The sequence below is a fragment of the Episyrphus balteatus genome, chromosome 2, assembly GCF_945859705.1.
Source record: "Episyrphus balteatus chromosome 2, idEpiBalt1.1, whole genome shotgun sequence".
Lineage (NCBI taxonomy): Eukaryota > Metazoa > Arthropoda > Insecta > Diptera > Syrphidae > Episyrphus > Episyrphus balteatus.
Window position 1 is genome coordinate 75617534 of NC_079135.1, and position 144179 is coordinate 75761712.

The following is a 144179-nucleotide window of genomic DNA, read 5'->3' on the forward strand; positions in this document are numbered from 1 at the left end:
TTACATGAAGCCTCAAGAGGCGCGACTCTTTTTAAACATAATGAGTGCAAAAGAGAAAAAAGATGAATGAAAAAATTATCCGACCGGAGAGTCGTGGGTCGTGAGTACGAGACTCTTTTTTGACGTTTCTTTTTCCACTTTTTCTTTTTTCAACATTCCCTCACATTTCTTTTTGCTTCTTGGTGCGATACAACAACAACAAATTTTAATTCAAAAGATAAATGTCAAATTTGAGTCCTTGACTCATGAGGCATCGTGTAATAGTACGCGCCTCACAGAATGATAACACACCCGACAAACAATTTTGGTTCTATAAAGCCTTACAGATGCAATTGTTGCTTCTTTAAAGCATTATAGAAGCAAAATTGTTAGTAGGGCAGCCACACAAAAAAATATAAAAGTTCTGACCTGGGATTTTTCATATAGTTTTTGGGTCGCTGAAACCGTATCTGAAGTCCGTTTTTCTCCATCACGTCAGGTTTTCGAGATAACCTCATAAAATGTCACGAAAACAAAAAAATTTGTTCTCTGATCTGGATGTGCGAATATGTTAATCATATAGTTTTTGGATCACTGAATCCAGATTCGAAGTCAATTTCGCCCTATCATGTCAGGTTTCTGGGATATACTCAAAAAAATGACAAAACCAAAAAAACAAAAGTTTTTATCTGGGGTTGCGACTAAATTTTTCATATAGTTTTTGGGTCGCTGAAACCGAATCCGAAATCTATTTTGGCGTATCACGTCAGGTTATTGAAATATCCTCAAAAAATGTCTAAACTCAAAAAAAAGTTCTTATCTGACATTTTTTGAGGATATCTCAAAAACCTGATTTGATACGGAAAAATAGAGTATGAATTCGATTTAAGCAACCCAAAAACTATATGAAAAACCTAGACGCAACCCCAGATAAGAAATTTAGTTTTTTTTGGTTTTGACATTTTTTTGAGGATATCTCAGAAACCTGACGTGATAGGGCAAAATTGACTTTTAATCTGGATTCAGCGATCCAAAAACTATATGATTAACATATTCGCACATCCAGATCAGAGAAAAAATTTTTTTGTTTTCGTAACATTTTTTGAGGTTATCTCGAAAACCTGACGTGATGGGGCAAAACGGATTCGGTTTCAGCGACTCAAAAACTATATGAAAAACTTAGTCGCAACCCCAGGCCAGAACTTTTATTTTTTTTTGTGTGGCTGTGTATCAAAAGATAATTCGAAAAAAGAGTCAAGCCTCTTGAGCAAACAAATTTTAATTCAAAAGATAAATGTCAAATTTGAGTCCTTGACTCATGAGGCATCGTGTAATAGTACGCGCCTCACAGAATGATAACACACCCGACAAACAATTCGAAAAAAGAGTCAAGCCTCTTGAGGCTTCATGTAATAGCTGACTTTGACAGTTCCTTTACCATATTACCAAGTTTTCACTTTTAGACGTTTACATTTTTTAATAAAAGTCACTAATATTTTATCGCCGCATGGCAAAGCGTTTTTCTTATGAGGTTTAGGAAAAACTAACAAAAACGTCTTTTTTCTTCCTTATACCTTCCAGCAGAAAGCTTATGTTTTGGTTTAAAAAACAATTTTTGTAGTTTTTCCCAAAAAAAAAATAGCGCTAGAAAGAAATAAAAAGTTTTTACTTTTGTAAATTTCCCACTTTTTCACTTTTTAGGCCATTGTGGTTATACCTTTAACAAATTGTTTTTATACAAAAAATATAGCTTCCGCATTTTTGTTTTAATTTTCTAGCCCGAAAAACCATACAAAAATGCGTTTGAAAATTTTCACTTTTGTACTTTTTCACTTTTTGAGCCAATATAGTTAAAAGCCACTTTATGCAAAAAGTCAATAAGTCAACATTTTCAAACTCATTTTGTGATAGTTTTTTCGAACAAAAAATTAAAAATAATGATGCAGAAAGCTTATTTTTTGGTTTGAAAACAATTTTTGTAGTTTTTTTCAAAAACAAATGGAGCTTGAAAGAAATAAATTTTTTTAACTTTTGTAAATTTCCCACTTTTTCACTTTTTAAAAGTATAAAGGCTTGGCCACACCGAAGGGTACGCGGTAGCGGTACGGGTAGCGGCAACGATATTTGTATTAAAAAAATTCCACACCCGAACGTTGATGTGTCAGTTTGGAATTTTTTCCATACAAGTACCCGTACCGTTACCCGTACCTCTACCGCGTACCCTCCGGTGTGGCCAAGCCTTAACTACAACGGCAACTTTTTGCGAAAAGTCAAAAAGTGATAGATTTCAAACTCATTTTATGACAGTTTTTACGACGACAAAATAAAAAATAATGATGCAAAAAGCTTATTTTTTGGTTTCCAAAAAAATTTTTGGTAGTTTTTTCCGAAAATTTTTACAAAAACAAATATTGCTAGAAAGAAATAAAAAAAATTTAATTTTGTAAATTTCCCACTTTTAAGGTCATTGTAGTTATGGCTTTAACATGAAAAAAACGTTGTTGTGCGACGTTGTTGTGAACGCACCTTTAATAAATGTGAACCTATCTTTAATCATTAATAAGTATCTGAACGCATTCATGAAAATTTTAATGGAAACCTTACCACAAATATCATTCCAAACTGGAAGTGCGATAAATAACGCCCTCTCCCTTCCGGAAATTTAAACTTTTACAAGCTAAGCTAAGACGAGAACCTACAAAGTATACAATGATGTGAATATGTGAATGACAAATTTGAGTGAAGTTGGTGGAAGTTGAATATTGAATGATGGAATTAAATGAATGGAACATGAAACAGGTTGAATTGAATCCCAAAATGCAAGGTGCAAACACAATGCATTAAGGCGATTACACTTTGCATTTTCTTTTTCGATACTTTTTTTACGTAGTTGAGTGCAGTTAAAACGTAGTTCAACAATATCTAAAGCAGGTTCAAAAAATATCAAAAAGTAGGTATATTATACCTGTGTATTTTGTCTTCAAAAAGTGTAGTTAATCGCAACAACAAATACTATACAAAATAATGAAACTATTTTGGTATACCTAATTGTGTTTAAAGTTGTTGCAAATAAAAAAAAAATAAAGAAATTGGCGCTCGAATTTCGAGGGCGGGGTCGGCTAGTTTTATTTAAATGACAACCTATAACAAATTTTACATCATCAATTTTCTTTCATCTTTTAAATGACGCTTCAATCATATTTCTATGATGCCTACAAAAAAAGTAAGAATACTTTAAAGTCAACCATGTGGAAATTTCAAACTGAGATTACGGTACTTCCTACACTGGTGACTGGTCATCGGCAACAGATCTCCACAGGTGTTTTAATAAACTTTTCAAGTTTTTCAATTTAAGATTGTGTAACTTGCAGAACACGTACCGTTAAGTGTGATATCGTCGGTCTCATGAGAAAACCTAGTAACTCCCAAAATCAAAATTTTACAGGAGAGACGAAAGAGTAAACAAACAACAGAGTAGTTTGGAAGAAACGCGCTGTGCAAAATTTGAATTTAAGTCTATTTAGAGTTTTCGGAATGACCCCAAATTTTTTGGGTTGCTCCGCTGACATATTTTCTAAAGAATGGCATTCAAAAGTCATTTTTGAAAAAAAGTGGAGTTACGAGGTTTTCTTATGAGACCGACGATATATCAAATGAAAGGTAAATTATCAGCATTCGTATTAACGCTAAATTTTTATTTGCTATAGATCAAAAGATATAAAGTGCTTAAAAAAATATTATATTTTCACCGTTATCTTAGGATTTTGAATATGAAGTTGATTAAAATTTTGTCCAATTATAGTTTATTGTATTACCTATCTACAGTATAAATTTCATTTATTTATCTATTAAAACAAAAAAGTTGTAATCAATTGATTTTTCGTGTCGCTTTTTCGTTTCATCTTGTTTTAAATCACTACGATACTAAAGAAGTTTTCATTTCAAAAAAGGTTTATTTTTTTTTCTTTAATTACGAGATTTGTTTGGAAAAAATCTCTATGTCGAATGTATAACTCACCATTTTATTAAAATTAAAACTGCAGTTAAAAATTAATAATAGAATAGCTATTTCACAATTAAAATCAATTGAAATCAATTCAAGTGACAAAAACATTTAAGCACCATCAACAGATTACACCTACTACGTTTGAATTTTTAAGATTTCCTCTTATCAGCTATGTACTGAAAATTTTCGGTTCCCCATCTTCACTTTCCTATATAGCCAGACAAGATGCCATTTCAAACCAAAGAATAAGCTGCAAAAACTTTTTTTATTTTTCTTGTTACTTTACATTGTTTGCATTTTCTTGACTTTTTGAAAAAGATTTACATAAGATTGCATTGGAAAATTTTATACATTTTTCAACCAGCAGAAGTAAGTTTGCATCATGTGGAAAAACTATGTTGTGTGCAGACTGCTCAAAGAACTCAGAGAGACTTTTCGCCAAGGAAAGTCTTAACCAATGCAGCTTATGCATTCTTTTTGGTTTGATCGTAGGAGATTTTTTTAGATTTCGTCAATTTTTTTTTTCTTATTTTATTTCGATCCAAAGAATGACGAACTAAAATCAAGGATTTAATTTCGATGACATTGGCATCCAAAGTGAAGAACACTTTGCATTTTTTTTCTTAGTCAATATTTCCATATATAAAAGAAGAGAAGAGGCACTTTGCACTTTGTTAATATGTGTGGCTTTTGTTTCTTGACTTCTTTAGACTTTTAAAGCACCAAAAGCTGCTATGCCTGAATATATACATAAGTCGGTAAAATGGCTCTTGGCAACATTTCGACTGAAAAATAAAAGGCACAGAATAAAAAAACAAGTCCTTCGGCTAATGCAATGGCTTAGGGTAAAGTTTTCTATGTATCCTTTTTTTTGTCGCTTCAAATCACAAGGTAGTTTTTTTTTTGTTGTTGCCTTTTTTGCTTTTTTGTGATGTAGGTCCTTTTGGGTATGGTATGATTGAGTGGCTGCATGCAGTTTCCAGTGTTGAAAAAAAGACACAAAAGTGCTATATGTGCGTTGCCTCTCGTTCTTGTCGCTTTAATAGTGAATTTGCCATCATCCGGTGTGGCGACAAATATAAATCCCGAAACAGAGTGTAGGTTACTGCATAATGGATACACACTGACTACAACTGTGGCCCGCTCTACGGGAGCCACCTACACGTTGTACCCATACTACACGATTGCTTAAAAGTGGATGATTTATTCACAGGGGCGTTGTTTGTGCCATCGTGGTAATTTGTTTAAAATACTCCTCGTAAAGCTGGTATACTATATGAATTGGGGACTTAAAAATGAGCAAAGCTTTTTCATACGATATATTCTGCAAGTCCAGTTTAAGTTTAAGCATTGCATGTGAAATGGAGGTTTATTTTTATTTTTTTCATTTTTTTTTACTTTTTTTTTTTGTAGTCCCATTAACAAAATGAATCTGTATGGAGGAGATAAAAAATATATGCTCTTTCATATCCATAATACTTAAAAAGTATTTTTTCATGCAATTTGGTTTATATTTGTGTTAATAAAACCAACCATAAGCGAATGAAAATATTTCTTTTCAGCAAAATTAAGAATAAGCTGATGTTTTATTGGAAAACTTTTATACTAGGTGAGGAACATGAGGTCATTTCGATTGCAAGATTAGAGTGATCGCACTTTTGTTTAGAGCAGGATGGAAAATTTAGGGAGGATTTAGGAAAATTGACAGGTCTTAAATGTTCTCTAAGGATTAAATTATAAAAATTATATGTTGGTTATTTAATAATACTCTCTAGGACTTATCAAATATTCTTTTTTGTCTCATGATTTTCAGTTTCTGAACCAAAAAAAAGTCCAAATTTTGGCGCAATTTCACCATCGTAACTTAAGGTAATTACAATGTTGTTTGTAGTTAACTGAATAGAATTCCATTAGTTGACTTTAGTTTTATCGGAAAATATGGTTCTAGTATGTTAATATTTCACATAGTAAATTTTTTACAACCAATTGTGTAACTTCAAAGCCAGTAATCAACATAATTGTTTCAATACCAAAAAAAAGTTACGTATACGCCACAGTGACTTTTTAATTTTCAAGTATAAACAAAATGAACAAGGAACGAAAGTAAAATGTTGTAGCTTATATTTTATTTTTAATAGGTTGAATGAAAAAAATGAATACATACATATGTAAGGGTGGGTCAAAAATATCGAAATTCTTTTTTTCGATTTTGTACTCCAAAAAAACGATTGCTAGACACCTCTAAAATATACACACCAAATATGAGCTCTTTATATTAATAGGAAGGTCCTCCGCTTCGCAATTTTCCATTTTTACATCAAGCTTCTACTAAAAAAAAATCATTTTTTTATTAATTGACTTTTTAGCAAATTTCTTTACATATTTTTGTAGAAAATTGAACACTCTACAAAAAAGGCCTTATACACTTTTTTCAATTATCTAACCGTTTAGTAGATATATTTGAGATCCAAAAAAATCGAGAAAATCTTTAAAAATTCGTTTTTTGTTCTTAATTTTTTAACAAATTGAAAAATTCTAATAATCAAACGCGCATAACATATTCTTGTAGAAAACAGATTGCTTCACAAAAAGGGTCTTATTAACTTTTTTCTTTAATCTAACTATTCTAAAGATATTCGAGGTTAAAGTTAAAAAAAATTATAAAAACAATTTTTAGTTTTAAAAATTTTCCAATTCACTGAAACTGCATTATTTTCAAATTATCAAGATGTATTCTAGTAGGGAAAAGAGCTCATATTTGGTGTGTATATTCTAGAGGTGTCTAGCAATCGATTTTTTGGAGTACAAAATCGAAAAAACGAATTTTGAATTTTTTTACCCACCCTAAATGAATGCAATTTCAAGGGGACAAAATATTTAAGGTAACATGTAATTCAAAAAATAAAGCTGATGATTCTTTTCTGAATTCAGATCCAGCACACCGAAAATTTTTAGAAAATATATTTTTGTTTTGGCAACAAAAATAAATTTTTCTTTGGAAATCAGCGTTATCTAAAATTCTGAATATCGTAGTCTTGTAACTTGGTAGAACGGCAACGCTGGTAGTTTTTACAGGGAAAACATTTGAAAATTCTAGATTTTCCACTCAGAGGGAAAAAACATATGGAGAGCTAAGAGCTGAAGTAAACCAAGTCACAAAAATTGAATTCGGAGATATAACGAGTTAGAGTAAATACGTTACCACTGGATCTCATGAGGAAAATTTTCCTTGAACAAAAGACAATTTGAAGCGAAACACTTTTTGATCAAAATTATGACAGATCTAAATAGATTAAAAATCTTGCTCAAATTTTGCTACTAGATTTGAATTTTTGTTTTTTTTTTTACTTGGTCCGTTACAGCTTTGAGACCTCCATATTATATGTGTAAAATATTATGTGTAACACTCTTGGGTAACTAACTTGCTTCTCCATTCTTGATTTTAGGAATATCTCAAAACAGAACGACAGAAATTTAAAAAAAAACCATACATACGAGTATATTTCATTATCATTCATTAATTGTAATCAAATGTCTAATGTTATCTCTTAGCTCGATTTGTGCACCAATCTTAAACTTGGCCTATCGCTAGATAAATTAAATTACAATCTTTTTGAATAAAAACTTTCATAAAAACAAACAAGGAAATACCCGATCTCATTACCATAACTATTTTCATAGAAAACAGATTGTAACAAACAATTAACGTTTATATTCTTTGAAAGTCTATACTCAAGATGGCATAATTTCCAAAATGGACTTATCCGCTTTTCCAAGAATAGGTACCTATATACATTTTTGAAACAAACTAAACTAAACAAATTGCATTTTCCCGCAATCTAATTAAATTCATCTTCGATTTAATTCTATAAAGACAACAATCAGCTGTGGCAAGAGTTTCCAGTTAATAGAAAAATCTAATTAAAAACATCAAATCTTGAGAAATTCAATGGCATTTTCCATGACATCGTCATCGTGTTGTCTTCGTCTCAGCCATAACCTTATACCGAATTGAATCACCCCTCCATACTACTCTTCTCCACCCTTTATACGAAATATATAGACAAAACTGTCCTCTTTATTTTGATAATAAAATTGTTAGGTAACCTGGGTTGGCACTGAAAAAAAAAGGACCAACATTGAGGCTTTATACACAGTAACAAGGAATCATCGCTAACAATGTGAATACTTATCAAATTTTGAAAGTCTATTTCATTTGTTGGGAATCCTGTTTTGCATACGAAATTGACGGCAAATAGATATACCTATGTAGGTAGTCAATACGTAGAGCGAAGCGTGGAGCGTAGGTATAGAACGAGCAGAGGATACTGCGCTGCTTATCTTCAATGTGAATCACGTACACCTCTAGGATGACTGTTTAGCACACTAATAAAATGAACTGCTATAGATAGCATCGCATCGCATCGGCAGAACTTTGCATTCATAAATTCGGTGTAGGTACGAAGCTTCTTCAAAATTTGGGGATATATTTTTTTTTATATAGTCATGAACTTTTCATTGTTAATTTAGCTTGAATGTACGCGATGTTGTGAATTTCATTGTTTTTGTGTGTATTTTTTTTTGTAGGTATGTAATTTCTTTTTTTTTTGTGGGTAATTTTGAGAGTTCCTCAATTGTTTGTTTTTTCCTAAGGTCATGACTTGGACAAACTGAATTTTTAAGAATAAATTAATAATTAGTCCCCGAGAAATGTGTCCCTTCAAGGAATTTCAAAATAAAAGCATTTGAAAAAAATTGTAATCAAATAGCTATAATCAAAAACGTTGATAAAAAAATTGAAGTATAAAGGAAATCCTTCCTGTTTTCAAAAATTTTTTCTACCCTATTCTTGAAAGATGCAGTCCGAAAGCTGTGTTTACGTCAATACGGATCGACTTTTAGATGCACAAACCTTTTCATCGAATTTTGTATCGAATTTTGCGACAATGCGAACCACGCGACACAACCCGACACAACGCGACACAACGCAATACAACGCGACACAACGCGACACAATGCGACACAACGCGACACAACGCGACACAACGCGACACAACGCGACACAACGCGACACAACGCGACACAACGCAATACAACGCGACACAACGCGACACAATGCGACACAACGCGACACAACGCGACACAATGCGACACAACGCGACACAACGCGACACAACGCGACACAACGCGACACAACGCAATACAACGCGACACAACGCGACACAATGCGACACAACGCGACACAACGCGACACAACGCGACACAACAGGACACAACAGGACACAACGCGACACAACGCGACACAACGCGACACAACCCGACACAACGCGACACAATGCGACACAACGCGACACAACGCGACACAACAGGACACAACAGGACACAACGCGACACAACGCGACACAACGCGACACAACGCGACACAATGCGACACAACGCGACACAACGCGACACAACAGGACACAACAGGACACAACAGGACACAACACGACACAACGCAATACAACGCGACACAACGCGACACAATGCGACACAACGCGACACAATGCGACACAACGCGACACAACGCGACACAACAGGACACAACAGGACACAACGCGACACAACGCGACACAACGCGACACAACGCGACACAACCCGACACAACGCGACACAATGCGACACAACGCGACACAACGCGACACAACAGGACACTACAGGACACAACGCGACACAACGCGACACAACGCGACACAACGCGACACAATGCGACACAACGCGACACAACGCGACACAACAGGACACAACAGGACACAACAGGACACAACAGGACACAACAGGACACAACAGGACACAACGCGACACAACGCGACACAACGCGACACAATGCGACACAACGCGACACAACGCGACACAACAGGACACAACAGGACACAACAGGACACAACGCGACACAACGCGACACAACGCGACACAACCCGACACAACGCGACACAATGCGAAACAACGCGACAAAAGGCGACACAACGCGACACAACGCGACACAACCCGACACAACGCGACACAATGCGAAACAACGCGACACAACGCGACACAACGCGACACAACGCGACACAACGCGACACAACGCGACACAATGCGACACAACGCGACACAACGCGACACAACGCGACACAACGCGACACAACCCGACACAACGCGACACAATGCGAAACAACGCGACAAAAGGCGACACAACGCGACACAACGCGACACAACGCGACACAACCCGACACAACGCGACACAATGCGAAACAACGCGACACAACGCGACACAACGCGACACAATGCGACACAATGCGACACAACGCGACACAACAGGACACAACAGGACACAACGCGACACAACGCGACACAACGCGACACAACGCGACACAACGAGACACAATGCGACACAATGCGACACAACGCGACACAACGCGACACAACGCGACACAACGCGACACAACGTGACACAACGCGACACAACCCGACACAACGCGACACAATGCGAAACAACGCGACAAAAGGCGACACAACGCGACACAATGCGACACAACGCGACACAACACGACACAATGCGACACAACGCGACACAACGCGACACAACGCGACACAACGCGACAAAAGGCGACACAAGGCGACACAACGCGACACAACGCGACACAACGCGACACAATGCGACACAACGCGACACAACGCGACACAACGCGACACAACGTGACACAACGCGACACAACCCGACACAACGCGACACAATGCGACACAATGCGACACAACGCGACACAACGCGACACAACCCGACACAACGCGACACAATGCGAAACAACGCGACAAAAGGCGACACAACGCGACACAATGCGACACAACGCGACACAACGCGACACAACGCGACACAACGCGACACAACGCGACACAACGCGACACAACGCGACACAATGCGACACAACGCGACACAACGCGACAAAAGGCGACACAACGCGACACAACGCGACACAACGCGACACAACGCGACACAACGCGACACAACGCGACACAACGCGACACAATGCGACACAACGCGACACAACGCGACAAAAGGCGACACAACGCGACACAAATCGACACAACGCGACACAACCCGACACAACGCGACACAACCCGACACAACGCGACACAATGCGAAACAACGCGACAAAAGGCGACACAACGCGACACAATGCGACACAACCCGACACAACGCGACACAATGCGACACAACGCGACACAACGCGACACAACAGGACACAACAGGACACAACGCGACACAACGCGACACAACGCGACACAACGCGACACAACGAGACACAATGCGACACAATGCGACACAACGCGACACAACGCGACACAATGCGAAACAACGCGACACAACGCGACACAACGCGACACAACGCGATACAATGCGACACAACGCGACACAACGCGACACAACAGGACACAACAGGACACAACGCGACACAACGCGACACAACGCGACACAACGCGACACAACGCGACACAACGAGACACAGTGCGACACAATGCGACACAACGCGACACAATGCGAAACAACGCGACAAAAGGCGACACAACGCGACACAATGCGACACAAGGCGACACAACGCGACACAATGCGACACAACGCGACACAACGTGACACAACGCGACACAACGCGACACAACCCGACACTTGCTTGATAAAAACAAATTCCTTATCAGTTAACAGAATGATAAAGTGTTTTATTTGTTCGGTGATTTAAACGTTTTTGGAACGCTTCAAAATGGGTGAATGTAATCCAGTTACGACTCCAGTGAGTCGGGAGGAAGAAAATTCATCAAAATTTAAAGAAGTTGAGGAGCAAGTTCCTTATAGAGAAGCTGTTGGGAGCTTGATGTATTTGGCAACAGCATCAAGACCTGACATTGCCTTTGCGGTAAGTTCTGCTGCAAGAAGAATGGAAAATCCTACCAAAGATGACTGGAATAGCGTTAAACGTATTTTTCGTTATCTCCGTGGTACAAGCAAGTCATTCATAAGATACCAAAGCAAAAACAAACAAAAGCTAGAAATATTTAGTGATGCTGATTTTGCGGGTGATCTTAAAACCAGAAGATCAACTAGTGGTGTAATTGCAATGTTTGCTGGTGGGCCTGTTTCATGGACAAGTCAACTTCAACGTACAGTAGCCTTATCAACAACTGAAGCTGAGATTATGGCTGCAAGTGAAGGCGCTAAAGAAGCTATGTGGCTTAAACATCTTTTGCAAGAACTTCTTGGGCAAAAAGAACCGGCACCAACATTGTATATTGATAATGCAAGTGCTGTTAAATTGGGAAAGAACCCAGAATTTCATAAAAGATCAAAGCATATTGAAGTTCGCCATTTTTATGTTCGAGAGCGTTTTCTTGAAGGTGAAATACAATTGGAACATATTCCAGGATCTGATCAACTAGCAGATTTGCTTACAAAACCTCTTGAGCGTGTTCGACTTCAGATGCTGCGGAAGAAAATAGGTATTGACCAATTACAATAGTTTTTATATTTTTTGTTTGGTGTTTTTGGAGGAAGTGTTAGAACGTTTAAATCACCGAACAAATAAAACACTTTATCAATCTGTTAACTGATAAGGAATTTGTTTTTATCAAGCAAAATTTTATAAAATGTATTTATTATTATCAAATGAAAAACTAAACATAAAGGAACGTTTGTTAAATAAATTTTTAAATTATTTGATTAAAACGGTCTTTTATTTAAAGGACATTTGAACAAGGTAATCTTAACAGACACAACGCGACACAATGCGAAACAACGCGACACAACGCGACACAACGCGACACAATGCGACACAACGCAACACAACAGGACACAACAGGACACAACGCGACACAACGCGACACAACGCGACACAACGCGACACAACGAGACACAATGCGACACAACGCGACACAATGCGAAACAACGCGACAAAAGGCGACACAACGCGACACAATGCGACACAACGCGACACAACGCGACACAATGCGACACAACGCGACACAACGCGACACAACGCGACACAACGCGACACAACGCGACACAACGCGACACAACGCGACACAACCCGACACAACGCGACACAATGCGAAACAACGCGACAAAAGGCGACACAACGCGACACAACGCGACACAATGCGAAACAACGCGACAAAAGGCGACACAACGCGACACAATGCGACACAACGCGACACAACGCGACACAACGCGACACAACGCGACACAACGCGACACAACGCGACACAACGCGACACAACGCGACACAACGCGACACAATGCGACACAACGCGACACAACGCGACAAAAGGCGACACAACGCGACACAACGCGACACAACGCGACACAACCCGACACAACGCGACACAATGCGAAACAACGTGACAAAAGGCGACACAACGCGACACAATGCGACACAACACGACACAATGCGACACAACGTGACACAACGCGACACAACAGGACACAACAGGACACAACGCGACACAACGCGACACAACGCGACACAACGAGACACAATGCGACACAATGCGACACAACGCGACACAATGCGAAACAACGCGACAAAAGGCGACACAACGCGACACAACACGACACAACGCGACACAACGCGACACAACCCGACACAACGCGACACAATGCGAAACAATGCGACACAACGCGACACAATGCGAAACAACGCGACAAAAGGCGACACAACGCGACACAACGCGACACAACGAGACACAATGCGACACAATGCGACACAACGCGACACAACGAGACACAATGCGAAACAACGCGACAAAAGGCGACACAACGCGACACAACGCGACACAATGCGAAACAACGCGACAAAAGGCGACACAACGCGACACAACGCGACACGACACGACACAACGCTACACAATGCGACACAACGGGACACAACGCGACACAACGCGACACAACGCGACACAACGCGACACAATGCGACACAACGCGACAAAAGGCGACACAACGCGACACAACCCGACACAACGCGACACAATGCGAAACAACGTGACAAAAGGCGACACAACGCGACACAATGCGACACAACGCGACTCAACGCGACACAATGCGACACAACGCGACACAACGCGACACAACAGGACACAACAGGGCACAACGCGACACAACGCGACACAACGCGACACAACGCGACACAACGAGACACAATGCGACACAATGCGACACAACGCGACACAACGCGACACAATGCGAAACAACGCGACAAAAGGCGACACAACGCGACACAACGCGACACAATGCGAAACAACGCGACAAAAGGCGACACAACGCGACACAATGCGACACAACGCGACACAACGCGACACAATGCGACACAACGCGACAAAAGGCGACACAACGCGACACAATGCGAAACAACGCGACAAAAGGCGACACAACGCGACACAATGCGACACAACGCGACACAACGCGACACAATGCGACACAATGCGACACAACGCGACACAACGCCACACAACGCGACACAACGCGACACAACCCGACACAACGCGACACAATGCGAAACAACGCGACAAAAGGCGACAAAAGGCGACACAACGCGACACAATGCGACACAACGCGACACAACGCGACACAACGGGACACAACGCGACACAACGCGACACAACGAGACACAACGCGACACAATGCGAAACAACGCGACAAAAGGCGACACAACGCGACACAACGCGACACGACACGACACAACGCTACACAACGCGACACAACGGGACACAACGCGACACAACCCGACACCACGCGACACAACCCGTCACAACGCGACACAACGCGACACAATGCGACACGACGCGACACAACGCGACTAAAAAAAAAACTAAAAAATGTCAAACCAATAGTTATATTTATGTTAGCAATGTTTCATGTAGAAGATTATAATAAAAACAAAACAAAACAAACAAAAAACAATTCTAGAAAAAAATGTTTCGCTGTTACCAACTTTTATTATTTCGCTTTGGATGTATGAAGATATAATATTCTCCTACCCACAAATTAGATTTGTGTTCTTACGGGTGTCACCATATTCATTGAACCATTAAAAATGAAATTATCTTCCACAAAATGTTTCATATTATATACCTTTCCAATACAGGGTGTCCCACAGTCACCGCCCCAAATGAAAACCATGGATTCCTGAGGTCATTTTAAGTCGAAAAACTTAAGAGCTAATTTTCTCGTTTTCGTCCCGTTTTCGAGTTACCACGGTTTTTATGATTTTTGCTCTCTTGTCCTTTAACTGGCCTTATCTTTGCCAAACTACGTTTTATGTGAAAGATTTTGTTTACAACCAATCAAGAAATTATTACAGTTTTAGTTTGTCTCAAAACTTTTTTTTCTGCGGACAACCGTTTCTACACAATTTTGCATTAAACACAATTTTCTTCGTTTTTTAAGTTGTTTTTTACACTTTCATATCATTTAAGTCAAAAAAACACGTTAATGAGTATTAATTTTTTGTGCTTTTTATTAAAGCCCAGTTTATTTTCATACAGAATATAAGTTTTATTTCATAAAAAAAGGCTACTGAAAGTAATTAAAAAAAATAAACAAACTGAGTGAATTAAAAAAAAAATAATTTTTAAGTACAAAATTAATTAAAACTTTTTCTGAGCTTTATCTATTTGTTCTTTTCCACCACAATAGCTCAGAAAAAGTTTTTAATTCAATTCAATTAGTTTTTAATTTAAAAATTATTTTTTTTTTAATTCACTCAGTTTGTTTATTTTTTTTTAACTACTTTCAGTAGCTTTTTTATGAAATAAAACTTATTTTTTTTATGAAAATAAACAGGGCTTTAATAAAACGCACAAAAAGTTAATAATCATTAACGTGTTTTTTTTGACTTAAATGATATGAAAGTGTAAAAAACAACTTAAAAAACGAAGAAAATTGTGTTTAATGCAAAATTGTGGAGAAACGGTTGCCCGCAGAAAAGAAAGTTTTGAGACAAACTAAAACTGTAATAAATTCTTGATTGGTTGTAAAAAAAATCTTTCGAATAAAACGTAGTTTGGCAAAGATAAAGCCAGATAAGGGAAAAGAGAACAAAAATCATAAAAACCGTGGTAACTCGAAAACGGGACGAAAACGAGAAAATTACCTCTTAAGTTTTTCGACTTAAAATGACCTCAGAAATCCATGGTTTTCATTTGGGGCGGTGACTGTGGGACACCCTGTATATGTAGATATTATTATCTTTTCTTTTCTCAGAAAATCAAGAAATTTATAAGAAGAAGGAGTCATTCTGCTTATAATAGCAACTGTCAAATCAATTACTCACACTTTCACTTCAGCCAAATTAATTCTTGGAGACAAAGGCCTTTTTAATACTTCAAGCCCTTCGAAATCAATTGAAAACTTAACACATATTGTCCTTTCGAAATAAGAAAAACCTGCATCCTTCATAAACAAAACCAAAAAACCCTTTCCCATATATTATAGCAATTCAATATGTATGTAAAAATATATATCTATAGAATACACCTATTAACCTGTCATTTGCACTCAGATACAATGTATATATAGAAAATATTACAAAATATGCACTATATTGAATCTCCGTCGCATATGGAAGTGAGTCTTATTAAACTTTAAAATCAATAAATAAATAACTCCTTCTACTTTGTTTCTTCATTTTTTTTCTTTTTTTGTTGTTGTGAAAAGTTGAGCATCAATTGACATGAAATTCTAACCTTTTACTTGGATAACCCCCTACCCTCCGCAGCATCCTGGTGGGGTTTTTATTGAATGAAAACTATACCATCAGAAACCCCCAACCTCATCACTATCACCATCGCCAACCTCAATATAGTGAAATCTTGTGGCAGGATATAAAAAACAAACCGTTTTCCATTTCAGCCATTATTAACTCTTGGCACATTTTTTTGCTTGGCGTTGTTTTTGTTGTTCTTTCCTTTCTGTTTTCATAGCATAAAACTGCCATTTTTTTTTTCTCCATATAGTTATGTATCCGGATCCGTTCGGTTGTTGTTATTGTTTGTAGTCAATCTTGATCCTTGTGAAGTCGTTGTTGACTGATTTTTTTTTTTTTTTTTTTTAGTTTTTTTTTATTCTGATTTTGCGGGTATTGAGCTCTGAAGATTTCATTTTGGATCCGAGGGCAAATAGCTTAGACAAATAATACATATTTTTCTGGCACACTAGCACAGCACAAGCAAGCGGATAAAATGACACTGGCACACATTATTGTCAATCTCAAGTGCTGGACAGATATAATATGTTCAAAATCTCTAGGAAACAATTTCAAAAATTATTATTTTCAAAATTAATAGATATCTGGTATTCTGGATTCAGGGTATCAGCTGAGCTAATCAATGGAATTGTGTCTTTTATTGAATAACAAAGAATTCTGTGATTGAAGCCTTTAAGATTAAATGCATAAAAAGTACGGGATTATACAAGTTAAGCTTGTTCACTGTTTGTAGGATATAATGTCATTGGACGCACTATTACGATACGTACGTTACGTAGTAAACATTCATACCCTCAGGTGGCGGAAATAAAAAATTCGTTACACCATGAGCATATGGGATGCTTGATGCTTATATATTGGACCAAATGTTATAGGCTATATAGCAATCCTTTATATTCGTGCTGCTACTTGTATATACGTAAAGGACGAATTATACGAAATTGGTTGGCCGAATCTCCCTCGACATTTTTTTTTTTTTTGTGCACGAGTCGGGTTTGAGAAAAAAAAAGGACGATTGCAATATTTAGGTCAAATTTTTTCAGGTCACGTTCGCTTTTCATCACAAAACAATTTCATTCGGATAAATATACGAATCGAAATAAGGGGCCAAAAGGATACGACTATGAGAGTAGGTATGTGGGTTTGGCAGGGAGGAGGTTGAGAATGAGGATTGGATGACGAAGAAGATGACGATGACGACGAGTGTATTCCAGGGTGTATGGTTGGGTTTGAATTAATTTATCCACTGCCTTATTGTCCCAATGGGAGTTAACACTGGGATAGAATAATTTGGATATTAGGTATACCTAAATAACTAATAGCCACTTAAGGATACATCGAAATATGTTCTATTAAGTGTATGGGACGGACATGACCACATTGTAGTTATACTCTAAGGAGAGTTAATATGTATAAAAAATTATTTGGTCTGAAAAAGTCTGGACTACTGTTTAATAGAAAAACAGTTACTTCTTTTCTAAAAAATATTAAAAAAGCTTATCAGATGTTACGTTTTCAAAAGTAAACTAATAACAATAACCATAAAAATGAATTTCTTAAATGGAGGAAATTTCATTAAACACACTTTTTTTAAAATCGAATTTGAGAGATTAATGAGAATAACATTTTTTTGTAAGTAGAAAATAAAACAGGTGATTTGGCAGCGTATATTTGCTTAAGTTGCTTAGAATTATAGATTTTAGCTTTGTGGTAATACACTAGCCCAAATAATAAGGGAAAAAAAAATTGTGATTTTTTTAGTGATTTTCGACAGGATGTATCTCACTTAAAAATTATCGCATTGACAAATCAAAAAGCATGTGAAAGCTACATTCGTCTATTTTTAGGATTTTATGACTAAATATTTTATTTCTAACAGAAAAATAAGTTAATCGTTGGAACTGTTCAAAAACCAAAATTTTAAATTTTTTTTGTTTTTACTTTTCTCATAAAAAAGTGGGAAAATTTTTTGTGATAAAATGATAATAATTTTTAGAAAGGCTATTTATTTGGCTTCAAGATTATTTTTGTTTCAAAATTCTACGATTTGTTATCAGACTACAATATCAGTCCTCGAACCAAAAACCATACTTTTGACTTTGACTATCAATATCTCAACAACGGATCTCTCCACAGAAAATTTAAGGATACATTTGAAAATTTCATTTAATTCTCTACAAATAAATTAAATTTGCTTTGTTAAAAAAAATGTTTGTGTACATTTGATATCAATTTAGAAAATCTATCATAATAGGCCTTTTTTCATAACTATGGGTGATAAGATTAAACTGAGGCTAAATTATTGAAGCTTAATAGTAATAGACCTTAAATTAATTTGCAAAGTTTCAGACTTATTCATCAAACAGTTTTTCTGTTGTGAGAGTTTGAACTTTTGAGATAATTTAAAACACCACATTTTTGCAGCTAAAAATGACTTACTTCTAATGACTTTTTTATGAGCAAAATCAAATTCTTTGGAGTTTATTTGACAAAATAAAGAAAATTAAAAGATTTCAAAAAAACAAAAATAAAAAAAAAAACAAAAAATATTTTTTGAACCACAGAGTACAATTTTGTATCTACTAAAAGGGTAAAGTCTATACCAATCTTTAGCTGACAAATAGACGAGCAAGTACTCGGCAACCCTACACAAATGTTAAGAAAAACAATTTTTTTTACAAAAATGTATGGAATAGTTAAATTAAAAAGATAACATATGATGTCTAATGTCACACATTTTGACTGTTAAATAATATTTTTAGTATGTATTTCTTAGCATTTGCATAGGGTTGCCGAGTACTTGCTCGTCTTTTTGTCAGCTAAATATTGGTGTAGAGTTTACCCTTTTAGTGGATACAAAATTGTACTCTGTGGTTCAAAAAATATTTTTTTTTTTTTTTTAACGTTAATATGGTTGCCATATTTGTAGGCCAACATTTCTTATATTATTTTATTAATTTTTTCACTATTTAAGTTTTCGTTTGGCATTTCAAAAATGGTCTTATTTGATCATACAACAAAGATATGCAATATACCATTATTTCATTTAAAATAGGGTTGCCACATAGAAGTTCCCATTTTAAAAGCGGTAACCCTATTTTTTTCATTTTCTTTATCAACTTATCTCTCATTTGACACCAATTTTACACTCTATCCGTATGAGCTAAGTAATTCGGCGGTCGCCTCTCCGTCTATTACCTATTTTTACTGTGTTTTACATATATGGCTATAACTTTTTTCCCACAGCGAATTGAGTCTTGGCGCCATATAAACAATTGATCTACGCAAAAATACCTTTCCAATGAGATATGACTCATCATTATTGGTCTCAGGGCCAGCTCCCATACAAAAATTACCATTGTCCTTTATCAGAAATATTTGTATCAAAAGAAGACATTTTGCTCTATACATATAGCTACCTACAGTCCATTTGATAAAACATTTTTTTGTTATACCTACAAGGAATCAAAAATCTTTTGGTTCCTGAGTCATTTAAAAAAGAATCATTTAAGAAAAAATCTTATGTAGGTACCTATTTTTCATTTCCCGAAATTTCTTAAAAATATCAAAAAATTGATTTTGCCATTTAGAGAAAATGTTAATCAACACCAACAACGGTTCAAAACACGATATCCCGCGATAGGAATGATATAAAATCATAACCTTAAATGTTTTTGAGATCAAAACAAAGTATGCCAAGAATTTAAAGAATTTATTTTTTTTTGAAAATCGTTAGAGCGATTCATGTCATTTAAAAGAAAATATTAAGTGACTAATTAAAATTTTTTTTTTTTAAATGACTTTTCAAAAAATTAAATTAAATTTTTTTTTAAATCCAAAAATATTTTTTTTTGAAAATTGAAATGACGCAACAACAAGTTTTTTCGTTGAAATCAGTTAATTCTTTAAGAGCTAAATTGTCGCATAACATGTACCTACTCTTTTTTATCAAAATCGTTTGAGCCGTTTTTGAGAAAACGGCTTTTCCCATTTTGACCGTTAATTTTGGTCCAAAAAATCTAATCTCATTTTTTCCTCTTAAGTACCAAGTTTAAAGTAAAATAAAATAAATAATGCTGATATTCTTTCCAAAAAAAAAAATTATTACTACGATTTTATATACATAGATTTTACCCATTCGATGCACTCAAAAACTGATCTTTTGAGGGTTTACTCATTGCGGGCAAAAGAATCGAAGTCAAAAATTCAAAAAAATGTATTTTTGATCTGTTTACGTTGAAAAATAAAAAAAAAAAAAATAAACGTGTTACAGAAAAGATTAATAAATCGCAAATAAAAAACTAAAATTTCAAAAATCCAAAAAAAAAATGCACACCTATAATAACTATTTATAAGTAGGTATAATACTCATTTTTGTCCAAAAAATCCAGACTGAGTATTAAGATTAAAAATTTATCTCTTTCACAAAACATTGAAATCCTTTCAAAAACTATAACACAAAAAAAAGGCGCAACTAAACCGGATAGAGATTTTACCAACCAACCTTTCACTAATTACACATCCTGCAGGACTGCGCCATTATAACATCCATTCAACCCCAGTTGTTGTTTTATTTGGATAAAAGGTGCAACACAAAATATATCCTCTGCGTACAGTTTCCTATACTCTACTCATATACAATCCTCTTCCACTCCCACTCTTCACCACCAATTGAACTCATACACTATACCAAACTGTACAAATTTTACAACGGAAAACTTAATACCACGAAATTTTCTGTGAGACAATGCAATGGCAATCATATTCAGGTTGGCAAATTCCCAAGACCAAAACAATCACCTGCCCCCGTTTAAGCACACCAAAGAGTATTCTCTGTCCGAGGATAAAATCCATGTGTAACTTTTTGCAGCTAAAAGCCATCCTTGCCACACATGCCACATATGCGATGCCCACATAGAGAGTGTAATAGTTGTATGGAGTAGAACGCACGTTCATTGTCCTCTGTATGTCCTGTCCATGGCTCTCGAAATATATGCAAACAAAACAGCAAAGGCATACCTATACCTATCCTATTGAATTGGCGCCCAACGAAAGCCTATTGAAATCCAATCGCACTTAAATTCAAAGCATTGTGACTTGGAGACTAAAGGACTAATTGGGGTATCCCATTGAAGCTTTTGTGTGGTGAGTTCCAATATTTCCACTAAAAACTACAAACATGCGCTGTACCATCATGACTGAGTGATTTCCTTGAGTGCAGATTTCTTTTAAAATCCACAAAATGATGCCAGACAGGGATGCTTTGGGAGAGCTTTTACAACGCAAACCTCCCCAATCGTGATGAATAATCCTCTGCTTAAAGTTGAATTAGTCAAAAATCGTAGGTGCTACACGCCGGATATTCGGGGATTCATCTAATCGTGACATATGCTCTGTTATAAGGTTAACCGGTTTGACGCGATCACGTTCTCCTCTATAACGTCTTAGCTTACACATGAATACAGTGCGTGTGGGATTATGGGAATAATAAAATAATTACTCTGTGTGACATCAAAAAAAAAAAAAAATTGTTATAATTAATTTTACTTGTGGATTACCCGTTGTATGTAAGTCGCCAAAATAAAGGCATAAATTGTCTTATACAAAAGTGTTTGAAAAAAAAAAATTGGAAAAAAAATGTGCATTCATCTTTGAACTTCAAAGTTCGTTTGGTGTTAATAAAAAAGATAAACCAAAATCAAAACTAAAATCTAAGCTGCTGGATAGTGGACTTCATTGAAAAGGTTATTTCATAGATATACGTTAAGGTTATCTCTTTTGAATAAATTTGCCGTAAAGTTTTTAAGCAACTCTACGCGCGATTTTGTCCTTTCTTTATTTTTTTTTTCTGCTGGATATTAATGAGGACAAGGAAATGAAGAGAAAGACTTGGGAAAACGAGTAGAAAACAAAAAAATAGTTGTTTCTCTGAAACTTTGCCAAAAAGTTTTTTTTTAGTTTTTTTCTTTTTTTATTGTTTTATCTTTTCTTTCCAGTAAGTTCAGTGTTTGTAGTTTGTTTATATGCTGGCTCTTTTTATTTTTGTGCAGGATAAAAGGGTTATGGTTGTGTAGTATTCTAAAGCGATGGAAAGAACTTTTTTTTTTTTGAGAGAGTTTATTTTTTTTGCGGTGCATCAAAAGATAATTCGAATAGAAAAGTATTTACTGGTTTATGTGAAAACGACGACGATCAACTTTCTCATTATGTTCATTTTTAGTGAAAGTTAATTATTTTGGAAAAGTTATTTTCGAGGGCAATGTGGGTTTTTGTGTTGAAGAAGTGTTTTTAAAGAATGGTAAAAATGAAAAAGGAACGTTTTTTTGGAATATAAGACTGGTGTTAAATTACTAATTAAATTTGTAGTAGTAGTTTCTAGCAGTTGTATAATTAGATATTTTTAAATGGTAGGTATAAGAGTGTTAGTTTTATATCAAATTGATAATTTCTGTTTTCCCGTTTATAGTTAGATATTTGAAACATAAAATAGCTTAAACCTCTGAATCTTTTATCTTGAGCGGTCTGAATCATGATATTGTTTTTGCATTTCTGGATCGCAGTTAATGTTATTTACTTTGTGCCATAGCCTTTTTTCGTGATTTTCAGAAAGCTTAAAGAATTTTTTTTTTTCTTGAATCGGATTAGAGGCATTTTTTTCAAAACAAACATATTTCAAAAATAAAAAGAAATGTATGGTATGTCGTTCTGCAGAAATTAATAAAAACAACATTTTAAGAAAGAAAGAAACAAAAAAGAACAAAATTTAAACCTTTTCTTAAAAAAATTCAAATTTTTTTCTTAATAATCTTTCTTAAGCAGCTTTGACCAATAAAGGAATCACATATATACGTACGTGGAAGTCATGAATTTTATTTTGATGAATATGACCGACAGTTAAAATGGCACCATCAAAATTTTTTTGCTAATGCGGTTTAAGAAGTTGATTGAACCAATTTCAAAAAAAAAAAACGTTTTTGGCGATTTTTGTTTTTTTTTTTTTTGATTAGTATAGTCTTACAAAACGCCGATACACAAAAATATAGAGGAAAAAATTGAGGACTTAAAATATATTTTGCTAGAAAAATACCTATTCATATACCAACTAGAGCTTAACGTTTTTTTTTTTTCTATAAAAATTTGTTTGTACTAAAATTTGCTTTTTTTTGTATCTTCTTCTTCTCCATTATCAATGACTGTCATGATTTCGGGTGGGTTAAAGATCTCCAAGTTTACTATACTTCAAATTAAGGCCTTTATGGGCCTGACTCTGCTTTGCGATTGTGCTGGAACATGGTACACTATTTCCCTTTGAACAGGGTACTCAAGGATTCTTCTACCACTCGGTCAAAGAAGTTGACAGAGTTTTCTCGCAACTTTATTCACCCTAACCTTTAATGTGTCATCATTACAAGATTCTTCAGTATTGATCATAGATCCTAGATATTTTAACTTTTCGCAATTTCCCAATTGCACTGTTCTATTCCAATTAATATCCAGAATAAGTCTGTTTTAGGTCAGTAAATGAACAACATAGGTATTCTGTCATTTTCGCAGTGCGTGGTAAATGATTTACCGATACTTCAATTTCTCTTTGTTAGGATGTTTTAAGAATAACTTATTTACCCTGGAACAGAGACGTACGTTGAGTTGCCGGGGCCCCGGGGAGAGTATACATTTTGGGGCTCCTTTGATAATTGGGGGCCCCTTTGATATAGAAAATAGAAACATATAAAAAAGTACGTATACGCCCTAATTTTTGTTTGGGCAATTGATGTATCATTTGTTGATTGCTAAGATTATTCGAGTAGAATTTTTTGGGGCCCTAATATAAAATTTAATTTTTCTTTCAAAAAACCGATTTATTTTTTTTTGGGGCCCTTGAGGTAATATTTTGTTTGTGAGATGAGATGGGCTGTCATCCATTTCATTATGCATTAAACTGAAGAATATAATTTTTCTCTCTTGTTTCCGAAGTGATTTATGTCAAATATCTTATCTTTGTTTCGTTACTTTTATAAAAAGTTGCCTTTTATGCATTGTCTCCAGTTAGGGCCCTGGCGTGTTGGGGGCCCCGGGGCACAGCCCCGCTTACCCCAATGGTGTGTACGCCCCGGCGTGTGGAATCTTTAAAAAAGAAAACAAGTACTGTCACCACCTATTACAAAATGTTGTCGTTAGGTATCCACAAGTAGCTGTTGTTGAGCATTGTTGATAAATTTTTATGAACGAATTTTATCATTATTCTTCCTTATTTGAGCGGAAATAATGTAAGAAAGCTGCGAAAATATTGTAAGTAAGTAAGGTCAGGTTGTAGTAGTTGTCAGGCAACGTACCTGACACACTTAGACTCTTAAGGATCCATTGTGATACCATAAAACAGTAGCTATAGTGCATGGCGCAATTCTTGAAAAGCTTGGCTTGCAGCCCGACCAGATTTTTCTTCCAGTTCGCGAATCTTTGAAATTTATACGAGAATCTCACATTATTTTTGTAAATACAAACAAAAAATAGTGATATGTTTCATAAGTCAATATCTAGGAGTATAGCAATCTGACACTTTTGCAAGGGGACACATAAGGATATACTGAACATATAATAGCTTTTTGTCACTTTCCTAGCATTACATGTCATGTCACTTTCAAGAAATATAACAATATCCTTGAAATACCTAAATGTGAAGTAATGCTATAAACAGTGAAGTACCTATGGAACTGCAACCCCCCTGCTTGGACCTTTATTATAAGATTTTGGGTGGGTTCAAGAGTGAGTGCAAATTAAAAAAAAAAAACTTTGCATGTACCTACTCAACCATGCACCCACTCCAAATACTATATTGAGTCCAAGTATATCCCTATACTAAGCTCATTGTTTCTATAGCATAAAGACTCAAGGGTATATGGCGGAATAATGACCCTTTTTAAATGAAGTACATACATATTGGGTAAGAACCCCCTTGTCATATTTTTACTTTCTATAAAGGTACTTTTATCAAGTTATGAATTCGTGAAAAAAAAAGTTTAGATAACAAGCATCCATCATATAACGATGACATAAAATGCAGAAAAAGTGAGTCTTGAAAGTCCGTCTGTCCGTCTGTCTGTCTATCAAGGTGTCTGTCGGTCTGTATAAGGAGCTACAGCCTAAATGGATAGGCCGATCTACTTCAAACTTGTTATGTAGTAGTTTTTGGATCCTGTATAGAGGGATTTTTGGAATTAATGGACCAAAAATAACGGAAACAGTCATATATGTAGCAACTTTGGAAAAGCTTAATTTTCTCAAAAACGGCACCTACGATTTTTATTAAAAAAGTTTTTTTTTTCAAAAATCCTTATTAACGGTACCTCCCATAAAACGGTTTTTTAAATTTCAAATATCAATTTTAAAGAATTTTTTTATGCAAAAACATTTTTATTGTCTAAATAACACTGGTTAACAAAATTAAACTTGTTTTTGGTGCCGGCACAAAAATATACTTTTCTGAAGGTTTTCGGTATGCTGAACTCGAATCCAAAGTTAAAAAAAAATTAATCAGCTCCCGTTTTTGAAATATTACCGTTCGAAAATGCAGTACTTCGGACCTTATTCTTTTATATAAGGAAAATTGTTTGCGCATATTTAGTAACGGTTTTTACACCTTTTCAAATCTGTTTAAATCTTTCCGATATCTTTTTTACTGCCCAAGATATCCTCAGTTGTTTGATATCATATAATTAAACGGCGAGCATAGTTTTTGTGGTACAAATTACCGGGCCCCCAAAAACCGAAGGGGCATAAATTATACACGGAACGAAAGAGAATGACGCGTAGATGTGCAGAATCACATTTTTTTTTACTTTTTATTAACCGAAATAACGAAATTAAACAAATTAAAATTCGATACAAAATAAAAAAAAACAAAACAAAAACAACTGGAATTCTATTGGAAAATTTCCAATCGACTGGAATGAAATGTCATTCATGACTGAATGAATGAATGAATGAATGAAAGCATTCAGCGAAAATCAAAAAACATTAAGGTGGGTTCACATTGGTGCGTTGTTTTAAGATCGCACGTAACCTATGGTTAACTTTCATTGTTTTAGTTATCTAAGTTTAGAAAGTAAGATGTTCGTTTTATTACCATGAATTTTTTTGTTAAAATCGAATTCTATTAAAATCAAGTCTATTACTTTTGTAAACACTTTTGATACCAATGAAATCTATTTTCGTCCTTTTCTCTCTTGAAAGAACATAAGAATTTGTCAGCAATTACATGAAGCCTCAAGAGGCGCGACTCTTTTTAAACATAATGAGTGCAAAAGAGAAAAAAGATGAAAGAAAAAATTATCCGACCGGAGAGTCGTGGGTCGTGAGCCCGATACTCTTTTTTGACGTTTCTTTTTCCACTTTTTCTTTTTTCAACATTTCCTCACATTTCTTTTTGCTTCTTGGTGCAATACAACAACAACAAATTTTAATTCAAAAGATAAATGTCAAATTTGAGTCCTTGACTCAAGAGGCATCGTGTAATAGTACGCGCCTCACAGAATGATTACATACCCGACAAACAATTTTGGTTCTATAAAGCTTTACAGATGCAATTGTTGCTTCTTTAAAGCATTATAGAAGCAAAATTGTTAGTAGGGCAGCCACACAAAAAAATATAAAAGTTCTGACCTGGGATTGCGACTAAATTTTTCATATAGTTTTTGGGTCGCTGAAACCGAATCCGAATTCCGTTTTGCTCCATCACGTCAGGTTTTCGAGATAACCTCATAAAACGTCACGAAAACAAAAAATTTGTTTCTCTGATCTGGATGTGCGAATATGTTAATCATATAGTTTTTGGATCACTGAATCCAGATTCGAAGTCAATTTCGCCCTATCACGTCAGGTTTCTGGGATATCCTCAAAAAAATGTCAAAACCAAAAAAACAAAAGTTTTTACCTGGGGTTGCGACTAAAGTTTTCATATAGTTTTTGGGTCGCTGAAACCGAATCCGAAGTCTATTTTGGCGTATCACGTCAGGTTTTTGAAATATCCTCAAAAAATGTCTAAACTCAAAAAAAAGTTCTTATCTGACATTTTTTGAGGATATCTCAAAAACCTGACATGATACGGAAAAATAGAGTTCGAATTCGGTTTAAGCAACCCAAAAACTATATGAAAAACTTGGACGCAACCCCAAATAAGAAATTTAGTTTTTTTGGTTTTGACATTTTTTGAGGATATCTCAGAAACCTGACGTGATAGGGCAAAATTGACTTCGAATCTGGATTCAGTGATCCAAAAACTATATGATTTACATATTCGCATATCCAGATCAGAGAAAAAAATTTTTTGTTTTCATGACATTTTTTTAGGTTATCTCGAAAACCTGACGTGATGGGGCAAAACGGACTCCAGATTCGGTTCCAGCGACCCAAAAACTGTATGAAAAACTTAGTCGCAACCCCAGGTCACAACTTTTTTTTTTTTTGTGGGTGTGTTATCAAAAGAAATTTCGAAAAAAGAGTCAAGCCTCTTGAGGCTTCATGTAATAACTGACTTTGACAGTTCCTTTACCATTTTACCAAGTTTTCACTTTAAGACGTTTACATTTTTGCATAAAAGGCACTAATATTATATCGCCGCATGGCAAAGCGTTTTTCTTATAAGGTTCAGGGAAAACTAACAAAAACGTCTTTTTTGTTCCTGATCTACAATAACCTAAAAAGTGAAAAAAAAAGCAAATTTACAAAATTAAATTTTTTTTATTTCTTTCTAGCGCTATTTGTATATACAAAAAAATATAGTTTCGTTTGAAAATTTTCACTTTTGTACTTTTTCACTTTTTGAGCCAATGTAGTTAAAAGCCACTTAATGCAAAAAGTCAATAAGTCAACATTTTCAAACTCATTTTGTGATAGTTTTTTCGACCAAAAAATTAAAAATAATGATGCAGAAAGCTTATTTTTTGGTTTGAAAAACAATTTTTGTAGTTTTTTTCAAAAACAAATGGAGCTTGAAAAGAAATAAATTTCTTTTACTTTTGTAAATTTCCCACTTTTTCACAGTTTTTACGACGACAAAATAAAAAATAATGATTATTTTATTTTTTGGTTTCAAAAAAAATGTTTGGTAGTTTTTTCCAAAAATTAAAAAAAAAAAAAACAAATATTGCTAGAAAGAAATAAAAAAAAAAAAATTAATTTTGTAAATTTCCCACATTTTCACTTTTTTGGTCATTGTAGTTATGGCTTTAACATAAAAAAAACGTTGTTGTGCGACGCAGTTGTCGTGGTAATGCCTTAAGAATTGATTTGTTTGATTAAAAAATGTCGCTTCTCACCACATAGTACCACGGATACTACTGTATATTATGAAGATCTACAACTGAACGCACCTTTAATAAATGTGAACATATCTTTAATCATTATTAAGTGTCTGAACGCATTCATTAAAATTTTCCTGGAAGATTTGACATTTCTCAAACGTCAAGCTGAAAGATTTCTTCATATTGTTAATTTGAGAACACCAACTTCAAATAAAGAGTAAATTCTACTTGAATATCGTTTTTTTATTGCAGAAAAATATAAAATAAATAAAAAAAAACAATTTGCGATCAAAATATATTTTTTCCTGGCATAGTTATTGTGAAAAAGTCAAATTACTGTGACTTTTCTTCCCGTGATTGTCTTCAGGATATTTTGTCTCTGTAAAACGACAGCATACGGCCAAAATAATTAACTTTCTACTTCATCTTCACTCAGATCTTAATAATATCTGCAATTTCCTATTGATTTTGATTTAATTGAATTTATATTACCGAAGAAAATAAAAAAAATTATTGATCAAAGGAATCTCTGGTTTTATTTTGCAGAAGTTGTTTTGATTTCAGATTGACGTACGTGTAAAAATTGTTGTCAAAGGACACACACACAATCGCAAAAAGAACTCGGTCTGTTTTCATGTTCCTACAAGCTAAATTAAAAAAAAAAATAAAGTGTGAATGACAAATTTGAGTGAAGTTGGTGGAGGTTGAATGATTGACGGATGGAATTTGAACGAATGGAACATGAAACAGGTTGAATTGAATTGAAATGCAAGGTGCAAACACAATGCCCTTAAGGAGATTACACTTTGCATTTTCTTTTTCGATACTTTTTTTAACGTAGTTGAGCGTAGTTAAAACGTAGTTCAACAATATCTAAATCAGGTTTAAAATATATCAAAAAGTAGGTATATTATATATTCCTGTGTAAAAAGTGTAGTTAATCGTAAGAAAACAACAACAAATACTATAAAAAAATAAGAAACTATTTTGGTATTATTGTGTTCAAAATTGTTGCAAATAAAAAAAAATAAAGAAATTGGCACTCGAATTTCGAGGGCTGGGTCGGCTAGTTTTTATAAATTTTATAACGTCATAATCTCCTTTATGATATATGAAGCCAAACCCACTTACTTCATTTTAAGATATCTCGGGCAATACAAAAGATATTGAAAAGATTTAAACAGGTATCGAAAGAAGGAAAACAGTTCTTTCTTATCTATAGAAACCGTTACTAGATACGAAGAACTAAAAAAACGTTTTTTTGCATTTTATAACGGTAATATCTCAAAAAAAACGGGAGCTGATAAGTTGTTTCTGACTTCGGATTTGAGTTCAGCACACCGAAAACCTTCAGAAAAGTATATTTTTGTTTCGGCAACAAAACCCTTGTAAACCAGTGTAATTAATCAAAAGCAAATAGCCCAGTAATTTTAGGCATTTTTTTTTACCCCAATCTGCGAAAAAATTCCTACTGGGCTCGTTTTTGGTATAGACCTTCGTTACGGAGTTGTTATGAAGATGTGAAAAATCGACATTGATATCGCGTCCGCGTTAGAAGTTATAGAGGTCAAAAGGTCACGAAAATCAGTTTTTCGCATATATCTCGTGACCTGTTGCTCGGAGGTCAATAGGGGTCTATAGAAAATCTGTTCGTCATAGAATTATCTACAAATATTGCCTTATGCATTTTTCTGTAAATCGTGACCTTTTGACCTCTATAACTTCTAACGCGGACGCGATATCAATGTCGATTTTTCACATCTTCATAACAACTCCGTAACGAAGGTCTATACCAAAATCGAGTATTAATTTTTCCGCAGATAAAACCTAAAATTACTGGACTAAAAATGTAAAAAAAAAAATAATTTTTGGATTTAAAAAAAAATTGTATTAATTTTTTTTTTTTTTTGAAAAATAAAATTTTTGAAAACGTGACATTGAATTTTTTTTTGAAATTTTGCTTTTACGTGTTGATTTAAGTTTCTACAAAATGACAAAGGTAACCAATTTATTTTAAGATTTTTTTTGTCAAAGAATTCTTTTAAAAAAATACTTTTTTAAAAAACAGCTCATCTTTATAACATTAATTAAACTGCATACTTTTTTGGAGATCAATTTCATTTAAAGAGTTTTTTTTTAATTGAAGAACGAATTTTTTTATGCATTTACCTACCAAATTTGTACACAATAAGTTTTTAGTTCTAAGAACAAGTTTGTCGTATTGTATCTTTTCATCTAAAGATTGTCACAAAAATTTAAGTATTTTTCATATCTTCTCAAATCGCATGTTTTTTTCACCGCTTCCAAAAAGGACATTTAAATTTAGCATTATATTTGTAACATTACATTTTGTTCAAACACTAACAAGCAAAAGTATGGATATGGAATCACCCATACTCAAAAAAGTTTTTAATTTTCATTCAAAACGGCTTATCTCTTTTTTTTATTTGTTCTTCATTGTAAAATTTTCGTTCAAATCAAAGTTAATATCCTTAACAAATTCCACATTAAGCTATTTCTTGTTGAAAACGAAATCAAAAAATACCTAACATGAACGAATGCTTTGCTAGCTGTCTGTAATAGTGCGTGTGCATGACCATATACCATCATATTTAACTTAACATAATTATCTTATTGAATTTTTCAAAACTGAATTTCCAAAAAAGTATTTCCTAAAATATTTTACTAAAAACAATTGAAAAACCATTTTTTTTTTTTTAATTTGAAAAAAAAACTGCTTTCAACAATAACTGAAACCTATGATTGCGCCAAGGATATCTGGAAGCAACCCTTTCATGTTTTGTTTACTTTGACAATACATATGTACATTCAAAATTATCATATCGTAACCTTAAGACTTGCTGAAGGATGGTAGGATGTTCTACTAAATGTTAAGGAATGTTGAATTCAATTCAATTTTCTAAAATGAAAATAATTTCTGGAAGCAGAAAACTATATCCAGGCTAACCTTAATAATTTTTTTTCTTAATTTTTGGCTTTAAGTGTAAGTGTAAGCAAGGCATTTATGAAACAAACCCAAGGATATCCTATTTACATTTCCCAGAATTCATATTACATATTTGAAAATACATATACCTACCTAATACGTAAAATTTCTCCAGAAGAAAAGCAGCAAACAAAAATATTTAACTTTTATTTCTTAAGAACCCATACAGACCAAGTAGTGTACAGTACAGTACATTGTACAACTACTGCTGTGGTTTGTGACCACAAATTAAGTGAATGGAATACATTGCTATATTCAACTTAATATTTTCTTAGGATTTCATTTCTAGATGAGAAGATTTTGTTTAAATATAAAGTCCAACCAATTAATGAACAAATAAAACTTAATTAAAGAAAATTCTAATAATAATAATAATTGTAGTAGAGAAATTTCATTGGAAGTGTTTGAATACTTAATTAACAGCTTCAATATGAATATTTTAATAAATTGGTCAGTATGGTCAATTTTTTTTTTAAACCATGGCAACTGGAAGATTGCATCAAACGCAGTGATTGCACAATATACCCATGTGGTGTTTATTTTTAGCTCCTTATTCAAATAAAATCGAGGGTTTATTCCATTGTACAAGGAAAAAGTAAAAACAAAAAATGAAAAAAACAAAAAACGAAAAACCAATAATGAGATGGGTATTTCTCAGTATTTTTACTCTATATGGGAAACGTTTTATTTTTGTGTGAAAAATATGAGGTTTTAATAATTTAAATTTAAAAAAAGTGGTTTTCATACAAAATCCCTCTTTAGATGAGTTTAATGATTTAAAAAAAATTAACCGTAAGAAATACTGTATTTTTTCATATTTCATGTAAAGAATTAAGACCTTCTCTAAAATACTGAATTGATAGCGAATTGGTTAGTGTTTTGGTTAAAATCAAGGATTCATGCATTGCAGAAAGGTATATAGCTAAGCTTTTAATATGACTGATGGTCGACAAAAAGACTCAGAGAAGATATCAACTTAATGTAAAGGTAGTAACAAAAGCTGATATTTTGTAGTTTTCGGGGATGAATATGTTATGATACGGGGGGGTATTTCAATTAAAGTAAAACGATTTGGTTTGGTGGTGTCGTAAGGAAGTTTTACTTCGCATCTATACATCTCCGATGTGTTGGTGGATCCTGCGGTTTCTTATGCTTTTGCATTGGATAAGAATTGGAGGAGCTTAATCGAAGGATTAAAGCCAAAAATTGATGGAGAATGCAAGAAATGTAGGTGTCGCAATTTTATCGGTCATTCTGTCTGTGTTTGTGCCACTGAAAGAAATAAAATGCACGTATGGGTCGTACGAACTTAATCTTAGAAATTTGGAAAAAAATAAAATTCGTTAAAAAAAAAAAATTAAATAAAATCTGAGTTTAAATTGCCCTCCAAAACAAGTATGCAGTTTTAATTGATATATTAAAATGCATTTTTAGAAAAAAAATTTTCAAAATCGTTAGAGCCGTTTTTTTTTAAACTAATTTGTAATAAATAATTTTTTGGAAAAAATTTTTAAAATAAAATTGGTATGCCACTTTGTGGAAATCACTAATCAACATCTAAAAACAAAATTTCAAAAAAATTCAATGTCCGGTTTTCGAAAATTTGATAAAAAAAAAATTCAAATTTTTTTTAAAAATCCAAAAATTTTTTTTTTGGAAATTTTTCTTTTGGCTTATATTAAAATTATATAAATTCTTTTTCACAAAAAGTTTCGTTGAAATCGAATAAGCACTTTCATAAATAATCGGATTAAAAAAAAAAAACGGTTCTATGGCAGGTATCGTGAATAATGATTTTCAAAAAAATTTTTTTTATTAGAAGATAGACCTTTTCTTAAAACTTCCATTTGAATTTTTTAAACAAAATCGTTGGAGCCGGTTTTGAGCAATTTTAATTTTACTAAAATCGGTATATGGGAAGTACCGTTATTTTTGATCAAAAAAAAAATAATTCCAAAAAATCCTCTGGAGAGTCGCTAAATAATGCTACATACCAAGTTTGACATCAATCGGTCCATCCATTTAGGCTGTAGCTTCGTTTACATACAGACAGACAGACAGACAGACTGACAGACAGACAGACGGACTTCCGGGACCCACTTTTTTGGCATTGTCTACCATCGTAATGTCATGGAAAAATGTTATCTCAACTTTTTTTTTTTTGTACGAATGCATAACTTGATATATAGTACCTATATCGCAAGTAAAAATGACGTAGAAACGACATCAGTCTGATATTAAAAGCATACTTACTCTAAAATACAATATTTGTATTTATATGTTTGAATTAAAATTGATTCTCAGTCCAACGAGGTACTTTATATGAAAATTGGTAGAGAATCGAGACCGAAACAAACATAGTTTCTGAAATTTTAGACTCTAGAGCATATGAAGTCTAAAATTTTTACCAAAACTATAACTTACGTTATATAAATTATAAATATCGTTGAAAAGGCTTAAATGTTAGCGTTAGAATATTTAAAATGACAATGCTAGAGTTTTTGTAATATGTAGCTGAAGGTTAAGAAAGGGTCATAAAAAGGTGACGTATACGCCCCAGTGTCCCCATTTAAGATGATTTTGAAATTAACATCGAAATTAGTGCATCTTCTGTTGCAAAGTCGTAATTTCTGTGTGTCTGTTAAAAAATCTGTGTAGAACTGAATTTATCGCAGGAAACTAAAAATTACATACAAATATAACTAGGTATACTATTTAAAATTTACTACAACAAAAAATGAAAAAATAGACGCATTTTGAAGAATTCACTTTAAATCGCTAATTGACTCCAAAAAGTTTGGATTTGGAAATGTCATTCTTTCATCAAAAAATTTGTTAGCAAAAGTACCTACCATTTGCATTGAGCTCGAAGAAGTCAATTTTCCCATATTTATGGGAAGATAATACACTATTTATCTGATAAAACTTGACTCAACCTATACGCTCTAGCTTTTTGGTACGTTCCTCCCGTATATCCCTCATCTCATTGGTTGCCAACCTAAAAACCATGTTTTATAGCTTTGGTGTTCATAACTCTGGTATATAACTAACTTCGGTCTTTCATAACTTCGGTTTTTCGTAACTTCGGTTTTGCGTAACTTTGACGCGCATAACTCTGGTATTCATTACTTCCTCGGTTTCCCGTCTGTCCATGGTCATTTCTGGTTAAAATTAGTAATAATGGAGCCATTGAAAAACAAAACGGTCCCAACTTCTTTTCCAAGATGGCGGCTGCTCCCGTCATCCTATCCATAAAAAAAAATCCCGCAAAAAATGCAATTTCATGACCATATTTTGACTAATTTGCTTGGGCTATTAATGTTTATTTATATGTTGTTTTTCCTGTTTACAAGATACTGAATTTCTTCTTTTCCAGATACGTTTTGTTTTTTTTTTTTAAGCAGAATTAATTAAAATTTATTGGAAGTCTTTCATTTCTCCTAAAACAAAGAACAAAAACAAATTGACAAAAGACAATGAAAAAAAAATGTATTAAAAGAAAATAAATATTTCCTCCGAATATTTCCTTTCCAAAGAAAAATGTGCTTTGTTTTTTTTTTTCTTTGTGCTATAAATAATCCCCAAAATGTGTATTTTGTTTGTTTTTTTTTTTATTTTTTTCAAAATTCCAAACTTCGAATGTTGATTTCCAATCCAAGTTCCATGAAAAACGAATCCGTCACTGACACAACTACACTTGCAGATCGTTTTTCTCAATCTCTCTCAAATATGTCAACATGAGATTCTGCCTTCGGTTTGGGTATCAGCTGTGTATGAAGTCCTGCTGCAACCCTAGAGCACAGAGGAGCATGCAAAATAGCATTAATTGAGTTAAAGGACATGAAATGTGAAACGATATTAGAGCTGTCGGCTGTCGCACTGCATCAAGCAAGTACTTGGTGCAGTGAAATTCAGAAGAAGTATAGTTTTTTTTTTTTTTTTGCATGTTATTTTGGATAATTTCCAATTTCAGGATTTATGGTATTATAGATGTCGAAGAGAGTAGAGAAGAGATTCATTTTTTTTTCTTGTAGAATTTGATTAATTGTATCGTTATTATAGACTCAAGGAAATATCCAGATGATTGAACTGTAAAATTAATCTACAAATCTATTCAAAACTGAATTAGTTTATATATCTATTGATGATGGTGATTGATCCATATAATAGATATTGAATAGTGTTGGAATATTATAGGAAGTTGAGTATTGTAGCAAACTTTCATAGAAATAATTTTGTTAACCACAGGAAATAATTAGTAATATAGAATATTTTTCACACAAAAGACTTGAATTAAGCATTTGTAATATAAAAATAAAATCAGTCATAAGTTACCTTTAGTGCAGAAAATGCCTAAAGTATTCAGATAAGTGTCAAAGCATCATCTCTTATATTAAGAATGTTAGTGTCAATTTATCCCACTCACATTGATTGGAAAACTGACATTATTTATCCCCCTAAAACAATATGAAGCTAAATACTACTACATATTTCTTCGCCATATGTTCGACTTAGTGGCATTTATGTCACAATTGAAGTTCGTGTAAACTGCCATTATTCTTTCGGTAGAGAGTTAGGTGAATATCATAACCCTGTTTTTTTTTGACACTCGTGAAATACATCTTTTGGCCTCCATTTTGGATTTTAGTTTTTATTAAATATCTCGACTTTTGTTCATCCTAGGTAAAAGTTGGTTATAAAAAACCGTAGTCAATTAAATTTCGTTTCTTTTATGTTAAGTACACTTTTTTGATGTTCTGAATATTAAAAAAGTTACAAGCCAAAAAAGTAAAGAAAAATACGAAAAAAAAGAAAGGTTTTAAGTTGTGAGCACTTATTATTATCAAAATTATGAAAAAAAAAACTTTCTTTAACATCTTACTCAGGCCTGAGGTGGAGCGCCTCTCCCTAACTACGTGTTAATGAGGTTAAATGTCGAATTAGTATTTCTTTTTTTTTCGTTTATATAGGAATATAAAGGATTCATCGTATCGCAAAAACGTATAGGTACGCACTATGACTTAAAAAAGTTAGTTTTGAAATTCAAAACCGGTTGGAAACAGCATTGATGAGGTCTTAAAGGATGGTCCTTCAAAAAGTAAAAAATGGGATCGGGTCAAAATTCTGGATTCAAAATTCTGTTTTTTTTTTACGAAAATTCTGTTTTTCAAAATTCTGCTTTTTTTCTATTATGTCTTTCAAAATTCTGCTTTTTAAAATTCTGCTTTTCAAAATTCTGCCAGCGTATTTTTGAACAAAAAAATTCTGCTAACTCTATTTTTTTTTTATAGCATATGCGCTTACATCTCATTAATAGTTATTCAACTTTACTACTTTCGTTACTCTTTTTGTGTAACTGTCCCAAACATTTGTTATAATGCATAGACTGACTTTCTTATAATTTACATCTACAAACCGTTGAAAACAATTGGAAACTAAAAAGAATGATACAAAATATTCCTTTCTTAATCAATTTTTCGACGGTCACTTTTATTTGATAACTTAATAAATTTCTAATTATTATTTTTCGAAATTATTTAACAATAAAAATCTTTTCTTAATATTTTTGAATTTATTGATTTATCAAACAAACAATGATCATAAAAAAACTGACAGTGAGTAAGTAATCAAATATGCAGCTAGGAGATAGTTAAAAGCTCGTGCTTTTTAACATTTTCCAAACCATTTTTTAATTTTTTTGCAAAATTTTGTAAAACAGAATTATTAAAAGCAGAATTTTTAAAAGCAGAATTTTGAAAAACTGAATTTTGAAAAGCAGAATTTTGAAAGCAGAATTTTGTAAAGCAGAATTTTGAAAGCAGAATTTTAAAAAAAGGATGACCCCGGCAGAATTTTGACCCCAACCCTAAAAAAATTCTTTAAATTGCTTTGAAAAATCTTGAATTATAAAATTTTAATCTCGCTTACAAATAAAAATATTAAACCGTTAGCCATACTTACGTATGTTTAATTTTTGTGAAGTGAAGCTGATTGTTAATCATTCTAACAAGAATTGGGAACGGACCTTTAAATAAATAGGACAACGAAGGAAATTGATCTATGCACCTTTCCAGGACATCCACTTATTCTATTTCTATAATAAAAAACTGAATTATTTTATGTGCCTCAATAAACTTTAGTACTGCAATATAGAGTCCATATAAATTTCTCTATTGATCTCGAAAAATGACTTCTCAAATAACATTTCAAAATTTTAAGTCTCAATAATCCATCATCGTTCAAGGCTTCACTATAAATAACCCCTTACCCCATATACAAATAATACAAACTTCAGATAATCGTTTCAACAATAAAGATTTTTATCTTATATTTCATAACATTTCTATATGCACACATCACAAACACACACACACACACAATCATATAACGAATCTCTTTAATATTCCTAACACAAAATTCATATAAAAAAATTGTATATTTCTCGATGAATTCCTAAATATATAAAACTACAAAATCCTCGAGAATTTTTACAACTCCAAGGTATACCAAAAACTATAACTCACAGGCCAGCTATAGAGGCTTGGCTTTGGTATTATTTTTCACACAAGTTTGTATTCATATGTGAATGTAATGTTGGTTATAGGTGTATAGGTAGGTTTTCAAAAATTCAGAGTTCTTAGCTGATAATAAAATATGAATCGGAATACATTTCCGGTCCTGACAGTTCCGATTCTTGAAAATAAAAACACAAAGAATAGAATTTTTTTGTGTATAGTTGTAGTAGGTTACCATTTACCATCATCAGAGAAAAAGAGAGAATTTTTATTTTGTTTGGGTTCTCCTTGGTGCGATATAAGGAAATGATGTGAAATAAAATTCAATGTGCCATTAGGCTTAGGTACTTTCATTTGGACGGCTACGACTCTTCTATGTATAGATTCTTTTTGCTTACTATAATACTCCTCTTATATATGAATGTTCTCTCTTCCCATAGAAATGTCCTTCCATAGTATCTATAGATTTGTATGTGAAGTGTGCGCTCATGGGTAACAATATAAATTTCGTTTACTCCATTTTATGCACAAAAGGATAAGAGAAGTGAAGGCAGATTTAGATGAAGTGAAGATTGAAACACATAAACTTACTTTGAAATCCTTTTCAAGAGATGGATTGATAGCTCTTTTTCTATAAATCCATACAAGACCGACTTAAACTGCAATATACATTTATATGTGCGAAGAAGGTTATAATGATATAGGAACAGAAGAGAATCCTACAAAATGTGGTGTATAGAAATATCATGATCATTTTTATTTTGTTTTTATCTTAGTCATTCTAACTGTTATTGATATTGAAGATATGAAACAAAATTGATGCAATCAAGGCAAATATTGTGTAAATCTTTGAAAGAGATATTGAAATAGGTTATGAGGTTTTTTATTTTTTTAGCAAGCATTTTTTGTTCGATAAAATGGGTCAAATGTAATTAATGTAGAACTATACTCATATTAGTTATCTTACGTTCATTTTATATTGTGATAAACCTTATTTAGGACTAAGGGTTAATAGGTAATGCGGTGATAAACATATTGTTCTCATAGAAATACAAGTATTATGTTATAGGTATAAATAGATGAGGATATGTCAAAAAATTATTTTTTTTTCCATATTTTACTTCTAAGCTAATATCTTTGCTCCAGTTTGTCGTAGACCACAAAATAAACATACATTCTCTTCCTTATAATATTTTCTATCGTTGTATGTAATTTCTTTGTATTAAAGTGAGTTACTACAAAATGGCAGCCAGTTAAAGTCAAAAATTCTAGTTGTTAAAAAACACATTTTCGTTTTTATTTCGAAAAAAGCTTATACGAGTATTATGGTTAACATTTTTCTAACATATTTTGTAGCCCTCTTTATTACCTGCATTTTACCAAAGATCAGCAAATATTACCGAGCAATTGATAAATGAACGCAAGTAAAACCGGTGCGAAAACACCCAAAAATATCGTTTTTTTGATAATAACTCGGGTTCGGGATGTCCTACGGCAAAAAATAAAGCAATTAATTGTTCGTTACAACATTTTCTATCGATTTTGTGCACATTCTTTTTGTTTAAACAAATAAAAAAATAAATAATATTAAGTCGAAATTGTTTTTTTTTTTATTTAGCAAATTCTTGCCTTATTATTTTGCAAACGATGCAAGTATTGGCTAACAAAATAAAATACTATTGTAGTCCTTTAAATTATCTACAATTTAAAAAGTACATAGCAATATAAACTTTTTTTAATTCTCATTTTAAATCAGTCTATAATTTCTAGCTTTTAGTCGCGTCTGAACAGTTATGAAATCGTTTAAAGATAAAAAAAGTTCAATTATTATTTTTTAGCGATAGAAATTATGTATTCATCAGCTTTTTAAGTTTTTTTTCTAAACAAAAAAAAAGATACGTATACACCACAGTGACCAAGTTATAGTTAAACGGGCCTAAAAAAAAGATAATAGAAGGCATGTAAAATTTGTATATCATGATTATTCCTTACAGTTTAATCGCGTAAATACTACAGTAAATACTACAGTTAAAAAAATTTTTTAGAAAAAAGTAGTGTTTGTGATTTTCAGTTTTCTTAAAATGTTTGAAACATCTATCTGATTTGTAATTTTTGACCATACATTGATAAGAGCATTGAATTTTAAAAACAAAAAAAAACGTCTTTAGGAGTTTTGTTTTCCCGTTTTTACTTCCGATATAGTTACTATAGAGCAACACTATCAGACATTACATTTCGATGAAAGAGAATGCAAAAAACTGCTAAATCTATCTATGTGTCTGTCAGTTTGTCAGGTTCTATCTTGACTCTTGAGTTACGATCTAAACCACTAAAGGGAATTCAAACTTCCTAGTTAAAGTTTTAGTGATTTCTAAGGCGGGAAACTTAAATTTTGTTTAAGGACCAGAATTAACGTTATTTGCCATATGACCGAAATAAAAAAATTGTCTTTTTCAAAAAACGGCTCTAAAAATTTTGATTAAAAAGATATATTATTATAAATTTATTTTTGAGCCATTTATTAATGGTAGATACCATAAAACCATTTTCTTGATGTTAGAATTTCTGCTAAACGACGCAACCTATTTCAATGAAATTTTTGTACAAAAATGTAACTTTAATGTTAAAATTTGGTTCGGGTCACAATTATGTAGGTACATGTGCCAGAATTTTGAAATACCTACAGAATTTCAGATTTAGAGAATTTTTAATGAAATACAAAATTATGTTCATACAGAATTGTTGACCATTTTTATTCTTACAGAAATTTGGAATACAGAATTACAGGCCGTTATAGCTTATTATAGGTCATATTAATAAAATATATTTAAAAAATTATCTTTGAATTTTTCAAAAATATTTTATGGTTTTAAAAATTGGCCATTAAATTTTTTTGTGTTGGTTTATATTGTATTTAAATTTAAGATTCATATCAAATTTTGAAAATTTGTATGTACATATTTATTTTTAAACGGTTATAACGATTTTTAATTTTTACTTGCTCTGTAGGGCAAGTATTGGTTTCGTGTCGAAAAAAAAAATTGAGGTTTTAATCAAAACCAACATTACGATGATGGAGAATCTCGTTTAGAACGTATACCACCCATACAAAAAAATACGATATTGCGAATTTCTCGAAAACGGCTCTAACGATTTTGATTAAACTTTGTATACGTAATATTTAAAGTGGCAATAAAACTGCATTTTTATTTTTTTTCAAAAAAGTCAAATAACAAAAAAATTTTTTTTCCTTTAACAAAATTTTGCCCAAATGTCGGCTCTTCCCCAAATATCAATATTGTTTTATTTTAGTGCCAGCTTTTAAAATCTAGAAGTAGACTAACATAAAATTGCTTTGAACTGCAAGAGCAAGTACGTGCGACCCCAGTCGTGCATTTTATTTTTTATAAGAATTATTTTGTTATACACGTTTGTAGGCCAATAGGAGTAATTTAAAACGATTTTTATATTATTATTTAAGTTTTAATTAAATTGAATTACAAGGAGTTATCGGAAGTGTTGCTTCGATATTTGTTGTTTTGACAATTCAGGTTGTTTCATATTAATTGCGTTCAAGAGTTGATGAAATGAAAAAAGCAGTGGAAAAAAAAATCATTCAAAATTTCCACTTTTATTTTTATTTTCAACAATTACTGCATTTTAAGACTAACAACTTTTCTTAGTCTAAGAAAATTCTTGAGTGTGCATTTGGTTTTACTTATAAAATAACACAAATTCATAAAAAAAAGTGTCAATTCTTTCCCAGGGGCAGTAATTCAAGACTATGTTGATTAATTAACTTCATATTTCTTACAATCAGAAAGTATGAACTTCATTACTTTAACTCGCCCCCTCTAAACAGGACTGTAAAACAAAATTCTATGCTATTAAGCTTTTAGGTCAAAGGTCTTCTTCAATTGTCTTTTAAAATCTTGATAACAATTCTAAGAACACAGGCGCAATCCTGAATAAGGATTAACAAAAAAAGTACAAAAAAAACTTTGAAATTGTAAAAATTAATTTAATTAAACCTCAAATTTCTTTGGTCAACACCCAATGCTTACCTAAAACATTATAACCCATTCCGGGAATAGCTGAAGATTAACATTTTATTTTTCTTTTTTCTTATCTAACAACGATGTGAGTTTGAGTTTTTACCTGATGCATGAAAGGAGAAAATTTGTATTTAGTTAAAAAAATTGTATTAAAAATTCTTTTTATTACGAATGTTTTTGTTTTGTTTTTATCTTCTTCTCGTTATTCTCTTCTTCGTTAGCTGACCAATTTCGTAGAAGAAAAACAACACAAGTATTGCACCGTGTCAAAAATTTTGCCTTAGAGTCCTTAGATCAAACATTTTTTTTTTTTTGTTTTAGGTATTAATGTGGGTATGTCCGAATTGAAATGAATTAAAAATCCAAGAGAGCCAAGAAAAAATTAAAAAAAAAAAAATAATAATAAAAAAAAAACTTCAAATAAACGAAAGCATTTGGATTATGGTCTCTCGCTGGACTTTGTTGAAACCCCCCAAAGTTGTGAGTTTTTTTTTTGTATGCTCATTTTTAATTAAAATAAGAAAAAAGGCTAAGACTTGGCCATTGCCAACGACTTGGAGTTCAAAAGATAAGAAATATTTTTGCGCGAGCAAGGCGCGCTGATAACATTATTAATTTAAGAAAATTAAATTCCTTTGACTTTGTGTTTGTGCTCCAGTAAGCGGCAAAGAGTATGAAATAAAATTAAAAAAAAAAAATCTTCTTTCTTTTCAGATCGAGAAAGGAAAGAAGGAAGGAAGGAAGTAAAGCATTGTGGTAAGACAGCAGCGGCAGGACAGGAAACTTGAGTAAGGTCAATACAAAAAACGTTTACGCTCAATAAAACTCCAGGATACTCAATAAATATTACAAAAGTTTTCAATACACATAGAGAAGAAACGAACGACTGCTGGCTGATGTGCTTGGCTTGGGGAGAGAGTTCAACTAGACGGCAATAACGGACAAAGAAAAGTCACAGAGTTATTCATTTTGAAAAAAGTTGTGCCGGGTGCTGGCTGGTAGTAAGAGAAAGCCCAAGCATACAAGACAGGAACAGAAGAATACAAAAAGGACTACGGTTGACACAATCGACATCTTGCAAGCCTCCCCCCGGTATTCTCGACATAATAATACGATTATTGTTAATGCTGCCCACCGCTAACCCAACGAGAACGACTGCTGCTGCTGCTGATCCTGGCATTGATGCTGATGCTGATGCTACGCCTGGCTTAATGTTTGCACAATGTTTTGAAAGGCGACAACCTCTTCCGTATATTGTTGGTGTTACGACAAAAGGCTAAAAGTTAATTGCCTTATAGTGACGGGCTAAGGGGGACTATAGTAGTATACCTAAACGTGAAAAAGGAGGACAATAAAGGACCAAAAGGACAACGACAAACTTCAAGTGGGTGGCTTTGGCTCAGCTCTGGGTTGTTGTTGGTTGGGGAGAAAGACGAAACAACTAATTTCTGTGTTTTGTTCTTGTGTGTTTATCTCCTTCTAAACAGCAGTTTTTGCAACTCAAGTTGCGGTGAGGTGTGGTGCGGTGCGGTACGGTTCGGTATATAACGGTACGGTGTGATGGTGTCCTTGAGCAAATTGGTTGTCTTTCGGTTATGTTTGTTGTTGTTGCCTCAGTGAGAATTGTTGTCGTGCGAGATATTATATTTAATGCAACCGAAGGCAAAGGAGACGAACAAGGACTTTTGACGTCGTTGTCGTCGTCGCCGTCATCTTCGTCGTGTAGAGGAAATGTTAATATCCCTTAATAGGGAGATTATTGGGGATAATGTTTCCGTATAATTGCTGGGGATATTCGCGTAATTGAAAATTAATATTTGAAAATTTGTGAGCACTTTGGGGCGTGTGGGCGCAACAAAGAGGTGTAACTCATTCCTCTTTTACTTTCATAGATAAATATATATACTAACTCATATCTTCACATACATATACGTGTTTACCTAGTTATAAGAGATATTTGTAACTCAAAGTGAAATGTGGCAAAGTGCTTATTATAAAATGCGTATATGTGAGAGTGTTGAAGAGAAATTATAGAGAGTTGTGTGTTTTGTTCCAAAAAGGCAGCCGTCGTTGGGCTTATAGAAGACGCGAGTTAATTAAATCACTAGGTTAACTCGCTCTGATAATTAAAAGGGGAGACAAAATTTCCTTCCAACACCATATCGAATACCTCCTACCTCTCCTGCGTGCCATATAATAAAGTTGGAAAATCAGAAAATTGAAACTGAAATTCCAATCAAGAACACAAGAACGATTTGAAATTAGATTTTGATGGTGACAGATCCACAATCCACCTAACGGATGTTTTCTTGACAGGTGAGTTTAATGGAAATTGTTTATCTTAAATATTCATAAATTTAAGTAAGATTATAGCAAAAGGATTAAAAATATAATCTATGCTTGGATAAACTTTATCCCATATTGTTAAGATTTATGAGTAAAATGTGTTGAAGCAATTTAATATGGTTTTGATAATTTTTTTATAAGACTGAAGAGTTTAAGACAGGATGTATAGCTTAAGATCTCGAACGTATTAGAAAAAGAGTTAAAAAGTCTGTCAATTTGTTGTATTTCAACATTATTTAGTAAATTTTGGCTTTGTTAAATGATAGTATCCATAAATTTGACTTGCAATAAAGTATTTTTTTTTTATTTCACTATTTTGCTATTTTAGTTCTGATTTAGCTAGAGCTATTTATAAATGAAAATCAAAAGTTTTTGACCACGAGTGTGATTTTATTTCTTAAAGATAATATTTTTTTACAATTTTAGCTTAAAACTGTCTTGTACACTTCTAAACTTAATTTACAAACATTTTTTTTGTTTTCTTTATAAGTATAAATTTATAAAACACTATAGTTATTGCAAAGTTATCAAAGAAAATCGGGCCCAAAGTCAAACATTATCATGGGTAGGAAAAAAAGAATGCCTTTTAAAAATTAATATCTGATCAATAAAAAAAGATAGTAACATTTTTTAAATGCAGTTACAAAGAAGAGAATTTCTTCTAAAAATCATTAATGAAGTTTCTATCATAAGTATTAACGGAGAAATTAACATTAACATTAGTAAGGGCATACCAAAAAGTGAGCGTTTTCTTAAATCATCGCTAAAAATTTATTTTTATTTTTTTTTCCGATTTTTGCAAGTTAACCCCTTGCCTAAAATAAATACATTTTCAAAAATTTACTCCAAATTCATCGAGTGAGACATCAAAAGAAATGTCTTTTTAAAGCCTATTCATAACTGCAAACCAAAAGTTTCTGCAAGGTCTGGTTGCTGAAATATTTGCCATCGAAATATTTTTTTTTTTCTTCTGGAGCTGATATTTTCGGATCAAAGTCTCGAAATTAGTTTTGGTTTGCAGTTACGAGTTCACAATGAACAGGCCTATCTTTTAAGGTTAAAAAAATAAAAATTTCTTTTTTTCGGATTTTCTTGTAAAAAATCAAGGTTAACCCCTTGCCTAAAAAAATACATTTTCAAAAATTTCCTCCAAATCCATGGAGTGAGACATCAAAAGAAAGGTCTCTTTAAAGTCTATTCATAACTGCAAACCAAAAGTTTCTTCAAGGTCTAGTTGCTGAAGTATTTGCCATCGAAATATTTTTTTTTTTTCTTCTGATGTAGCTGATATTTTCGGATCAAAGTTTCGAAACAAGAGAGAGTTACTGTAGAACAATTTTATTCTTAGAATATAACCAAGAATCATCCCCCAAAATACATACTTTTATCTCATTCCGGGACACCCTGTATAAAAAATGATAGTTGAAGAAATATTTTTTTCTTGTTTCTTTCTTACCGCAATTAATCGAAAACTAATTTGTTAAGTGTGCATTGCGGACAGATAAATTTATATTTTCTAGAAACCAAGCATTTTTGTATCGAGCAAGGACGCTCTGTCTCCTGTTTTCGTTGTTATCATACTAACTTAAAAACATGCACTTGAATCTCAAATATATATTTAAAAAAAAGAGGTTGTCTGTCAAGCCGGTTTACGGACGATGATTTTAGGTGATAACGTCGTAAGAAAACAGGTTGTGTGCTTTTAAAATGAGTCAATTGAAGCGTTTATTTATTTCAAACAATCATAATTTACAAGAAAAAGCCAAAAAAAATTACTTGTTTTGTTTTCTCATTATATTAATTGTTTTATTTTAAAAGCTTACCAAAAAAAACCATTTTTAAATTTTTACAATGCGCAAAAAGTATTAAAATAATTTATTAAAAACAATCATTTCTTATGAAAAAAGTGTAAAAATCATTTCCATCACTAAAAAATTCATTTTTTTTTTATATAACAACCTATAATAAATTATTGCTTCAGATCAAAATATATATATCGATCATGTCTATTAGGCATCTACAAAAAGAGCTAGAATTTTTTGAACTCGATCAATTTTCATCAAAAAAAGCAAGAAAAAACATAGGTATAATTTTATGTTCTCACGCTATTGAATCAATTTTTTTTAGACAACTTATAAAAAATTTTATATTATATATGTAAAAGCTTATAATCTTATTTCTGCGATGTCTAGAAAAAAAAGTTAGAATTTTTAAAAGCCAACCATGTCAAAATTCCAAACTCCAAGATCTCCACAGGTTTTTTGAGGTATTTCGCAGGTTTTTTAAATTTAACATTGTGCTTGTAGTGAATGTACAGTTATGTGTGATATACCAAATGAAAGGTAATATCATCAGGAGTTAAATCAAATTTGTATTTGCTTTAGATCAAAAGATAGAACCTGTTGAATAATAAAACTTTTTTTTACCGTTATCTAAAAATTGTAACTACAAAATTGATTGAAATTTTGCACAGATATAGTCCTGTCAATTATCTATCTACAATATAATTTTTTTTATTTATTTATCTGTTGAAGAAAAAAAAAATAAAAATAAAAAACGGTTAAAAAAGGTCAAAAAACTTGGGACAAAAAAACTTACTACATGTTCTTAAGATTTTTTTAATGCTACAAAAAATTAAAAAAAAAACTCACTCAAAAATACCCCAAAATAAGTAGGTGTTTTTCAAAAATTCATATTTCGAAACGCAGAGACTTAAAAAAAATCCGTATCAGACCCTTAACTTTTTTTTATTATCTTTCGAATGACGTTTTTCAAATTGTCAAAAAAAAATTCCCCTACCTATAATCAGTACCTACTTAGTCAAAGGTCTACCTCATGTTTTAATTTAAGAAAACCATTAATAGCTTGGTTTTGAAAATTTTTAGAATTTTTTCAATACCATTGTCAGTCTTGCAGTAAATTTATCTATTGATTAAAAAACATTCAACTCTTTACATTGTAGCGTTTAGAAAATAGCCAATTTTTTTTAATTTTTTTACCCCGATTTACCCTATTAAAAGATGGAATTTTTTAAAAATCCTTCAAATATATTTAACTGTAGGTTATTATCTTTCAAATAAGCTATAGAAAATTTTTGTATCTCTAATATTTTGTTTTTACTTTTGAACTGAAATTTTTGCCGCACTGCGAAAGTGCGAGAGTGGAACGCTAGAAAATGGCGTCACTTTTTTGTGGTGGCTGCCATGGTTCATCGATTTATAAGACGTTATCACGTCCAAAAATTTCATAATCTATTGCTTAGAATACCTATAATCTTTCAAAAACAATGTACCTACATATAAAAATCTTCTTCACCTTGTCCTAATTTTGTTTAACCTCAAAAGATATCTCAGAGAGGTCCTCTTTTCAAACACATGAAACCAATATATTCCAATTAAAGCAATTTTCCAGGAAAATTTTGTTGTTCTAGCATGTAAACAAGCAAAACTTGACGTTTACTAATTAATTCTTCAATGTTGCATCTGTGCATCCACAAAATGCAATCTACCGCAACTGAAGTACATTTAAAACATGCACGCAAGTAGATTATATCTAATTACAACTTACACTCTATCTTCAATCTTTCTCTCTATCTATCTACTATCAACAATATGTCGGAGTGTGAACCGACACTTGATTTGGCTCGCAAAGTGTGATGTTAATAAGGATCTCTAAATTACTCACAAACCATATCACTATGCTACTACTACATCGATTAAGGTCGAGGAGGGATATTGCTTAAATTAATACGAGGGGCTTCGCATCTAATATGGTTGAGGAAAATGTCATCATAAGGTTTATTAAGAGGCTATTCTTATCAGCTTTAGTATAGCTAAGTTAACACTTCCTTATATAATGATGACATTCTCATTGTGTCATTTATTGAACTTATATACTCTTGGCTACTTTCCTATACTCAACTAAACTATACATAAAAATGGGTTCTATCTTCCGTTCATGTTGATGGCATTCGATGTTATCCAAAAGTATCTCTGGTGTGTTTGTGTATGTTTGGGGAAAGCCTTGACTCTATAACAAATGGCTATGAAACTTATTTTTGTATCCGTTCGAGTTTTATTTTCGCCTTTCACTTTTGTCGATGGAATAGTTGAGATAATTTCGTGAAGAATGCGATTGGCATTTTCCTTTTTTGTTTGCCTCTCATTCTAAAGGTTAACAACTAACTTGCCTGCTAACTAGACCTGAATTAAAGCACAGGTCAAGAATGAAATGATAGTATCAGTTTATAAATTGGTTTTAGTTATTTTGGAAGGTAAAGATAATAGGCAAATTAAATGGCTCACACACATGCATGCAGGGTGGATTAGTATGCGATTTAAGGCGACAAAAAAGCAGAGGAAGCAAGGACACCTGAAGTGTTGGCTATATGCCTGTTAAGGGATAAAAGAATATTTATTGTTTGGCAGAGGGCAATAGTGGTCTGCTATGTACACATTGGTTAGATCAAAAAGAGGTACATATTAAAAACTGGATTTATAAAATTTAAAATATGTGTGTACGTTTTTTTAATATAATCTGGAAAGTATACAACTTTTTATTTGAAATCATTTTGAGATTGGAAGTCATTTAAAAAAATTTAAAGAATTGATTGGAACAAGAATAACAACAAGATTTAGCAGAATAAAAAAAAAACAATGTTAGATCACAGAGTTCAAGAGCTCCAAGCTGAACTATTTTCCTTTAAATTCACATTTAAGTAGATAAAGAAAATATCTGTACCCAGAAGCATTTGTTGCGTAGCTTATAGAGACATGTTTCCTTTGTTGGTATATAATTAATTAGTGATGGGAACTATCGAATAAAAACTATCAAACTATCGATTGTTGTAAAATATTCATTCATTCGATAGTTTTAAATCATTCATTTAGTTACTATTTTCATTCGAATAGTCTTTTTTCTACGATAGTTTTTTCATTCAAATAGTTTTCTTAAACGATAGTTTTTTCATTTGAATAGTTTTCTTAAACGATACTTTTTTCATTCAAATAGTTTTCTTAAACGACAGTTTTTTCATTTGAATAGTTTTTTTATACGATAGTTTTTATTCGATAGTTTGTTCGATAGTTTTTATTCGAATAAATAAATGAATGAATGAATGAATGAACTATTCGATAGTTCAAATCATTCAGTTACTAACTATCGATAGTTCAAATCATTCTATAGTTCCCATCACTAAAATTATATAATGCAGAGTTTAATCTTTAGATAATAATCAATTGGAAATGAAAGGAGATTGATTCTTGAGTTGAAAAATTGGTAAAATAAACAGAGAATTCTAAAAATCTCTTAGTATTTTTGATGTTATTATCCAGTTCCATATAGAAGCTTGAGAATTGGCTACTATAGCAACTATACCAATTGATAAATAAAAGCATGTCTTAATGAAACTCCAAGTGCAGAAAAAGATCATGAGGATTTGATTTAGTTTCGATTTCAATCAATTATTTTGAATTCGGGAACTTTTGTAGAAAATTGTAGTAAACGAAGAAAGGAGTCAATTGAAAATAAGCAATATGAAAAAGTCTAGGATTCTTATAACAAAATTTTTAGTTATTAAGTTAAATTCTATTTAGAAGGTCATTTTCCATTAGTTATTATACTCAAATGTAAAGATATTTGTTCGTTAGAATAAAAACCTCACAAAATATGTGTAAATTTGAAATAACAAGTATGCAAAATGTAAAACAAATGAGATATTGCTATGAATTAAATTGTGGGAGGGAATGAACTAAAGGTTGGATTCAGAAAGAACTCTAAAGATTTGAAGAAATTCGTATACAAGATGTTTTAGGCCCATTTGCTGAAACGAAACTTAAATATTTATGTGAAACATAAACCCTTAAGTTCTACACAGCCGTTTGCACGAACTTCAAATTGAGTCATAAATTCCTCTAAGTTTAACATAACTTAGGGGGAAGAAATAGTAGAACATAAGTAGTTTACGTTCTACTTAAGCATATTTATTTGGTAAAAAAGGGAGAATCCAGCTCAATAAATGATGCCATGGTACAAAAGTTGAGAAAAATTAAATAAAATAATATCAGTTAACTTACTTTTATAAATAGTGACCATCTGCAAACGCAAAAATTCACTGAACAAAATTTTAAGGGAATGTTAACCCTTTTTTTGTTTTATTCTCAATTTTAGTTTTGACGCACACATACATTCACAAAACACATACACATTCACTAAAATTAAGCCATTTATTAAACTTAACACCAATTTTGTTAGACTTTCACTAATTTCACCATATTCTATTAATTAAAAGGCATTTTTCACGATATTTTTGATAAATTTTCTCAAAAAACAAATAAAACTAACTGACGTTTTTATCGATTTGACAAATTTATTTGAAGTTCTCAGCGATTTCTCGCATGAAAGTAAATCATTGCTAGGTTGAAAATAAATATTTTTTAGGCCCATTTGCTCATACGAATCATAAATTTGAGTCTTAGCTAGATCGAACATAGCACTTATGTTTTACTTATTTTATTCCAAGTTTCTAAAAAATATTTATGTTTATCCTAACAATGATTTACTTTCATGCGAGAAATCGCTGAGAGCTTCAAATCAAATTGTCAAATCGGCACAAACGTCAGTTAATTTAAATTGTTTTTGAACAATTTACGAGAAATAATTTAACAAATTTGGTTATTCCGTCTGTTTTTATTGAAGAAAAAGTGAATAATAGTGAAAGCGGTAAAATAAATGATGTTTAAGTTAATAAAAACAAATTATTCATTTGAAGGATTATTTCTGTGTATGTTTTTGTGTGTCATTGTGTTTGTTTGTATTGTGTGTGGAAATTTTGACAACAAAATGTTAAAAATTGTATACGAATTTGTGCGGCAAATTGTACCACCTGCTAATGGTTAACACTTATAAAGTAAGTTAAACGTTCTCAAACTTATAATTATGGTTCACTTTACACCCAAAATCATTTTTAAGGGGTGTTTTTTTCTTTTTTTCCCAATTAAAATTGCTAAAGTAGAACTTAGAACCCTTATGATCTACTATTTCCTCGTCCTTAATTATGTTAAACTTAGTCAGATTTAAGGGTTAGTTTTAAGTTCGTGCAAACCGGTATGAGGAACTTAGTCCTTTATGTTTTACTTAAATATTTAAGTTGCGTTTCAGCAAATGGGCCTTAGCAACGTAGAATAAACTAAGTAAAACATAAGAGATATGTTTGACCTAACTAAGGTTAGAATTTATGACTAGTATGAGCAAATTAGCCTTAGAATTTAGAAAAATTCTCCAGTAAAAAATATGATGAATATTAACTTATATGATTCAGCATAAATAGAACAATAAAACTGTTAATAAAAAACTGGAAAAAATGTTGTACTTTGCGATTCAGTCCATAAAATCTACACCCAATCTGGTACTTGAGCAAAATAAAAAATAATTTTCAAAAAGGAAAAGTACTCCTCTGTTTAGAGCTGTAAAAAAATATCTGAAATTGACCGAAAAATTACTGAGTAAAAAATTGTTGAAATGTGAAAACATTGAAAAACGGTTTTTTGACGATAACTTGAAATTTCGAGGGTCTAGGACAAAATTTCAAGTGCCGAAATATGATGTACTCAGTAATACCTACAATCTCTGCTAGGTCACTTCCAAAGTAATTAACATAATTTTTATTTTGTAACACAGTATAGTTATTGAAATTTAATAACTTCTGTAACTTTTGTAAAAGCTTTATAGATATCAAATCTTATAAAAAATTAGTATTTTTTGTGTTTTAAATTTTAAAACTGCTGATTATGTCACAAATTTGTGTCAGTTACTCACACAAACACACCCGACACACACTAAGTCACACACGCAAACAGGGATACACCTACGCAAACACACAAAAAAGAATAAACAAAAACAAAAAAAAGTTACGTATACACCACAGTGACCGTAAAAAATTTAAAATAGAATAAAAGAATTGTTAGTTGATTATATCGCAAATTTTAACACATACATAGACACACACACACAGATAAAACTACACACACACACACACACACACACACACACACACACACACACACACCATCTCGGTGTGTGATTCTGTGTGTGTGATTATGTATGCGATAAGAATTTACGATATAATCAACGGAAACCTGCTCGGTGTGTGCTTCTGTCATTTTTGTCCGTTCATAATATTTGCAAGTTTTCAAATCTGTTACTTTTTTATTCTGTTTATTTGTTTAAATTTTTTCTTAGAATTTTGAGTTTGATGACTCAGCCAATGACACAATTTTTAATTCAGTTTAAATACGTTTTGAATCCTTACTTCTTAGAATTTAAAACTCATTTAAGTGTTTCTTTTCGTAATACAAGCAATTATTTTATTCGGTTTTATTGACATTTTTCAGCCCCTTGTTTTCACTTTAACTTTTGACAATTGAGATTTCTGAAGGGATGTCAATTTACTAATTACTTATCCATGTACCGAATGACATTTGATGTTGAATGAATGACATTGAAGAATCTTGTAGATATGTAACTTGTTTCATATTAAGTGAATGAATTTGAGGTATATATAAATGTTGATTACACCATAATGTTGCTAAATTTAACTCGTTAAAGTTAAATTTCTATCAATTCTGAGTGTTGTCCCTTAAAATGAAGTAATCGCAGACTCTTTAAATAAATTAAACAATGACAAAGTTTGTACTAACAATGTTGACCATCATTTCACAAAGTGGTACGCAAAATCGATTCGCTTGCATTTAAATATTTATTTATAGAAATTGAAATTAAATTAGATTGCTTTTGTCTTTATATCTCAATATATTATGCAGAGATAAAGTAAAGGAAAAAGTCTCTACCTCCCACGATGAATCGTAGGCAAAAACTTTAAGATCTCAACTGGGATTGAATAAAGAAAAATAAAAAGAAAAAAAAAGTTTCGACTTTTGTCATATTGAATGTAATAAAACAGTATTATATTGACTCCTTAAAAAAAAAACTTTACTTCAAGAATAAACCTACCTACAAGTTTTTCGCACAACATAATCTATTGTTTTTGTCCTGTTCAAAGTACACCTGGAAACAAATAACTTTTTTTTTTGGGGACTCATGGGATCGATTTCCCTTAAAGTTTGTTTCGATTTTTATGTTAGAGGTGACTATAACTTTTGTTTTATTCTTTTTTTTTTGTTTTTATTTTGTGACAAAAATACAATTATAGGGATAAGAAGGACTAGGCTATCGAAGAATGTTAGAAAATAATAGTCAAGGCAGGTATAAAATTTTATTGCAAATACCATAAGTCAAAGAAATGTGTTTACAACAAGAACTAATAAATAAAGAAACATTTGTAGTGGAAATGAATGATTTGACAGGCTTGACACTTCTAATGTGTGTAAGGTGTGTATAACTACAAGGATGTTTCATAATATTATGTTTTTGTAATGGTCTTCTATTATTATTTTATTGTTGTATGCTTAAGAGGAGTTGATCAGAGTTTCTAACTAACCCTTCGTTAAGTTTTTCTAATTGAAATTCGATTCTGATTAAAGAATACAAAACTTGGTGGTACGCACATTGGTAGATATAATAGGGACATTACATAATTGTATTTATTTTGTTGTACAAATAAGAGATGCTTTTTCGTTTGTAGTTTCAACTGTTTTTATTTTTTTTTTTTAGTTTAGTTTTCAAAACAAGATGCGAGTTATTAAATCTCAATGGTAAACCTTATAATGGTAGTTTTGACCAGTTTTGCTCACTATGTAACACCAAATCCAAAGAAGACTGTTTCCATTTCATAAGTATATGTCCAATTTTGAAACACTAGAGAATCGCGTACTTTAAAAAAAGTTCACGAGAGAGTTCAATTACTAAATGGATCAGACTGGGAAAAACTTATCAACTACTTAAAAGAAATCGAAAAATTCAGAAAACTAATAATGTCGGAATATGCATAATCTCTTATTTGATATTTAAGTTAATATATGTAAATACAAATTGTAACTGTTTTTTTTTTAAATAATGTATAATAATTAATAAATTATTATTGAATCTGCTAGTCGAGCTGACGGCAAAGCCAAAGCTTATAAATTCAAATATCTTTTGTAACAAAATATTGTAAATTGTAAATAAATGAATTCTTTACTTACTTACTTACTATTTTTTTTAATTTTTGAGTTATCTTTTTATATCAGTAGCTCAAATAAGTACTTGTTTTTTTTTTTTGCCGACAATATTTTGTCTGTCCGCTAAAGGAATGATTTCTTAGAAGTTAGGTTGAAATTTTGTTTTTAGAACAAAACAAGCTATTACTGCCATATAGTCCATTTAAGGATATGATAAATAGATGTTGGCCGATTTTCAGACCTAAGCGATATGCAAAATAAATTCCATAAAAATCGGTTTAGCAGATTCATAATTTTTTTGTAGCAAATCACCACAACAAAAGAATCGAATCGAATCGAAATTGTTAAAATATTTTCATCCTTTTAAAATAAAAAGAACTATTTTTTGAAGTGAATATTGCTTTGGACTTTTGAAAATCAGAAGTTTTACAGCAACATGAAAATATATATAAATATGTATGAACATTATAATTAGACTGATTCAAATAAAAAATTGTTTTTGTTCATAGTTATGTACATATGTATGTATATCGAAAAAGTTGTTGGAAATGATGACAATAAGGAACTGCCATGGCGCATGGAAAATTTGAGTTTCAAATTTTATAACTTTTTAATGGTTTATCAAAAAGTCTAGAACAAGTCATTTTCTGCTATAAAATTGAACGCTCTACAAAAAAGCTTTTCTAACTTGGTAATTTCATCAAAAAATCGGAAAAAATGAGGAAATATTATATCTTATACTTTAAAAACTTCGAAACGCATCGTTAGCGTCAAAAATACGGCGAATAAAACGGTAAACCTCGGAATGAATTCTAACAGAAAAATTGTTGGCTCAAACTTAATTCAAAGAAAATATTATGGGAGCCAGTCGCGATTTTTGAGGTCAAACTGCAAAATTTAAGAAACAACACTTTAATATAAGGGCAATATAAGGGAACCCGGCCGCCCGACAAACAATTTTGGTTCTATAAAGCTTTACAGATGCAATTGTTATCTGTAAAGCTTTATTGAAGCAAAATTGTTAGTAGGGCGAACAGCTTAGATTTTGATGATCTTTTTTTCAAACGTCGGTAATTGAAAATAGTTTAAAGTGTATAGATTAAAAATTGCCAGTGTTGACGTTTTAATTTTTTTTAATTTAATTGAAGATTTTTGTGGACAAACAAATGGTTTTTCAAATTTTTTTCTTTAATTTCATAAATTAATTGATGCCAAAAGATTGTCTAGGAAATTAAAGGAAAAAAAATATATGGGAATGAGGGACAATGTTCCATCGTTCAAGCGATAGATGCAATTTTCTTATTAGTTGACTTCAAACACAACAAAAAATATTTGAACACAACGGCAACACCTAAAATATTTAAATATACATTTTTAAAAAGCTAGAAGCTTAGTCACATTTGTAAAATTAAAAATAAGTTAATTGAATGAAGGGCTTTTGAAAGAATGTCAATTGAACTCAGATTTTTGAAAAAAAAAAATTACTGACAATATTTAAACATGTCGTTTTTAAAACTTTTTCGTAATCTAAAATGCATTTATTTTTCAAATTTTTTAGGCCACATTTATTATGATTTGAAATTATAAAAGGAAATTTCAATATGTGTAACAGTTTATAAAAAAAAAAAAAAAAAAAAAAGTATTTCATTTAGAGCCAATTTTTCAATCTTCTAATAAACAGTCAGTTAACTGTTCGACGAATAAAGTTATTAGGCTCATAAACAATCAGATAAAAACATTGAATTTTTCAATCAAGAATAATTTATTCTATAGAATAACAAAAAAAAAAATTGTCAAATTCAAAAATATTTAAAATTAAACGTCATTTTTATTCATGATTGTTTTTGTTTTCATTAGTTTCACTGTATTTTTTTCAAAATTCTTTCAAAACAGCTTTGACAACTGACACAATATTTTTGTTGAGATTATTCCTTAGAATAATTTTTATTCGTCTCTGAAAGAAGCAGATAGTTTTATTCTTAGGAATAAGCTATATCTGCCTGTTGAAAAATTGATTTTTTCTCTATTCTTAGGAATGAGTACTAACTGACTGTTTAACTGACTATTGAAAAATTGGCCCTTAGAAGAACTTTTTTTAATAGAAGTTTTGAAAAAAAATTCAGTTTTTATCAAAAAAACCTATTGAAATATTTTTAAAAGTGTGATATATATTACCTATTCTGCTTTGGAATTCAACTGATAATATTTATGGACAAAAATCTTTTTAAAATAAATTCATATTTTATTAGAAAAAGTTTGGAAAAAAGTCATTTAAATTTTTTTTTTTAATTCTGAGTTTGAGGACCATTTTTTCAAAAACTTTTAATTTAATTTAGTGGATTTAAATTTAAGAGATAAGAATGAGCTTCTTGCTTTATAAAACGTATTTTGGAATATTGTAGGTGTTGCCGTTGTTTTCAAAATATTTTTTTTGTGTTTGAAGTCAGATTGTGAGAAAATTGCATTTATCGCTTAGACGATGGAAGATTGTCTTTAAGAATATAAAAACAAAGATTAGAAAATAAATACATAAATAGAATTCTGAGCTTTATTTTTCACTTTTTTCCTGCTGTGGTATTCCAAATAAAAAGAGGGTACCTGTTTCAAGGTTGAAACACATCAATGGCAAAAATCCATTCACACAACTGCATCTGCATAAGTGTACTAATTCGAGTGCCGTTAAAATAATCCAAAACCTAACTTTTTATCACGCGTGTTAAGGAAAGTAATCGAGCTGCTGTAATTTTTTGCCCAATATTCAACCTGAAGTATTTCACGAAAAACAACTTTTCTTAGAAAATCGATTAAAAATCATGTAATACCTATCATTAAAATTCATGAACTTATTAGAAAACAAAATTCCATATCAATATTTATGTATTTCGAAAACCCTATTGCATTTTATAGTAACATTTTTGCATGCACCAATTGCATCGCACACTATTGCAATATATACAAAACAAAATCACAAATTCATATTCACCAGTCATCAGCCATTGATCCAAAAACTTGTTACAAACTCCAATTACATATAGCTTGTATAGTTTTGCAGTTAATTTGAATATTACATTGTACAAACCACAGTTACTATAGCAGCCATACATATATATTAAACCCCCACACATATAGATACCATGTATCTATTATGTTACATTGAGCGATACAGTGCCGCATCGTTATATTCGACACGATTTTTGTGTCACTTCAAAAAGTTGAATTTTAATTGAAGTCTGTTAGTGGAAGTTTTTGAAAATTCCTTTCAGATGGTTGAGTAATCGGCATGCAATATGGAATATGCATAACTAAGCTGACAGCTATTTGTAGAGAATGATGGCATCAGATGCCATGATGCTGAAGCTGAATGTGAAATTTATCAATGTAGAATGTTTGTATGTCTGTCTGTCTGTATGTTGAATGCAATTGTAAGTAATCAATAGGTACCTACCGTCAAGTTATAGTCAAACATATACCTATTTTGTATGAGTATGATTGTATAAAGAAGAAAAAGGACGATGATGATGATGATGACAAGGAGTCAGTAGTCAATTAGTAGAACGTAGAATTTATCAATCAGCACTCTCTAATTGTGTAAGAATATCCGATTTATTCGATTTTCTGGGTCTTCGCCGGCATCAATTCAAAACCGATCTGAATGAGTTTTCCCACTTGTCATCTGTCTATGTAAACGAGTAGTATGTGAATGAGTTGAGTTCGATGGCAATAAAAATGTTCTTTAGAATTGTATATAAAATGCAGACATTACTTTTAGTTTGATTCTTTTTTACACTTTTTTTTATGAAAAATGATAAAGGAATTTCTTAATTGGTAAAAGTTTTATGATTGTGTTATTGTTTTCACCCTTCTTGGTACATATTGTCCATGGCCTAGAAAGCAAATTATTGTTCTCTGATACTCAGTTCGTTGAAATTTATCATATACATACCCCAGTTTTTGTATTAAAAAGCAATTTTTTTAAGGAATATGGTTCAATGGAAAATTGTAATTTGTAATTCTGTCCATTTGTTTGAACTTTGTTATTTTGGAAACTTCAATATTCAAATTTGTAATTGCATTTTTGATTTTACAACACATAAATTCTTAGAAATTTTTTAAGGCTTTTCCAAGATCTAATAATGTTATGGTCTTCAAGAAAGTATTTTTTAATTTTGTACACTATATTATATAATTTTTTCAGGTTTGCAGTTATGTATATAATTTTGATCGGTTAAGAAAGAGCACCTGGGTACTCTAGCGCGACAATTTTTTTTTTAAGTTTACATTTTACTTACATAATATATTCAGCAAATTAACTGTCAATTTTTTTTTTTTTTTATTTTCAACCGTGATTAAAGAAATGCATGCTAACTTTATATAGAACGTGGCTAAAAAAGAGGTTGTCTGTAAAGCCGGTTTACGGAGGATGATTTTACGTGATAACGTCGTATAATAACAAGTTGTGTACTTTTGTTTGAAATGAGTCAATTAAAGCGTTTATTTATTTCAAACAATCATAATTTACAACAAAAAGCTAAAAAAAATTATCTCTTTTCTTTTCTTATTATATTAATTTTTTTATTTTAAAAGCCTACAAAATAATCATTTTTAGCAAAAAAACAAAACCGACTTCCATGGATCAAAACTGGGTTTTAAAATAGCTCCTATGGCTTAAAATGAACGAAATTTAAATGGGACCACACTGCAGCCACCAGCTTTCCAATACAAATTATCAAAATTGGTTCACTCAGTCCAAAGTTATGCGGTAACAAACATAAAAAAAAAAAAAAAAAACAATACAGACGAATTGAATACCTCCTCCTTTTTGGAAGTCGGTAAAAACCCAAAAATTGCTTCTAAAGAATAAAACCATTTTTGAATTTTTACAATGTGAAAAAGTATTAAAATAATTTATTAAAAAAAATAACAACCTATACAAAATTTAATACCACCTGAAAGCTTATTGCGATCATGTCTATTAGGCATCTCCGAAGAGAGCTAAATTTTTTCGAACTCGATCAATTTTCATCAATTTTCATCAAAAAAAGCAAAAAAAGCATATCATTTTATTTTCTCACGCTATTGAATCAATTTTTTCAATGACAACCTATAAAACATTTTACATCATGTGAAAGCTCATTATTTCAATCTTATTTCTGCGATGCCTAGAAAAACAGTTAGAATTTTTTTAAGCCAACCATGTCTACATTTCAAACTGAGAATATGGTACTTCCCACACTGGTCTGTTCATGATCAACAGATCTCCACAGGTGTTTCGTGGTATTTCGCAAGTTTTTTAATTTAACATTGTGTAGCTTGTAGTGAATGTATAGTTATGTGTGATATATCAAACGAAAGGTAATATTATCAGGATGCTCAATAAAGTTAAATCAAGTTTGTATTTGCTCTAGATCAAAAGCTATAACCTGTTGAAAAATAGAACTTTATTTTACCGTTATCTCAAAATTTTCACAGATATAGTCCTATTTTATTATCTATTTTTACTATAAATTTAATTAATTTATCTGTTGAAGAAAAAAATATAAAAATAAAAAACGGTCAAAAAACTTGTGATAAAAAAACTTGTTTTTTCCGTTATTCGGTAAAAAATCATTATAAAATACCAATTTTTTTTTAGACTAGATGTTCTATAAGCTTGAGATTTTTTGAACGCTACAAAAAATTAAAAAAAAAAAAAATTAAAAAATCACCCAAAAATACCCCAAAATAAGTAGGTGTTTTTCAAAAATCTATATTTCGCAACGCAGAGACTTAAAAAAAAATCCGTATCAGATAGAGCTGTAGCAAATCGTATGTATTCGGTACTAAAATGCGGGTATTCACTTCAGTAACGAGTAACGAAACGTTACTTTCTAAACAGTATCGTTACTCGTATGTTTCGTTACTGAGTACTGAAGTAACGAAACATACGAGTAACGACGCGATTCCAGTTTCAATACTAAATCCGATGTAAGAGATACGAAATGAAGTGATACACTCAATTTGTCGCATTTCGCATCTGGTGTTGGTATCGTAACCATAGTCAGAATGCTAACTGCAGATAATTATCTGGAGTTTACTTTTGTCTCGATTAAAATAGTAGTGCCAAGGTTCAATAATCATTGTGTTATCGATAATTTATACAGAAATATCAAAAGACACGTTTTTGTATTTTCTCTATTTGGCCGAAATATGTATATCCACGACGCAACCAATCTGTTTATGGCCTTGGTGTTAATGGTATTGATATTTAGCTTAAGAATGTACAAAAGTTTTTTGGTTTTTTACAAAATTAATTTATTTTCGGTGCAAAATTTTCAACAAAAAAAAAGCAGAGAAAACGAGGTTTGAAAATCACTCTCAATAGAAAAAATAAATGAAAAATTGTTCGACATGGTTGTATTGAAGTGTTAATATTTCGAGATCTGCGCGTTGTACTTTTGAAATAAAGGTCTCTAAAGAATTGTGAAAAGATTACAGAACGAATATAAACAAAAAATTACCCAAGTTTTGTCTAAAAATTTTTAAAAAAAATCAAAAAAGTTTCCACGTTTGATTTTAAAAAAAAACGAAAAAAATTCAATATAGCTACCTTTAAACTCTTATTACATGAGAATGCCGCAACTAATTTTAATGTTTATGACCTTAAGTTGTAGCTTAGATTATAGAAATTGTTTTTGTTTTTTTTTTTTTCAAAAAAAAAAAAAAAATTACACAATTATACCACTGTACGAAACATACTTAAAATACCAACATACGAAACGTATCAAATACATGAAATATACGAAATGTACGAAACACACGAAGCATGCGAAAGTAACGAAAGTAACGAAACATGCGAAACACACGAAACATACGAAATATGCGAAAAATGCGAAACATACGAAAGTAATGAATAACGATATTATTGATGGGGGTACTAGTATCAAAAGTAACGTATACATGCGGGTACTCATTTTGTCGTTACTTTTACAGCCCTAATTTCCAATCCATTGTCAGTCTTGTAATAAATTTATCGATTAAAAAAAAATTCAACTCTATAGAAAATATCCATTTTTTTGTAGTTTTGTTTTACCCCTATTTACCCTATTAAAAGATTTAATTTTTTAAAATCCTTCAAATGTATTCAACTTTAGATTATTATCTTTCAAATAAGCTATAGAAGATTTTTGTATCTCTAATAGTTTATTTTTAATTTTTAATTGAAATTTTTGCCGCATTGCGAAAGTGCGAGAGTGGAACGGAGAAAATGGCGTCACTTTTTTGCGGTGGCTGCCATGGTTCATCGATTTATAAGACCTATTTGAAAAAAAAAACAACAGCGAGGCAATTTTTTCGAGTTTTCATTTAAGATAAATTCAATAAAAATAAAAAAAAATTCCAAAACTATAAAGCCGTTGAAGGAAAGATAAAGATTTGGTGAGAGTCGAACGTCTCTTTTTAATATTCTATTTGGAATCAAGAGAGAGCCACCATTAAAGGCTACACTGAGGGAAAAGCTACCATAAAACAACGTGATATCAATGTAAAACTTAATTTTCAAATAGAACACTGTGGTGTATACGTGTTTTTTTTTTCTTTGCATTCAATGTTTTTTTTTCAATGTTGGCAATTAAATTTTAAAAAAAGAAAAATTAAGTCTATCATTCAGGTATGTGAATGTCCTCTACTTACATATATAAATTCAGTACATATGTATCTGTTTAAGAATATTGATAAAGATTTTTTAAAAAGTTTATAAATTTTTCCTTAAGTGAAAACCTTGATTTGTACTTGTATTCTATAATATCAATAAAACTTCCCTAATAAAAATAGTTTTATCTTAGAAGAATTAGGAGTATACAATTTTGAGAAGTATTTTAATAAAACTTGTGAACTAATGGCACACGCTCAATTTATCAATTTCTGATTCCTAAAAATACTGAACCTTAATTTTTTGAAGTTATACTTCTTATGGGAGGGTGGGTATGAAAATTTACTTTTTGACAAAAATGTCAAAGGGATTATGACGCGATCACCCTGGGTAGCAGGGCTGTCGTTTCACCTTTAGAGTAGGCAGTACTTTAGTATTTAAAAATGCAGTACGCCGCAGTACGGCAAACATAAAACACACAACACGTTGCAAGTAACATGTTTCATGTGGCAAGTTGCATGTGGCAAGTTGTATGTGGCAGGTTGCCTGTGGCAAGTTGCATGTCCCAAGTTACATGTGGCAAGTTGCATGTGGCAAGTTGCATGTGGTAATTTCCATGTGGCAACTTGCCAGGGTTGCAAAAAGCTCACATTTCAGCTCAGCTCACAGCTCAGCTCAAATTTGAGTAGGTACCATAGCTTTGCTCATTTGAGCTGAGCTGGAAGTGAGCTGAGTTGAAAGTGAGCGCCCCAACTTCCAACGCCTATATCTCGAAATTTTGACCCTGTAGGTCCACGCGTTCTCAAACCGGGAGAACTTAAAAGTAAAAAAAAAATAGGCACGATTCTGAAAAAAAAGGCATGATGTGGCGGTTTAACATGGAAGGCGATTTTTTAAAAATTTGACAATGTGCAAAGCGTAGGCCCATGACACAAGCTATCATTTGGCATCACTCCTGAAAATTGCTCTCAAGCGGTTTAGCTTCCAGGAGCGTTCAAAGATTCGGCGATTTTTCGAACAAAAATTTTACCCCAACTTTCAAACGCGATTTTCTCGGAATTTTGAAAAAAATCGAAAAACCGGATTATACCACTATCGGGTAGGTGAGAATATAAGCTTTCATATGGCACCACTCCCCTGCCTCTAGATCAAAGCGTTCAGCTCCCAGAAGTTTTTTCGCGCCCCCAACTCCCAACGCCTTTATCGCGGAATTTTGAAGAAAATGAAAATAAAATTTTTGATGCCAAAAGGTAGCGGCGACTCTAACCTACATTTGGGTACAATTCCCATTCCTGTAGGTCCACGCGTTCTCAAACCGGGAGAACTTAAAAGTAAAAAAAAATAGGCACGATTCTGAAAAAAAAGGCATGATGTGGCGGTTTAACATGGAAGGCGATTTTTTTAAAATCTGATAATGTGCAAAGCGTAGGCCCATGACACAAGCTATCATTTGACATCACTCCCAAAAATTGCTCTCAAGCGGTTTAGCTACCAGGAGAGTTCAAAGATTCGGGGATTTTTCGAAATTAAAAATTTACACCAACTTTCAAACGCGATTTTCTCGGAATTTTGAAAAAAGTCGAAAAACCGGATTGTACCGGAATTTTTTTTATGATAAAAAAGAAATATTTTACTAAAAAAATAGAAATATATTTACTATTAAAAAAACCAAGAGAAAAGATCACGAAAAATTATCTATTTTATTGATAAAAATATCCATGTGGTTAAATAATTCCATTAATAACTAGAACCAAACATCTTAAGCTATGGTGTTTTATAAAAGTTTAAAATATCTTCAAATTTCATTATACTTTCCAAATAAAAATCAATGTATCCTCTCACCCAACAGCTCAGCTCAACCATCAGCTCAGCTCACTTTCAGCTCAGCTCAAATGAGCTGGAGCTATGGCACATAGCTCAAAAGTGAGCTAGCTCAAAATTTGAGCTGAGCTGTGAGCTGAGCTCAGCTCACTTTTGAGCTTTGTAGCAACCCTGCAAGTTCCATATTGCTACTACTAGTGCTGAAGCACACACAATTCTCATAAAATTGAAAACTACATGGACGCAAGGAGGATGAAAGAATTAATTTATTGTTCACTTGATAAAAATGTAAAAAACCTAAGTGTGGATTAATTACTTCATAATAGAAATTAAAAATATCAAATGAAATTCATTTACATATACTGAATGAGAAGTATAACTTCAGTCGCGTGTACATGTGTACACACACTCTTTTTTTTAACTTCCTCCTGCCCAAAAACTAATTTTGATTTTTTTTTTAGAAATAATTATTATTAGTACCCAACTTAAAACACATTTACTTTTCATATTTCATGTCACTTCTATGATCCAGCAGAAGTTGAAGTGTATGAGAGTGTAAAAAAAACATCAACCCTTAGTTCTAAATTAACTTTATTTTTCAAATTATGTGGAAGCAAATATACCTTTCTAATGCAATTTTGAGCCGCCACTACCTTTATATCATACAAACTGAGGAATGCACATGCACATTCCTTTTTTTTTTAACTCTCATTCTCTCTCTCCTAATTGCTTCTCAAATAAATTGCGTCAGTAACATTCGCATTCAATTATTTCTGTGCCCATCAAACTCCACATACATATAAACTATATGTACTCTCTTCGTTGGTATTGCATACTGCATAAAACGGCAAAGAGTGATTGCAAAATTTAATTTATTACATTCCCATCTTTGCTGTTGACAGCAAACTTCCATCTTCTCCTGTTTCATGTTCCTTTTTCTTTATATATCAACTCTACTATACTAGGATACTAGTTGTACCGCACACCACACCGCTCCCATCATCGTCATAGTTGTTGCGAGCAGCGCAGCGCCACCACCACGCTTTGGGAAATGAGAATGAACCATCTAGACGTAAAAGGAATGCAACCTTTATGCTGTGTTTTGACGAAGGAGGTCTACATGAGCGTATCTAACTATACCACCTGTAAATATTTTTTTAATAATATTAATTTGATCGTTAAAAATGAGAATAGATGGGGTCAGATGGATGCCAGAAAATTTTTAGAACCCAAAATAATTATGCCTTTAGAGCAAAAAATCGCAATGTCGTTGAATCTTGACTTATCTTTATGTTCTTAGCTTTTAAGCTCTCCTTGTTGTAGACGTATATTCAGCATTTTACTGTGTGCTGAATAAATTCGAAATAATTTTTGTGGCAGATGTCTTATTAGCTGAAACTTCAACTTTTTGATAAGCATTTTTCATTTCCCATTCAAAATTTACGCTTCAATATTTACCATTAACCATTTGTCATTTATCACTTATCACACATCATTTATCTTAAACAACCTATAATACATCGAATACTACTTTCCACTTGTCACTTATCAATTATACATTATCACTTATTCTTTATCACTTATCTTTTATCATTTATCACATATCACTTATCTTATCATTTATCACTTATCACCTTAATCACTTTTTTCATATCATTTATAATTTATAACTTATTACTTATCTGTTATCATTTATCACCTATCACTTATCTTATCATTTATTATTTTTTAATAATCACATTCTACATATAATTTATAATTTTTCTTATCACCTCCTGTTAATTCCACTTTTCACTTATTTTATATTACTTATCAGATCACTACTTATCAATTTACGACTTAATACTTGCACTGCTTTCATATTCTTCGTCTCTAAATAAGGGCCCACTTTAACGTAGAGCCTTAATCTAATATGCACGTCTACCATACTGTGCCAATCCTGATGCCGCTACCGAATACATATGTAGTTATAGCAAAATCCATCAGAATGCAAGGATTCATTTATCCCATCAGACAGGATCCTTCTAATGCAGTTTTGTGCAGCTACTAGTGGTTTTATATAAGTGAAATGTTATCCTTTTTACCGTTACTAATTAAAAATTGTGCTGTTGACAGAGTGTCAACAACTCAACTCATTTCTTAGAGTACACAAGCAAAAGTACAAAGTTAATCATATTTAGTTATTTATGGGATGAGTGCACGAATGAAGATGAAAATTGTGATGCGGGGAGTATAATGTAGCTGAATAAGGAAGTGCCCCGGAAATGCCATCAGGAAGTCAAAAGTGGAACTTAAACATCCTCCACCCACTCCCACACCTTCTACTCAGTCAAAAGTAATTAGTAGCGGAATGCAAGTATTCTGCATTGTCTACCAGTTAAGCTGCTAAGGCTCGTATGTGTGAATTTAAGTAAGCAATAGTTGTTTTGTTCCCTAGAGTCTTTGTCTATTTCGTCGTCGTCATTTCGTCGTCGTTGTTGCCCCATGCCTCTAGGGCATTTGTGGATCTCTCTGTTTCAAAATGCATTCATAAACAGAGATGCAGCAAGCTCCAGCAACGAAATGTTAATGTTTATATACTTTTGTCTAGTCTGTCCTTGGGCATTACTTGTGATTTGTTATTCTGTTTTTGTATGTGGTCTTCATTTTGAGCCAAAGTCAAGTATTTTAGTATTTCCCTTGAGGAAAATCTCTCAAGACCTCACTCTCCCAATGCATATAGATGGGAATGAGAAGTTGGAATGATGGGATGCACCTTTCCAAACATAAATATACAAAACCAAGCAGATTCGTATGTATATAAGCAAAAGTAAAGCTAATTTACTGTTTGATGTTGTTGTTGTTCTTGTTTTTGTGTGTTATAATTTTTGGTAGGAGGCGGAATGTCCACCTTCTTTTATACACTTTTCGGGGATTTATGCGCACAAGCTTGTGGTATAAAGATAGAGAAGCCCATTTATAACGGCATAACATAAATACTGAAATTCAAACCGAATTTAATTACATACCAAAATTTTAATGGAATGAAAAACTTATTCTGTGGAGAGTTGGAATACTTTTGTAAAATGAAGGTGTGTGCAGGTATTTCAGAGAGCTGAGTTAGGGCATTATTTGATGTTTGTTTAATTAATATTTGCTCATGGGCATTATTCAGATTATTTTAAATATTTGTTTTTTTTTGTTGTTTGAATCAATATTTTTATATTTGTATTCTTCTCCGATGTAAGTTTAAATGAAAATTTAAATTAAATTAGATATTTCGATAATTATATTGTTTTTTTTTTAATTTTGTGGTTTTATCGTAACCCAAGAACTTGAATAAAAATGACAAATCCTTATTCGTAGTCATTTTTTTTTTTAGGTAATTCCACATTTTTCAAAAATTGTTTCGTATTGCAGCAAATTTCTTTTAATCAAGCCGAAACCCACGAGAAAAACATGATACACTGATGAAATTCGGTACATATGGTTTAAGACAAAGCAGAAACAAAGAATCCATAAAGTTCTTTAAAATATTTTTGGTGAAAGGGTGTTTTTTTTTTAGGGATTGATTTATGTGTGAGAAATGTATCATAACAGCTGACATAAATTATGTTAATTTTTTAGACTTGGTGAATACGTTTCTTTTGTTTCAAGAACTATAATAAAAAGAGTCTACAAAATTATCCTGAGTGGAAAGGTTTTTTTTTTTTGTTAAGAAATGATGAAATTCAGAATAAGTACCACAAATTATAGGCAAAAAAAGGGACCCAATAAAAATTGGTAAAAATATTTCATTTGTAACAGAAAGTCAGAAACCAAGAATCTAAGCAGTCCATAAAATATGTTGTTTTTAGCATGGTAATAACGAATAAAATAAATCTATACATTTTTTTTCATGTAAAAGGGTGTTTTTTTAACTGTGTAGACAAAATGTAGGTATATTTAAAAAATAATATTGCTACCTCATTGAAATTCAGCACCAACGTTTTTGAGATTCGAAACAAGTATCTAAAGTATCAATGACTTAAAGAGTGTTTTTTTTTTTTAGTGTAAAAAAAATTGCCGGGCCACCCTAATAAAATTTGGTAAAAACGTTGTATTTGGGTTAGAAAGCAAGAATAAAGAGTTTTCATACAAAAATTTTAGTTGAAAGGGTGTTTTTTCAAAGTGAGAGTAAAATCTGTAATTGGTCCGAAAAAGCTCAAACAATTATGATAAAGATAAAATTTTTTTGTATATTTTTGCAAATAAGATGGTAGATTTTGTGATGAAAAAAATATTTTTTGAATCGTTTCTAATAGCAGATAATCATAAAAGCATTTTTTTCTTTCTGGATTTCTCACACGGAGAAAACAGACCACATAGAATTAAGTGATTTGCATGGTGCATGGTTTTAAATTAAGATGACACCACCTTAAATTAAGGTAACAAGTCACATTAATTTCTTGAATGCGCAACTAAAAAAAAAAACGGGCAGCCATTAAAATAAGATGAAGTTCACATTAAATTTAACCGAGTTTAAGTGGAATCACCTTATTTTAAGCGGATATCACCTTATTTTAAGGTGTTGAAATTTAATGTGCACATCATCTTATTTTAAAGTACCATTTTATTCTCCGTGCATAATCGACTAAGTGAATTGCAACGAAAATTTTAATATGGAAGCTTTAAAGTTAATGTTATTTTAACATTTTCGAAAAACAACATGGTTTTTTTTTTCAAATGTTAAAAAATATCCCAATTGTTAGTTTTTATTAAATGTTAATTATTGTCTTAAAACTAAAACCAAAATGGATTTAAATTAGTACTCCTGCTCAAAAAAACTGTAACATTTCTCTTTTGTAACACGATTCATCAGCCACCCTCTATTTTTTGCTGGATTTCACATGTTAATTTTATATTTTTGTATTAAAGGTACCTACCTAATGTTAAATATCTTTAAGGAATCAATTCAATAAAATGGCATGCAAACACAGATAATTCATTAAGGTAATGTTGATTACTAACCAGATATGATTATAAGTATTTGTTTGCTTAACAAGTTTCGATCAAGAGAGCCTTTAAGGTCAGTTCGAAAGGTTAAATTAATTTTCTTCAGGATATTATACGATTGTATTATCTTCCCCATACACACATTTTCAATTTCTTACTGCAACAAACAACTACTTTGTGAAATTTGATATAATACAAAATTCATTCTTAATTCTTTGCAACTGGTTGATTACTCATTTACATTTCAAGTAGATTATATCAAAAGCACTATTCACATTCCAATATAACCTTAAGGCCCCTTTGGCAGTATTTTAAACCTTCCCTTAGGAAAAATATTCGATTATATTGTGTAATTGATATATTCTATTAAGCAATACCTAATAATTTGGTGTCCTTAGATGTGTTTAGATCAATAAACTTTCAATTTGTGTAAACAAGCTAACAAAACAAGCATTCACATGCCTCCTATAATGCTTAAAGTCCATTCAATCGAATATAATCTATCTTTCTCCCACCCAAAAACATAGAGATTTATTGAAAATACATTTACATAATATCTTATTACTCTTGCCAAGATATGAAAATTTATATTCACTTCATTTAATGCCATTATTTGTCTGATTTATTTTAATACGATTTTAAAAGGAAGGAATTTGTGAGATTTTAGATTTTGAGAAGGTTATGCTATGCATGAAAATTAGTAACAATATGATTGTTTTAAATAATTAAGAAAATAATATTTAAAAATATAAAAAAAAAAACAGGAATTATTTATTACATAGACATAATCAATTAGAAACTATTTATACAAACACTCAACAAAAATAAATCCTTGAACCTGACCTAAATTTAAAAAGCCTCTGCCGTAAACATTATTTTTGTTGTTTAAAGAAATAGAAAACAAAAACAAGAAACATTCAAAAAGAAATGCTGAGAACTTGACAAAAAATTGGTTCACGTAAACTTTAACAAAGTCCTTGATTTCAAAGTATTATGCTTCACTGCCATGATTGTTATTCTACTAATCTTTTCGTTTTTTTCTTTGTTGTAAAACAAATGTAATGTACAAATGCTTTTAATAAATTTCAGGATTAACTCCATCGAATTCTAAATCCATTTCTTTACACCAAAGCGTTTGTGCAAGGATTCTATTGTGTGTTAGAATGCCTACTGCTTTTGTACTTTATATTCAACCAAGGGCGTTTTTTTTATCATTGTAGGCCTTAGACGCAAAAAATTTTATTACATGCATTTTTCAAAAGAATTTTTCGACGAAAATTGTTCGACACTCGATATTCAAAGTAATATTGTTATTTCTTCATTTTAAACTTTTTTTTCCAAAAACTTAACGGACTTTGATGATTTTTTCTGCGTGCTTTTGTAAACATGTAACTTTTAATTTAACACATCAGTATTTCAATAATTTGATGAAAATTTGATATGATATGCTTTTTTGTAATATTTTTTGAAGTGAAAACTTCTTTAGTATCGTAGTGATTTGAAACAAGATGAAACGAAAAAGCGACACGAAAAATCAATTGATCACAACTTTGTTTTAATAGATATATAGATGAATGAAATTTATATAGTAGATAGGTCATTAAATAAAGAATACTTGTGCAAAATTTCAATTAGTTTCATATTCAAAATTCTGAGATAACGGTGAAAAAATATTTTTTTCCTAAACACTTTATATCTTTTGATCTAGAGCATATAACAAATTTATTTAACTTTAATACGCATGCTGATAATATTACCATTCATTTGATATATCACACATAATGGTACGTGCTCTACAAGTTATATAATCTTTAGTTGAAAAACTTGAAAAATACCTCAAAACACCTGTAAAGATTTGTTGCCGATGACCAGCCAGCAGTAGAGGAAGTTCCGTAATCTCAATTCGAAATTTCGACATGGTTGGCTTTAAAAAATTCTAACTTTTTTTGTAGGCATGGTAGAAATATGATTGAAGCTTCACATAAAAGGTGAAATAATAATGATATAAAATTTATTGTAGGTTGTCATATAAAAAAAGTGAATTAATACAAAAAAAATTATATTTTTTCGATTTTTTTTTTTTGCAAGAAAAATGATTGTTAAGGTTTCACTTCAATAACGTGTGAATTGCACACATGATTTTTTTATCAGCACCTAAAATATAGTTTAAAAAAATTCAAAGTTCCGTTTCACAAAATCGGTTTTCCATCAGGAAAAAATAAAATGTTGTTTGTTTTCGTTTTCGTAAAATTAACATTTCAAAGGTTTTTGAATGTAATAAAAATCATCTGTACTAAATTTGTAGAAAATTTTCCTTCCCGGTTAGCCAGTACCATGGCAGAACGATTCCTGCAAGATATAAGTTGAGTTATAATCCTGTACCTAATAAAAACATTATTTCCCAAACATTTGTAAATTGTTTAACTAAAAAAAAAAAAATAGGACAACACATAGACAAATTAGGTACACGATAACTAGTATTTATTCTTCAGATAATTTTTGTAAATTCATAAAAAAAAACATTAACTTTAGCTTTAAAACATCTTAAATAATGCGTTTATTACCTTTCTTTCTTTCTCTCACCGGTGCACAGTGGTGCATTTGGTGTTTTTTTTGGCGTCAAAATTCATTTGCACGGCCATTTCTTAAGGAAATGTCATGAAATTTGGTACACCGAAGGGTACTTGTATGGAGAAACGAAAAAGCTGCCAACTTTTTTTTATTCGAAATGGAAGGCGGCTCCAAAATGGCGGCCAGAATAAGCCTTTAAATCAAATTTTCTATTTTTAAAAAGTATATAAGCTAGAAATTTAGCTTAATTCAAATCAAAAAGATTTTAGATGTTAAATATAAAAATTAATAGATTCACATTCTATAAAAAAAATCAAAAATTTTTAAAACAAAGTCGAAAAAGTGCCAAATTGCATGGATATTTTTGTAAATTATCACCATTTTGACATCTCTTCTATTTATGTTTCGTAAACAAATTGAGTATTTTGTGGTTATATGGTTGCCAACTATGTTTTTATTAGAAAACATGATACCTATATTGAAAAAATTTCAATGTTCAATAAAACTGAGAATTTATTTTTTCGGTATACCAAAAGTACAAATCCGATGACAAAAAAAAATAAGTGACGTCACATTTCATGGATAAAAATTCACGATTTTGTACAGTACAACACTGTAACCTGCATTATTGACCACAACTGCAATCCAAATCTAAATTTTAAAACACTGACAATACAGAAAAGCTAAAATACAAAAATTTTGAAAATCCACAAAACCCAAATTTTGAAAATCCAGAATTTTTCAATTTAATATTTTTACATTTGTTTTTTGTTTCCCATGGCCTATTGCACCAAATACCTACAATTTACAATCACAAATTTGTCGTTGTATTTTTTTCAAACAAATTTGTAACTTTTTATATGTGTTTAAGAATTGGTGCAAAAGAATTAGTTATACCTAATTACTTAACAATTTTTGTGAAAAATTGCTTGTAAATTGTAAGTGTCTTAAAACAACTCAATAAAAAAAAAACACACAAATATTACTTGCTCCGGAAACTAAAGAAAAAAGAGAAAACAAAATCAATGAAGCAAGTAATTATTGTTATTATTGTATGTGAAGCCATTAACTGCAATCAAAATGCGCCTTTAAAACACACAACATAAAGTATGAGTGTGAGTCCAGCTCTGACTTCACTTACCTTCATACATATATTATATCTACGTAGTTTCAGCCCATAATAAAATCGTATTATTGTACTTACTACCAAAATAAATGGCAGGACCTTTTTATTACCATCACCTTATCCGTAGTTTTGTTCGTTTCGCATTCGCATTCATATGTGTAGCGACTTTGTTACCGCTTGTTCGAGAGAGAGAATATGTATTTATGTTATTATTATGTTTATGGTGCGTTACGGCCATGCTGCTGGGGTGTTCGTATGAGGGTGTTCTGTGCTAGCAAACTTAACAACCGAAGTGGCAGCAAAAACATCCCACAACAAGAACAGCGACAATCCTGCCTCCCTGGATGATATGGTGTATATCTCTCGATGTTGAATGGAGCCACAAAGCCAGCAACATCAGAAAGTAGCATCGAATTCAAGCTCAAATCCTGCAGGATATAACCTGACACACATGTGTTACCTTTACCTACACAGCATCATACAGCTACCGGAGAATATGTGTGTACTGTATAGTATACCCAGTTATTTTCGGATTAGGGTAATTTGTGTACTGGAGCTGGATAATTTGTTGTGTTTTGTGGGCCAACTGCTTTATTGCTATTGCGAAATTTGTTGCGCTAATGAATATAATTTGCAGTCTTCACTTTCAGTGAAGTGATGGCCCCTGCCATTCCAGAGTTTTTTTTTTTTACTCTGCATTATATCTGCAAATGGACAGAACGTTAAGGCATTATTCATGATGATTGCTATTCATCTTTTTTTTATGTTTTTCTTTTTTTTTTTTTGCTTTTTGTGTTGTGATTCTGAATTAATTGTTGATTTCATCTTCGGTTCAGGCGTGTTGGCTCACATCAAGAGGGGGCTTAGTTTTTGGGATTAGGGAGTGTTTGGAGATTTTTTTCTATTTTTTTTCTCGTTTTATTGTATCCTTTTGATCTAGGGTAGGATGGTATAAGAGTGCGCGGTTGATAAGAGTGCGCAAGGCCATTTTCTACGGTTTGAAAGGGAATATAAGATTGAATGCAATTATTTTGGAAAGATCTAAATGAGTTTGATCTTCTGTCAAAATTTCATGCAAATGTGTTTGTAAACAGAGGTGCTAGTTAAGTTTAAGTTTTTTAGCACTTTTTTTTCCAATATTTCTTGCCAAACAAATTAAATTTTCCGCTTAACAACAAAAAATAACAATAAACAAAGTATGGGACATTAAAAAGTCGACAAAAAGAAACATTTGAGGAACACGTAAGACTGGTCATAAAGTGCATTGTGAAATATATATATATTCTTCGATTACATGTCTGAGCGTGTAAGAGTGCGCACCATGATGATGTATAAGAGTGCGCGGGTTATAAGAGCAGTAAATGCTATCCAAGTCTTCAAAATAACTGGCATTTGTCCATATACCAGCAAACAGCAGCTAGAAAAAGCAATTCCAACCAAAAAGAAACCAAATAAAAGTTTTACAAAAAAACAAGCGAATGAGAGTAACTAGGAAATATTTAAATTTTCTCGGAACCAATAATCGAAGACTAAATTGATTGTTCCTCATGCAAGGAGTGATGGATTGAAAAATACTCTGTTTATTTAACGATAGGCAATTTTATTTGCGACTTTTGTGCGAACTTACACCTGTGCGCAGCTGCGCACTCTTACAAACTAAGCCGCGCACTCTTACACAATAGGATGTATAAGAGTGCGCAAATTTCCTAATGTGGTATTTTGTTTATAACTTTTGAATTAATACATTTTTGTTACCAGTTTTAAGTTTTTTTCGTTGCTTTGATTATAAACTAAAAACTATATATAAAAAAAGTAGTTTAATTCTTTTTGTTATTGTTTTATTTGGTATTTTGTCTAAAATGCGCACTCTTATACCACCTTACCCTATGATAGCTGAGCTGTGTGGACGAACGCACAATGGAAAAAATAGAGGGAAGGGAAAAAAAATAACACAAGAGAACAGAACAATAAAATCCAACAAACACAATGACCCCCGATCCGACATGCTTTCGAATATAAATCAATCCTAATCCCAGATATTGATTGAAAGCATTGGAATCAATTGATTTGACGATTTTGGGCGCGTTCAATTGGAAGTAATAGTGATGTTGATGTATAAATTGATGTGTCGGTCGGTTTACTGTTGTAGCTAATTTGGTTTAATTTGTATGAGGTACTTTTTAGTCAATAGACCATAAGACTTTGGAAGTAAGGAAAGAAAAGAGCGAAAATTTGTGGATTTCTAGAATTGGTTTAATTGGATTGCAGCTAAAAAATAGTTGGACTACTTCAGAGAAGAGTTATCTTCAGTAAAGATTTAATAGCGTTCTGATTGCAGTAGGTCTCAAACAAGGCCCTGTTTCATAAAAATATTAGGTAATCTAATTCATTTGAGCTCGATTAGTAGGTGGCAATCGTTTGAAAAAACTTAGCTCAGATTTTCGAAATATCCATATAAATCTGGAATCTTGAAAATACCCAGTCTTTTGATCAATGTTTTCGGTAGAATTTACTCGGCTCTCAACTAGAATTTGAATTATATCTTTTAGAAACACTATTCCATCGTTATTTAACATTTAATACATTTTGATTTAATGATCTATTCAAGATACCAATTATCACACACAGTCTTATAATTTCTATGGGCTATTAGTTGACCATCTGCGTTTGCCGAAAAACTACTAGCCTGTAATAACTACTTGAGTAACGAGTAATTGTTTTTAAAAACGTTAAAAAAAAGTACGTATACGCCACAGTGATCACTGATCACCAACCTTTTTAATTCTTTTTCATTGGCCTCTAAAACTAAATAAATTTATATTGTTAATAGAAACTTAGGATATTCACTATGCAATAACTCTGCGAAAACAAAAAAAAAAAAATCATGTGTGCAATTCACACGTAGTTGAAGTAAAACCTTAAAAATCATTTTAAAAAAATCAAAAAAATATAACTTTTTTTTATTCCATCACTTTTTTTGATATGATAACCTACAATAAATTTTATACATCTGAAAGCTTATTTTTTCAGCTCAAAATATTTATATCGACCATGTCTATACAGCATCCTACAAAAAGAGCTAGAATTTTTTTAACCCAATTAGTTTTCATAAAAAAAGCAAAACAATCAATCTCTTTTCTCTTCAAACGCCATTAAATCCATTTTTTTAAAAGACAACCTATAATACATTTTATATCATTATTATTTAACCTTTTATATGACGCTTCAATCATATTTCTACCATGCCTACAAAAAAAGTAAGAATTTTTTAAAGCCAACCATGTCGAAATTTCAAACTGAGATTACGGAACTTCCTCTACTGCTTGCTGGTCATCGGCAACAGATCTCCACAGGTGTTTTGAGGTATTTTTCAAGTTTTTCAATTAAAGATTATTATGTGTGATGTATTAAATGAAAGGTATGCGTATTAAAGTTAAATAAATTTGTTATATGCTCTAGATTAAAAGATATAACGTGTTTAGAAAAAGAACATCTTTTCACAGTTATGTATCTCAGAATTTTGAATATGAAATTATTTGAAATTTTGCACAATCATAATTTATTTAATTATCTACCTATCTAATGTATAAATTTCATTCATCTATCTATTAAAACAAAAAAGTTATGATCAATTGATTTTTTGTGTCGCTTTTTCGTTTCATCTTGTTTCAAATCACTACTAAAGAAGTTTTCACTTCAAAATAGAAAATGCATACTGTGAACTGTGATAAATAATATTACTGGACAAAAAAAAGACTTTAAAAGTCTATCCCTTTTTATTTCAAGTTCTGTGTGATTTGACTAGTAGGTTATTAACTCCCTAGTCCTTATTGTGATGCAAGGCCGAGGGATGCTGACTTTGTTTTGTAAGACATACGGCCTTGGATTCAAAATGTGATTAACTTTAATTTATTCATTATATTTATTCAATTTATTTATTTAAACATAATATTTTTACCTTAAGCCTGTTTAAATTTAAACATCTTAAAAGGTCAAATGTTTATGGAATACTTCAAGTCTAAACGCGCTTTTTACAGTACAAAAAAATGATTGTATACTTCTCAAAATCACTACTTTTGAAATCATTACCTTCTTAGAAAACATGAAGTTTATTTGTTTAAATTCCTATTGAGGTTATTCTTTTAATAACCTCTTTTAATTGATTTAATTTAGTTGCCTTTCTTTGCTTTGTACTATTTCAACTTCATTATTTAATAGAAAGCTTAATCACCCATAATACTCTTCGATGGTTGCGGTTAAGAAATTTCATATTTTTTGAAGAAAGGGCAAAATTAAATTCAATAGATGAGAATTTCTTGTTACTAAGTATGTTTCTAAAAAAAGTTATTATTTCTAAAATAAACCCTAATAATATCGGAGGCCAAAAAGTTACAGTTCTTAAAGGTTAATAATAATGATTTCATTTTTGTTAGTTTATAACAATTTATTTATCAAAGTCTTGTATATAAATGAAACAACCGCTTTGAAACTATGTATTTTTATCCAAGACATTGTAAATGACACATTAATATTTTGTTTCTATTGTCAATAATGTTTGTTTATTCATAATACAAGTACACATCAAAAGTTAATTTAATCAAAATCATAATAAAAATAAATGTCAAACCATCATACCTAATCACATCTACTTGAATAAAGTAATTGCCTAATGTGATGCATAAATATCCATTGTCAATGGCAGCGTTAAGGTTCTAAAAATTGTCTAAAGCACCCTCTTAAAGACAATTCATATTATAATAATAATAATAATATTCGCATCCACCCCCTTGCGCTTTCATCCCCATTAACCAACCAGCCATCATCAGGGCAAATCATAAAATAAACAAGGAAAATTGAGAAATCAGTGCAGAATATTTCTGTCTGTCTGAACAATCTCAGGACCATCAGGACCCCAATTCGTGTTTCGCACATAACTTGTGAATTCTATCGCCTAATGAATATTATTTTTATTGACAAGTCATGCAATCGGCAAGAACTCGCTACAAAAATATTTGTTCGTGAATAAATTCAGTTTGCGTTCTTCTTTCTGTTTGACTTATTCTCCCGGTGTGTAAGAGGAAGTCTGTTTGTGTTCTTATTCTATGGCAATACAACAAGAACAACATATACCAACATGTACATTGGGGTGTTCAGCCATCAGCCCAACTAAATAGAACGCATACTATGGGGTAAATATTTGTCCCCTCCCCCCAACTATACTCTTTTATGTTCTGTGTATCTCAATTGAATATCCTTCGAGAGAATTTTAGTTGAGATGTGCGCACCGCGCCGAAGGTTGAAAGAATTAAAGTTTGTATCTTCTAGTTCTTGTTGCATGGTTTGGGTGGGTTAGGGAGTTTCTTTTGAATAAATACAAAAAAGGAACTTCAAACAACATAAAGTTGGTTTGAGATTGAATGCGAAACAACTTCGCATCGATTGCCATATGGTATAGAGAGCATATCATGACGGTATCTAAAGAAGGGGTATTCGAGACGGAAAGTCAAAGGATATTTATCTCTTGTATGTAATGAATTTGTACTTAGCAACTATACCATCACAATTAAGGTAGATTTTAACATTCGTTTTTAACATTCGTTACTGATGATATACATACGTACATAGGTATCGGTAATATTAGGAGAGTTTTTTTATTTATCTATATAGATTTTGTGCAAAAAAACGACATCGGGATTTTTGAAATGCTTCCAAATGTTTGGCACCACTGTACATACACTTTTGCAGCTGTCTGTCAAAAATGTGCCGTGCTCATGTTCTTTTAACTCCGTAGTGGCCATCAACGGCGGATCCAGGGGGGGGGGGGGCACGGGGGCACGTGCCCCCCCCCCAGAACTGGTTCATACTTTAAGCAAATCAAATTAATAGAGTTGTTAAATTATATGAATAATTACAGAAAGTACTTGAGTGAAACTCTTGTCTATTTCTGGCTGGAAATGCGAATTTTATTGTTTGTTGCATCCCTTTACCACCTCACAAATAAATAAACGAATAACTAAACACGAAATTTTTTTTCAATTTTCTAAGTGTTTTTTTTTACTTCAAAGTGATTTTGGTGAAAAATTTTGATACCTATGGACATCAACAACCAAGGTATGAATGGTATTCTAAAAAAAAAAATAATTGTATATTAGACTGGGCCAAAAAAAAAAAATATTTTTTTTTTTGAAAGTTACTTCGAAAATCTTGTTCAGGATGATGAAAAAAAAAATTTGGTGAAAATTTGAGCCGTTAAAAAAATTTTAAGAGGTCTATCATCGGTTTTTTTTATTTTTATACATGATATGATGTTTTACAACAGAACTGCTAGACAATCAAAGTAAAAAAAAATTCTGTTCATTTTTTCTTATAAAAAATTAAATTTCCTACAAAAAAGGTCTCATAGTAATTTTCCCTAAATTGAGTTCTAAAGAAGTTATTCACGATTTAAATCGAGAAAAAAATTAAAAAATCAATTTTCAATTTCAAAATTTTATAATTCACTGAAAATTCAATATTTTCAAATTAGCAAGATGTTTTCTTGTAGGGACTTAAACGTTCTATAAAAAGTTCCCTGGCAGCAAATTAATTGCTTTATCCGTTAAAAAGATATTCGTATCAAAATCAATGCCCACTGATTTCAATAGTTTTCTTATGACAAGTATGCATTGCGATTTGAATACAATTATCTTCTAAACGGTTAAAGCAATTAATTTGCTGCCAAGGAACTTTTTATAGAACGTTTAAGTCCCTACAAGAAAACATCTTGCTAATTTGAAAATATTGAATTTTCAGTGAATTAGAAAATTTTGAAATTGAAAATTGATTTTTTAATTTTTTTCTCGATTTAAATCGTGAATAACTTCTTTAGAACTCAATTTAGGGAAAATTACTATGAAACCTTTTTTGTAGAGAATTAAATTTCCTATAAGAATCTGTCGTGGTTTTATTTTTCTATTCACTTATTTGCTCATCACAAAATTCCAAAGTGAAACAGTCAAATTGAAAAAACACTTCGATTTAAAAAGCTTAATTACTCGAATACGGCTCGTCTGACGAAAATTTTCAATTTGATCTTTTTTGTAGGAAATTTAATTTTATATAAGAAAAAATGAACAGAAATTTTTTTTACTTTGATCTTCTAGCAGTTCTGTTGTAAAACATCATATCATGTATAAAAATAAAAAACACCGATGATAGACCTCTTAAAATTTTTTTTAACAGCTCAAATTTTCACCAAATTTTTTTTTCATCATCCTGAACAAGATTTTCGAAGTAACTTTAAAAAAAAAAAAATATTTTTTTTTGGCCCAGTCTATTGTATATGCAACTCTATTTTTTCATACAGAGGGGTTGAAGTGCACACTTAAAAAAATTGCAATTTTTTCGTTTTTTTTTTTTAAACATTAGTGTCTTTAAAATAGCGCAAAATGCCACAACATTGCATAACCTATATATTATTGAACTGCTAGATATGTAGAATAATCTTGCATTTCCAGAGTTTGCCCAAGTATGCACCCCCGAAAATAAAGGCCCCTTGAAAAAAAAAAAACTCTTCAAAAGCGACTCTTACTTTTAGATTTTAATAAATATTATGTTTTTGAGTAAATTTCTCCAGGGATACCTTTAAAAATATGGGAAGAAATAGTATTCCAAATTTTAAAAGTATCGGTGCAATAGTTATGAGGTGAACCGGGTTTGAAAACATTAGTTGTGGGGAGAACGATTTAAAGTTTTGAACTCTGGACTAAAACGTTCGTAAGCAAAATATTTAAATTCTCATAACTTGGTCAATTTGACTCCAATAGACCAACAATTTGAACACAATATTTTTGAGATATAAAAAATTTTAATGCAAATAAAAAAAAAAAAAAAACTGGGTCTCCCGGGAAAAAAGTAGCTATGTTTCATTTTTTTTTTTATTCTTTGGAACTTCAATATTTATTAGAATGTCTTTAGTAGTCTTTAGTATTTGACTAAAAACTACCAGGTCATTAAATAATGGTATAAATATGTCCATAATATTGCAAAATTTTATACAAAATCAATTAAAAAACGAAAATATTTTTTTTTAGAAATTTCATCTTTAAAACTTATTTTCTCAAAAACCATTTAGGGCCAATTTTTCAATAGTCAGTTAAACAGTCAGTTAGTACTTATTCCTAAGGATAAAGAAAAAATCAATTTTTCCACAGGCAGATATAGCTTATTTCTAAGAATAAATCTATCTGCTTCTCTCAGAGACGAATAAAATTATTCTAAGGAATAATCTCAATAAAAATATTGTGTCAGTTGTCAAAGCTGTTTTGAAAGAATTTTGAAAAAAATACAGTGGAAAACAAGAAAACAAAAACAATCATGAATAAAAATGACGTTTAATTTTAAATATTTTTGAATTTGACAATTTTTTTTGTTATTCTGTAGAATAAATTATTTTTGATTGAAAAATTCAATGCTTTTATCTGATTGTTTATGAGCCTAATAACTTTATTCGTCGAACAGTTAACTGACTGTTTATTAGATGATTGAAAAATTGGCTCTTAATGAAACAACTTGAGTCAAAAAATAAAATAAAGAATAAATTACTTACTTTAAGAGCCAATTTTTCAATCTTCTAATAAACAGTCAGTTAACTGTTCGACGAATAATGTTATTAGGCTCATAAACAATCAGATAAAAACATTGAATTTTTCAATCAAGAATAATTTATTCTACAGAATAACAAAAAAAAAATTGTCAAATTCAAAAATATTCAAAATTAAACGTCATTTTTATTCATGATTGTTTTTGTTTTCTTGTGTTTCACTGTATTTTTTTTTCAAAATTCTTTGAAAACAACTTTGACAACTGACACAATATTTGTGTTGAGATTATTCCTTAGAATAATTTTTATTCGTCTTTGAAAGAAGCAGATAGTTTTATTCTTAGGAATAAACTTTATCTGCCTGTTGAAAAATTGATTTTTTCTCTATCCTTAGGAATAAGTACTAACTGACTGTTTAACTGACTATTGAAAAATTGGCCCTAAGAAAAGTAATAGCACAGGATTGTACGTACATTTTATGATTTTTAATATTTTTTTTTCTCCCGACTAATCGGGAGGTAAGTGGGTAAGCACTTAAGTGGGTTTAGTAAAAATGCTAAGTCTATTCATTTGCATCTTGATAAACTAAGAAAACCTGCAATTGGGTGAAGCTAATCACGTGTGCGAGGTAGCGCAGTGCGTAGTGTACTGGCTTCTGAACTCGCTTGGTCTAGGTTCAATACTCAAGTGTGACGGAAGAAGTTTTTCAAATCAAATGAAAAAATCACTAGACTAAGCAAGACACACAAAATGGAATAAAAGGAGTCTGATGATCGGATTGGCATCCGTGAAACAGTACTGTAACTCTAGCCATAAACACTTGGTGGTAGCACCTTCAAGATGTTGTTGTTGTTCAAAGATTATAAAAAAGTAATTAGTCGTTAGGTAACAATACAAATGGGGTAGTGGGGAATTCCCAGTTAATTTGTGCAGGTAGGTGCGTAGTAGAAACATATCCCTAAAAAATATGCAATAATGCGATTTGGGATGATTGTTTTTAAAACAAATTACTATTTTTTCGGGTAGGTATATTGGGGAAATTACAAATCGGCATGAAAGGGTTAAAGGGAAAGTTATGAATGAAATGTTTTAGTTCAAAAGCTGATTTCTTGCGAGAACAATATTTAAATATTAATCTTCTGAGTTCATTAAAAAAAGTAATAGTTTTATAAAAAACAATGGAAGAACAAAGTAATAGCTTAAATCTTAATAATAATATATTTTCTATTTGCGACAAAAGAAACTGCCGAAGTAAGGTATGGTGGACTTTTGGCGAAATAAAAAATCAAAATGGTGATACTATACCAAACTTTGTGGCATGCAGATCGTGCAAAAAAGTGATGAAAATTTTTAAAACAACGACGAACCTTTTGAGGCACAGATGTTTTAAAGAAAGCTTGCCAAATATAATTAAAGAAGTGATTGTGTCGATGGCCGATAAGAAAGCAGTTTTTGATGTGTCCGTGAAGGCGTGAAGCTGTGTATTGAAGATATTAGACCGTTTTCTACTGTAGAAGGCTCTGGAATGCAGGCATTTGTTAAAGAGTGTATAAAAATCGGTGCTAAATACGGAGAACATGTTAACGTGAAAGACATGCTTCCCACTGGAACAACCATAAGCAACAATATAAAAAATATTAAAGACAAATTAGTGGAAATAGTCAAAACAGAACTCCGGTTTTATTAAAATCTTTTCGGCAACAACAGATTTGTGGACTGACCTTTTCTGAAAATTCAGAAAATTTAAGTGATTTAAAATACAAAGTAAAACATTATTTAGTGAATTTGTTTCATCCTGAAAATCAAAAACCTTTATGAAGCACATAAAATCTTGAATCGTATTCCCGCAACATCAGCAGCATCAGAACGAGCATTTTCATAGGCTAGAAATAGAATTACAGAAAAACGATCGAGGTTGAACCAAGAAACTGTAAATAATTTGATGATTGCGAACTTAAAGATGATTCCAATTTAAATATTTTTTTTTTTCATAAATACAAGTGTCATAATTTTTAACTTAATTAAATTTATTCAATTTTTTGTATCTAGCATTAAGTTTTATTTAATTTTTCTTTTTTTCTGTATTTAATTTAATTTTATTCTAATATGTTTTTCTTCATTTCATTATCTTGTCAAATTAATTAATTTAAATAAAACCAATGTAACTTGCTTTTGTGTACCAAACTGATTCTCTTTTATTTATGCTACAAGAAAAACCACCCTCGAACACTATGAACATTTTCTCTCCAATTCAAGTAATTTCGATCACATTGATCATAAACATTTTGTTCACGTTCATTTTACTCGATTTTACTCGAATAGAAAAATGATCGTTTGAACTCGTTTGAAATGTAGGATTGTAGGATTACTTACGAGTCATCATACTCCTAAACAGGAAAGCTCGAACATATTTGAGTTGTGTTGATTCTGTTTGTTCGAGATCGTTTTTTTTCGAGTAAGCACTCGATGTTCGTAAACAATACTCGACTCGTTTGGTTCTCTGATGGCGACATGGCGACAAGGCGACAAGGTGACATGGCGACAAGGCGACATGGCGACAAGGCGACATGGCGACAAGGCGACAAGGTGTCATGGCGACAAGGCGACATGGCGACAAGGCGACATGGCGACAAGGCGACATGGCGACAAGGCGACATGGCGACAAGGCGACATGGCGACATGGCGACAAGGCGACAAAGGGACAAGGCGACAAGGCGACAAGGCGACATGGCGACAAGGCGACATGGCGACAAGGCGACATGGCGACAAGGCGACATGGCGACATGGCGACAAGGCGACATGGCGACATGGCGACAGGGCGACATGGCGACAAGGCGAAAAGGCTACATGGCGACAAGGCGACATTGCGACAAGGCGACATGGCGACAAGGCGACATGGCGAGAAGGCGACATGGCGACAAGGCGATTGGCTGATTTTGCCAATCCGTCCCTTGTGCCCCCCCCCCCAGAAAAAAATCCTGGATCCGCCACTGGTGGCCATTACATCCATGTTGGATGCAACAAAATTTTTTTAACAAAAAACCAAAAATCATTCTTAGCTAAATTTTAAGACTGTGCCCATTTACATCAGTTGCGTCGTTCTTGTTTTATAAGCGTTTGAAGGTAGCCATATTGAATTTTTTTCGATTTTTTAAAAATCAAACGTGGAAACTTTTTTATTTTTATTCCTAATTTTAAGAAAAAAACTTTGGTAGGTAATTTTATGTATTATATTTGTTCATATAAATATTTAGGTCCTTGATCCACATGAAAAATTAATTATATCGATGTCAAAATTTCAAAATCGATGTCAAAATTTCAAAACCCAAGACAAAAATTGAAAACGTATTATATTTGTATTATTGTCTACAAAAAGCACGCTCAACATTTCTTTTGAAACATCACTAAAAAACTAACCTTTAGTTTTTTTTTTGTGGCAGGATCTCCTAAAAGAAACGAAGCAACACTTAGTTTTTTAATCTTAAAAAAAAAAAGAAAAAAAAGATTGGTTTGTGGAAGCTCGTTAACTAATAACACCCCATTCGAGAGCGTGTCCTTGAACTATAAATCCCTTGAAAACTTGAAATTACTTTCTAGCGCGAGTAAAAATCGATCTGATAGAAAACGTAGCGGTAATTTTTTAAAATAAATTGTCAGGTACCTTCATCTCAAATAGCACAGTGGTGTATAAATTGGTGTAAATGCATTAATTTAATTGATAAAATTGAAAAATAAAAATAGTGTAGGTATTTGTAAAAAATTATACCATTGTCTTTTCGATGAAAATTTCAACATTTCTTTTAAAATTCCGTGCAAAACATGCACCGATTTCAGTTGTTTTTATAATATACCATTAATGGTGCATAAAATTATTCGATTGTGAAAGCAACCAAAATTGTGCATTTTGTGCACTATACTTTGGTGTAGGAAGTACACCTTGGAGAAATAAAATTCAATAAACTACTAAGTGGGAGACGCCATATTTTTCAGAAAAATGACATTCGACATTTTAAAAATAAGGACAGCGATTAATTATTATTTTACTATATTACTATATCGACTAAATTATAGCGAATTCTTAATTTTTTTTGTTTCGTTTATAAGAGACCGCTTCTAAAAAAATGTAAAAACAGTAAAAAAAAGTATAATTTTTGAAAAACTTTTTTTCAATAATAAAAAAAAACTATTAATTCATTGAAATTTTTGAGGCGCTCGATTTTTAGACGGGGTAGGATCCAAAATCAGTAGACAGAATGTGTTCGTTCTTAAATTCGGCACTCAAACTCATATTAATTCATTATTTTCTTATGGCCATATTATGAAAGTGAATAAAAATAAATGTTCATTTATTTTATAAGAAATGGTGCAAGTTTTAATTCATAAAACAGTTTTGAGATTAAAAAAATAAATTATAATAATTTTAATGGTGAATTTAATGCATAGATTTATTGTTTATTTTTCAAACTCAAAGAAATAGTTTTTCACCAAAAACCAGATCGTTTTTTATAGCACTAGCGCTTTTTATATTCCGAAAATCGGTATAGTTTTTCAACCAACACCGGTGTTTATTATATACGAGAAAACGGTGTATTTTTTATATTCAAAACATAATCACGAAAGTTAAAAAAATACTCCTAATATTTTGGTTTTTAGACTTTTGTGCTAGTTGAGAGAGTAAATTTACCTTGTCATATTATTAGGCCCCAAGCGAAAAAAAAATCTTTTTAATTTAGGTATGTTTGCTCGATTTTTAAATTTGTTTGATCATATTTTTTATTTTTTTTTTTTTAATCATTTGAATTCATGATCAGAATTACTAGACCGATTAAATACTTCTATTTTTTTTAATGAGGAATAACATGACACTCTTTAACTTTACGGCAAGGACTCCATCGAATTTAAAAAAGAAAATACCAAAGTTGTAGAATCAAAGCGTTCCTAAGCTTCTTTTTATGTTGTTTTTTTTTTAACAAAAAAAAAAAAGAACCTAATCAATTCTCATTAAGAATGAGGGATATTTGATTATTTGTATAACGTATAATCAATAGTCTGGTCTTCTACGAAAAAATCTAATTACGACACCTTCGTTATTTTTAAGAAATAGACTTTGTCGATGAGACCAAAAAGTTTACTCAAAACAACATTTTTGCGCATGTTTTATTTTCGCACTTTTCAAGCCTTCTAATAGAAGTTAATAGAAAACCAGACGTTATATTCCAATCAAACATCCTCCATTCATAAAAAGAGGAAATGTATGGATAAAATTATTGTGAAGCTATAATTTGTTATTGGTTTCAGGATAAAATTGAGATATTGTTCAATCCCTTCTCACTGGAAGAAGCATTTTCCTGTCTCGTGTCCTTCAACTGTCAACTGCATAACAGCACTGTAAGAGAACCTAGCTGCATCATGCTTAAGGTCAAGTGTATCAGACCTTTCTGGGTCTTTATTCCAGCCATGTGTAGTTTTTCTATTCAATCCACTATTGTAATGAGTACCATTTTTGATAACACTCTCTATTATTTCTATTGTTTTCACCAACAAAAAAAATCCTTCTCATTTTATTCAGCAAACAAGCAAGTCAAGCGACATTACAAATTCTATTCTTCATCCGCCTCTATTATTAAACCACACTTAAATAAAAGAAACATCATTGTAAAACATTAATTCAACAAACGCCCGGCCCCTCAAACAACACGTCCTTGAGCCTTGATATCTCTCTCCCCCTTCTTCAACACAATTCCAAAGTCTTATTTGAAGTACATACATAGTCGATGTAGGTACCTAGAGTCCCGCACATGATTTCGATTCGTATAGGTAGCATTTTCATAATAATGCTGGGAGGGTAAAAATACCACCCTATACACCCTATATCTGCGAAAGGGCACAAGCATAATAATAACAATAACGATTATAACAGAAGATATAATAATGTATTTGTACTTAATATTCACGACGATGATCTCGATATGGGATATGATATGGCATCTTGGCCATTACCGATGCCTATCATATTGTCCTAAGCCTTAGACGGACGGGCTCATTGAGAGAAGAAATTGATTGCCACACACATGGCATCGGTTTGTTTAATGATCAAAGGATGATCTTTGCTTTTATGCTTGGCATAGTTGGGGTAGACCAATTTCATCCAACAATTATATTGGTGGCGGCTACCCTTGCTCCCTTTAATAACTACTCCCCCATTGATTTTCCATAATCTTTGGGTACTTTTGGCATCACATGTATACATACATACTCGTGTAGAAGCATACATTTAATGCGTGCTCATAAAATGGAAGCAGCACCATCAAAATCCAACACCTCTTCGCCGCCCTTATGATGCTTTCCACCGACCGATTCTCCAGGCTGTTGTTAACCCAAGATGGAGTCGTGCCTCATCTGCGAGGACGTGATTGGAAGTGCTCTTGGCAAGGGCTGTTGACAATGACGCCCGTCCCATCCCGTTTGCCTCCGGATAATTGTTTACATTGTGGAACAATATGCGCGCTATCTCGAGAATATGAACTGCTGAAGGCTTAAGTATTAGCGACGGATTTATTCTTCTTCACAATTTTCCAATCAATTGGGATTTCTGAAATTTAATTTCGAGTGAAAAGCCACCGCAGGCACAGGGTGTTTATGTTTGTGTTTGTGTTTTTTTGTGTGTGTACACTTGTTTCAGGGGCGTTATGCGGTTTCTTTTAGGAAAATTTAATGAGAATGGAAGTGGAAAACACTCGCTGCCGCCTGCTTGATGCTTTTGCGATATCTATAGTGTTGTGCTATGGCTGGCATAAGGATGAAAAGCAGTCGGGGGCGGTTGCTTTTTCTTGAGTTCTTGAGTGCAGGATTAGTGACGATTGTTGTGTGCTCTGTGCATTGCATGGAAGGAAAAGTGTATATATATATATAATTTTTTTTTATTTTTTTGTGTTTGTTTTTCCACTGCTGATGCTTCTGCTGTTGTTGTGTCCCTTTAAATGTGTAAATGAGTTCGAAGTTCTATGATGGCGAAGCCAGAATATAACGTGGGTAAAAAGATTTCCCTTGCAGAAATGTAGGAGAAGAATGCGCGGGGCAGAAGGGTGTAGAATGAGCGTTTTGCCCGTTTTAATTACGGTTCATGAATTCATTTTTCATGTTAACGAATATCGATGTTTTGGCTTTGTTGAGATAAATGAGTTTGGAAAACTGTTTTATCGCACGTATTAAAGGGGCTTAACGTAAAAGGGATTTAGAGATATAAAATCTGGATGTGTTGTAGGTATAAGATAAACATTTCTATCTATACAAATGTATAAATGAATGTTTAAATCACATACCAATTTTATGTGTGTTTATTTTTCGATTGCTTTGTGTTGTGAAACTTAAAGATTATGAGTTATATAAAAAGTTTTGCTGTTAAATTTTCAAGAATAAAACTTAAAACAAATGGGGAAGTTATCTTTAAAGCTGTTAAATATTTATTGAATTTATTGGTTTTGATAATATCCCTAAGAACAATTTATTGATACCATATTTGAATCGTTTATTTCAGAAACGACATAAACTTTTCAGGAGAAAAAAAGTACTTTTATTTTTACTTAAAATTCCATAACACTTCAAATTTAGAGTATGCTGAGTTATAATCTAGCCTAAGATGCATTTAGAAACCTTTGAAATATAAACTTTTTTGTAGGTCTTAGCGGGTTTTTAAGCCTTTAAAGTCGCTGGACTTATGTTGTTTTTGATCAAAAAGAAATTTTTTTGTTAAAACTTTTGTTTTTATTTAGCTATAGCTTTCGAACCGTACTTCCGATTTTAATAAATAAAATAGCAGTAGATAGAGTAAATCTTTACCTTTTTAAAAATGTATAACTTAAAGGCTTGCGTATCATGATGTTTTCCAAAATAAAAAAAAAAACAGGTAAAATGTCATTTAATTCAAGAGTAATTTCAGACCTGAGTTCAATTTTAATGAATTTAATAGATAGGTATAGAAAGACTTTTCGTCAGTAATTCGTCACCTTTTTTATAGATGTATAACAAAAGGGCGTGCGACCGTGCGTGTCAAGATTGCTGCCAAAATAATTTAAAACTGGTAAAAAGTCATGTATTTAACAGTCCAAAATGTTGCCACCGCGTGAAATCTTTCCATATATTTTGAACCCTTTACTTTCAGTTTTCGTGTTTTGGGGGGTCAGGCATACCTATTTTTGTTTTTTTTTTTTCAGAAGATAAATAACTACATAAATGAGAAATTTCCAAAAAAAAAAAAAATTTGGAAAAAGTGAACTTATGTTGTTTCTGAAATAAACGATTCATTTATGAGTTAAGTTCAACATACGCATATTTGTGGTAATATCATTTTTAAGATATTTCCTGCACATTTAATTACTTTTGAAATTGCGATTTTAAACTTTTAAATACCATAATTTTTGAATGCATCTAACGGTCGGAACATTAAATAAGATGCGTATCGAAAAGACAAGCTTCTTATAAGCAAATAAAACATTTTGTGATTAGCCAACATTTTAGAGCTAGTACCCTAGATGTTTGAAATAAGCGAAAGTCCAACATGGGGCTTGCCCGGGGCCATCCAAATGCCCAATCTTAATACCAATAGACAAAATAATTCTCCCAACAACTGAGAGACCACCTTCCTCTTGAAGTGAAAACTATCAGCAGCTCAGAATCCTACCCGAATTGCTGCAAAAAAGTTTTCATAAAACTTGCATAGAAAGGTACGCAAAGAAGAGCAAATGCTTTGATTTCCAGCAGAGCAGGAATCAAGGCAGCGAATGAAAAGAACTGAAGGCTCAAACATCAGCTGCATAAGGAGAATAAAATAACCGAGCTGGAGTCTACACACCATATGAGGACGTTGTGCCAACGTGACAGGCGTAACGCGTAAGCACCATAGACAGGTCCATAGTGTAATGATAACGAAGGAGCTGACAGGTGTTCAAAGCTCAAAACCTTCTAAGTTCGATTGAGGATCAGCTGCGTTGGTAGAAAAAGCTTTTCCTTAGGCTTTAAATAAATAAAATATTATTTAAGGCCCCTGGTGGCACGTAACACTTGATGTAATGCTCTGGTAGATCGGTAAGTTTAGGCTCCTAGTGGGCACGCTCTAATTAATGGTTCCCCAACTACTGATTTACTTTCCAAAACACCTTACAACTAGTTGGGATCAAAGTCTGAAAAGAAAACTTAATTTAAAACAATTTTCCTTTTCTGGTGCCTGATCCTGTTTGTTGTTTACTCTTGTTGGTCATTCTGGTTATAAATTTAAGGGATGATTCTAAGAAAAAATTGTTTTATAGTACCTATGTCTCTAACTCCAAAGTTGGTATTATTTTTTTGATGATTTAAGAAAACGCTAACTTTGGTTAACGCTAATGCTAGAAACTTTAAAAGGTCTTAATTTTTAGAAAATATATTATCTTTTGTAACAGCTTTTGCTACTACTAACATTTTGTGAGCATTGTTAAAGAAAAAAACTTTCAGGCCAAGATGCGTGGGGATATTCGTTTTTGTATTTATCTTACTTTACATTTTTTTTTCCAGCCAACATGATTGCAGCTCTATATCAAGTTTTTATTATTTTAATTTTCTGTTGCATTTTTTTTTTTTTTTATATAAAACTTTAATTAGCCAGTAAATGCAATTTTAAAGATACAGTCAAACACAGTGTTGGACATTGTTTGATGAAGTATGGACCTTGACTAAATTGAAACTGAATATTCAACCAATAATGTTTTATTTACAATGCGTACACATTAGGGTGTACCAAGTTTTTTTTTTTTTAATTACAGTAATAAAATTGATTAAAATGTATACTTTTTTCATTCAAAAAGTTAATTTGAGTTCCTTTGTCGATAGTGACTTTAATTGGCTTTTCCCCACAAAAAAATTGTTTCTAATACCTATTGCATTTTCTTGTTATTCGAGAAATCCTTAGTTGTATAAGAACCTTAAAAGCTGCTAAAAATTTAGTTTTTCATCTAAAATCATTTTCAATAAATTTGAGAGAAATATAAAAATATATAAAACTTCAAAATGAATTTTGAATGAAATTGACAAAAGTTTCCGCAAAGAGAGATTTTACGGATTTTTATATAAAAATGTGCGCCTATCTGTATTTTTTTTTTTTTTTTTATTATTTTAAATTTAACCAATTTTTTTTCTGAAACTTAACATAAAAGTACTCAACAAAAGTTTATTGTTTTTGGCTACATTTAATGATACACCCTAATACACATTATCAGAGAAAAAAAAAATTCTCAAATGATAATAACTTATTCCCAGAGAAGAGTTCTAATTAAATGCATTTCCCTGTTTTAAGTTTACTTTATAATTTGCATTCAGTATTTCTTTTTTTTTTTGTCCATTTTCGTTAAGTCTGGTGCACTTAAATAGTTTTCAACTCAGTTGTCTAGAGCACCAGTCATTTTCATGGGTTGGTTTGCTATGCATATGCAAGAGTTTTGCAATGGTAAGTAAATCCCATTCTATTTCATCCTGACCCATTCCAGTTTTACGGGTGGTTCCAGTCTTCTAGTTGAATGTAGTACACACAGAAAAAATAATTCTGCAATTTCGAAAAAAATTGGTATTCTGCTCATTTTTACTACTTCAAAAAAAAACAGCGTTTTTGAATCTATATTCAACTTTTTTTATGTTCGATCGCCACGTAAGTTAAAATGTCTTTGTTACCTTTCTTTGTCAATTTTTCTTCGCTGATTATGTTGAACTAAAAACTTGGATTTGGTCTTCGATTGTTGGTTTCGTCTTCTTTTTCATCTTTAAAAAGTGAAATAAGGTCAAACTGAGCCTTTTATTATCCTTTATAATGAGATGATTTCGGATATTTAATTTAAAAATAAATTTGTTTAATTTTTCTTTCCGTGTAGGTATAGTAAATATCAATGAGATGCGAAATAATACATACACTGAAAATAATAAATTTCGTAAAATTACGAAAATTGTTTCATACACTACATTTTCGTTGGCCCAACGAAACTTTCGTTGGCTCAACGAAAATATGTAATTTTTCGTAATATGAAAACCTTCATCAATTAATGAAAACGTTTCATACACTTTTTCTCCCTTTTTAGTGCCAAAAAATCCAATTCAATGAAAAGATTCATCAATTAACGAAAAATTTCATACTCATTTTAAAGAATAAAAATAAGAATTTTTTCCTTGCTTTATTAAAGTTTTAATTAAGTAACGAAAAAATTCATTAACTTATGAAATTCAACATTAACTAACGAAAATCTTCATAAGCTTATGAAAATTCTTCATATACTAATGAAATATTACATTGGCTTATGAAAAAATACATCAGTTAACGAAAAAATATCGTTGCCGGGTGCATTTCTGTTTTATGGACTAAAAATTTAATCTTGCTGGATATAGTTCACATTAGGTTTTTGTTTAAAAATCTATGTAAGTTGAGCTGAATATAAAAAATATTTGCGTTTTGACAAGGTGTCTCACGGATAAGTCAAGTGATGAGTCCAAGTGAGCTCTACCGGGTCGAAACGCCAATTTTTTGTTTGGACTGTTAATAATTTAACAAGTATAATAAATATATACCTACTATAATCTTAAAAAAAAAATTATTAATACAACGAAAAGTTTCGTTAGCTAACGAATATTTTTTCGTAATTTAATTAAAATATTCATAAAATTTACGAAAAAATGCGTTAGCTAACGAAAGTTCTTTCATAAATTAATCAAAAAATACATAAAAATATCACCGTGTTTAATTAAATTTTACGTTAATTGATGAAAAACTTTCGTAAAGTGATGTAAAAATTCATTAATTCGCGATCGAAAATTTTAATGAAAAATTTCATTAAAATACGACAGTTTTCGTTAGTTGATGAAGTTCTTCATTAACGTATGAAAGCCATTTCGTTGAGCCAATTAAATTTTTCACCGGCTGAAAATTAATTAAATTTTCGTTGGCTCAATGAATTTTTTCGTTGTATTTACGTAAGGATTTGGTTCAGTGTAGGTACATACATAATATTATATACATATTTTTTTTTTTTTTATTTGTGGTTGTTGGTCTGTAAAATATTTTATTCATGACTTACGCCCAGAGATAACAGGATATTGCATTGAATTTAAAATATAGCGTGAGCTTGGGCCATCGTATCCTACTATTTGTAACGGTTACTATACTCTGTGCGCGAGACTTAATGCAGTAAAAATAAAAACTATACCACGAAGCCGCAAAAGTCAAGGAGCAGACGGTTGATATGTTAATTAATATGAAATACGAGTGAGCCATGCAAATTTTATTTTTTTTCGAGTAGAAATCGGTGAGGGTCTAAGAGAAATGAGGAGAAGGGGAAGTAAACTCAGTCGGAACAGTGTTCTGTTATAAACATCATAGAACGAATGAAGAGGACGTTTGAAACTTTTTTTTTATAGAAAAGACTTGTTTTGGTCATAGTATAGCTACCTATAAGGACGATGAAGGTTTTAAAAAACTTTCATTAATTTGAATTAAAATCTAATTGCTATTGAAATGAAGGAAAAAAAAAAACTGTGAAACATTTAAAAATAATTTATAACAAAAAATGCTATTAGAGTAAGAGTCAGGTTGGTTGTGAGAAAAAAAAGCTTTGAAGCTTATGGATTTTTTTAATCATATTTTAAGAAATAATTTATTCAATATTTATGACAAAAAATGAAATTGAGTAGTATAAATATTGCATCATAAAATATTACCAAAACGTAAACAACTTTAAAGTCATATGACACTACCGTTCAAATTAAACTTCTTTCACAACATTTGCAGCATTAATTTTGAAGTCATATTATTTCTTTTTAGACCACTTTAAAATATTTGTAGTCTATCTATATGGCAATTTTTTTCGCGTCAAATAATTGTGTATAGAAATAAATGTAACGGATACGCCACAGTGACCCGTAAATCGTTTGATTTTTTACTGAATGATCTATTTTGTATTTTTATTATTTTGACTTTGACATAATATTCGATGATATATTTTCGTTAACATGCTCGCTGTTGACTTTGAAGTTTGGAGACATTTTTCTTATCGCTTCAGCTTAGACATTTAAATATTATTCAAAAAAATAGAAAATATTAAAATCTAAAAAACACTAGTTTTTTTTTACTTTTTTAACACTCTTAGTCCAGTAATTTTAGGTTTTATCTGCGGAAAAATTCCTACTGGGCTGAATTTTGGTATACAGCTTAATGACGGCTTTGTTATGAAGATGTGAAAAATCGACATTGATATCGTGTCCGCGTTAAGAGTTATAGGGGTCAAAAGGTCACAAAAACTAAGTCTTATCAAAAAATATTCAATGCAAGAATTGTAGACCAGATTATTATATATAAAAAGTGTCATGACACTTTTTTTCCTAAGACCCACCGTTTCTTAGGTATAACGATTCAAAAAGTTGAAGTTTAGTTGTAATCGTCATAATCCTATTCCTAAAAAAAAAACTCCTAACTGAAAAGTTCCTGAAATTTCATTATTTTTTTAGCTTGAATTTCGTTCCTCAACTGTTAAGAATATGGGGAAACCAAAAAAAAATGGAAATTTTCGCCATTTTTCGGATTGGGGCCCTTTTCCCGAAACCATTTCCCTGGGAATTTTTGTTTAGAATATGTCTGAAAATATACAGGGTGTGCAATAGAGAATGGACAACCCTAAAACGGCTTATAGCTACACTTATGATTGTTCTAAAAACAGATAGAAAAAAGTTCTATCGCAACCAGTTCATAAAATATGGACTTTTTTTAGTTCAGTGTATTTTAAATTTTATCATCTTGTGTTTTCGTTCACTACAAACCACGAATGAATGAATTTTATTTATTTCTTTTTTTATAATTTTCTACAATAATTGGATGAGTACATAAACACTTTAAAAATTTCATAGCTATTGCACATTTTCGTAAAAAAAATTTTGAAATCTGTTTTTTGATGCAAAATGTAAAAAAAGTATTTTATGAAAAATTTTAAACACCTGTGGTATAAAATAAATCTATAGAAACCTAGGTGGCCATCTTTCTTAAAAATATTCTCCTTATACCAGAATATTTTTAAGAAAGTTGGCCACCTAGGTTTCTATAGATTTATTTTATACCACAGGTGTTTAAAATTTTAACACCTGTGGTAAAAAAAAATAAATATTAAAAAAAAATAAATAATAATAAAGTAACTATAATGTTAAAGCTTTTCATTCAAGAAATTTAAAATTTGATATTTTGAAGAAATTTCATAAGTATATAATGTTAAAGCTTTTCATTCAAGAAATTTAAAATTTGATATTTTGAAGAAATTTCATAAAAAGTATAAAAAAATTAAATTTAAAAAAAATAAAAAATATGCCATTTTATTTCTTGTATAAAAAGGTATTTTTAGAAAAAAATTTTCGAAAATTGTAATAGCCGTTTTTTAAAAAAATAATTTTTTATATATAAAAATTTTTTAACATTTTTCAAAAAAAAAGTTGGTATGCCATTTTGAAGAAATAATTAATCTACACATAAAAACTAAATTTCAAAATGTTTCATTGATTCGTTTTCAAAAAATTGATTTTTCAAAAAAAAATTTTGAAATATTTTTAAAAAAAACTAAAAATGCGTTTTTTGAAAATTTTCTAAAATTTGAATATTATCTTTACTTACACACTTTTGTATAAAAATTTTCATTTAAATCGGGTTAATGTTGTACGAGATATTCAGAAACGAAAAAAACCGTTCTATGACAGGTACCGTTAATAACGGTACAAAAAATATTTTTTTTATTTAAAAAGTTGGCTATTATGTGTAGTACTACACACAAAAATTTTAATCAAAATCGTTAGAGCCGTTTTTGAAAAAAATTAACTTTTCTATTTCCGTTATATGGCAGGTACCGTTAGTTTTGGTCATAAAAAAAAAAATTTCAATTTCCCCTCTAGGGAATCACCAAAAACTGCTAACCACCAAGTTTGAAGAAAATCACTTCTCTCGTTTAGGCTGCAGCTCCTGATAGAGACAGACACACAGACAGACAGACAGACAGAATTGCCGGACCCACTTTTTTGGCATTCTCCATCATCGTAATGTCATGTAAAATTGTTATCTCGAGTTCGATTGTTTTACGAATCCTAAACTTGCCCTATAGTACCTATATCGCAAGTAAAAAATCTATAGGAACGCAGGTGGACAACTTTTTTTGCACTTTGGTACCAATAACTTCCTAGTAACTCTTGATTTGATAAAAACTTTTAATATTCTGCACTTCCCTTTGGATGCGCATATTTTTAAAAAAGTTGCCCACCTACGTTTCTATAGGTTTTTTTTATACCACAGGTGTTTATTTTTTTTTTTTTTCATAAAAATTGCATCGAAGAACGAATTTCAATATATTTTTAAAGAAAAAGTGCAACAGCTATGAACATTTTTAAATGCTCAGAAAATTATAAATTTATAAAAAAAAGAAATTTATAAAATTCATTTATTCGTGGCTGTGGTAACCGAAACAAAAGATGATGAAATTTAAAATACACTGAACGAAAAAAGCTAGTATTTTCTAAACTGGTTGCGATAGAAATTTTTTTTAATTTGGTTATAGTACAATCATAAGTTTAGCTTTCAGCCTATACAGGGTGTCCGGTAAAAAAATTTAAGTAGTAAGGATTTAGACGAATTTAGCCTACTTTCAATGGATAGATCAAAAAGCGTAGAGGGCATTTGCTTGTGTGTATTTTTATAAAGCTTGAAGAAAGCGCTCAACCCTTTTTTAATAGTTTTTAGTGTCAAATTATATCTATGTTTTATTTGTTTAAACTAAAATTGCTAAAAACTCTTTTTTGACCACACAATTGTACAGATTGGATTAATTTTTTTTAATGCTTACATTATTTTCTATTACTTAAAAATGAAATTGAATGTCATATTTTTGTAATCAATCTGATCGATATTCAAATCAAAAATTAATTTTGAAATGTTCAACACTAGGTTAACCATCTCAAACGCAAGGTAAAATTTATTTAAGCTCACTCACGGCTGTGGTTTAAAATACTTTTTTGAATAAATCAACCACACATTAAACACATATTAACATACATTTTATACATAGATAAAATTCATAACAGAAAATAATTTCAATATTTGCCCTAAGCCTCAAAGTGTCTTTTTTAATATAAAATCAACAAAAAACTCATTGGCATAAATAAAATTATTATTATTCAATCATTTTCACATAACAATCACAACTGTCCTTCAAAATATCTAATTCAATTAGAATCGCTTGTTGAATTGTGTATTGGGTTATGTTGGTTGGGTATCTACATCCAACGCATTTGACATAATCAAATCAATATTTTGTAAAACAACGATTTGACATTAATTGTGCAAATGACATTTAAGGGACATCTCTGTAGTTGAATATACATATGTAAAGAAGAGTATGATGTCAGTAAATGTGCACATCAAAGGAGTTTAAAATTTATGCTTTAATGTTCACAGGGTGTTTTTGAAATAACATTTATAAAAAAATTCATAAAGTTTCCCCGTTGTTTTTAAGTTTGTTTTGAATAGAATAATGAAAGCATGTTTGGTTTTCTTGAAACAAAACCTTAAGTTTTGATGAAACAAAAATTGGTTCTTGAACTACAAACCCGGAGACATGAAAAACCAACTTGAACAAAGTTTAACCAAACCATCTTAAAGCTCATGCAGTCAGACAAAATCACATTTTCGTCATTTACATAAATACAAAATTTTACTTTTACAAAAAAGAGGTTGTCTGTAAAGCCGGTTTATGGACGATGATTTTACGTGATAACGTCGTCAGAAAACAGAGGTTGTGTGCTTTTGTTTAAAATGAGTCAATTGAAGCGTTTACTTATTTCAAACAATCATAATTTACAAGAAAAAGCTAAAAAAAATACCTTTTTTATATTAATTTTTTTATTTTAAAAGCTTCAACAAAAATTATGCAATTTAAAAACCAAGTTTTTTTTTTTAAGAATAAAACCATTTTTAAATTTTTACAAGCGCAAAAAGTAAAAAAATAATTTATTGAAAACAATCATTTTCATCAAAAAAAGCAAAAAAACATGAATTTTTATCTTCTCACGTCATTAATTCAATTTTTTGCCCTAACAACCTATAAAAAATGTTATGCCATCTGAAAGCGTATTGTCTTAGCTCAAAATATATAAATCGATCAGGTCTATGAGACTCGATCAAATTTCATTAAAAAAAGCAAAAAAAAAAAAAACATTTATTTTTATGTTTATATGAATGAATAAAAACAAAATGTAATATCAGAAAAGTTTAATAAAATTTCTATCTGCTCTTGGTCAAAAGTTATAACCTGTTGAATTCTAAAATTTTATTTTAAAGTTATCTCAAAACTGTATTTACAAAAATGATTGATTGAAAATGATTTTGCACACATATAGTCGTAGTCATGGTCTATCATTACTCCTTACACTTTATTCCGGTATCTTTTAAAGAAAAAAAGATAAAAATAAAAAACGATGAAAATAGGTTAAAAACGGTCAAAAAACATGCTTTTTAAAAACTTTTTTCTTCCGTCATTCAATCAAAACTCACTAAACGATTCCAAGTTTTTGCACATGTATGCATAAGGCCAAAACACATGTCCTTTAAGTTTGAGATTTTTTGAACGCTCCGAAAAAAAGCCAAAAATACCCCTAAAAAACAAGGTTTTTTTTCAAAAATTCATATTTCGAAACACAGAGTGTTGGAAAAAAATCCGCATTCGACGCCTAATTTTGTTTCCCTCATCTTTAACCTGGCATCTTTAGAATTGTCAAAAAAAAATTTCCTTTACCCAAAATCATCATTTTGTCATATCCCCAACACGTGTACAACGATCAAACGAAACGTTATAGCTTAGTGTCAAAATTTTTTAGAATTTTTTCTTAAGTGCAGTTATTCTTAAATTAATCTCATCTATCTATAGCAAAAAAAATCAATTCTCTAATACTTCGCGTTTAGATTTTAGCCCGAATTTCATCTTTCCGTTTTACCCCTCTTTACCCTATTAAATGACGGAAATTTTAAAAATCCTTCATTTGGATTAAGCTTTAGGTTATTATCTTTCAAATAAGCTATAGAAGATTTTTGTATCTCTAATAGTTTATTTTTAATTTTGAATTGAAATTTTTTGCCGCACTGCGAAAGTGCGAAAGTGTAACGTTAGAAAATGGCGTCACTTTTTTGTGGTGGCTGCCATGGTTCATCGATTTATAAGACGTTGTCACGTCGAAAAAAAACTTGGTAAACATTTGTTTATTATTTCAAAAGTATGTTTGACAGCTAAAAATAATTAAAGTATGTACCAATTTGTATAGTTTAAAAATAATGAAAAATCATCAACACCCTGTTACAATACAAAATTCGCACTGAACGATGATAAATAATTAATGTCTATTCATGTCTCTTTTTTTTTTTGTTTTATTTTTAGATCGTTCCAACACAACACTCAAAACGTGAAATGTGCAATTCTTGGCTGCTAACAATAGTTATAATTGGATGCTTATGGAATTCCCAGCCTCTAGAATCAGTGAAATCATGTCCAGCCGAATGCATTTGTCTATCTCAGACGCAAGTAAGTGAAATCCTCTCCCAATTAGAGTGTATTTTTTTCCCTCTGTTTTATATTTTTCTCCATTCCCTTTTTGATTCTCATTACTCAGTGGCATAGAAAACTTACAAAACAAAAAGCAATAAAAAAAATTCCTACACACATACAACAAACCCCATACCTTTACTCATTCGTCCTTGTTCCTGGGCGGCTTAATTTTATTTTCTTCTTCTATCGTACAATTTTTTTTTTTTCATTTGTTTTTTATTTGCCATTTGCAGGTCCTTTGTAACACTGGCGGACTTGAACAGATTCCATTACGGCAATTGCCATCGACTGTGGAAAATCTCGCTCTAACCAAAAACAATTTCCCAGTCATAAAACCGGATTCGTTTGCTGGTCTGCGAGCATTGAAGAAGCTCTCACTGGATGGTAATAACATAACGAAAATCAAGCAATTCGCATTCAGAGGACTGCCACGTCTGAAAGAGCTTTCTATCCAATATACCCCGTTACAGACGGTTTCACAATTTGCATTTGCCGGCCTGCAAAATCTGTCCACCATCCTGCTCAGCCATAATCAAATTATCCGAATCGAAGGCAATGCATTCGCTGGCACCTCCAATGTTAAATTAATTCTGCTCTCCAACAACCCCATGCTTAGAATTGAAACGTCCGCCTTTTCTGGCCTTACCAGTGTCGGCCATTTGATTCTACCATCGGGCATACGCATCATCGAACCGGACGCTTTTTACGGCATGGATACTGTTGGTTTGCTAAAGCTCTCTTACATGGATCTGAGAGAATTGGCGCCCTATACATTCCGTGGCTTATCGAATGTACTGCTGCTGACCCTGCAGGAATCCGACTTGGGTGTCATCTGTGCGGATGCATTCAGCGACCTCAAACAAGTGGAAACACTGCAAATACTGAACAATAAAATTGATGCTTTCGAGGAGCTCAACATAACCTACACGCAACAGATAAAGTTCCTTAAGTTGCAAGGCAACCACATCCTAGAAACACCCGATCCAAATTCAATTATCCTGGATGGTGTGGACAATCTTTCGCTGGTGAACAACCACTTCCCCTGTGGCTGTCACATACACACGTTGCTGGATAGTCCTTTGGTCGAGGGCGCCTACAACCAGAGCGAATTCTTGTCGAAAAACTTCTGCATATCACCGCTGGAGGTGAATGGCAAATCCATGAGCGAATTGGATCTGGACGCCATTGGCAGGTGCCAGGACCAAGTGACAAAGGGCAATCTCGGATCATCTTCGATGACACTAAATGTAAATGAGATGCTGACGCTGATAGCCTTGTCGATTTACTACCTCGCCATACACACGTTCCACTGGAGGAGGAGGTGGTATGTGTTGTTACACTCGAAAAAGGATTGCATCACGACGAACAAGAAAAAACCGTTGTCTTTTGAGGACGAAGAAGACATCATGAGCGCCGCACATAACAACGACGACGATGACAACGGATGTGTTACAAGGACGATTTGTCGTCCTTGTCGTGGCAGGAGTAGGAGTCAGAGTCGGAGTCGAAGTCGAATCCACCATTGTCGTTGCCGGTGCGGCGGAAGTAGAGGTCGAAGCCATTGCTATTACCGCTGTCACTGTCGTCTTCTTTGTTGTGCAGCAGGTCGTCCTCCCAGCTGTCAGAAACTTTCGATGAATATAAATAATAGTGGATGCATCGTTAAGTTGTAGCAATGACAATGCCAAAGAATCGAACGTTAATCGAATGTGGATCGAGTGCGTTTGCTGTTGTTGTAGTTTGTTGTTGCTTTTCATGTTGTACAGTTTAAGTTTGTGAATAGGATATGTTATTTTTTTGTGTTCCTTTTTGTATTTTAGGTATATTCTTATAAGTTGTGCAAGACTGTTTTTTGTATTTATCTGAGTGTGAGTGTGTGTGTGTATGTGTGAGTGTATACAATACATCTATAAATACTATGCTTGACACAACAACAAACAAACAAAAAAAAAAAACTAACTTTTCTCATGGATAACTGTGAGATAGAAGAAAACGGAAACGAAAATTGATTATTATTGATACCATTGGTGTACTGGGGAAGTGAAAATGTTATTTCAACGAGTGAAGAAATGAAGGAAGTACCTACTTCTTCCTTCTTCAATTTCATCTTGAAAGTTGTTTTAAAGTTTTTTTCTTTTTTTTTCTTCTCATTTCATTCGCTCTCTTTTGTTAAACTTGGATATTTGTGTCGGGAAAAAAAAAATACAAAAGTTTTATAGGTATGTTTTTCTTTTCTAGGTTTTTCTTCTTTTTTTTAATTTTAAATGTTTGGAAGAAAATTAAATTGGTAATTTAATTTATCTGATAGTTTTGTAATCAATTGAAAATGAATTGGCATTTGGTTTGGTAGATGCGACAGGTATAAAGGAAATTGTTGGTACATAGTTTAAGGAACAAATTATTGAACTTTTTTTTTTTTAAACGGGCAAATTTGGTGAGGAATTACTGTGAAATGTCGTTATGTTTTTATTTTATTTTAATGAAAAGGATATTGTGTTGGGTGTACTTGTAAAAGAAGAAGTTTATTTTTAAAACAAGATCTTTAGGACTTCTAATGTAAACCAAATTTTCTGAAAGAGTTTAAGATCAGAAATCAATGAAAACAAAAATTTCATCATTATCAAAAATATGTGATGGATTTTTTATTAGGATAAATACAAAGAAATAAAAAAAAGATAATCCAATTCTGTTCAAAAATTCGAAGTTTCTTCAACTTGTAGTACAGAGTTTTCAGTACAGTAGGAAATATACTGCTGAAATGTAATTTTTGCATGAGTATTTTATTGGTTAAAAAGGGAAGCTTACGGAATAGTTGAAAGCGTTCTTTTTTTACATTGGATCTTTTAAAAACATTTAACTAAGGTATCATTAATTTCTCTGAAATATCTTATACTTATAAAATTTAATAAGAACGTTAAAATTGAAAATTAAGGTTCAAAATAATTGATGGCCCAAAAGGGATAAAGAGAGTTACTCATACTTTGGATATTTGGTTCTGCGATATCTTTAAAAAAACAGTTTTCTGAATTTCTGACTCTAACGTAAACTAATCAACAATTTTAACTAAATATTTTTAAACGTTTAATTTATCGTGTTATTGAAATTCAACAAGATTTTTCTATAACAATGTTGAAGAAAATGGGATCGGGTCAAAATTCTGGCTTCAAAATTCTGCTTTTCAAAATTCTGCTTTTTTAACGAAAATTCTGTTTTTCAAAATTCTGCTTTTTTTGTATTCTGCTTTTCAAAATTCTGCTTTTTAAAATTCTGCTTTTCAAAATTCTGCCAGCATTATAATTGAACAAAAAAATTCTGCCAATTCTGTTTTTTTTTTATAGCATATGCGCTGACTAAAGAAAAATACGGGTTGGGGTCAAAATTCTGCCGGGGTCAAAATTCTGTTGTCAAAATTCTGCTTTCAAAATTCTGCTTTACAAAATTCTGCTTTCAAAATTCTGCTTTTCAAAATTCTGTTTTTCAAAATTCTGTTTTTCAAAATTCTGCTTTTCAAAATTCTGTTTTTCAAAATTCTGCAAAAAAATTAAAAAAGGGTTTGGAAAATGTTAAAAAGCGCGCGCTTTTTAACATTTTCCAAACCCTTTTTTAATTTTTTGCAAAAATTTGTAAAATCATCTTCTTGAAAAATTTTCTGCTTATTTGATTACTTACCTTCATAATTTGTCATTCTTTGAAAGCAAATTCATTTTTGTTTTATAAATAAATAAATTTGAAAATATTAAGAAAAGGTTTTTAATACATTTCCGAAAATAATTAAAATTTTTTTAATTTATCAAATAAAGATGAATATTCAAAAATTTGAATAAAAAAAGGAATATTTTGTATCAAACAACATCGGTTCCAATAAGTTAAACATATATTTTATTTGAAAGAAAGTCAGTCTATGCATTTTAAAAAATATTTGCGACACTTAAACAAAAAAATTTAGGAAAGTACCAATGTTGAATTACATGAGGTGTATTTTTCTTTAGTCAGCGCATATGCTATAAAAAAAAAACAGAATTGGCAGAATTTTTTTGTTCAATTATAATGCTGGCAGAATTTTGAAAAGCAGAATTTTAAAAAGCAGAATTTTGAAAAGCAGAATACAAAAAAAGCAGAATTTTGAAAAACAGAATTTTCGTTAAAAAAGCAGAATTTTGAAAAGCAGAATTTTGAAGCCAGAATTTTGACCCGATCCCGAAAAATACACCTCATGTAATTCAACATTGGTACTTTCCTAAATTTTTTTGTTTAAGTGTCGCAAATATTTTTTAAAATGCATAGACTGACTTTCTTTCAAATAAAATATATGTTTAACTTATTGGAACCGATGTTGTTTGATACAAAATATTCCTTTTTTTATTCAAATTTTTGAATATTCATCTTTATTTGATAAATTAAAAAAATTTTAATTATTTTCGGAAATGTATTAAAAACCTTTTCTTAATATTTTCAAATTTATTTATTTATAAAACAAAAATGAATTTGCTTTCAAAGAATGACAAATTATGAAGGTAAGTAATCAAATAAGCAGAAAATTTTTCAAGAAGATGATTTTACAAATTTTTGCAAAAAATTAAAAAAGGGTTTGGAAAATGTTAAAAAGCGCGCGCTTTTTAACATTTTCCAAACCCTTTTTTAATTTTTTTGCAGAATTTTGAAAAACAGAATTTTGAAAAGCAGAATTTTGAAAAACAGAATTTTGAAAAACAGAATTTTGAAAAGCAGAATTTTGAAAGCAGAATTTTGTAAAGCAGAATTTTGAAAGCAGAATTTTGACAACAGAATTTTGACCCCGGCAGAATTTTGACCCCAACCCGAAGAAAATTCTTCGATCTGTTTTAAAGAAATCGATCGACAAATAACTAAAATTTTTTTTTAATCCTAAAACTAGTTTTTTGAAAATTTTACAAAATTTCAACAATACGACTCTTTTACGAGAAAGTGATACAATAACCCTCTGTAGGCACACCTATTTTTTGTGACGTGATAGGTACACGGGTGAGAATTTGGTTTATACTTTTTCATATCGCTAGAACTTTTTTAGGTCACAATATTTTATAGAGAATCAAGTATGAAATTGATGTAGAATATTCCGAGGAATTCGAATATTGTATTCACAATTCAAAAAAAAAATATTTTCACCCTTATAAAGAGACTTTTTTATGACCACTTTTTTGAAAAATGGTAATTTTTTTATTTTTGTCCTGCCAAATTCGCACCCGTGTGTCGACAGAGGGTATATTGATTCGATGAAAATCTATTCAGATCTTTAAAAATGTTTTCCATAATTTTTAGTTATATGGCTCATTCTGCGTTTACAGTGCTTAGAAGTGGCATACCGTACCGATGTAATTAATACTTATAAAAGTTAAATTATTGCGTATATCCTGACGAATATGTTGCATAACTTTTTTATAGTACCAATTAAATAAAATTCTTCAAACACATAAAATCTATGAAATCTTGTTAGAATTAAAAAAAATAAAAACATAAAACTGTAACAGAACCAAAAGAAAAAAAAACTCAAGTAGAAAAAATAATAATAAATAAAGACATGCTGCTGACACCTTTCACATGACACTTCTTTTTTGCTATAGAAACGTGGGTGCCATACAAAGTGTTTTTCTATAAAGTGTATATCTCTATTAGTATTCACCAGTGCTCTTAGAATTGTAAATTCGCTTTTCAAGTGAGCGATATAGCGATAACATAATAATATGAAGAAGAAGAAGAAGAAAAAAAAAGGTTTAAGTAGAAATAACGGTAGGTAGCTTATACCTACCTATATGCAATAAAAGGCTTTAATGTGTTTTCAATTGATGGCAATGGTAACACATTGTGAGCATAAAGGTAGCGTGTGTGACATTTGGAGGAAATCATTTTAAGTGAAATGTAAAGTTATTATTATTTTTATTTTTTGTGATGTTTTTTTTTTTTCTCGTATAAATTTAAAGTTATGTACTTTATATTGTATAGATTATAGAATAACAGGAGTCAGGATCTACGTATTTTATACAAAAAAAAAAAGTATCGCAGATCTGATATAAGATTAACAAGCTGATGCATTATATATTATAACAGGCATTATTGAATTATATTACAGCTGTCAAAAAAGTAAGAATTTATTTTGTTATTTTGATGTATTTAACTCTTTTTAAGATAATTTATGAAAATCAATTTTAATAGAGTTTTGAATTTTATAGACGATCCATATGTTTTCAAAGGAAGTAAAATAAATCAGCGAAATATTTATCAAAAAAAAAAAAAAAAAAACTTACTCTTAAGTATTTATATTTTTTTTTAAATATTTTTAAAAAGAGTAACTCTAACCATTTCATTGCTATTTCCCTCCGAGAACTTCTTTTCAAATTCTATCTACATACCTTTTATTAGTAAATGTATATACAAATGGAGTAAATTTATCTAAGGACCATTCAATCTTTGTAAGCAATTATTTCAATCCAGTAATATTTAATTTGAAAAATAAAACCTTTATCTATGTCAAGAGTTTTTTTTACAATCCATTACACTCTTTTTTCTAAAATACGTTACCCAAAATCCTAAAATAGCAAAAAAGCTACCCTTAAAATTTACAAACAAAAAAATAGTACCTCAACCCAGCTGTGACTATGGGTTTAAAATATTATTTACTTCCCTACTCCGAAATGTCAACTTTGTTTCTATTCACTCTATTTAAGCTTTGGATGTAAAGGGTGTTTATATTGTTCTGTTTTTAATGTAATTAAATTAATATCATATGTCTGACTCACACTGCCCATAATCTCGTAAAAGGCCTTTACTACATTTTTCATACTTCTGAGTTATAGAAGGAAAAACTAAACCGCTTGCCGCAATTTGTATAGAATTTTCAAATATTTTAAATTTTCTGGCTAAAAAAATAAATGAGAATAAATCAGAGAAAATGTTCTAATGTCAAATATGCAAAAAGCTAAAAGCTTATTCAGTCGAGTAAAATTAAGCATAAAATTGGTAAAATATCGGAATCTAGGGAAAGTCGATGAATCTGTAAAACTAGTATAGGTCTGCATTATTAAAAGGTCAAATAAGAAAGTTAAAACAAAAAATTTCACCTCTCTCGATTACAACAATTTTTAAATACCGTTTACAGTCATTCCGTATGAAAGCGTCAATCGGAATTGCTGTCTCATTTTAGATTTTGCTCAAACCTTGTAGGGATGTTCTCTAGGACTGTAAGGAAGCAAACCCATTATGATTTAATTTTAAGTTGCGTTTAATTTTAAGTTGGCGAAAAACCACGAAAAATCAGCAAAATTACCAATTTTTCAAAAATTGTTTTTAATTCACTGATAATTAATACGTAATTTTTAATAATTATTCAAAAATTACTATTCTTAAGCTTTAAAATGCCGTTTCAAAAAGTATTAGGTACAGTTTATGAAAAAAATTAAAAAGTATTTCATTTTCGAAGAACTTTTTAATAGAAGAATAACGAAGAAAAAAATAACAAAAATTATAGTACAGGAAAGTTAGTAAAAAAACAAGCATATTGTGGAACGAAATATAGGACGGCTGAATTTTTCAAATCTGAAAGAGGGGTATTAGAAAAGCTTAAGTCCTGGTTTTCGGGACGCCACCCCCTGGCGAAATCCGCCATTTTGGAAAACGCGAATCGCTCTATATCTCCAAAACTATTTATCCTAGAGAAATGATTATCAGACCAAAGTTCTTGGAAATTTAATTATCTTTTCCTTTGTAATACATTATTTTTCTGAGCGGGCAATAGTTTTGAGGTTATGTTGTTTTAATTTATTTTTTTTCGGTTTTTTTAAGATTTTATCATTCCCGGTATTAGTTACATACATTTTTAAACAGTTAAAGTTATAAACCATCAAATTTCCAATAATTTGGTATATTTATGAAAGTCATGCGATGTATGAGTCGAAAGTTATTGATCTGAAGACTGTAGTCTAAGTACAGGAAAGTAAGTAAATAAAACAGGCATTTTAAGAAACGAAATATAGGGAGGCTGATTTTTTCAAATCTGAAATAAGGGCATTAGAAAAGCTTAAGTCCTGGTTCTCGGGACACCAACTCCATGGCGAAATCCGCCATTTTGAAAAACATGAATTGGTCTATATCTGCTACACTATTGACTTGACCGAATAAGTTACTTAACCAATTGTAGGTAATATAAATATCATTTCTTGTACATTCACTGTTTTTCTGCGAGGACAACACTTTTAAGGTTACTTTGTTTAATTTTTTATTTTTTCGGTTTTTTATATTTTTCTCTCTGATTAAAGTTGTAGAACATCAAATTCCATTAATTTGGTATACCTACTTTTTTGGTATTATTTTAATGCAAAAATTCAGTTTTTATCAAAAAAAAATCCAATGAAATTGAAGTAATTTTTTTTTTTTTTTCAAAACTGTAATATATATGTATTACCTTTTCCTGTCATTAAATAATGTCATTTAAAATTTTTTAATAACGTTTTTTTTCCAAAATTCTGAGTTGAGGACATCTTTCAAAAACTCTTGATTAAATTTAGTGGATTTAAATTTTACAGTGAGAAATGAGATTCTGGGTTTTTAAAAACGTGTATGTAAATATTGTAGGTGTTGCCGTTTTGTTCAAAATATTTTTTTTGTGTTTGAAGTCAGTTTGTGAGAAAATTACATTCTTGCTTAAACGATGGAAGATTGTCCATTACTCCCATATATTTTTTTTCCTTAAATTAACTAGAGCATATTTTGGTATTATTTAATGATTTTTAAGCAAAACAAATGGTTTTGTTAAAAAAATTTAATTTTAATTTAAAAAAAAAACAATATATCAACATCGGCCGTAACCTATAGAGGTTAAAGTATTTTTAATTACCGACACGTTTGAAAAAAAAAGATCATCAAAATCAGAGCTGTTCGGTCGGGTTCCCTAATAATTTCCTTTGGTAACTCCACTTATAAGCTTTACTCATAAATGAAATCCAAGAGTTTATTTGAAATCTGAGTTATTTTTTATTTATATAAACATGTGACTTGTGATAGCTTCTCGTGGATACCTGGCATCCGTTTGGGGCCCCGGGATACTGCCTCGCTGGCCTCAATTGTGTGTACGTGGAGCTTTTACTGTACTTGCCAGGTCTTCTAACTTAAATTCTAGTGTTATGTTAGAAGATATCATTAACGATTTCAATGTTTAGGCTACGTCTCCATGAAACCGATGTGTTTTCAGAATGAAAATGTCTACTGATATATTACACTTAAACCAAGGGTCGAGAGTTTGAAAACGGATTTAATTGATGTCCAATAACTGTTTAGAACCTGCTCTAGTTGGTACGAATTCGTGATATTTTTTTCTCAAGATTCTTTTAAAGACAGCTACTGGCCCATTCCCATTGACAACAAATACTTGTTCATTTGTGTATTTTTCAAAAGATTGGTAGGTAATTTAAATAAATTTCACTCAAAATGAAACAAATTAAAATAATGAACAAGTATACCTCCATCGCTTAAAAAACACACCCTTTAAAACACTCATCAACTCAACTGTAACAAAAAAAAAAAAAAATATCATGAATATAAAAACAGATTTAACTTTTTTGCCATTCATTCCATTTGAACACAAAAAAAAAATATGTTTCTATTTCTATTATTCAAACCACAATCCAGTTGACCGCAATTTGAGTTTCGCTCCTTTTAATCCTAAAAAAAAAATTGCCACAAAAAAATATAACTCCTGCAAAACCGCACAATATCTGACTGTGACCCAACTAAAATTGTGTTGATTGCTGCGTTTTGTAACGTTTCTGCTACGTTGGGGGTGTTAAAAAGGCACCAAAAAGCCAAAGCTTGATCAAACCGATGCGATGAGCCGTTTGAATGTTCGATATTTTTTTTTGTATCAATTTAAAGTTTTAAATGGAAATCAATTTTGTTTCATTTTTTTTTTTATTCTTACCTTTTAACATTTTGACGGAGTGGATGTTTTTATAGTCGATGTTTGGTAGAGTAGTTTCTCTCAAACGAGTGCAATCATTTTCTTCTTTTTTTTTTTTTTGTGTGTTGCATTGGTGAAAACCAATTAGGGTTTTACTGGAATTATAGAAAAAAAATCATTGCCGATGGAGTTTTCAATGAACTTGTTCCATTACATAAAAATGCTTTAATTTTGTTTTGGATTTTCTTGTGTATATTTGTTTAACCTGGAGGGGAAAGGACAAATTGACAATCATTGATTTTTGGTAAATAGCAAAAATTCATGATAAAATCCAAGCGGGTATAAGTTTTTTCTCGATTGAGTAAAATTCATTGATCAATCTGTAAAAAAAAATAATACAAACATTACCTACCTACCATTAGCTACGTATAAATATTTTTTTTTTTTTTTTTTTTTGGGAAAGGTGCATTTTTCCCAATTGAAACAATCTAAAAGAGAATACATGGATATTGAATTAGGGAGCAAAATTGTACCTTTAGACTGTTAAACATATTTCACTTCAATTTTTGTTAAAAATAGAAAAAGTAATATAAAAGAAAAAATAATATAAGCCAATTATTTAGAATACTTAAATATTCCAAAAAAAAAAACATTAACTTATTTTAGCAAATTAAAATTGGTTTTAGTTTGATTCATCCTTAAAAAAATTCAAAAAAAAAATGTATGTACCTAAATAAAAATACAAACAATAAAAACACTTAAAAAAAAAAAACTTATACCCTGCAGTTTTAGAATTCCATTAATACAATTAAATAAGTTAGAAAACAGAGTTAAAAGGTTAATTCAAGTGCAACCGAATCTAATTTCATTCTTTTTAATGCTTAGTATCTAGTTGTATACCTAATCCATTTATAAACAATTTATTCAACTTACTTCTAATACAAGTTGCAAATTTAATGAAAAAATAAAACTTTTGTGTTGCACTTTCCGACACAAGTAAATTTTCCTTTAGGCTAAATTGGATTGTATATCCAACTTTATTGTTAACCTATGTAATTGAAATCCGTTTTTCATATATTCACCTTTTTTGTTTGTTTAATTGTTGGGAATAATAATATGCAAGTTGAATAACATGTATTTGCTCAAAGCACTTTCAAATGAATAAGTTTGAATTTACAGTTTCATAATAGTATCAGCAAAAAACAAGTTCAATGGACAATGAAATGCAGATTTTTCAATCATCAGTTATATTACCAAAAAAAAAAAAAATGTGTTCTAGAAAAAAGCTCCCACTGAGTTTTAACTGATTATAATCAGCCTTTTGGTAATGGTATCACTTATAACTGTAAATGTTTCTGTTGTTTTTTAATAATTTTTTTTTAAATTTTAATTTATTTTGTTAGAAAATTTCCCCTCCTAAAGGGTGGAGATCAGGGTTCGGACTTCAGTTTCAAAATTTCGAAACAACTTGAAAAAAAAGTGAAGTAGATCCAAAATTTCGAAAGTAGATTTCAAAATTAAACTTTCAGAACATTTATTTATTAATTAATTATACGTAAAAAATTACGCGCTGGAACTGTATGAGTCTCAATAAAATTAATTATAAGAAGTTTGTCTTTTAATTAATTTTAACATTTATTTACTAAAATTTATTCTAAAAAAATTATTTTTCAACAAAGTTATTTTTCTTAACTTCTGTTTTATGTTCTTTTCCAAAAAACCTTTCTCATCTAGTGGTTGCAACGATGCTGTGGTTACCTTACGGTTAGTTCAGCATAATCTAACAAATTTTTGATCAGAAATTCTTCAAAACCAGTCAAAATTATATTGATACATTTTATTTATATCTTGATTTGGAATAATAATTAACCTTCACTCATCTTTTGAGATTTCAGTAGAGCTTTATTTCTCAATCTCGACCAGATTTAAAATTGTGAAATCCCTTTCTCTAATTTTTCTAAATTTATTGTTTGAAAAATATTTTTCAAGAAATAGAAGTTGTTCCTGAAAAAAAGAAGTATGGAAGTAGATTTAATTTTTTTCCCAAAATCGAAGTAAATCTACTTCGATTGACCAGGTCCGAACCCTGGTGGAGATAGACCACCCTCCCATAGTAAAAAATGATTGTATTGAACTCCTCGACAAAAAACCATTATCAAATCTTTTCGCCCAAGTTGTCCTATACAACGGTGACCATCCGTCCCGGTTTACCCGGGACTGTCCCGTATTTCTACAGCTTGTCCCGGGTTTTTATTTAAGAAACCCGGGACGTATAAGTGTCCCGTATTTTGTAATTTGTCCCGTGATTGTCCCGTATTTGCACATTCTCTGATTTTTTTATTCAATATTTTAAAGACTTTGTACGAAAAACAAGAAAACAGTGATTGGAAATTAAAATTTTTCTAGTACGCTGCTGAAGCAAAACGAAAAATTTTCTAAGTCTCCAAAGTAAAAAAACGATAAAAAAACTCTCCATATATTCTAGCACAGGTAAGAATTTCGTTGCCTAAGCTGCGTACTGTCCAACGAAAAGCAAAATTTTCGTTTACGATTTCGTTGTGATGGTTTTGTATGAAAATTTTCGTTTTGCCTCTAGACTAGGCTTTAGTTTTTTTTAAATGTTCGTCCACTCGTATTTAGTTCCAGCTTCTGTTTGTCAGGTTGGTACACCAGGAAAAATGTTTGCAAATAAAGAACAATATATGGAAGAGTAAAGAACCCAGATAAGTTTCAAAACTTTTAAGGACATGTTAAAAGTTGTGTTAAGGTTTATACAATTTCAAAACCATTTAAATAAAAATGTTAAAAAATATATTTTTAATCAAAATCGGGAGAGCTGCCGATTTTGATTAAAAATATATTTTTTTAGAAGTTATAAACAGACATTATTAAAAAAACCATTTTCTTGATTTCTGATTTCGTAAACGACTTAAATGATTTCAACAAAAACGCTCCCTAAAAATCGTTTAGGAAATCTTAATATCAAAAAAAGGGAAAATTATGAAAACTCATTTAAAAAAATTTTAATTTTTTATCCGTCCCGGGTTTGGCTTCCAGAAATATGGTCACCGTACCTATACTCCATGCAAAAACAACATTTTTGTTCGGTGCCTAAACGTTCAAATTTCTGTATCTGGGTTGAAATTTTAAATTTTTGTTCTTATCTAATTTTGAATCGATTTTCATAAAAAATACCTAGTTTGATTTGGAAATAAATATTTTTTTTAAATATATTTTTAAAACAGCATGTTGTTTGGAAATATACATAATTTATATTTCGACTGAAAAGGTAAAGTATCTTAAGTCGACTTAAGATGTTTCGCGTTTTTTTTTTTAATGAACCTCTATGCCACCCTAAAGGCCTACAGTTCTTTCTTATCGGCATCTTTCTATCTCACCCCTTTGTTTTTGTTTTATGCACAAAAACAATTTCATCTTATGTTCAAAAGACACACATATTCAAAACCTTAAGTAGACTTAAGATTATATTGGGTTAAGACTTTTTTTTTGTTATTGTGAAATCTTAAAATATCTTATCTTGGCTTAAGATATTTTCGAGCGTGCAAGCAGAAACAAAAGTCACCCTTAAGTTGACATAAGATAAAATATTTTAAAAAATTCTGAAAGAGTATGAAAAGGCAAATCATCTTAAGTCAACTTAAGATTTTGGAAATTAATATAAAATACAATATATCGAAAAGCCAAACTATCTTATGTCATATTTTTCCTTATAACGGGAAAAATATTAAAAATATCTTTTTTAAAATAAATTTCATAAAAAAGATCATAAAATTTGACATCTATGTAAATGTGTTATACAAATAAATCTACACTTGAAAGAATTTTTGGGAGGCAGCTTTGAAGTGTTTTTTTGCTCTCCTGAAAAATCACCAAAATTGACATAAGATACTTTAACTTTTCAGTCGAGATATACTTTAAATTAATGTCGAAGTTGGGTAAATGACTAAAAAAATGGTATTTTTGAACTTTGTCAGCTTATAAATTCTATGTGGTTTAACCTAACCACATGTTTTATGCCTTGTTGAAAAGATCTAAAATCAAGGTATTCTATGTAAAGCAATCTAAAATGGGTACAAATTTGACGAAGCTGTGATGAAGGATGAAGAGCAACTAGCTCTACAAATCGTGACAGGTCTCCGCCCGCCCGCGTATATTTTGAGTGGAACACAGTGTTATTATCTACAAAATTGGGGTTTATGGTGATAAGTTAGTTGAGGAAGGTATTTTTCCACTAGAGTTCAAAGCAAACGGTAACCGTTCTGTCGTTCTTGTTTAAGTGCTTTTACCAAAACGTTGTCAGTCATATTTTCTTGTTATATCAAACTACACAAATTAATTACCAAGATCTACTTTTGTTGCTCAGAACCAGGCTTGAACATTCCATAAACAAATAACGTTATAAAAAGATACTAACCACCACCTCTAATGAGCCTTTCAGAGCAGTCAGTAGTTTGAAGCTAATCATAAGACAAGTCATCATGAGCATCAGTGCATCCCATCAAAGGACACTTCATCATAAGGGGGTTTTTCATCAAGAGAATTAATTTTTAGGAAAAATAAAAGCAAAATCCTTCAGACGGTGTCCTTTCTTAAAACAGATTATTCAAATAAATTGAATAAATTTTTTTAAATGGAAACATGTGATGACATTTCATGATGGGCTGGTCATGATGAGTTGTCTTGGTATGATACGTGCAGTGATACTGTCTTAAGTTTTTCTACTTACTTTGGAAGTGGTCCCAAACAATTAAATTCAATTCTATTCTAGACTTTAGATATGTATGAAAATGTGTCAAGAAAAACTACCACAATATTACTAATAACTAGGTTTTTAGGGCTTTGGAGTCTAGGGAAATTTTGTGGCGGGCTCCTTTTTCAAAAACAGGAGCAATGAGTTGATGAAGTTGTTCTGTCATCATAAAAAACAATAAAAACTGAAATGTTTAAGTCCTAAGCTCATATCTGTTTCAAGGCATTGAATTACAATTAATATAAATCCTCATCATAAAATATTATGAAAGTTTGAAATTAATTTTTACTTGTCATTTGTCAACTTACCAACCAACGCAACTTTATACGAAATAACGAATACATTCACATATAAACAAGGCGACGAAGAATTTCTAAATAATTTCAAAATAACGCAAAGTTAGGTATAGTACTCGGTGGAATCAGTTTGAATGGTTTTGTTCTTCTATATAGTGTGTAATGTGGAAATGGCAATAGTATAGGTCTATAAATCTATGGCTATGGCACATTCGGCACATAATTAACCCTGGGGAGTTTCCATTTCTCTATCTCTCTGTCTCTGAAACAGTGATTACAGTGTGAAGAGAACAATTATGAGCGTGAAATACCACAAATTAACCACACGAGATTCCATTCTACTTCTACTCGTATAATAATTTCCAACATTCCCGCACCACCACCACCGCAGCCCCCCGCGACGCCAGCCACGCCACCACACTCGTTTGCGGATTCCAATTCGAATGCGAAGGAAAGTAATTTAGTTCAGGAATTTTGACATTACATCAGTGATGCTGATGACTTTGGGATATTATATCGTGATGACGACGATGGTGGATGATTGAGTGTGTATGGTAACTTTGGGGAAGTTACAAATTATTTCCATTGGCTTTAGCTTTAAGGCATTATTTTGTTAATTAATTAAATTGATATGACTTGGGCACATTGGATGTGCGCGATGTCTTAAAGATTATTTTTTAATGAATTTTTTTTGTTTCTATTCTAAGATTTTTTGTTTTTTAATTAATTAAGACTTGGGGGCAACCTTTTTCAATAATGAAAATGTTGACACATTTAGATCGTGAAGACAGGAAATCTTAACGCATACCGTCTTAAATTTATATGAAAACTTGTCATTGCCGCACAGTGTGTCGAGCCCATACAAAAGTTTATCATAAATACTTGCAACTAAGTTTTTGGAGTTTTAATATCTTTTTTTGTGTTTATGGCAGGAATAGAAAAAACAGTTACAAATTAACAAATTAAACAACCTATTACTTTTTTTTAGTATAATTTATGAAATTAACATTTATTGAAGAAGCCACACAGAGAAAAATATGACCCGCTAAAAACTAACAGATTGCCATATTGTTTAACAGTCCATACATTTCATAAGGAAATCTTATTAAAATCAACGATTAATAAGGTTTTTTTAAGGAGATTTCTTATTATTTTTATAGAGAAAATCTTATTAAAATTTGACTGAAAAGTTGATTTTTTTACAACTTAGCACTTGAACAAAAATCGCGATCAATATTTTCATGGAAGGTTGGTTCAGGTGGTAAGGTGGGCAACTAATGATTTGAAGTCTCCAGTTCGATTCCCAGCCCGGTCATCGTTTTTTTTATTTTTTTGCAGATTTTTAAACAATAGGGAAAACCCGATTGTTTTAATAAGGTTTCCTTCTTGGATGAAAACCATAGAGAAATCTTATTGTTTTTGTTCTATTTTATGTGGTCTATTTTTCTCTGTGCACTTGTGAGCAAAATTTATTTTTTTTTTTTTTGTTATATAAACAAAAATATACTTTTCGTGAGGTTTTTGGTGTGCTGAACTCGAATCCGAAGTCAGAAAAATTCTATCATATCACGTTTTTGAAATATTCTCGTTATAAAATCTGAAATGTTGTTTTTTAACAGTTTTTGAGGTTATGTTCTTTAACGTGGTGATTTATTTTAAATAAATTTGTGACAGTTGTTATAAGAACTAAATGTTTTCATTTATAGCCCGTTTAAATCTTTTCAATATCTTTTTTCTACTTTGAGAAATCTTAAGTTGAAGTCAACTTGTTTTGTTTATCTTCTCTATACAAAAAAATCGTATGTTTATTTGCGTTTCATAGCAAATCTCGAATAGTTATTTGTCAATCGCTTTCAAATTTTGAAATAACGTTTTATTTGCATTTTCGTAAATTCTTATATCGGCGATTTTGGTAAATACTCTATAATATACAGTAGAGCGTGGCCGGGTCAAGTAATTATATTAAAAATGTAGTATGCAGAATAATATGATTTTTTTCTTGTTGAAAACAATATTTAAAATATTTTTAATTACATAAACAGCTTTTTGTTACTTATGTATGGTTAAAAATTATTAAAAACATCGATTTTTTCATTTTTGTGATTCCCTTGAAGCTGTTTCTCAAAAAATGAATTATTTTGAGTACTTGACTCGTAGCACATAAATGTGAATATCTCTGGTAATCGCAAACAGAAGCAGACCAAACTTTGCCAATATTAAGTATAGGCCTAAGGCAAGATAATATAAAAAATTATCGATATGATTTTCAATGTTTTTTTTTTTTTAAATTAAGTTTAAAAATTAAATTTTTTTTTGTTGGCCATTTATCAAAGAAATTTTAATAACTCATATATAATTTTATAAATTTAAATTTTTTTTGTTATACGTTTTACAACAATACTCAAATAAACAAAATAACATTAACAAAATTTTTCAAACATTCACCAAACGTGAAATATACACTCTCAAAGATTCGCATAAATTCCTCAAAATATTTTCGATTTCCGATGTACTCATGTTTCGGAGCTTATTTTGAATACATAACCTGGGTAATTTTCTAAGATAAATATGTTTTCATATGAGTTGACACTTCTAAATTATATTTCAATAGCAAAAATATTAACTTTTAACAAAAAAAAAGTGATTTATGATAAGGGGACGACATGTCGCGACACACTGTGTGCCGGTTAGGTTAGGTTAAGTTTAAATAATATAATCAATAAATTTTTGGGACTTCCATCGGTTAGGTCATTTATAAAAAAAAATTCTTATTTAAAAAGTAAGACCTTATAATATAAAATAAGGTTTTCTATATATGTAGGTCCACAAGTATATAACAGGAAATTGCATAATTTCGGTATAACACTTCTTAAATGTTACTTTGTTCAGTCTTAATTTGGTTCATCATTTATGACTCCTTTATTTAGTCTTTACTCTTACTTTGTTAGAGGTGCTAGGTTCCTGTTTCTCCTAGGGATTGTCAAAGCCTAAAGACTAAAAGAAAATTTTTCTGTTCTCTTTTTTCATAGTGTTGCTGGGATATTTATGTCCGATAGTAAATATGTATGATAAGAATAGTGAAATAGCTATTGTTTGAAATTTAATAACAGAAACAATAACTTTAAGCAAACGTTTTCATTTTTTATCGGTATAACCTTTGAATATTTATATTATAGACATGGAACCGGGAAACAATCCGCTATGAATGAGATAGCAAAGAAATACCTGAAAATGACTTTTTGGTTACTAAGTAACAAACACTATAATAAATAAAATGCACGACTGGGTCGCACGAACTTGCTCAAGTTGCTCAAATTTTTAAGACTTTTTATAACGAAATTTGGGAAATGTAGCCATATAAAAACAACAAAAAAAAATTGAAAAAAAAGAATAAAACAATAGGTATCTGAAATCAAATTGCCCTCCAAAACAAGTTAGCAGTTTTATTTGATATACCTATTAAGGTGCATTTTTAGAAAACAAAATTTCAAAATCGTTAGAGTCGTTTTTAAAAAACTTATTTTTTATAAATAATTCTTTGGAAAAAAAGTTTTAAAATAAAATTGGTATGCCATTTTCGAAAATTTGATTTTTGAAAAAAAAAAATTCAAAATTTTTTAAAAAATCCAAAAATTATTTTTTTCGAAATTTTATTTTTGGCTTACATATATTAAAATTATATAAATGCTTCCTCACAAAAAAGTTTCGTTGAAATCGAATAAGCAGTTTCGGAGCAAATCGGATTTAAGAAAAACGGTTCTATGTCAGGTAATGTTAATAATGGTTTTCAAAATTTTTTTTTTCATTAGAAGATAGGCCATGTCTTAAAACTTACATTTGAATTTTTGAAACAAAATCGTTGGAGCCGTTTTTGAGCAATTTCAATTTTATTAAAATCGGTATATGACAAGTACCGTTATTTTTGGTCCAAAAAATTTTATTCCAAAAACCCCTGTGGGGAGTCCCCAAATAGCGCTACATACCAAGTTTGACATTAATCGGTAAATTCGTTTAGGCTGTAGCTTCGTATACAGACAGACAGACGGACTTCCGCGACCCATTTTTTTTGGCATTTTCTATCATCGTAATGTCATGGAAAAATGTTATCTTAACTTTTTTTTACGAATGCATAACTTGATATATAGTACCTATATCGCAAGTAAAAATGTTTTTTTATGTTAGGTATCTTTACTTGTATTTATGTTTATTTTTCGCTTTTGTAAAATTTTGAAAATAAGTTGAATCTACGAGGCTGAAGAAATATTTTTAATGATTTGGATTCTTATATGAAATGATTTTGTTTTTCTGCATATTTATTAACACTCATGACAAGAAGAGGAAGATTTTGTTTGCTTATTGCGAGTGAAAGTTTTTATTTAATTTTGATTAGGGTATGTTAGTCTCCATCTCCAGGCCGTACATTGTCCTCGTACACTGTGGCGAATACTTAATTTTTTTTTATTAGCAATTATTCTTGTAGCTCAATTTTGAGCTTTTTGAATCTTAATAATGATCAAACTCTAGAAAAAAATATTTTTAAGAAATTCTTAGGGAAAACAACTATTTTGATTTTTTTTTTAATTTAATTTATGTTTATTCTTTAATTTGTCGAAGATTGACGCAGCAGTTTATTAATAAAGCCTTTCTTTTTGTTTAAGTATATTTTTTACCTTACCAAATGAACTGAAAAATAAACACACAAAACTTTTGCCCAGGTTCCAATTTTATAGAATTAAATTTAATCTGTTACAAAATGTATTTCCTCAAAAAGATAAATCCTTTCACTTCTGTCTGTTTTCGTAAACTTTTTCGATAACAACAATCCAAGAAATCCCAAATGCACTACGTCCAGAAATCTATCCTTAACTTCCATTTACACATACACAATACCCAGTAAAGTTGTGTTGCATAAACGAAAAAAAAGGAACAATTTTTATTTCAAAAAGTTTCCTATTGATTTCATTTGACAAAAAACTGAGACAGACCATTGCATTGGATTGCAATGGAAGTCGTTTCGAGTCGAGTTTGAAGTGGAAGTCGATTGAAGATGGCGAAGCGAAGCGATGCGCTCTCTCAGAATCAATTATGGTTGCAAAACTATACATATAGAAATAATTCTAGAACAACACAAGCGATTTCATTTCAAGATATGAAATCATTTCACAAATACAAACGAATTGGATAGAATTGTGTTGGATATAGGGAGAGTAATACTATATACCTTTAGAAGTTGTACTTTGCAGTTTGTCAGAGAAGATAGTAGTAGTAGATAGTTCGTGATCCAATCTTTCTTTCAAAAAGCGACTTGCTTCAACTAAAATGAAATTAGATGATGGCAATGGGATGGTGGGATGGATGTACGATCGAGAATAGAGAATTGGGAATGGAATGCTGCTGTTAATTTACTGAAAGTGCTTGTATACAAATGGATATGCCTTTTGCAAAAGCATAAGGACGTGTAAACAGGATTAAAATCATTTAATTTCCTTTTTGCCACTGTCGATTCCAAAATAAACATATACACAATCATACATACATATTTTGAAAGGATGATGATTTTCTCCTTTTGTTTGCATTTGAAATGGAGGAAAACTGTCTGCGGTAAACCTTAATCGAAACAGAAACCAAAACCACATAAAACACAGTAAATGTGTCTTTACTTTGACATATTGATTTTAATTTGTGTCATTAAATTTCTTCCTTGGACGTCTTTAGTATTTACTTAAGAGGGAAAAAAGTCTTTAAAGAAAGTTTCACATACCTTAAGGTGGGGAAAAGAAGATGAATAAACAAACAAAACTCCTTTACAAAAATATATAGGATGGGTAAAGCTGAGGAAAACTTTTGAATGCACCAACTCCATATGCAGGAAGTTAGCAAATATTCCTTCGAGGTTATCAATACCAATACAATGCGTTAACAAGGAAAAACTATCATGTATTTAGTTAGGTACTGTATTTGAGAGTTTCATTCAGGTTTGATGGTGCAAGGGGCAAGACTGCAAATAATGGATAGAATAGTTATAGACACATATAGATAAGGATATGAATATATTCACTGAACCAAATCCTTACGTAAATACAACGAAAAAATTCGTTGAGCCAACGAAAATTTAATTAATTTTCAGCCGATGAAAAATTTAATTGGCTCAACGAAATGGCTTTCATACGTTAATGAAGAACTTCATCAACTAACGAAAACTGTCGTATTTTAATGAAATTTTTCATAAACATTTTTGATCGCGAATTAATGAATTTTTACATCACTTTACGAAACTTTTTCATTGATTAACGTAAAATTTAATTAACCACGGTGATATTTTTCGTTAGTCAATGTATTTTTTGATTAATTTATGAAAGAACTTTCGTTAGCTAACGAATTTTTTCGTAAATTTAATGAATATTTTAATTAAATTACGAAAAAAATATTCGTTAGCTAACGAAACTTTGCGTTGTATTATTTTTTTTTTTTAGTAGATTATTGTTAAATATTCATTGGACTTATTAAATTATTATTAATTTAATACAGTCCAAACAAAAAAATGGCGTTTCGACCCGGTGGAGCTAACTTGGACTCATCAGTTGACTTATCCGTGAGACACCTTGTCAATACGCAAATATTTTTTATATTCAGCTCAACTTACATAGATTTTTAAACAAAAACCTAATGTGAACTATAACCAGCAAGATTCAATTTTTAACCATTAAAACAGAAATGCACCCAAGTCTACGTTTTTTTTTTTTTTTTTTTTTTTGTAAGGCAACAATTTTTTTTCGTTAACTGATGTATTTTTTCATAAGCCAATGTAATATTTCATTAGTATATGAAGAATTTTCATAAGCTTATGAAGATTTTCGTTAGTTAATGATGAATTTCATAAGTTAATGAATTTTTTCGTTACTTAATTAAAACTTTGATTAAGTAATTAAGTAAGGAAACAAATCGTATTTTTGTTCTTTAAAATGAGTATGAAATTTTTCGTTAATTGATGAATCTTTTCATTGAATTGGATTTTTTGCCACTAAAAAGGGTGAAAAAGTGTATGAAACGTTTTCATTAATTGATGAAGGTTTTCATATTACGAAAAATTACATATTTTCGTTGAGCCAACGAATGTTTCGTTGGGCCAACGAAAATGTAGTGTATGAAACTATTTTCGTAATTTTACGAAATTTATTATTTTCAGTGTTGATACCTTGAGATACCTATAACTATCTTATTCAAAGCACATTTTCCTGGAAGTTTTTAAAGGTTAGAACATAAAAATCAGTTTTGTTTGTGAGAAATCATCTATATTTTTGAAAAAGGTTTTAAACGATGATTAGAGTACTATAACTACTTCGTCGAAACGATTGTCTGAAATCGTTTAGTATACTAAGGGTGAGAAAAGTGTTGTAAGATCGATCCCTACTTGCAACCTTTTTTTTACTTGCGATATGTAGGTACTCGAGCTCTTCACTGTGGGAAAAAACAACTTTAAATCAACGAAAACCACGTTGATTCAACTATTTTTTGGAATGATTTTGCGTTGATGACGAAAATTTTAAAATCAAAGTAGAAAATCGTTAGTTTAAAGTGGTTTACCGTCATAAAACATATTTAAATCAAAGATGTTTCAACTTAAAAAAAAAACATCAATTTATTCAAAAAAAAGAAAAAATGGGCAGCCGCGGGGGATCGAACCCAGGGCCGGTTTTAGGGGGGGGGGCAGCCTGGGCCGTCGCCCAGAGGCGCAAGTACTGAGGGGCGCCGCAGGCGCCCCGAACTTTTACAAAAGTTTTATAAATAACGAAGTCTATCCAATCGATGTTTTATTTATTTTTACTTTCACAAAGGCGCCCCAATTTTTTTCTATTTTACTTTTTCAACGGCGCTCGTATTGTTTGTTTTAAACTTTTTGAAGAATGAAGGCGCCCCCCAGTTTTGAGTTAATTTGTTTGGCTTCCGGAAGGACAATGGTGTCCAAAATCTTCATTCATCTTTGAAGAACAAGGCGCCCCAATTTCTTTTGAAAGACTAAAGCAATCTTAATATTCCTCCAACCAATTTAATTTTTGCAAAGGCGCCCCTATATATAAAACACTAAATCATAGCTGGTAATATCCTGGCTGTAATATTGAATAAAGAAACAGAAGGGAGACAGACAGAATCCCGAAATTAAAAGTCCAGGAAGCCCAAAATCCAGAATACCCTAAATTCCGAAAACCCGAAAACCCGAAACCCCAAAATCCCGAAAACGCAGAATCCGAAAATCCCGAAAAACCAAAATCCCGAAAGCCCAAAATCCAGAAAGGCCAAGCTTCTCCATTTCTCATAAAAAACTACGTTTGTGTGTGAGAATAAAAGAATAGATCTGTTCGTTGTTCCCTCCTCCAGGGCACTCAAGTCATGTCAATTAACTGTCAAAAAAATCAGAGTTTCTCGGGTTTTCACTTTACATCGAACGCCTTTAGTTTCATCAGCGAACATCGAACACAGAGGAAATAACTCTGGTTGAAAAAGGAGCTACAAAAAACGCTTGACAACGAATTCGGAGCGACCCAGAGTGCCCTAGAGCTCACAACGAACAAACCTAATATTTATAAAGGTATGTCGTTTTCGATTGGCCGTCCGGAAGCGTCCGGAATCATTCAGAAGCCTGCTACAAGTTTTTTATTCTCCTACTGAAAAAAAAACAAAAAAATTATTTGATTTTTCACCAATACAGATATTAAGATTCAGAATTGGGTGGAAGTGATTCAAACTTTTTTATTGGATTTCAGAATGAGTGAATCATTGAGTGATTCCAATCGAAAACGACATTAATGTAGCTAGTTGAAAAAGTTTTTGAAAAAATATTGTTCAAATAAAACCAACTGTACCTACTCTTTAAATGTGTTTAAACAAAAAAATCAGAAATAAAGGTAAACTTGTCAATTGAGCCTAAATGACATTTTTTTTAAAGTTAACCTTATGTACTTTAATAAACTGCACATTGTCAATAAATGCATTAACAAGTATATGAGAGGTAAGACATAATCTGCTATTGCTTTTTTCGTGATTTTAAAAATTGTTTTAAAATGAATTTTTTTTTGAGAGGCGCCACTTGCAATCTTGCCCAGGGGCGCCGGTAGTGCTTAAACCGGCACTGATCGAACCTACAACTCTTGGGTTACTAGGCGAATGCTTTATCAACGTGCTATCTCACTGTTGAAAATTAGAGTGATAAAATGCAATAAAAGCTGAAGTCCAACAATAATAAAAACATTTCTTACGATGATTCAGTTTTATTTTGAAGAAGTTTCATGTTAATTTTTTCAACATTAAATCAACGTTGAACATTTTACATTTAACGTTGCTTTTTTTTCACTCAGTGTTCAAATTTGGAAGTTAATAGATTTTTTAATTGACATTTTATATTTTTTTCTTCGAAAAATTAATTTTTTGAAGACGGGTTAGTGAAATATTTCGAAATTTCGTTTTAAAGTGTTGATTAGTTATTTCTTTAAAAATGGCATACCAATCTTTTTTGAAAAATGTAAACAAATTTGAGTACCTACACAAAAAATTATTTTTTTTTAAAACGGCTCTAACGATTTTCAAAATTTTTTCTATGAATTCCTTTTCATACATGAAATCAGATGAAATACTTTATCTTGTGATCAGAGTCATTTAAAACGGTGCTTCATTAATTACACGTTGATTTCAACTTAAGATTTCTCGAAGAAGAAAAAAGTTATTTAAAAGATTAAAACGGATTTAGAAAGACAAAATTTAGTTTTTTTTAGAAACCGTTACAATTTTATTTAAAACAAATAACCTAAGAAATAACCTCGAAAACTGGTAAAAAGCGATTTTCTAACGGGATAATCTCAAAAACGTTATGTGATAGAATTTTTCTGACTTCGGATTTGAGCTTAGCACACAAAAGACCAATAGAAAAGTATATCTTGGTGTCTGTAACAAAAACCTTGCTGACCAGTGTTATAAAAACATATTTTATGTATTTTTCTACATTATAGGAAATACTTTAATAGAATAAAATTGTAATTTTCGCTATATTTTTTGTTTCATCAAAAGCTTTAACGTAAGAGCTACTTTTACCATAAGAAAAAGTATGTGCGACCCAGTGGTGCATTTTATTTTGTTGGTAATATGTGGTTTTGTAAGGTTGATTTTATGTTGTAGTTTTTTTTTTCAATTCCAAAAATAGGGGAGATACAAAATTATTTTCAATTGTTTATATTGAATTCATTTTCAGTAAATCTAATCTTAAACTTAACTATCCCAGTTTAACCTTTTAAACTTTTTTTTATTGAAATTATGTTAGTGTTAGGTATGATTTAGTAAAGTAGATATTTGTTGAGCCATTGTTATTGCACTTAAAATATTTTGTTTTTTAGTTCATTACTTTTGCATCTAAATGGTGCTATATTTAAAAATTTAACATAACTGATAACCAACAAATAAAGAAGATGCTTCATCATAAGGTACCCCATTTCACAAAACATGATAAGTAGTTTAGAAAATATGAGGGAAAATACCTAACAATACCTGAACAGAAATAAAATATAAAAATTACATTGTTAATGTAAGAGAATGTTTCGAATTGATTGTAAGGTAATTAATAACATATAATCACCCAGCTCTCAACTCCAAATTTTTTTTTTTTTTTTTTTGTAGTAAGTAACTAAACGAACAGAAACCCATGTAAAATACCGAATACAAAAATATGGGTACAATTAAAAAACAATGAATTTGTTTGAACGTTTTCACTATACGCACCTTTTTTTTTGTTTTTCTTTTATATTACCACAACCAACAAAAATCCTTCTCAATGCATATTGCTCATATCCTAGTTCTATGGAATTCAAATAGTTGCGGTAGTAGTAGAATAAAATTCCTGCTGTTGACCTTTTGGCCAAAGAAGTTTGTAAACAATAATTCAGCTTTTGTTTTCGTCTGCAAAATACTTCAACAATTTTTTTGTATGTAGGTACGTGTATTTTGCCAACAAGGACCTATATCAACACCAAAATAGATGACATTACATTTCGGACAGTTGGACAATGGCTATTGTTTAAAAAAAAAAAAATTCTTCGCTATAAAACTGTATAGGTGCTATATTGCTCAAGGTTAATGGTTAAGTCTGTGAGCCAACTTCCCTATTGTTTAAACCAACACTCGAACATTTTTAGATGAATCTGCCAACATTTAAAAAAAGGATATTTCCACGAGGCCCTCTGTATATTTGTATAAAATGAATAGGACATTCCTGTCTCTTGTTTTTGCTTTAAAAGTATACAACAGAAGTAAAAAAAAAAAAACTACAAAATTCAAAGGCGACAAAATCATTTGCTTAAACCTGTCCGTCACCATCAAGCAATCACATTTTTTTTGTTTTCTTCTTTTTTGGTGAGCGAGCGGTATTGTCGAGTTAACGTCACGCTTTTGTCCGTTTAGAACAAAGCTATCTCGAAAAACTTCTTTAGGGTTTTGTGTTTTACCTAGGTTGTTGTTTGTTTTTACTTTTTTTTTTAATTTTTTTGCTCTTGACGTCTTTGTCTAGGACATTTTAAGTGGAACAAAAAAGAGCTGCGAGGATGTTAAAAATCACTCAAACACTTCAAAAAAATTAAGACTATATAGAAAAAGATATGGTCGTGCTCGGTGTGGTTATGGGGTTTTTCATGTAGCTATACTTGGTAGGTAATAGCAAAAAATTCAATTGTTTTTGCATCAAGTCATTCCGATGGAAGACGAGGAACAATAGAAAACCTGAAAAAATCAACACAAAAGGATCATCGCTTTGCAAGTTCAACTGGTTTTTGGCGCTTAAGGGTGGTGGTTGGTTGTACGACTAATGGTATTATTTGATATTTTTGTTCTTTTCTTTGAAGAACTGACTGATATTCCAGTTATATTGATAAAAAATAATATTCACATAAGTTTTAAAGAAAAGTAGAAATTTGGCTGAGGCACGATAACAAAATTTGGAAATAGCACCTTCTTTTCTGATTTTCACTTTAATGTATCTAGTATTTCAGTCCTATGCATACAACAACACTTAAATAATGAAGATTCTTTCAATTTCAAATTAACTTAAAAGGGCTAAAAGCTAGTCGTATCAATTTGCCAACTACATGATGTCAAAAAGCACAGATCAGAAATAAATCTCAACCTTTGGAAAGGTTCCTTAATAACTCTTATGTGTCGCCATTTTCAATAAAGGTCATAAAATAACCTTTATTTTTAAAAAAAGAAAAATTTCGGTCAAGGTCTGAGAGAAACCTTTGTTTTGTATTTTTTTATGTTTCGGTCAACCAGTGAAATTTATCGCTGAGAGAAAAAAATAAATCTCATCTGCAAATGTATCAATTCCTAGAGACATGGGAGTGGTGCCATATGAAAGCTTATTATATTCTCAGCTACCCGATAGTGGTATAATCCGGTTTTTCGATTTTTTTCAAAACTCCGAGAAAATCGCGTTTATATGTTGGGGTAAAATTTTTTTTCGAAAAATCCCCTCATCATAAGAACGCTCCTGGAAGCTAAACCGCTTGAGATACAATTTTGGGAGTGGTGCTTGTGTCATGGGCCTACGCTTTGCACATTGTCAGTTTTAAAAAAAATCTCCTTCCATGTTAGTCCGCCACATTTTCCTTAAACAAAAAATTTCGTGCCTAGTTTTTTTGATTTTTTAAGTTCTCCCGGTTTGAGAACGCGTGCACCTACAGGGACGGGGGTGGTACCCAAATGTAGGTTAGAGTTCCCGCATCATTTTGGCATCAAAAAATTTTTCATTTTTTTCAAAATTCTGAGAAATTTGAAGTTGGGCTGGCGAAAACGCTTTGACCTAGATATTAAAACATCGGTCTAGTGAAATATTCAAAATTGCATTGGTTGTGCTTGTCGTCCCAGCGACTCAAATCACAGTTGAAAACACATTTTCGTCTTTAGATTTTACTTTAAAAGAAAAGAGATATAATCTTGGGTCTAAAGAACTTTGAGAGTCTATTTAGTTCATACATTATTTAATACATAAACTTAGAAAAAGCATCCTTTTCTTGACATCTTGACATATTCTACATTTTCCTTTGAATTGTCCATATTTGATTTATTTTCAGCGAAAACGGTTAAAAATTGACCTTTTCCATTTATTTTTTTGTAAAAACCTCAACCATTGAGAGATATTTTTTATCTTTGATTTTTAAAAATAAATCCCAAACCTTATCCGAAACTATTTAAAGTAATGTGGTAACTCTCAGAGAGAAACCGATTGAAAATAAAGGTTGACTGTTATTTCTGGTCTCTGTCAAAAAGGATTGACCATCAGATCAAAACAAAATGTGCTATCTTTTCCGCATTCATTTACAATTCCACTCACAAAAAAAATTCCATAAAAGTGTAAATTCGATTGGACCGTTTACGAAAATTCAAAAACGAAACAATTTTTTTCGAAATAGTCTTATAAAATAAAACTACTTATTTGAAAATTTTGTTTTATTTTTTAATTTTTTTTTAATTTAATTTCAACTGCTGTATGAAAGTAATCATTTTTATTAAATTACTACAAAAGTTAATGTTGCAAAATTACAAGAATAGTTCACCATGACCTGATCGCAGAAAACAAACCACATGTCAGATTAACTAATTTATAGCTTAGAATATCGAAAATACTTTAAAACTGACTTAAAAGCCTGCCAAATTAAAATAATCTTGTAAATAAATTAAAACTTATAAGTTAAAAAATAACACTAAATGTAAAATAAAAAAAAAATAAATATATATATCTCTATCATCGAAAATAATTTAATAATAAGAATACAAAAGAAAAAAAATAATCAAGATATAAATTACCATAGTCAATTAAAATAATAACCGTGCTTTAAACAAAGCGCACAAATCAAATAAACATTCAAAACAGTAACTATAATATTTTCCAACAAATAAAATACATTTACATAAGATTTTAAATAGACAGAAAATAATTATAAAAAAAAACAAAGCCAACTATAGCTTAAGTATACGAAAGCAAACATCCTGTAAAATTAAAACTTTAATAAAATAATATCATCGCTCAAACATAAATTACCTATACAAAAATAATATCATAATGCATTTTATATAAAAAGCAAAATAGTCATATAACTATCTAAATTCCTACATAACTATATATATTATATAAACTGTAAAATGTTTAGGTAAATGTGAACAGTGCCTATTAAAAGAATGTTTAAAAACTGACTTGTATAATAAAAAAAAATATTTAATAAGTTTATTTATTATTTAAAGAAAAAATGAATTAAAATTGAATTTTTATTTCTTTATTTAAAAAAAAAATGCTTTTAAATGTAAAACTAGAAAAGTTTTTTTTGTAAGCCCTATTTATAATGTTAAAAATTAATTTTATAAATGTACATATCATTATTTAAATAAAATAATAATTTATTGACTATGGAAGTGACAAAAAAAAATAATAATAAATAAATTGTTACACAAAAGAATACCTAAAATTAAATGTATGTAGTTTAAAAATAAGATTCTGTTAATATGTTTCGTACTGAATGCATAAAACTTTAATTTTAAAAATAAAAAAAAAAATACTAAGATAAAGAATAGATAAATTTAAATATAAATAACTGCTACAATTGAACTAAAATAAAATACAACTGAAGAAAAGATTCTTGGTTTAACGTATTTTTTTTGCATTACAATAAGAGAAAAATTCAATTAACTCGTAAGTAAATCAAATTGGATGTGAAAATATCCAATAAGGCGGATTTTTTTCAGAACGATTATGCAATAGCTAATACATATAGGTACATATGTATAAGGAAAAATTAACTGGTAAGTATATAGCAAATTCGGCAAAACTTAGACTCTTAGCAATAACAAGATTAGATTTTGTTAAGATAAGGCAATACAATTGAGTGAATACTCCTTTGCCAATATGAACTGAAGGTAGTAGATTTTAAAAATTTATGTAGGTAAGTTGAGCTGAATATTAAAAAAATTTGCGTATTGACAAGGTGTCTCACGATAAGTCAACTGATGTGTCCAAGAGTGAGCTCCACCTGGACGAAACGCCAAATTTTTGTTTAGACTAAAGGCCATACAAAGCTATATTAAATCGGTAGTAGATTTTAACCGATTTCAACTCAATACAAAAATTCACAAATTTCATTTAAAACTAACAAAAAAATTGGGGTTGAAAGAAAACTATCTCTTATTTTTGTACTAAGATGCCCGATTAATTTTACAAATGTAAAGAAAGTACTCAATGACTCAAAAACCAAGCACAAGAACTCTACAAAAATTAAAAAGGAATCTTCTATGAGGAATTCAACTGCAGGTTACGTTCACATGTGTCGGCTTACGACGAAAATTGACTTGTAAAAATCGACATATGACTAGTTCTGCATATTCAACTACCAAAACGCCTTTAGTTACGTCCCTTACTTTGGCGGACACTTTGTGGAAGAATCAAAAAAAAATTTATCTCATTAATTGTAGCTAATTAAATTCTAATTTGTTGCGCAAACCAAAAATTTGTAGCTCGCATAGATTTTGAATTATTGAATTTTCCGCTAAAATAAGTCTGAAGATAAGACAAAATATGAAATGATTGAAATTATTGAGTTTAGTTGACCTCCAAATTTGTAGCTTTTTAAATGCTTTTCAATTACATAAACATGGTTTTTGTAGCTTAAACAGTTTTTTTGTTATTCAAAATTCCGCTAAAATAAGACTGAAGTAAGCGGACGAAAGTAGAAAAATTAATATTTTTTTGACGCCCAAAATTGTAGCTAATTAAATGCTAATTTGTTGTGTAAAAATTAATTTCGTAGCTCAAACCGTTTTTAAAATATTCAAGATGTTGTTTTAAAAAGATAGCTCAAAAGTGACCTTCCAAAATTCAAAAAAATGAGAAATTCAAAAATGTTTGAAAAACAAATATTAATTTTTGTACTTTCGTCCGCTAACTTCAGTCTTATCTTAGCGGAATTTCGAATATCAAAAAAACTGTTCAAGCTACAAAAACCAAGTTTATGCAATTGAAAAGCATTTAAAAAGCTACAAATTTGGAGGTCAACTAAACTCAATAATTTCAATCATTTCAGATTTTGTCCGCTAACTTCAGACTTATTTTAGCGGAAAATTCAATAATTCAAAAATTATTCGAGCTACAAATTTTTGGTTTGCGCAACAAATTAGCATTAAATTAGCTACAATTAATGAGATAAATTTTTTTTGATTCCGCCACAAAGTGTCCGCCAAAGTACACTGAGGGAAAAGCCACCATAAAACAACGTAAAATCAATGAAAAACACATTGATTTAACTATTATTCGGAATGATTTTGCGTTGAAGATAAAAATTTTAAAATCAACGTGGAAAAAAGATTAATTTTTGATGGTTTCGTAAGTCAAAGTAGCTCATCTTTGAAACAAAGACGTTTCAACTTCAATTAATTTTTTCCCTCAGTGTAAGGGACGTCCTTTAGTTTATATCAGAGTTTTAAAGAATCATTATTTTTAATGCATTTGTTAATTGCAAATACAAAATTGTTGCTTTAAGAAAAAAATATTGCATTAATAAAAAAGTATTGCAAGATATTTTGCATTAAAAAACTGATTGCAAATAAAAAATTGCAATCAGTTGTTTGACCACACATTAGGTTAAATAATATTATAGCTGAAATAGGTAATGTCGAAAATGTAAGAAATTCGACGAGTGTTTAGTTTTGACTTTTTTTTCAATGCAGAAATCTTTTTATTTGCAATACATTTTTTCTTATTGAAAAATATTATTTTATTTTCAATGCAAATATTTTTCACTTGCAAAGCATTTTTTTTAATGCAATTTTTTTTTATTTGCAATAAATATTTTTATATTTAATTTCAAATGCGTGTTTTTTTTTGTAATTGATATTTTTACCGACTTCCAAAAAGGAGGAGGTATTCAATTCACCTGTATTTTTTTTTTATGTTTGCTATAGAAACTATAATAAAACCATAAAACCCAGTTTTGATCCATGGAATTCGGTTTTGTTTTTTTGCTAAAAATATTTATGTACAGTTTTGAAAAAGAAAATTTTATTTTAAACGCTTTTGAAGCCATTTTGGAATCAGGTGAGGCATAAAAAGAAAGATCTCTTAAAACTCTATTTATAATTCAAAACCAAGAAATATTTTGAAGGTTCCTGAGATATGTTCAACCAAATATTTTTTTTTACATTCCGAAGCCGATTTCTTTTGGTTTTGAATAAGAGGTATGAGTTCATAATCAACAGGCGTATGCATTCAGGTAAAAAAAAAATAAAAAAATATTTTTTTTTTTTGATTTTTTTTTGTAAAAAAAATACATTTTAAAAAAATTCCTCCAAATTCATCGAGTGAGATATCAAAAGAAAGGTCTCTCTTTAAGATTTATGCATAAATGAAAGCCAAGAGTTTTTTTTATTATTATTGCTGAATAATATTTTATTTATATAAAAAAAAATTTCTTAACTACTTTTTTTACTTGTGGGGCCCTGGCATCCCAGGGCAGTGCCAGTTCATAAAAGAAATTCTAGCTCTTTTGAAAACCAAAAGTTTAGATTGCTTTTTTTCTCGAAAACAGCTTTAACCATTTTGATATAATATTCATGTTAGAGTTAATACCAAGCTTAACCTTAAATGTGGACTTATTTATCAAAAACTGAAATAGATTTCAGTTCAAAAAATAGTAAAGCCACTATGACTCCCACGTCCTCATTTATTTACTTAGAAAAAAAAGCAACTTTAAAATGAACACATAGCAAGCTGTTCCAATTTCTTTTAGTCATCTCTTGAAAAGATGTTCTTGAACAGCGTTAATTCCAAGGACACCAAGCCACGCATTTAAAACCCCTCCTTTTTAACATTACAAAAAAAATAGTGGTACATATCCCATTTTAAATACATAAAGAAACGCCATTCTTATTAAAAAGTTAAATTGATATTACCGCTTTTAAAACAATGCTATTATCAAAAGGAAGAAAACCTTCTTATATTTATGAAACATCCCTCAATACTTATACACATACAATTATTATTAACTTCTTAAAAGCAAAAAATAAAAAATAAATTTTTTGCTTTAGAAGAAGAACGTCATAATATTTTCCATTGAGACCTCGTCATTGATGTCATTTTATTGCATACGTATGTATGTGATTGTAAAATATTGTTCACACTCTGCATCAATAGGTATTCTTTATAGTTAAAAATCAGAATACTTACCTGGGAAATTAGATGAATGTACATATCTATGAAAAATATTGAATTGGAAAAATTATTTACTTATCTTCAGATACTGCAGGAAAAAATAACTTGAAAAGAAAACAAGTTTAAATAAAATGTCGTCTTAATAACACAAAATCTTGAGATTTGCTGCATACCTTCAACTTTGGATTTCGAGGAATTGGAGCTTTTGCATAGATTTCTTAAAGAAAAAAGAGGTTGCCTGTAAAGCCCGTTTACGGACGATGATTTTACGTGATAACGTCGTCAGAAAACAGGTTGTGTGCTTTTGTTTAAAATGAGTCAATTGAAGCGATTACTTTTTTCAAACAATCATAATTTACAAGAAAGAGCTAAAAAAAATACCTTGTTTTATTTTCTCATTGTATTAATTTTTTTATTCTAAAAGCTTACAAAAAAAATTACTTTTCCTTTTTTTAAACAATCGTAATTAAGAAGAGAGAGCTAAAAAAAAAATACCTTGTTTTATTTTCTCATTATATTAATTTTTTTATTCTAAAAGCTTACAAAAAAAATTACTTTTCCTTTTTTTAAACAATCGTAATTAACAAGAGAGAGCTAAAAAAAAATACCTTTTTTATTTTCTCATTATATTAATTTTTTTATTCTTAAAGCTTACAAAAAAAATTATGCAATTTAAAAGTCAAGTATTTCTTCTTAAGAATTAATCATTTTCATCAAAAAAAGCAAAAAAAAAATGAATTTTTATCTTCTCACGTCATTAATTCCATTTTTTTCCCTAAAAACCTATAAAAAATTTTATACCATCTAAAAGCTTATTGTCTTAGCTCAATATATATCGATCAGGTCTATGAGACCTATCTATCTATCTATTAAATAAAAAAAGATAAAAATAAAAAACTATGAAAATCGGTTAAAAACGGTCAAAAAACGTGTGTTTTAAAAACTTGTTTCTTCCGTTATTCAGTCAAAACTCACTAAACGATTCCAAGTTTTTCCACATGTATGCATAAGGCCAAAACCTACATGTCCTACAAGTTTGAGATTTTTTGAACGCTCCAAAAAAAGCTTAAAATCAAAAATTACCCAAAAATACCCCTAAAAAACAAGGTGTTTTTCAAAAATTCATATTTCGAAACGCAGAGTGTTGGAAAAAAATCCGTATCAGACGCCTAATTTCTAATTTTTTCCCTCATCTTTCACTTGGCACCTTTAGAATTTGCAAAAAAAATTTCCTTTACCCAAAATCCTCATTTTGTCATAGCCCTAACACGTGTGCAACGTTCAAACAAAACGTTATAGCTTAGTTTCAATTTTTTTTAGAATTTTTTCTTAAATGCAGTAATTCTTAAATTAGTCTTATCTATCTATAGCAAAAAAAATCAATTCTCTACGACTTCGCGTTTAGATTTTAGCTCAAATTTTATCTTTCCGTTTTACCTGTGTTTATGTTTACCCTATTAAATGACGGAATTTTTAAAAATTTTTCCTTTGAATTAAGCTTTAGGTTATTATCTTTCAAATAAGCTATAGAAGATTTTTGTATCTTTAACAGTTTATTTTTAATTTTTAATTGAAATTTTTTGCTGCACTGCGAAAGTGCGAGAGTGTAACATTAGAAAATGGCGTCACATTTTTGTGGTGGCTGCCATGGTTCATCGATTTATAAGACGTTATCACGTCAAAAACTGTTGCTTATGATTGGCCGAAATAACTATAGGGCCGGTTTGTTCAGTGTTCACAGTCGATTATCTTTTAATCAAGGATTTTTGTATGGAATAATCCTTGATTAAAACATAATCGACTGTGAACAAACTGGCCCTTAGTCCGTTTGAGTGGGGGATACAATCTCACATTTTCATTAGTACCTTTACCACAATGTTTGAGTCTGGGTGGGCTGAATTTTAACAACTCATCTCCGAGTCTCGCTGAAAGCCTCAGGAACAAATTTCTGTTGAAAAAGAGCGCTAGTTCTTGGTCTCCTCAAACAGAGATTCCCGACTGTGTTGCGTTGATATAAGTTTCACATTTCTTATAGTAGTGGAAAAGTTTGGTTTCTGACACTATTGATGAGGCGTAGATTAGTGAATCGTCTGCAAAAAGTAAGTTCTGACACTCATTTGGTTGAGGTTTTTTGTACCTTCTTGAGCTGTAGATGAATGGCACTAGCTTCGATCGTTAAGCGATTCAGCTTTGATTGATTTAATTAGAAAATTGCAGCTTTTGAGTTGAACGAAGTGCAAGACCATTTTTTAGAGGTATCTATACATAAAATGGGTACGTAGAAGGAAATACTATTATACTTAGTATGTCTGCTTTTTTTTAATAAAAATTGATACAGAATTGTAATGAAAGACATGGGTCACTGTGGCGTATGTGTAATATTTTTTCTCCATTTTTGAAGTGAAAACTTCTTTAGTATCGTAGTGATTTGAAACAAAATGAAACGAAAACGCGACACGACTTCAACTTGTTATAACTTTTTTGTTTTAATAGATAGATGAATGAAATTTGTACTGTAGATAGGTAATTAAATAATATATTATTGTACAAAATTTCAATTAATTTCATATTCAAAATTCGGAGATAACGGTAAAAAGATGTTCTTTTCGAACACACGTTATATCTTTTGATCTAGTGCACATACAAATTTGATTTAACTTTAATACGCATGCTGCTAACATAACCTTTTATTTGATATATCACACATAACGTTACGTGCTCTACAAGTTACACAATCTTAAATTGAAAAAAATTTTAAAATACCTCAAAACACCTGTGGAGATATGTTGGCGATGACCAGCTATCAGTGTAGGAAGTACCGTAATCTCAGTCTGGAAATTCGACATGGTTGACTTTAAAAAATTCTAACTCCTCTTGTAGACATCTTTGAAATAAGATTTATACATCATTATACAAGGTGAAACAATAAGCTTTCACATGGTATAAAATTTTTTATAGGTTGTCAAACAAAAAAATTGATTTAAAGCATGAGAACATAAAAACTGATCGATATATATATTTTGAGCTTAGACAATAAGCTTTCAGATGATATAAGATTTATATAGGTTGTCATTATAAAAAACATGGATTTGATGATAGAATAAAAATAGGTAGATTTTTTCTATTTTTTTATTTTTGCAAGAAAAATGATTTTTTAAGGTTTCACTTCTACCACGTGTGAATTGCACACATGATTTTTTTTTTTAATAACACCTCAAATTTAATAATTTGAACTTGGAGTAGCTGTCAGATGCATGGAATAAAAAAAATAATAAAGGTTTTAGTATTTTTTGTCTGCACATGTCCGACTCTCTCTCCAAGACTCAATCTAGTTTAACAAAAATACTAAAAATCACAGCATGGTGTCGCAACAATATTCCCTTTATTAAGTAAATCCTTATCCTCAATCAAGTGACTCTGACCGTATTAAAATAAGAGATGAATATGAAAACAACAACAGCAAAATAAAAATAAAAATAAAAATAAAAAAATATGAAGTCATCAGATAAAGGATCATCTTTCCTCGTCCTCGGTGACATTCAACATTTTTCAGTGTCCCCATTTCACAGCAGTCTATCTGTAGTATTTCCCATAACCACATATGAATGCAACGAGTATATCAAGGATGCTAGCTAAAGCTGAAACTGATGATGAGGAGTAGAGATATACACCATCCAGGATACTACGAATGCGTTATGTCATTCAACAGTTTGGCTGGCTGCTTTGTGAATATGGTGTAAGAACTATAAGAAAGAATATAATACTGTATCTATATATGAACACATTATACTCTTGCTCGTATAGAGAAGAGTATGAGAAAGAAAAGAAAGCATCTGTAGAAGTGATGTAGAATTTTGTGTTGGAAAATGCAACGACTTTTGTGATTTTATCTTTGCCACGTAATTCAATTGAAAGTTTTTGAATCACAAATTTAATTGAAAACCCATTGAAATTATTTTATTTTCAACACCATTACATGGAAACACACCTACTACTATCTACAACATTTATACATACCTTATATAGCAGCATTGAAACTAAGGGAAATTTAATTAAAGTAAAACTACAAAAAAACCTTGTAACTGAAGTGCGCTTTAGTTCTTTAAATCAAGAGTCAATGGAGGGTAAGTAGACCGAAATGTCAGGGATGCAAAAACATGATTCGAGGACTTTTCTTGGACAGTTTTTTTTTTTTTTGAGGAATTCAAGAGGAACCTAGTTTATCGTTTGGAAAACAGTCAACAGAAGATAAGAGGAAAAATATAAGAATAAGAATAATTGGGTGCAAATATTTTATTTTTTTTTTTTTTTATTTTGTATGGAAATTAATTTTTTTTGGGAAATTTAAAAAAGAGTAAATTGTTATAGAGGTTTAACTAGCCGTTTATTGTAAAAATTATTTTACGAAAATATTCAGTTTTGGACAAATCAATTAAAGACTTAAAAACATTATAAAATATAAATTATTACATTTATTTTGCCTCTTAAAATTGAACCTAATCAAAAATGCGAATTTCTGTTGATCCCTCCCCTGGCGCCAATTTGTGGTTTGTTTTATTACTCACAATTTTGACACTGTCAGAAATTTTTTAACACAAAGTCTCGTTGTTCAAAGTGTGTGAAAGCCTTCAACAAAACTAGATTGATAAATTGATTTTATTCGAAATACAGTTTTACGAAAAAAATGAACAGAAAATTACAATTACCTTAAAACAATAAAATCCAATAAACACTCATGTGAAGAAAAAATAAACTTGCACAAAAAAGAAACAAAAAAACAAAAAACAATTTATTAACATAAGCATCGTCATTTTCATCTTGCTGATGTAATTATTCATTTAAAATAAACTCTTCGGTTTTCCACTGCCACACAGCACAGAAGTCAAAAAATACCAACTGCCCATTATGCACTTGAATAAATATTTATCAAGCAAAAACCTCTTTAAAATTCATCTGGCAAGCAATTGCCATACTCTCTTCGACCGAATAACACACCAAACGACGAATCATTATACGTTCGTTCTACTCAATAAAAATTGCGCACCGGAAACCAGCCTCAGCAGAATCCTTAACAGGACACCAGTAAAATCCTTTCGCAGTTATTTTTACAGCTCAATAATTTCATTTGTTGTGGTAGTTTAATACCGACCAACTTCCTTGTCTGTTCCCTGAATGGGTACATTAATTTCAACTTTTTTTTTTATTTTACTTTTTCAAAAAAAAAAAAAGGAGAACTCAGACTCAACAAACATACAACACATCAACAACAACAAAAAACGACATAAACGAACAAATTAAATTTTCGAAATTGACACACACATACATATTATAATAACCCCCATGCCCTTTGAGCAATGCCGATGCCGCCGCCGACGCCGACACACGTTGACAAAACAACGTGGCATAGCCCAGCAGACATCACATTAAAAGCACTTTATAACGCCATTACACACATGACGAGGACGGCCATGAATAACTTTATTCCTGCGACTTTATTCGCTGCGCGTAATTAAATTTTTACTATTGCATTTTTCATAGGCCATTACAGGCAGAGTTGAGTTTATTTCATGCTTAGTCGACTTTTCGCAAAAAAAAAAACTTTCAGGCAATAAAAAAAAAAAAACTGCCACAGACACGAGGCCAAAAAGTATAACACTTAGTCAGTTTAAAATTCCACTCAAATAAGTATCAGTTCTTCCATTATCTTCCCAGGAAATCAGAAAACTTTTATCTTGATGGTAGAAGTCTTTTGGTCTCGGTGGCGTATACGTAATTATTTTTATAAGAACAAATTCTTTTTTCTTTAACAAACAAACATAACTGGATACCAATAATCTTGGTTTATCAATTAACAAGAATATAGACAATTATTGAAAAAAGGAGTAATTGAATGTTAAAATAAATACTTTAAAATAAATACATTTCTACTAGATTTAGGATTTTAAAATTGCATTTTTTTTTTTATTAAAAATTTCTTTTCTTGGAAAGTCATAAGTTATGATAAATATTGCAATAATAAAAGAACCGAGATGGTGCGCACATTACACCACGAGTCGAAAACGCATCCAAAATGTGTTCAAAACGCGTCTGAAACGCGTCCCAAACGCGCCTAAAACGCGCCCAAAAAACGTCAAAAACGCGTCCGAAACGCGTCCAAAATGTGTCCAAAACGCGTCCAAGACGTATCCAAAACGCGTCCAAAACGTGTTCAAAACGCGTCCGATTCGCTTTCAATTATTTCACTTTCAAAAGTACAAATTATCCAAAACGCGTCTGAAACGCGTCCGAAACGCGTCTGAAACGCGTCCAAAACGCATCTGAAACGCGTCCAAAACGCGCCTAAAACGCGTCCAAAACGCATCTGAAACGCGTCCAAATCGCGTCCAAAACGCGTTCGAAACGCGTTTGAAACGCTTCCATAACGCGTCCGAAACGCTTTCAATTATTTCACTTTCAAAAGTTCAAATTATTTTTCACATAAAAGTTAAGATTTTCTGAAAAAAAACACAAAATTTACCGTAACTTTTTGTGGTTTCAACTAAACTTGCTCATACTTACAGACATCAGGCATGATCTATCTTACTAGAAGCCAATTATTTTATATTACAAGTGTTGCCAATTTTATTTCATACAAACAGTACAAAAACAGTCTTGCCTCAACTTCCCCTACAAGAAAACACAGCTCTTAAAATTTAGTTATTCTTTTTTTAGCTTATTTCTACACCACAATTCTTTCACAAAGAAAAAAATAATTTTTATGACCTTAAACACAACATTCAAAATAGCAAGCAAAAATCCAATTCCAATAACATCGAGCAGCGTTGCCAGATTCCCCGATTTTTTTTTTATTTCTCCAGATTTGTTTAGCTATTTACAATTGCCCGATTTTATGTTTAAAAATTAGGTTTTCTCCCGATTTTTAACTTAAAAAAGTATGTGCATACTAAACATCGTCACTTTTTTCATAAAAACATTTTAAAATTTTATTTTAAAGTTGGCAGAACTTCACTTAAACGTTTTAAAAATTCCTTTTGTTTAATTGGTTTTCTTTTTAACAGTTGTTGGTTTAAATCTATCTGTTTTATTCACTATTTGGTTACCTATATAAAATGGAAAAAAATATTTTTTAAGAATACAAACAGGGTCATTCCGCAATTCATCATCGACAGACGATATCGTTATGACGTCAGTCTTGCTTCTCTTAAAAGCGATAATCAATTTTTATCAGACGATTGAAAAATTTCTTTCCGTAGATCTATAATCGTAAAAAATATGTCGTCAAAACCGCAGCGCTAAGACGATAGGTAAATAGGCCTCGTTTTCATTTATTTGTTTTGGACGTTTTATGGATATGTTATGTTCGATTTAACCGAAGTTTTTAGGAATTTTTTTTTTCATTATTACACCAGAGCGGGGCTATACAAATATTTTTTCCCACATTTTTTCTTTAAAAATAAACGTTTTAAAATCGTTTGACAGTTCAAAATACGCGATGTTTTAGACAAATTTAATTTACTTTTATTCTACTAATGTAAACAAGAAAATTCTCATTTGCTACTTGGAAAACGAACCTAGCCGGAGTAAGAGGCAAACACCTTGTGCCCTATAGGCTAATACGACTATTGAATTTAGAAATTTTTGGGTACTGTCTAAAACAGAAAAATATAATTTTTCAACATTTTTAAATTCGATTCCTGTTTGGGTGTTGTAGATTTATTTTTGAATCTCAAACTGTAAAGCTAATAAAAACAATGATCTGATCCGGATCACTAGGAAAATAAAACACAACTAATAGAAAAATCAATTTGCCTATATGAACAAATCTTTTTTTTTATCCGAAAAATTTAAATTTATTTAATATTTCAGTACATTGAAAGACCATAAAGATATCGTCTAATAAATACACTTAGACAAGTCTAAACTTTGAATTTCTTATAAAAAAAAAAAAACATCTGTCTATAAAGTAATGAATAAAATAGCAAAGTTAGCCATATGATTTAACCTTGAATTCTTAATGTTGTATTGAAGGGAGAGATTGTTTCCGCTCAGAATCATATTCAATGGTCCACATCGATAGCTCCCTGGGTTTTCATATAAAGCAAATTTTCGTTAAATACATTTATAGAGGTATGCTAAACTGATTTTGATCTACATCAAAAAGGCAATGAACCGAAATTGAGTCTGGCATATTTTATATAAATGGGATTTTTCCTTAGTTCCTGAAATTGTATTCAATATACCTACACAAAAACAAATACAACTCCTGAGAATGGCATGTTATTCGCTAACTGAAAAGAAGATTTGAATTTTTAAAATAAAAATAACTTTTTGATAAAAAGCGTAGGCTGAAAAGTGAAATTCAAATTTTATGGTTTTTTTTTCTAATCGAAGGGGTTCAATAATATATAAAAGCGTTTTTAGCAATGATGACCACATATTTTAATTTAAAAATCAAATTGAAACACAGAGGTTATACGGAGCCAAATTTATTTCCAATAAGCACTTATAACACATTTAATTATTTATTTTCTGTACCTACCCTTGCCAACCGAAACCAATGTGCAGCAATAAATTGGGCTAAAAGCGGACGAGCATCGAGCAAGGCAAAGAGTGTAGTTATCTATCGCTTGGAAAATTGGTTAACCAATGAATTAAATTCACTACCAAACTCGCGGTTTAATTGCTGTGCACTTTCTACATGATAAATTGCCAACCCAACATGGACCATGTACATAGCTTCCAAAATTCAGAGCCCCAACTAATGCATCGAAATTCGAAAGCTATACATGCTACATGGAGCAGTCAGGATGACTGCCTGGCTGGCTGGCTGACTGGCCGCTCGAATGCCAAGAGTTTCGTGGCCTCGAACCGAACATTTTACTCCAACAAAACAAATAAATGTTCGTGATGGTGATGCTGAATTTCGCAGAATCGTGTATTGGGCTCGCGATTACCATTTCATGCGTTTACTTGGTTGCCAATTGAACGTTTAAGCGAACCGATATGTACCTATTTGCATGTTATGCACACAGGGCTGGGTCCAGTTGGATGAAAATCCTTTCATATCAGTTATTATTTGGAGAATTTGTTTCGAGGAAATTATGAATGAACAATGCTATCATTGAGTGGCTTAAGTCGTTGATTTTAAAATGAAGCTGTAATGAATAGAAATTATATTAAAAATCGCTCGCCAAATACGAGTAGCTTTGGTTTACAGTTTTCAAACTAGACGCCTGAAGCAATTAGGTCAAATAGTCGAAATTGTAAGAAATTCGATGAATATTAAAAAGAAAATATTTAGCTAATATTTTTTTTTGCAATAAAAATTTTTTTTAATGCAAAATGTTTGCAATAAATATTATACAAATTGTTCTTTCCAAAAACCTACACTTAGTTTGTTTAAACAATAGACTTATATACATCATTCAAAAGGTCTGGAAATCTTCTTTCCAAAAATATATAACATATTGAGAATTGTTAAAAAATGACTGAGATATTGATAGATTACATCGTAAAGTCGTAAAGTAAAAATGGTTTTTTGTAAATAAAAAAAAAATGGAGGGTTCCAAAAATATAACAAAAATATTTGTATGCATTTGCATTATTTGACCATACGAACATCCTACACTATGAAATTTGTCGGGTGTATTTTCAGTGTCGCACCGTGTTATTAGTAGTACCGCCGCCGCTTTGATGGTGTTTAAATAAATCTGAAAAGGAAAAAAGTCTAGGTTTTTTCCGTGGTTCCGTCTGTTTGTCTTTGTCTTAACATGCTTACTGGTATTACTGATCGTAAATCATACTGACAGGAAAAAAAATACTTTTATTCCTGTTAGGTAAAAGGGAAGCATGTAACGCTTCGGTACCAAGTGGGTTTTCTGAAAATATGTCCTTGTTGCACTGCAAATAGTAACTATGTACTATAAAATGACTTTTTAAGTCACTTGGAGTAGTCCAAAAGTCAGGGTGTCCTAAAAGTCAACGTCGAAACGAAAACGGTAGATAGGTTAGGTGGAAACTGTTATCAGAAAAATAATTAAAAAATTCGCAGCCATATATTTCGAAAAAAAATCAAAAAAATGGCCACCCTGTGACGGTCTTTCATGTGCCGTCACTACAAATTTTAGCTTTTCTAATTTTTTTCTTTTGCTACGGAACCTTGAATAAGGTTAAGATTTGTAGTTACGGCACATGATAGACCGTCACAGGGTGATCATTTTTTCGATTTTTGTTTTCGAATGCCCATAACTCTCAAAATATATGGCTGCGAATTTTTTTATTATTTTTCTGATAACAGTCACCACCTAACCCCTCTACCGCTTTCGTTTCAACGTTGACTTTTGGGACACCCTGTATATGTATTTAGTTTTTGTTTTAAACTTTTTTTTTGCTTTTAAATGACCTCTCAAGAACAATTATTTTAAAAAATATAGCTCAAGGGAGTTTGTGTTTTAAGTAAATTGTCAACAATTTCCACCAATAAAAATGCTGTATGTAATTTTTTCCGGGTCAAAATCTAAATACCCTGGTGTAGTAAAAATTA

At 31.0% G+C, this 144179-nt stretch overlaps 1 protein-coding gene across 1 annotated transcript; it reads left to right on the top strand.

Annotated features, from left to right (window-relative positions):
- The first annotated feature begins 43543 nt into the window (after positions 1-43543).
- LOC129910832 (insulin-like growth factor-binding protein complex acid labile subunit) lies at positions 43544-102108 on the top strand. Its single transcript, XM_055988418.1, has 3 exons — positions 43544-44944; positions 100251-100394; positions 100652-102108. Exons 2-3 carry the CDS (start codon positions 100281-100283, stop codon positions 102089-102091), a joined length of 1554 nt encoding a protein of 517 aa, XP_055844393.1. The 5' UTR covers positions 43544-44944; positions 100251-100280; the 3' UTR covers positions 102092-102108.
- Positions 102109-144179: the final 42071 nt, after the last annotated feature.

Coding starts and splice junctions, on each gene's coding strand:
- LOC129910832 (XM_055988418.1), top strand. CDS start 100,281: ATGTGCAATTCTTGGCTGCTAACAATAGTTATAATTGGATGCTTATGG. Junction 100,395..100,651: donor TTTGTCTATCTCAGACGCAA/GTAAGTGAAATC, acceptor TGCCATTTGCAG/GTCCTTTGTAACACTGGCGG.